Source organism: Candoia aspera, chromosome 3 (genome assembly GCF_035149785.1).
Source record: "Candoia aspera isolate rCanAsp1 chromosome 3, rCanAsp1.hap2, whole genome shotgun sequence".
Lineage (NCBI taxonomy): Eukaryota > Metazoa > Chordata > Lepidosauria > Squamata > Boidae > Candoia > Candoia aspera.
The window spans coordinates 198,997,512-199,141,690 of record NC_086155.1 but is presented as its reverse complement, the minus strand read 5'-3'; the positions used below and the strand labels follow the sequence as shown (position 1 = coordinate 199,141,690).

Here is a 144,179-nt window from a genome sequence, read left to right as displayed (position 1 = left end):
AAGTTTTGGAGTGCTTTCAATGCACCAAAAAGAGTTTTGCCACAATCCAACCTTGAAGTGACCAGCACATGGTTGATCAACCAAAGCTGATAAAAGCCGTTCCCCTCTTGCCAAAGGTATTATGTGGTTGTCCAGAAACAATATTGGATCCAGAACTGTAATCTTATTCCTTAAGCGGGCGTGTAACCCCACTGAGAACAAACATATTATCCAAATCCTGAAGTACAACCCCTTGTCTGGCTCCATCATGTCCAAATTCAGCTTCAGCTTGTTCTTCCCTAGGCAGCCTCTTACAACTTGCAGTGCCAAAACTGCAAGTCTGCAAAGCTATAGTTCCAGGTTGGGGACAGTAAATGAAGGAACATCTTCAGGAATATACCATTGTCTCCTCCTCTTTCCCAAAGATACTAGGAAATCAAACTTCCAACTTCGTGAGTACAAAACAAAATTATAAATTTCTGCTAACAATACATGTGCTGTGCCGTTGAGCTATGGTGCCTCACACAAGCTGCACTTACACAACACTCTTACCAGCTTATGATTCAGTCTGTGGTGTGAGCCCAGAAAATGAACACATCCATGAACAAACTAAGTACACCATAGGAACGTGGGATTCTTCAACCAGCAACGCAGTGTGCTTTCTTCTCATCTTTGAGAAGGTCAGCATAAAAGACAGACGGGGCATCCACAGGGGAGTTACAAAAAGTCAAGAGGGCCTGGATAACAAGACTGGTCACTGCTGTCACACTACTCAGGGCTGATCATCACTCCTAGTTTCTGAAAAGTTCTTTTCAGAACTTTTAAATGAACATTTGGTGAGGAGAGGAAGTGAGGAGACCTCTCCCAAGAGGTACAGACATTGGAAATGGAATTTCCTGTCAGGCAGGCAACAGAAACACCAGCTCTGAGTCCTCTCAGTTAGATTTTTGTGCATTGAAGCTGGTCAATTTTAGGGTTAAACAATAAAATGGCTGCAGAAAGTGGGGTTTTGGTCTCCCTCACTGTAAAGCAGTGTTTCTCAACCTTGGCAACTTTAAGATGGCTGGCTGGGGAATTCTGGGAGTTGAAGTCCACACATCTTGAAGTTGCCAAGGTTGAGAAACACTGTAGTAAACTATCTCTTCACCTTTCTCTTGTTCTAGCTGGTCCTGTTTCTCCTCCTCCTGTTAATAGGGGGGAGAGAATAAGGGGGAGAAAGGAATATGGCAACTTGAAGATGTGTGGACTTCAACTTCCCCAGCATGCTATCTGGGGAATCCTGGGAGTTGAAGTCCACACACCTTAAAGTTGCCAAGGTTGAGAAACACTGCTGCAGAGAGCTATGGAGATGGCCTTGGGAGAAATATTCAGAAGCTGTTACAGAAACAAAAAGGGCAGACGTATTCATTGAATGCTGGGAAAGGAGGCAACATTAGGAAGAGACTCAGGCTGATTCTTCCCTGACTCACTGGGGTATAACAGGGAAGGGGGGAAGAACACAATCTGTCTTGCAAGATTCTCTTTCTACAGCCTGTATCAGTAAAGCTTAGTTCTAGTCTTCTTCTGGAGTCTTTTCTGTTCTGGACAACCTTGAAGGACTGATAGCCAGGACTTCCTCCGTGTGCCCTGGATTGTCCTCATGGAAGATCTGGTATCAGCATACGAAGAAGAACACTTCTTTCATGCTGAAAAGCTAAAGCCAGCCTTGGGCAGCCTTGATGGTGGGCTAGCGATGAGATAAGATGCCCCAGCACTGGGTATTGTGGGATGGCTACTCCATGTTTTGGCCTCAACATTGGACAATGACCCAGGCAAAGAATGTGGGTTGGAGGGGGTGTTCATTCATTTTTGCCTGTAGACATTTGCATTTCCCATAGTAAGGAACTCACCAAAACCTTGAGTATCTAAAAATGAGAACATCTACTAATTTTCAAAATGAAAATATAATTATTAACTGTTGCAATTTTAGATGTCAGTTTCAGGATGACTGGTGGGAGGGTTTGATTTTTTTAACTGAGATATATTGACATGAATATGTTGCCAACGTTTACATTCCAACCAAAAAGGAAAACTACTTACAGTAGTAATTCAAACCTCACATGTCATAGTTTAAAAGGTTACAGATTCCAGAATGACACACTTATGGTACTCTTGGAAAACTTCTCCCTTAGGGATGAAGACATGCATACATGCCTTACTTAAGATGCAAATTCGCTAAACATAAATCTTTAACAGTTTTCTCAATGCATGAATTTCTAAACTTAGAAGGGGTAGGTGCCTCTTGGTCTAGCCTGGCTGGGAAGCTCATCACACCACAAAATTTGCAGAGAAGTATGTCTGAAGAATCTTTTGATCTACATGCTACTATTGGTGGGATGAATCAGGTCGGTTCTGTTTTGAAATAGTTAATCAACCTCAGTGCACAGAGCACATAATGCTTTGCATCTCCATCTCCATCTCTCTCTCTCTCTCTCTCTCTCTCATCTATCTATACCTGTCTATCATCTATCTATCATCTATCATCTATCATCTCTATCCTCTCTATCTATCATCTATCATCTGTGTCAGGGCAGCCTTGCTCCAAGTAACATGCGGACTCACTTAAAGGGTTTAAGGATTTCCGGGTTTATTGAAGCAGAATGCATGCGGAGAAAAAAGACGGGAATGCGGGTGTGGTATCGGGGTCTCCCGTTTATACCCCGGTGGTGGACCTTGTCCCCCTCCATCCCCTATTGTCCCCCAAGCCAGGTCCGGATGGGTGATTAGCGTTGGTATGGGTCCGACGATGGGCGATTCGGGCGATCTCCGACGTTCCCCTTTGTCTCCTTGTCTTCGTCCGGTGCAGGTGCGTCCCCCGAGGTAATGGGTGGGAGTTCTTCCGATCTGTTAATGGTTTCCAGATCCTGTCCTAGGTGCGGTTCATTTGTCCTGTTGATTTATTTATGGGTTTGGGTGCTTAAGGGATGATGTGTGTGTTTAAGGGATAATGGTTATCCCTTCCTCTTTCCTGATGTGCATGTTCCCCATTGTGATGCACTTATGCCTTGCAATGGGGAACATGACATGCTGCCCCCCTAAGAGAATTCTAAGGTGCCGGTTTGTCTGGGTATGCTTCGTGGAAGCTTTTGACCAGCCATTTTGCTGAAACGTTTTGCGCTTGGACCCACTCTGGGTGTGGAAAATGTCGCCATTTGACGAGGTACTGTAGGGTGCCCCTTAGTTTCCTGGAGTCTAGTACCTCCTTAATTTCAAAATGTTGTTGCCCATCTATCATGATGGGTGGGGGTGGGGGGGTTTCCTTGTGCCATCTTGAAGGGGTGGCCGGTTTCAGCGGGGCACAGTGGAATACTGGGTGTATGCGCCGCAAATTGTGGGGTAGGTCCAGCTTGAAGGTCACTGGATTAATAATTTCTATGATTTGGAACGGTCCAATTAATTTGGGTGCCAATTTCTTTGAGGGCTGTGGGGATTTGATGAACTTAGTGGAGAGGTAGACCCTATCTCCCACTTTGTAGTTCGGTTGTGCCACCTTGTGATTGTCTGCAAACGTTTTGTATGTAGCTTGCGCGTCTGCGAGGGCCAGCTGGATGACGGGCCAAACCGTGGCCAGTTGTGCCACCCAGTCATCTGGGGAACAGGGCAGGGTGTCTGGTTGGGGCAGTTCCGGGATTGGCACGAAGTCTCTGCCATAAACCACTTTGAATGGGGTGTGACCTGTGCTCTGGTGCACTGCGTTGTTGTAGGCTACCTCTGCAAAAGGTAGCAGGTCCACCCAATTGTCCTGTTGATAGTTAATGAAGGATCGGAGGAATTGCTCCAGGGTGGAGTTGAGAATCTCCGTAGAGCCATCTGTGTGGGGGTGCCAGGCCGTGGACAGTGCCTGCTTGGTCCCAATAAGTTTTAAAAATTCTTTCCAGAACCTAGATGTAAATTGTGTGCCCCTATCGGTCACCAAACGGGAGGGGGCGCCGTGGAGTTTATAGATATGGGTAAGGAATAGGCGTGACAGCTGTTGCATGGAGGGAATGGACGTGCAGGGTATGAAGTGTGCCTGCTTGGAAAAATAGTCTTTTACTACCCAGATGACCATTTTTCTTTGGCTGGGTGGTAGGTCTACAATGAAGTCCATTGAAATTTCCTCCCAGGGGCGGGAGGGGCTTGCTACTTGCTGTAGCAGTCCCTGGGGCTTCCCCACCTTTCGTTTTGACATGGCACATGTGGGGCAAGCAGCGACATATTCTTTAACGTCCTTTCTGAGAGTAGGCCACCAGAATTGTCGCCTGATTAAATGTAATGTTTTGATGAACCCAAAGTGTCCGGCCGTCTTGTCATCATGGGAGCAGTTTAAAACTTCCGCTCGCAATGTCTCTGGCATGTACAGGTTCTTCTGTCTCCAGGCTAGACTGTTCGTAACAGATACATGGTGTTTGTTGGTTTGCAACCATGTATCTGTCTCAAGGGCTTGAACGAGTTGTTGTTGCCAGTTTGGTGAAATTGACCTGCGGCTCCCTCCGTTCGCGGGTGTTCGTGCTGGGGTGCGTTGGGTTCTTGTTTGGCTGTGCGTGACCACAGGGCAGCCCAGCTGTGTGTCAGTCCACACAGTACCCACAATGTCCGATGCCTGGCTGGCATCCTGAGGCCATCGGGAAAGAGCATCTGCTAGGAAATTCTTCCTCCCCGGTATGGACTTTAATTTAAAGTTAAACTGGCTGAAGAATTGCGCCCAGCGTACTTGCTTTGGGCTGAGGCGTTTTGGAGTGCTGAGAGCCTCTAGGTTCTTGTGGTCTGTCCAGACCTCGAAGGGGCAGGAGGCCCCTTCTAGGAGGTGCCTCCATGTCTCTAGGGCCGCCTTGACTGTGAATGCCTCCTTTTCCCACACATGCCATCTCCGTTCCATTTCGGAGAACTTGCGGGAAAGGTACGCGCAGGGCTTCAGCTGATTGTCAAAATCTCGCTGAAGCAGGAGTGCTCCGATGGAGAAGTCAGATGCGTCGACTTGCACGACGAAGGGTCTGGTGGGGTCAGGGTGTTGCAGTATTGGCTCCACTGTAAAGAGGCTTTTGAGGCATTCGAAAGCCCTTTGACAATCAGCTGTCCAGTTCAGGAGCGCCCCCGGGTTCCTTGATTTACGTGTGTCTCCCAGGCCCTTTGTCCGGAGTAGGTCAGTTAGAGGCAGCACAATTTCTGCCAGCCCCTGGATAAAACCCCTATAGAAATTTGTGAAACCAAGGAAACTTTGGAGTTGCCTCCTCGTGCGTGGGCGCTCCCACGCCAGTATGGCTTGGACCTTGCTTGGGTCCATCTTGATCCCCCTTGCCAAGATTCTATAGCCCAGGTAGTCAATTTGGTCCTTGTGAAACTCACACTTGGAGAGCTTGGCGTATAGCTCTGCCTTTCAGAGTTTCCTGAGCACTTGCTCTACTAAGCGTTCGTGCTCTTTTTCGGTCTCTGAATATATTAAAACGTCGTCGAGATACACAAGCACCCCCTTAAATAAGTGGTCGTGCAGGACCTCATTAATTAACTGTATAAACACTCCTGGTGCCCCCGCCAACCCAAATGGTAAAACTTTATATTGAAAAGACCCCAGTGGGCAGTTGAACGCTGTCTTCCATTCGTCCCCCTTCTGTATACATATTTGGAAGTAGGCTTCCCTCAGGTCCAGTTTTGAGAATATCTTGCCCTTTGCCAGGTGGGCAAGAATGTCCTTTATTATGGGCAGGGGGTATTTATTTGATATCGACACGGCGTTCAACCCGCGGTAGTCGGTACAGAGCCTCAGTGACCCGTCCTTCTTTTCCCGAAAGAGGACGGGGGCTCCGACTGGTGAGTTTGCGGGCTCAATAAAACCCCGCGCTAAGTTTTTATCGACAAATTCCCTTAATGCTGCCAGCTCCTGCTGGGTCATCGCATATATTTTGGGCTTTGGTAGGGGTGCGCCAGGGACTAGCTCTATGGTGCAGTCTGTTTTTCTATGGGGTGGGAATTTGTCAGCCTCCTTTTCGCCAAACACATCGGCAAACTCTGCATATCTGGCTGGCAGACCCTCCAGGTTTGCTGCCTCCAGACGCATCGAGGTAGTCGCCGCCCTCCCCATTGCAGCACGGGGAACCTGATCCCCTGTGGGTGCTTGATAGCACCCATCCGAAAACTTGATTTCCCTGGTTGACCAGTTTATTCGTGGGTTGTATTGCACTAGCCATGGGATCCCTAGGATGATTAGGGGTTGGCCCACTGGTGCCACGATGAAGGGCAGTTTTTCCTTGTGGCTGCCGAGCTGCAGCGCGACTTTGTCCGTGTATTGGGTGAACCCCCCCCCCCCCCCCGCTGCTGAACCATCCAACTGTGTGAAAACAATATGATTCTGAAGTGGATAGCAGCAGAGGTTTAGCGCAGCCACCAAGTCCGGGTGCATAAGGCACTTCGAGCAGCCAGAGTCAATTAGTGCCCAAATTTTTTTTGTCTTTTCACCATGGGTTAGGGTGACTTTCACATATAGGGTGGGACAATTATCACTCACCCCGAAGTCGTTGCGCCTCTTGTTTTCTTCCACCTGTCCTCTGGCGCTCCTTAGGGCAGGTGGCTGGCGTTTTCTGCCGGCTCGTCGTTGTTGCTTTCCTTGTCTTCGGTGCAGTAGGGGAAGTCCTTTGCTGCGGTTTCACCCATTGCGACTGGCATTTTCCTGGGTGCTGGGGTTGGCTTGGTTGGTGCCCTCCCTGAGCTGCCCCTCGCCTTCGCTTTCAGGCAAGCCGCCACCTTGTGATCCTCCTTCCCGCACCTGAGGCACTGACCCTTTGCAAACCATCAGTCTCTTTCCTCCTTCCAAGGTTGGGGTCTCGGCTTCGCTGGTCCTGCAGCTGTGCAGGGTCCTCTTGCCACCTCTGCCTGCTGCGCTTCCCTTTTTGCTTGGAGGAAAGTGTCCTGGGCGTCCTCTGCCTCTCCTGCCAGCCGGATCCACTCCACCAGAGTTTCGGGGTTATTTCTGCACAGTGCCCACCTGAGCACGTTCAGGTTGAGACCCTCCTTGAACCGCTCAATGAGGGTGGACTGGGACCATACTTTGACCTTACCGGCCAGGGCTTGGAACTCCATGGCATAATCTGCATGGAGTGCTGTCCTTGTTTGAGGGTTTTCAGGGCTCTTTTTGCCCTCTCCCTTTCCAGGGGGTCCCTGAAGTGCAGTTCCACTGCCCAGAGGAATTCATTGCAGTCCTCTAGTTCCGGGGCGCCTGCCTGGCATAACTGGACATACCAGTCAGCGGCCCGTCCTTTTAATTTAATTGCTAAGGCATTTACCTTGCCTTTCTCTGTTCAGAAGTAGGGGCCCCATTCCTCCATATAGTTCCTCGCGTTGGTGAGGAAAAAGGAGAGTTTTGTGGGGTCCCCATCGAACTTAACGCTGAAGTCCTTGATCACCGCTCTCGGTGGGATCCAAGCCGCATCTGGGTGTCGAGGTGTGCTTCGGGCAGTCGGGGCTCCGTGGTCTTGCCGTGGGGATTCCCTCCATCGGGCATCGGGTGGTGTTGGTGCCATCTCTTGCCAGCTCCCGCTTCGTTCTGGTTGTCTCGCCATCGGGGTGGGAGGGTGGGGTGCAGCCCATCTGGCGGGTTCCTGGAAGCGGACTCTGCCCAGCGCTGCGTCGTCCTCTGGACCTCTCCTCCGTCTCTCTGGCTGGTGCGTCTCTGAGGGGGGGGTAAGGGGTGTCGGGCATTTGGTGCCTGGTCCTTCCGCGCCCCGGCTGTGGGATTCGTATGCCTCTGCTAACCTCTGGAGCAGCTGCTGCATCGCCTCCAGCTTCTCCTCGACCGCGCTCAGCCTTGCCGCCGTTTGCGAGCCCTTCTTGGTGCGGTTGCCCCTCCTCTCTCTTTCGGCTCTTGACGCCATGGATGATGGGATGTCCCGCAGTTCCTCCGGGCTTCCGGGCGATCTGGGTGAGGATCCCCCTGTCTCGTCGATGGTGGCCCATGTACCACGGGACTCACAGGTGGCGTTCATCATTGCTTCCCCCTCCGAACGCGATCCCGAGCTCACCTGGTCCTCGTGCTGTCGGGGCCTCGGGCACCTTCCGTTCGTGGGGATGGGCGTTCCGTTGCCAGTCGCCAGGTAGCCGCCTCGCCGTGAGATGCAATCTTCCATCACTAGCTTGGTTCCCTCACAGATTGGATCTGGACTGGTGCTAATGGAAAAAAATTTTTTCAATTCCCGTCTTTATGTCAGGGCAGCCTTGCTCCAAGTAACACGCGGACTCACTTAAAGGGTTTAAGGATTTCCGGGTTTATTGAAGCAGAATGCATGCGGAGAAAAAAGACGGGAATGCGGGTGTGGTATCGGGGTCTCCCGTTTATACCCCGGTGGTGGACCTTGTCCCCCTCCATCCCCTATTGTCCCCCAAGCCAGGTCCAGATGGGTGATTAGCGTTGGTATGGGTCCGACGATGGGCGATTCGGGTGATCTCCGACGTTCCCCTTTGTCTCCTTGTCTTCGTCCGGTGCAGGTGCATCCCCCGGGGTAATGGGTGGGAGTTCTTCCGATCTGTTAATGGTTTCCAGATCCTGTCCTAGGTGCGGTTCATTTGTCCTGTTGATTTATTTATGGGTTTGGGTGCTTAAGGGATGATGTGTGTGTTTAAGGGATAATGGTTATCCCTTCCTCTTTCCTGATGTACATGTTCCCCGTTGTGATGCACTTATGCCTTGCAACGGGGAACATGACATCTGTATCTATCATCTGTATCTATCTGTCCTACCACCTATATCTATCCATCATCTCTATCTATCTATCATCTCTATCATCTATCTATCTATCTATCTATCTATCTATCTATCTATCTATATCTATCTATGTCTGTCTGTCTGTCTGTCTGTCTGTCTATCTATCTATCTATCTATCTATCTATCTATCTATCTATCATCTATCTACATCTATCTATCATCTATCATCTATCATCTCCATCCATCCATCTATCATCTCTTATTTTTCTTTATTCAGCAGCTCAAGGTGGTGTAGATAGTGTGCCCTTCTTCCATTTTTACCCACAACAACTACTACTGAGTTTCTGTGACTAAGGGTGGATTTCAACCTGAATCTTTTCAGTGCCAGTCCCAAACCAGATAGTGTACAGTTTAATTTAATTTGTGGCATCTCTCATTCAAGGATCACCTGAACTTGACTGAGAAAGACACAACACACACACACACACACACACAGGAGAGCCACTAAGGCTGATGTTGAGTTGCCTGGCATGACCTCAAACAAAGGCATTTTCACCTGCCACTTTGCTCAGGAATTCACTCTGTTCTAAGATTTTTTTTTTTTTTTTTTGCACCAAGAAGGAACAATCCTTTATAAGCTGCCTCAGAAAGGCTGTTCAGAACTAAGGAAAGAAAATGTCAGGTTTTTTTCTTCTCCATTTTCAGTCAAGTGCTTTTAACTTTGGGGAAGAGAGAATTAAGTGTGCCAAAGGTTGGCGTGTTCTTGGGCAGGTTGCCCCAGCTTTGAAGTGTAGAAAATTGCTAGTTGTGTATTGAAAAAGAAAAGAAAGTGAATAGTAGCTGTTTCACCTGACAGGCTGCCCTCTGATAAGAACCAGCCGCAGCTTAGCTGGAAGGGTGTGTGGCGTGCTATGGCTTCCTTTGCACCTTGAAAACCACACTCTTGTCTTCTCTATCACTTTTGGATCCTGCTGGGCTCTACAGCTGTGGTTTCTCTCCTGAGCACAGCTTGAGTGTCTTTGGAAGAACCAACCCAAAACATAGAAAGGAGTGCATCCAGAAAAATCAACAAAAGAGGCTTTGGTTCATTTGGAAATACATTCAAATGCCAAGAACCATGATTGCTTCAGTTTCTTCTGAGGAAGGTAATGGCTTCTCCAACATGTACAGTAGGTACATTTGAGAACGCATGTCTCTTTCTTTCATGCCAAGGAAGTCGTAATAATGCTGGGCAGGCCTGAACAATCTGAGACTTTTTACTTTTCTTGAAGACTTGAGATCACTTTTTTGCAAACTCCAGTTCTGAACATAACTGCCTTTTGAGGTGGGAAACATACAAGATCTGTAGCGTAAGTCCTAAATATCCATAACACATCTGGAAGAAAAGAGATTTCTCTGGAAAGACCTTTAAAATCCAAGAAAAATTGAATCCTGGCATAGCCCATATGCTTGACATACCTCATTTGCAGGCTCAGCTTGCCCACCATGGCCCATAAATTATCCATGCAGTTTGCAGCCATTAAAGAATTGTCCAGTATTGACTTACAATAGCTCAGTATACAATAGCTCAGAGGCACTGCAGACAGAATCTCTGACACTACCACTTAAGTGAATAAGGTAGAAAGGATATGGCAGTTTAAAGACTCATCTTAGTCTAAGAGCTGACATAGTACATGGAATGCTAAGTTGGTTGATGGATAGTACATATGAATTGAGAAGTATGAGAACCTCCCTGCAATGAAATTCACACATGCATACTACATGTTCATTGCTTGATTTCTTTTTGGATCTAGAGGACTCAGGCTTAGATCACACCCAAATTATTCCCTCAGGTTGAAAGCTGCAATATCAGATGGTGAATTTTTTTTCCCACCCACCCCAAACACTGACTGGAAACAGTCCTGGAGAAAGAAGAACCACTGCAACCCCTTATCTCCTACTTCTTCTAAACCTCAAAGCCAATTGAGAAGGATCCAAGATCAATTGTCAAGGAGAACCAGGATGAACCTACCACCTTCATCCTGGTTCTCCAGAGGCCATCTATAAGTGCGGTCAATGCTGTCTCAGGACTATATCCTGGCCTGAAACCCAACTGAAATACTAAGGGACCCTAGGGTGTTTTGGGAACCCCAGGCATTATCTGAACAACTTGTGCGAACCTGATCTTCATGTTCAGTAGTAATGCAGTTTACTTGGACATAACATGCTATGGGAGTAGAGCGACTGTATTTGGATGATTCAGATTTTAGGCTTAAAATGTTGTGGGAATCCATCCCAAGATAGCCTGATGTGACAGTTCACAGACACAGCACAGGGAAATGCAACATTTGTCTGTGTAAGGCACTGTTTCACCCACAGAATTGTGGGTCTCAGAGAAGCAAGCTGTGAGCTGTTAAGATAACTTCCCCGGGGACCCCTGAGCATATTTAAAAGACATCTTATTTGGACAACCTTTTAAAAAACAGCTTCTTGGAATCAATATCAGGGTGTCCACAGCAAGGGCGTGGGAGGCAAAAAAAGTCAAGGTGGCAGCTGCAATTACACAATTAAAGCCTTGCCCCCTTTCTACGTGTGATGCATGTGCAACACACACACAATATAGGGCAAGGCTTCAATTGTGCAGTTCTAATCCTTCCCCCTGTCAATACCCGTTTAGGATCTGCATGTGGTTGTGACAAGCAACAACACCCAACTGGATTGCTTTCTCCCAACCTTCTTAAAGAATCAGCGTGGTGCTAATTTTTGGAGTGTTATATTGCAAATAAGCATGGCTTTGCTATCAGCAAGGAAAGCAGAAGCTGAATAGAACATCATTCATATCTTAAACACCCCTGGCATCCCATCTAATCTAGCCTTTAGTAAGCCCATTTTAGTTTTTAAGCCTAAATCTAATTGGTTGGCTCATCTCTCCCAGATGAAAGGAGGTATCCCAAGTTGAGAAGCAAACCATGTTGTGGCAGAGGATTCGGAAGGCTGAATGTGTGCACACATGTGTAGAATATTCTCTTGGCTCAAGTCACCAGCTCTCATAGCTCAAAATGCAGCCACCACCTTATTGCTTTTACTGAACAAAGTAAATAAGAAACATGTGGTGCCCTTATTTGGACAAATGCCATATGCATATGACTAGCTGTCATTTTCAAAAAGCCATTCATGAAAAGTCTGCCTTCGTTTTGTGGTGCAGAACAGGAACTCCAAGTGACTAATTCAAGCTTGCTTCTGTTGACTGAAAATATCTGTAACAAGGCTTTTCGAAAATAGCCTAACAATCTAGAGGTGGTGGTTGGTGAGGGTAGGAGGAAGAGAGAGAAGGAATTACTATTCTTTCTCAAGACTCTGCAGATGTTTTATTGAAACTTCAGCTGGTCAGTCAATTCCTCTCTGAGGTGCTCAGCCTGATCGTAGTGTGCCAAGTTGAGTGACATGTACATTATGTTGCTCACTCAATTTCCTGATTCTGCCAATCTTCATATCATACATTTGCTCAGTTTGCTGATTCTTTGAAGGGGTGACAATTGCCAAGCCCCAGTTTTTGCCACCTCTCTCAACTGAGATACTTCCACTGCAAATGGAAGGGTTACTTCTGTATCCAAAGGTGTTTTTTTGGGTGGGGGGGTGGGGTTGTCTTCAAGTCAGTGTTGACTCCTGGTGACTGCCTGGGCAAGTCCCTGCAGTTATCTTGGCAAGATTTCAGAAGTGGTTTGCCATTGCCTGCTTCCTAGGGCAGAGAGAGAGGGACTGGTCCAGGTCATCCAGTTGGCTTTGTACCTCAGGTGGGACTAGAACTCACGGTCTCCCAGTTTCTAGCCTGATGTCTTAACCACTACACCAAACTGGCTTATCCAAAGTAGCCATCTTTTATGGCCATGTCCTCATCTAGAATCTTAAAGCACACTCACAACAAAAGAGCTGCCACCTGAAAAATGAGTACCTTCATGGACATGGGCATTCACAAAATATCAATTTACCAAAAGATGAACTGAGCCCCCAGTGATAATCTCTACTACCCCAAGTAGCATTTTTGTGGGGCACAATAGACGAAGACTGATGTTTTGTATTGCAGCATGCCATCTTCTCATTCTTTGTATTTAAATGATTTTTTTTAAAAAAATATCAAAGCTGGGACAAGGAATCCGATGGACACAAAGGCAGGTGTTTCTGGGCAACTGGTGCCAACCATCATCCCATCTTCTACCTCCATTCTGCATCCAAAATCCATGATCCAGCATTGAGCTGGGAGCCCAGTATTAATTCCAAGAACAGGTGGAGGAAGTCATGAATGCCTGAGTCTTCCCCTTCCTTCAGACCCATTGCTCAGGGATTATGAGAGTTGTCCCAATAAATCTTGGAAACACATACACTCCGCATACTTTCCTGCACATGAATATAAGCTGGGGTATCTGCTGGATCAAACTTCAGACCCATCCTTTCCAGTGTTCTGTTCTCAGTGGCCAACTCAGTGCCCCGGAAAGCACATAAGCAGGATAGGAGTAAAATATCTGCTTCCTGTTCAGATTCCCTTTGACCTGAACCATAACTAGTAGCCACTGATAGCTTTCTTCTGTCCTTGGTAAAAGCCATCCAGATAGGTGGTCACCTTTGCATCTATCCACTAGGCTACTATGCCAAGAAAAACAGGTTCACTGATTAATTTATCCTTATTTTAAGCATTTTACTTTACCTCAGTAAAAGGACTACCAAGACTTGGTGCTTTTCCATGTTCAGGTAATGATTTTTTTAAATAAAAACATGATTGATCCACCAACTATACAAAGTGGCATAAGCTTGGAAGGACTGTAAGTAATGGGATTCCATGCACTGCAATGAAGATTAATAGTTGTGTCATCCAAAAATTCCTTTGCAAATTGGTAGCTTAAGCATTGTAATGCACAGGAAATGCACTTATGAACATTAGAAATTTAATCCATGAAACTGCACTATTTGACAGTCCTGATCCTTGAGCAGGTAGAATGTTTATTAAGTTCCCAGGCTTCAGATCATCTCAATCAGTGGCATTGCACAACACAGATGCTAGCTATCATACAGTATATAAACACCATTCACTTTCATCTGGGCTGTAGGATCATCTTCTCTCCTGATTTTCTGAGTTTATCTGTTCCTTGGGTTTGCACTTCTATTTAGAGCCATTGACAGTCCATGTGAAACTTAATTTTAATTTTTGTTTCTGATAACAAGCAAGAGAGAATGGAAGTGTTTTTGATGCAGCTAAACAAGAGAAGGCTGCATCAAGAGATGCATACTATATCAGTCTCATTCCCACCCAAACCCACCCGTCAGCTTTTTGTTCTATTCCTGTCATCAAAAACCAGCATTAGAATGCAATTCAAGGTCTACTTGTGCCACATTAGATAAAAATGCACAAAAGATCATCTTGGTTAGAAGCAACAAGATTCACCCCAAAGGAAAATATGTTTATGTGATGTCACAGCAGACCTCAAATGCTCAACATTGCAAGGTCAGTGCTGCGTCTGGTTTCTAAAGCTGATGGCTCTTCTTGTCCTTACTGGAAATATGGGTGGCTACCTAGGCTATGGATAGTATTTACCAATATCTCATATATGCCCTGTCTGGGTTAGCTAAATTTAATATATACGTAGATACATTTGCAGTCAACATTGTTAGGTTCAAAGCCACCACTTTGGATTCAGATTAATTCGATCACACTTTTAACTGGAGAAAATCATGCAAAAAAGGGGAAAATCATCCTGTTGTTATGCAGCAGTAGAAAGCCTGTCTGGTGTAGTGGTTAAGGCATCAGGCTAGAAACTGAATCAAAGCCAACTGGCTGACCTTGGGCCAGTCCCTCTCTCTCAGCCCTAGGAAGAAGCAGGCAATGGCAAACCAGTTCTGAAATCTTGCCAAGAAAACCGCAGGAACTTGTCCAGGCAGTTGCCAGAAGACAACACTGACTCGAAGGTACACACATACACATTGCAGCAGTACACTGCTATTTGACTTTCAATTTGGGTCTCCAGGGGCATCATATGGCCCATTCATTTCAATCTTAGCTTCCTTGACATCACTGGGATATAAAATAGCCATCATTCATTAGGGCAGGGTTTCTCAACCAGGGTTCCGTGGAACTCCAGGATTCTCCGAGAGTCACTAGGGGTTCCCTGGATGATCACGATTTATTTTTTTTAAAAAAATTATTTTAAAAATAATCAAGTTTTAGCTCTCTCTTTGATCCTTCTGTTTTCATTTTTCTTCCTTATTTTATATTAGTTTGTATTAGTTTTTACCTACATTTTTAAACCTTTTAATACAATTACACACAGAGAGAGAGAGAGAGAGAGGAGTGTGTGTGAGGGAGGTAGAATTGATCAGAATTTTTCATCTTTCTGGAAGATTTTGCCTCCTAATCACTCAGCTCCTGCAGATGTTTTACAAAGAAATTTTTGTGTGTGTCTGCATTGTGTGTAAAGGGATGCAAAGGGCATGAATTCAAAAGGGCTCATTCAATCCTTGCTCCAATGCTTTCAAAGTCTACTGTACTATTTCCTTCTGTTAAAATGTTTTAGAACAACAGCAGATGCAAACATACAGTGTATGAAAATGCGAAGAGACCGATTTGGTCTTTAATCATGACTCATACTGATCCATTGGTTTTAATTATCTTAGTCAGCGCTAACATTAGCTATCTCAGACAAGAATGAAGAATTAGTTTCACAACACATAGGAAGTTGAAATGAATAGGGATGATTGGTTTTTTTTTTCAAAAACAGAAGAAATGGAGGGTGACTTGAATATAGAACCTGAAAGTTACCTCTCTCCAAGCAGGAAGAATTCATGAAGAGAACAGGTCTATGATGGGTTTTTACTTCCCTGTGATAGAGAACAAGGTGTAGAAATGTTAAATGTTAAATGTTGATGACTGGATCAATCGGAACACATTTCTGTTCTCTGTTTCCTTTAATTTTCCCCCCTTTAAATACTATCTGCTCTATTCTGGCATTTAAGTGGGGGGAGGGAGAAGAAGAAACGGTGCTTTGTACATACGATGCCCAACTCTATGATTTCCAAGTTCCATTATGCTTTACCACCACAAAAGTAGCAGAAATCATGCCAACTGAGTGGGAAAAGAAGGGAAATCACAGGAACAGATAAAAAGCTAAACCATCCATGGACATCAAGGTGAAACCCAAATGAACCGAACGACAAAAATGCATAAAATAGCAAGAATAAAAATTTGGTTTTAATGAGTAAATACAATATCCAAGTCAGGGGTGAATAATAAAAATGATTGGAATAATGAACTAAGTAATGGAGCAAAAACTTTTCCAAGCACATTGGGTGGTCAGAATTTTAGAAATCCTGGATCTGAATCCTAGATCCCTGGGGGATCCATATAAAATTGGAATATTTATAGCCTAGACTTCCCCCACCGAGCACCACCAAGAATGGTTGGAATTGCATCTTCGATTCCCAATGAGCTGGAAAACCACCTGGGAATTCTGCAAGTTATGGCCCCAACATATTTGGAGGATGTTGGGTCAGGAAAATTTGATAGAGTGGAAGGAAGCAGACCCATAATTGAAAGGCTTCGGCCAAAGGGATATGGATTTGAAGTAGAAAGCAGCAATTAGCAAAGCAACAGCTAAAAATAGGAAACTCATCCTTGGCAAGGCACAGTCGTGGTATGCTTGGAATGTATATAACCAAGGAGCCTTTGAAGGAAATCATGTGATCCAGAAGTTGGTTTTTTGTGGGTTTTCTCAGAAAAGAGAAGATTTTAGTCCACAGTGTCGCCTTTAAAACCTTTGGGCTTTGAAATGCTTGTTATCAGTGGAACCCTAGAAGTATTTCCCCTGCAAAGCCAGCATGCTTTTACTTTGAACTGTATGGCTCTAACTTAGCTAGTCAACATCCATTAAGCAAAACACTTTTCTGACAAAGGGTCTTTATTCCAAGCTGACGAAGGTATGAAATGCTACTGTGGGATTCCTATGCTCTTCAGTCTCACAAAGATGACAGGTTTACCAAGAGTGCAAATCAACTGCAGCATGGATGCAACATTGGAACTCCTTGCTCTGGGAATCTTGATTTTCAAAACACACAGGAAGGCTGAGCTCCAGGTCCTTGTGATCAAGGATGGTGAACAATGCCTCGTGAATTCTCACACATTGATGCAACCAATGTATTTTCATTTTTTTTCCAGAAATGTAGATGTCATTTAAATGTCTTTCTGCTTCAACTGTCAGAGTTTGTCCCATCATTCGGCTGGAATATTTCTTTCTGTAACTTAACTCCATTATTTCAACCCTACATCCTTTGACAGATGCTATCCTATTGTTCCACAGTCCTCAAGGCTAAATACATCCAGCTTCTTCAATCTCTTTTCAAAAGCTTTAGTCTTCTAGTCCTCTGATGATCCAGATTTTTATGGCTTTGTGAAAGCACAGTAGGGTCAAGGTCATGGAGATCTTGGGGGGATACAGTTCCAAAGGCCATGTGTAGCAACCGAGAAGGCGCAAGGTGAAAATGCTTGATAGCTGGAACCTGGAGCGCACCAGTTCTTCCAGATCATATCAGTTGGTTGGAAACAACAGGAGAAAGACGGGTAACCAGGGCCTGAGACATCAGTCAGTCAACTTACAAGTTACAAGCTCACAGACAACAGTACCTAGGCTCTCCATGTTCAGAAAAGAGCATAGCCAGGAAGCAAGCTGTAATTGGTAATAGGTACTTCTAGCCACAGGCCTCTAGAATCATAGAGTTGAAAGGGACTATTAAAACATCAAACCCTGCCGAATCCAAATTAAAGTGCTGGAATCTAAATTAAAATGCAGGAATTCAAATTGAAGCATTCCAGACAGATGGCTATCTAGCCTCTGTTAGAAACCAACCAGTGAAGGGGAAGCCATCCCCCCTCCCTTTGCAGAATGACAGTGTTGACTCCCCCAGCCACATGCCTCTTCCTTCTAGGTACAACATCATTTTTAAAAAAGGGAAATTCTCTAATTCCTCCACCCACAGGCTTCCAGTCTTCTTAGCTGCAATTTATAGGCTCTTATTATTGTGTCCAGGCAACAGTTCAGGACTTGGATAGCATCTTCTGATCTAAATGTTATGGAGAAATACTGCTGGGTAGCATGAGGACATTTATTTGGCATCCTGACTCAGCATTCCTGTTGACCATTCCCCACAGCTTCATATTCAAGTTAGAGAGCAGTAGGGGACAGAACGATTTGTGGCATTCCACAGTGTGAGCACCAGGATGCTGAAGCTCTTTCAACCCAATACTCTTTTTTGAAACCATCCCTACAAGAAGTGAAACCGCTATAGCAAGATACCCTAATCTCCACCAGTCCGAGGCAATTCAGAAGGATGGCATGGTCAACAGTATCAAAAGTGGCCAAGATCAAGCTGTATGAAGAGAAACCCATTTCTTCACTTTCTTCCCTACAGGACATCCATCAAGGTAACAACATTGGCTCAATCCTTACACTTGGCCTGAACCCCAATTGAAATACAGCAAGACCCTTAATTTCTTCCACGAATGTCTGCAGGTACTTGAACACAGCTCTCCAATGCCTTATTGCCACAAAACGGGGATATTTATGGTTGAGTGTTAGTTGCCATTAAAATTCTGGATCCAAGCCTAGTTTCTAGAAGAGGGACAGACAGCCCTCCTTTATGAATATTTTTCTCCCCTAGATTTTCCAGAGAGTTGGGAATTCTTTGATGACACTTTATAGACTAGTCTGAAAATGGGTGAGGGATGCTTTGTGCGTGGGCAATCATCAACCTGAGTAATTACCACAAATCGCTACAATATGTTAATTCACGGACTCATCTGAAATAAAGCATCCTGCAGGCATGAATATAAAATCATTACTTCCTTTTTAAAAAATAATAAAATAAACTTTAAAAGGCAGCTGTGTAAGAGGAAATCTGTGAAGGTTTAATGCCAGGCAGCAACTTGGAACTGAAATAAGAGCAGGCCGTTTGCTAACCTGTCCTCAAGGGTTAAAGTGGAATTCCTACCCAACTCTCTTTAGCACTGGTTCTCCAAGGAAACCTACATGTCAGAGATGAGCAAGGCAGCCCACAGAAGCAAAAAGCATACAATTTCCTTCAATGCACTTTCATTATGGAAGCACATATCCAGTTAGGGCAAAACCAGCAGCTTTGCAAGGCAAAAGCAAACACAGAGTAAGACCATCCCATGTCTCATTCAAAAGCAAGAACACTTAAATCCTGAGACGCACATTCCACCCAAAAGGCTCTGCAAGATGAATGGCAATTCCAGGCATGGTGTGCAATCACTTTTGAAGTCCTGTGAAAGCCATATTGTTTGGGGAGGTTCCCCCTCTCCAAGAAAAGAGAGAGGATAACTACTCAAGAAATGCTTTCTATGCTATACAGTAGACTCTCAGTTAACTGGCACCCATGGGGATTGGTAGATGCTGGAAAAATGTAGTTTCTGGTTGCTTGAGAGTTACTATTAAACCCTAATACCCACTAGATGGCAGCAGAGAGATACAAATTTTTTTGCTGGTTGCTTGAGAGTGCCGGTAGCTCGAGTTCCGGTTAACTGAGAGTCTACTGTATTTATGTTCTATTCCTCCCTTCTTGTAACAAGACCAGGATGTCACACCTGGCTGCCCTCTCACACACCCAATTTGACCCTCACAAAAACCCTGCAAGGTGGGTTAGGTGAAGACTGCTGCCCTGCAGATGTCCAGCTGAATTTTGTGGCTGAGCCCAAAGATGGACAGTGCCCTGCCTGATCTCAGAAATCCCACAAGCAAGAAAGGCAGGCAAGATGACTCTGAATGGTGGGTAAGAATTGGTCTGAGCCAAGTAAGGTGGAAGTGAGAAATGTACCTCTTTAGACCCGAGAACCTGACAAATCTATGTTGTGGTTGTGTTTTGTTTTGTTTTGTTTTGTTTTTTAAAAAAACCTCCCTGCAAATAGAAAACTAGCAGAATGGAAATTGTATTTCTCTCTTCCCCACCACCCATCCCCTTCTTCTGGCAAGGAGATTTTACACGAGGAAAACATGAAACTTCCCAATTCTATTTCAGCTTGTTGAACCATCTTCTAGACCCAGTGAATCACAGCACTTTCATGACCAGAGACAAATGCTTGGGTAGGCAAACTGAGATGATGTAACGAAGCAAATGGAGAACGAACAGCTTGGGCATCTCTGTCATTCAACACACGTAGACAGGCTTGGTTTTAGCAACCAGTTCAACAACAGCAAGGAATCATCCGAGGACCCCTTGCTCCAACCTCCAGGGCCTTGTTAAAAAAAACAGATGGCAGCCACTTTTTAAAAAAGTGCTTGGTGGAAACCTTGAAAGGAGAAGACGACCGTTTGGGCCTGGGGGCCCATTTTAAATATTGAGAGTATTTAGTGAATGCTCTTAGAAAATGCTTCCAGGGGAAGGTTGCCCATTCACAAAATGGCTGCCACGGTGGATATGACCAATCATAGAATATCCATTTATAAGCCAGGCCTGGAGGATGCTCTCAACCATCCCAGGGGCTTTTGTGGGACCAGATGTATAGTTGCAAATGCAATACTTCAAGGCTGTTGTTTTCCACCACCACCACCATCTAAAAGCTCAATGGAACTGGGCTGTTAAAAGAATTCTAGCAGAGGTGTGCAAGGACAGATTGATATCCAGAGCCCTAGGACATTGGAACATTCACATCTCAATTAATGTTGCGCCCATTCTCCTTTCTAGGGAGTCAAGGTGGTAGGGATGGAGCTGTTATTCTTATGACCACACTAGAAGATGGTAGGAGAACTCTTCTCTTGATGGTGTTACATCCAAAGAAAGTGTGTACTTAAGTCCTAGGTCCGCGATCCCTCAACTGGATCATGCAAACGCTAGTCTCAATTGCAGACACCTCCAAACTCTCAATTCCAATTTTTAAAAAGCCTTGTTCCTAATCCTCAAGGCCGTGGAGATAAGTTTTAAAGTGTGTGGGCAAAGCTTGATTAAATCTCTGATACAGGCTTAAAGGATTTTTCTAGCAGTCAAGGCTTCAGTGCCCCATGCAGATGACAGACTCATGTAAGAGAAGTTGCGGAAAAATAAACCTGCAGGCATTTTTTTTTTTTTTTTGCTTTAGGGCAGAAAATCCTTGAGGGCTGAGATTTCAGCCTTCCTTGGGGCAAAACCAGGTATTTTATGCCCCAGAAATGCGACAGAGGCTGAATATCCTCCATCCGCTGTGAGCTACAGCTCGAAGTACAAAAACAAAAACACTGTATTTCTTAGAACCACCACCACCAAAAATGACCCAGCATTAGAAGAGGATTGATAAGGTCAGGTCTTTTGTTTTTCCCCACCTGGAAACGCCACTGCTTCCCAGCAGTCACCCACATTTCCTGGACTCATCAGCAAAACCCAGACCAAAAAAATTATAAAAATAGGGCCATCTCTAGGAGAGTCACTTAAGACATTTATCACCTTAGTTCATTACTCCATGCAATGAGTCATAAACAATCAAGAGAAAAATCCTTTTGCAGGGGCAGGGGGGGAGAGCTATTTGAACATAACCCTCAGCAATTGATTTTTTTTTAAAGGGGGGGATCTGTCTTGTTTTAAGATATGCAACCTCAAAAAACAACCTCAAATTTATGCGATTTGAGAAAAGTACTTCGGCATCACTACCACCCCGTTTATCAAGAAGAATAAAACAATAGCTTCCCACAAATAGCTTTTACAGATAGTTTCTGTTTTACATGACAGTTGTGTTTTCACTACCACTACATTCACTAAATACTCTCAGGCCCAAACAGTTTTGAAATTATGTTAAGTATGTGTCAGTCAGTCTCTCTTGGCAGCAATGGGATTAACTTTGCCTTTTTCCAGGGTATTTTTCAATTTCCTAGTCTAGTCTACAGCTGTGACATTTCCTGGAGGTCTCAGACCACGTACTGAGCGTGACCAACCATAATTAGCTTTTTCATTAGCACTAAGATTGGCTAGGTACTGATAGCCCCTTAAATATTCACCAGAACTTCACAGCAGACTTCCATTGCCAATGAACTGTAAGCCTGTTTCCAGAAGACACCAAACTCTATACTTAGGACACAAAGCCATCCATGTTTCACTTCAAAGATTAAAATGTATGTTGGTTGGTCGCTGGAACGTTCACAATTTAACTGTGAATTAATTTTGCACCCATTCCCCTTTCTAGGGAGTCAAAGTGGTAGGTTTGGAACTGTTATCCTTATGACAACTCTAGAAGGTGGTAGGAGAACTCGTTCAAATCATCCAATATAAATGTCATGGCTGAACAGACACTGGAATCTTTTGAGTTTGGTTTCCTCAAACTCCTCTTCTCTTGATGGCGTTACATCCAGAGAGTGCACAAGGAGTTGTTGGGTTCAGGGCTGAATGAGATAAGCCATTTCAAGCACCCCTGTATGTTCTGCTCTGTCTCCTCCATTTCTGACCTTTGGATAATGAGCAGAGGGGGCCGAAAGGAACTGCAACATCAATTGGGGAAGGGCCATGGTTCAGCATTTGAGGGTCTATCATGGGTGAAGACCATCCCAGTTCAGTTTTTAGAAAATAACAGGATATCCACTGAAGTCTTCAACTGCCACCAGCAGGCCCTGATAAATCGAAGGTTCATAACTCTTTGGTCTGAGGGCTGCCCCTAACTTTTTTGAGTGGTACGTCAGGGGTTATTCCCCAAAAGGTAGATTGGATCAGGACAGAAAATTCATTGAATACAATTAAAATGAATGCTCCCCATGTATTTAACATTTTTTTCCCTTTTTGATTATCGTTTGGCAGCCACCTTGGGAAAGATTCCAGGGAAGAGACCCAAAACATTTTAGGTACATGCTTTGCTCTAAGACTGTAGTTCATATGCTCACTTAAATGGACTACATGATGCAATTCAGGACAAGCCAATGTCCCAAGTTCCTACACAAAACATACACAATTTCTTCCATTTTCTCTTCCCCAGAATCTGAACTACTTGACAGCATCGTTTTAATCTTTAGCTCATAGAGAGTCCTTCGGGATTTTTCTCGCTCACCTAGTTTCCTTGCCTGGATCCCCAGCAGAGTGTCTCTTGCAGCACCCTTGCAGGAAGTAGAGATCAAGAAGGTTATTCAAAATACAAGGAATGCATCCTATTCCATAATGAAAGATTCACACTGATTTCTTGGCTCCTGCACTGCGCCTTACATCAGAATACTTTGGCCCGTTATCCACAACTCTGCATGACATTCATATAATCATCATCTCCAAAACCAATGTTTGAGCTACTCTCCAATTACCTCCTTATGGTTGTTTTACTCCAGTGACTTCAGGCAATGACTGCAACCATCTGTATGAAGCTGGGTTTATCCAAGGGCAACACGATGCTGTGCAGAATAATTGTAAGAAAATTTGAGGACCTCATTCAACCCAAGTCTGAGCCAGCTCCAGTGAGATTGTTCCTTGCTGAAGAAGCATTCAACTGTTCTTCAGACATTTAAGTTTGGTGTTCCTTCAGCCTTCAGAAACCCCCCTCCCCAAGAGTTTGTGAATTTTATTGTAACCCCAGCAAACAAGTACTAGCAATGCACCACTTATTGGGCACCCCTGATCTGTACAGTACAATCTTACTCCATGGTGGCTTGTTTTTGGACTGGAGTTGTTAAATCCATTAACTTTGTTCTAGTTGCAAGCTGCAAGAAGGTCAGATCTATCTGATGTCCCCTGGATCTATCTGGTGATCAAGACAGTTGGTTCACAAGATAGCAAAGGATTCATACATCAAGTATCAGAAGACCAGATCTCCATATCTGAATATGAAACCTAGAGTTGACAACAGATTAACATTTATATGACTCCAATAGAAAAGAATATATGTAGCTCAGGGCTGAACTGTGGAGTTCTTGGTGCTCTGATGACATTACCCAGTTGAGTAATGAAACATCTGCAAGCAAATAACAAGCTCAGAGACCACTAAGAACTCCATTTATTTGTTTATACAATTCTAGAAGCCTAAAAATTCTTACAATGTGATTTACGAAGAGATCATTATGCCCCAAACTGTCATTGTTGATCCCCCAATTCCGTGTCTCTTTCCCTTTCTGTTTGCATCATGCTGTTTTGCCATAAATATTAGACAAACCCCACTGCCTACTCTGACTGGGGATGATAAAAACATATGTCTAACCCATCTGGAGGGCACCAGATTAGGAAAGCGGCCTTCTAAATCATTAGAAGGGGTCTTTATGTGCCATCCAATGCCAGCTGCTGAAAAGGCAAGTGGCACCCTTCTTTTGTTTCTGAGTAGCAACTACGATGCTCTAGCAGGTGAATGTTTGGTCCAGAAAGGTGCTGCTTAATTTCCTGAATATTCCCATCTTACCCAGGATGCTAGAGTCTGGACAGGCCTTGTTGCCAGTGTTTCAATTTCTGTGGTGCATTTGAAACCAAAAAAGAAATCCAGTTCTTTAACAGTGCAGAAAATGTCTGAATTGGTACCCACAATTGGCTGACTTGCAAAGATGCCCTCTGCCCTGGTGCATCAGCTAAGCTCTACGCAGAGAAAATCAGAGGGGCATTTTCTGATTTAGCCCCAGGCAGAGATGGAGATTAAAAGCAGAGAAAGCCTCACAGAGGAAGACGAGAGTGAGCAGGAGGGCGAGGAAACCCAGCTTAATATCTACCCAAGGAGAGCTTTAAAGGGCAATCTCTTTAGATTTGATAAAAGTAGGTCAATCTTTCTGCTTTGCTGGGTCTTCGGGCAGGACAACGCTGTCTTCCGCCAATGCTCTCGAGTTCTCATTTATGCTTCATGGCAGACATGTCACTCTCTCACACACACACACTGAATTCAGTACAGCTAATTGAATCAACCTTAGCAACCATTCAAAATGGGCCCTGCATCTCTCCATCTTTCCCTTTTGTTTGCTCTCTCAACAGCTTTTTCAGTTGCAAAAGGAAAGATGGCACGCTCCCCCACGTCCTCCCACCCGCCCCGGCCTGCCCCTTGCTTCATCTTTCCGCCCTCTGGTTAGATTGTCATTGTCCTGACAGCCAGGAACCACACTGAGACAAGGAATAGGTCTCTAGTGTTTATTACTGCTGCATTAGACAGAAAATCCTAACAAACTGAAGAAGCATGGGAAAGCCCATACAGATAAACCCCAAAAGTCAAGGCGGGTCTGATCTGTCTCTCTTTGAATGGCTGCTCAACTCCTCAGTACTACGCACGCGTTTTCCCGTTCTGGATAGGGGCCCCTTCCTGCTCACCATCAGTACTCATGACAGTCATCATCACAGGCCTCACTCCTCTCCCCGGATGCAGCAGGCCCATGTGAACTCACATGCCTGAACTCTCCTCTGGCAATGCCATTTTGGTGCTGTGGTAGGACTCAATCAGAGTTAAACTCCAGGTACGGCTCCTTTGAATTCTGAGCTGACCTTGGTCATGCAGAGTGCCTTCTCTTGACCAACACCATCCTAGTTTCCTTGCAAACAGAATATTTGCAGATTTGGAGACCAGTTAAAGCTGTTTTATCTCTGAGACCAGAGATAGCATCATGGTCGGTGGGAATGACCTTGGGAGACAGGAGGAAGAGACGCAGACTAGACAGCTGGCATGTAAAAGATACATCAGCCCACCAAAGGAGGGAGGGCATGGGAAATGTTTCAGAAAGGACCCTCCCTAGTTTTCCAGAGAGTAAAACGAGAGGAGGGGAGAAATACATTCAGTCTTGCAAGAGTCTGTTAATGCAACCTTACAATAAAGACAGAACTAGTATTCATTGTTGTGTTTCATGTCTGGACTACCTCAAAGGGCTAACAGATAGCCAGCTTATAAAACAGGAAGTCACTGCTTTAGAAATGCCTAATTCAATTCCTCCTGCCTATCTATTGTGCCCTGCCTTTTTGTATATGCACTCTTTTGTGGACTTGCTGCTTGGGCGGTGTAGCAGTGACAGCACTGAACAATTCTGCAAGTAGAAAGCTAGCAGTAGGGAAACTACCCCCCCCTTTTTTTTATTGCAGGGAGTTTTTACATGAGGAAAACATTATTCAGAAATGAAATTTCCCAATTCTATTTCAGCTTGTTGAACAATCTTCTAGAACTGGTGAATCACAGCACTATCAGGACCAGAGACAAATGATTATGTAAGCAAGCCATGATGATGTAGCGAAGCAAATGGAGAACAACAATCCCTCTTGCCCATAGATTGCACTCCGCCCTTTCTATATGCACTCCTTCTGAGGCCCTGCTGCTTGGATGGTATAGCTTGGACAATCTAAGAAAACCCAGTTACTAAAGGATCTCTCAGATGGCTGCAGTCACTAAGGGCCACCCCGCCACACAAACAGATTTTGTAGGTGGAAACTTCCAATTTCAACCTCCAGTTTAAAGAATTCATGGAATCATAGAGTTGGAAGGGACCTTCAATGTCATCTAGATGGTATTCTCATACCAGCCTGGAATCCTCCTACCTACATAGGCTTCTATTTATCTCTCCTTCAGACCTTGCAAAATCACTGCTAACCAGAGCAAACAGTATTTTGACAGTCTGACCTCTCCTAAAAAGCTTTCTTATTTACTCAGCCCCATCTATCCTATCAGGTGGTAGCGGGAATGAAAGGGGAATGTAACTTTTACACAGCCTTGGGCTGGCAAGATCTGCTCCAAATTTATTCAGATTCTCCAAATCTGTGCCCTGACCATCAGCACCACCACCAAGGTCACAAAGTCCTTTGGATTATTTATTTATTCCTGATTTTCCTCCAAGCCTATTTTTTCAGCAACCTAGTTTAAGGAAGGAGGAAGATGTGTTGCTTCTGCTATACAAATTAAAGTCTGAAAACTTTTGCCGATCCCACATAGTGCCCACTTTCTATAGTGGGCTGGAATGGTACAGTCCCTAATTCTGGCAATGATTTGACCTGTTAAAAAGGTCAGTTGGTTCTACATGACAGTACTGGAGACTTCAGGTGCCCCTGTAATACTTTCAGATCTAGTACCAGAGTGTAAGTAGAGATCCAGCCTCCCTCTCGTAAGATAGATCTCCTAGAAAGCAATTTGGTCTGCTCACCATGCTGCCTTCTCCCATTTCCATTAAAACCTCTCAGCTCCTATTTTTCTGTTTCAAACTCTCAAACATACTAGAGCTGAGCAAAGATCCTCCAAATCGGATTGATGGTTCAGATCCAAGTGCCAAATTGGCTCAATTTTCTGAATTGACAGGTCGAAGCAGAAGTGATTCCCAAATCTCTAATAATATGCATGGTCAACCATCTCTGCAACTGAGCAAGAGAGGTTCACCTTCAAAAGAAAAAGCTCTGGTGGAATGTCATCTCCTCTAACTATCAGCAGACTTTCTTTGAAAACAGGGACAGGCAACTGTTGGGGGGTCAGTGGTGATGGTGCATCTAGAATTCTGTGGGCATGTCATAGGTGTTATCACAAAAAGTTGCAGTGCAGGTGGGCTTGGGGGAAGTTCAGGGAGAGGTTGCCTATCCACTGTTAAATCTGACTAGTCATGAGATACAGCCTTCCCCGAAGACAAATGGTGAAATTATTTCCCTCACCATTTCTAGCCACCTGGGGTGCTCCCTACCATGCCAACTAACCTTTGTTAGCATTGTTTTCTAAGCAAGGGGACACCCTTTCAAAGTATTGGGCTGCTATTATCCACGTACCCTGGAGAAGATGCTGATGCTAGGGAAAGTAGAAGGCAAAAGGAAGGGGGGTCAACCAAGGGCAAGATGGATAAATGACATTCTAGAGATGACGGACTCATCCTTGGGATAGCTGGGGGTGTTGACGACCGACAGGAAGCTCTGGCGTGGGCTGGTCCATGAAGTCACAAAGAGTTGGAAGCGACTGAACGAATGAACAACAAAATTATCTGTATGGTTGATTTTCTTAGAATACGTATGGGGCCCATGGATTTAGATCTTAGGGAATTCTTGAACAATCATGGTTACATGGAGCAGAAAATGCATTGGGCACCAAGAGAGATATCTACAAGCACATTTCCTGCCACCTCCACCCTTGCCATCTATTCATTAGCTGTCACCAGACAGTCATCTGGTACTAAACCTAGTTTCTGCTTGACAAAGGAATCGTTAGCCTTCATTCATTCATTCATTTTCTATCCTACCTTTATTATTATTTTTAGCCAATATGCAACACTTGTATACAAAGCATCAGAATGAAGCATCAAGATTCTTCATATGCTTTATTGTAGTAATTGTTACAATTAATCTGCTCACAGACCGCTTTGCACTGAGAACTCCAACAGTCATCCTTGGCACTTGAATGTTGCTCTTTCCAGGTTGACAGTCCATAAAGTGTGGATTACTGGTTTGGACCTGGCCTGCGAAATGCTGATCTTCATTGCACTGGTAAATCCTGCCTGTTAAAAAGAAAAAAGAGAAAACAATATTAACGTATATACTACTGATTCCCTATTTAAAAGAAAATGGAACAGAAGGTTACCAAGATCTTGTGACTAACTCATATTTTAATTCTGTCTCTATATCTAATCATCCACTACATCACTGACTCTTTTATCCAGTCATTTTCTAATGCTACATATTTTACCACCCATGAGAAACGTCTTTTTGCATCTTAGATACAAAATAAATGTCAAGCTTCACAGGAAAAAACAAATGGTTAATATTTGATTGGCAATATTCAGAAATAATCAGTGGAATACTCTGCCTTATGAAGCCATTCGCCTCCAATATGGTCTTGGTGTCTCTGTCTCTCCCCACTTTCTGTGAATTGTTGAAAATTATGTATTATTTAACTTACTGGTGCGAGAGTTCTGGTTCTCTCTTCCTAAGCCCCACTTCCCTTTCTCCTTCGTTTCCAAACCAATGGACATGGACAGCCATTTTATATTGATTGTTTTAGAAGATTTTATGGCTGAAGCAGAGTAAAAACACTTTAAATCCAATTGATCAATCAACATCTGATCTTAAGTGGATGGTCCTATACACGGGATTTTTCAAAAAGCAGCTCCAGTGTGAAATTGCTGAATAAAAATATCAAAAAGTGTGGATTTATTAACTTGGGTTCCATAAGAAAGTAAAAAGAGAATTAAAGGAGGATAAGGACATCAGGTCAATGCTCTGAATCTGCCTTTACTCCAGAATCTATAAGGCTGAGTTTTCCAAGCAGAGGCAGGTTTTTTCAGGAAAAGGAATGAGAGGAACTGAAACAAATATTGTTGACAAGAGATAAAGTAACCAGATATACTTCAGATCTGGCAACTTCCAGTCATGGAATACTGTATTACCTTCACCTGAGAATAAGAGTCAGAACTATGGAGCTGTGTTCCCAAACACTTGAAAGGCACTAGGTTGGCTCTAACTAATTATTAATTCTTGATTTGGATGCAGTCCAGATAATGCACTTGTTCCTCTGGAAATCCAGACGATACATGGAAAGGCCTTAAATCTGGAGTGTAGGAAAACGTACCAGTATTTCGTTCATTCTTCCTCAATGGGCCAAAGCTTGGGACTTCAAAGCATGGAAGTTCCAAATAATCTGATCCTTGTGTTTTTAAGTTTCACCACCACTTTACTTTGCATGCGTTTGTTTGTTTGTTTGCAATTTAGAAGTTGCCCAACTCCTAGCGACTCGGGGCAGCTTAGAATTAAAATAAAGTAAGTTCAAAAAGAGAAAGAGGAGGAAAAAAATCACACGTGGCTGGAAAACGAACGTATAAATGAAAATCTCATCTGATGGGCTCAAGTATCATCCTACCCCAAGGCTTGGGAGAAGAGTCAGGTCTTTAATATTTCTGAATGTCATCAGGGTGAGAGCCATCCAGATCTCTGGGGGGATATCATTCCAGAGGGCAGGCACCATGACAGAAAAGGCACACTTCCTTGGTCCTGCTAGGTGACACTGCTTGATCAATGGGATCTGAATCACACCCACTCTGCCTGATCTCGATGGATGGACAGAAACAACCAGAGAGAGGTGGTCCCTTAAATGACCAGGCTGTATGTCATGAAGGGCTCTTGCTGGGATTTGCATCTCAAAAGGCCCCATTTCCCTGATGGGGCTTCCATTTGGGAATCCCCAACCTGCCATCAACTCCAGGATTCTGCACCTCTTTTCCTACTAAGCCAAAGTCAATAGAGGCATTTTACACTTCCACATATTATGGTCTAACTGCAATTGCTGGTGCACCAAAATATTAGAGCCTGTAGCTCCACCGTGTCCCTTGGAAGTAAACCAGAATACTTCACATCAAGCATCTGGGCATCTCAAACCCTGGCCACACACATCCATCCACATAAAGAGGCAATGTGCTCCAAGAGCACCCACAGGTGGGGAGGAGTATGATTTGGTTTTCTAAAGTGCAAAGTTTAGTTAGGGAGCTTCCCCACAACTCTGTAATGTTACCCTGCAGAATGCTTTTAATCTTGTGATTTTCAGATGTGCTGGATCCATAATGTCTAGGATTCCCACCCAACAGTTGGATGGCTTTGGACCCTGGATGCAATGGTCTAATGAGGGGCTCCATGTATTGTTGGAGAATACATTTTACTACAGAATAGTAGTGTGAATGCCTTTCTCATTGTCAGATTATTACTATTATTTAAAAAAGCAAGAAAAGGAAGAAGCAAAGCATATCTTGTGAGTATTTCAGCATGAGATTTGGTGCTATACTTGGATATTGTTGTTGTGTCACTACCTGCCCCCTTTTTGGATGGTCATCTGGGCTACAGAGCCATAGACTTTGGCTTGCACTCTTGAGTTTGACACTTCTAACATAGATAACCAACTGAATGCAAAATGATGGTCTGGATACACCAACCTTCCTCAACCTGGATGATCTCCAAATGCAACTTTTGGAAAAAAAAAAACCCAACCTGCACAAGCATTCTTGAGGAATCTGGGAGGTGAGGTTCACACAATCCAGGCTGAGATACACTTTTAACTCAGGGGTATGAAATGGATACCTTCTGTATATTCTGAACTACACCACCCACAAAGCGTTATCTATCAATGCCCACGCTGGCTAGCGGTGTTGGCATTTGAAATCTAAAACCAACCAACAGCCCTGTCCTAACTCAGAACATCCTTCAGAAGGTTGTTTGTTTCAAAGTGAACCTGCTGAACAGAAGCTTGAGATACTAGCAGAGACTAGCTAAGACAAGACCTTGCTGAATGTATAAGCTAGGAAGATCACAAGCAAAGACTATAAAGAGAAACATGCAAAGACCCTGACCAGAAATTCAGACAACCTTTGAAGGAAGGGAAAAACCCCTAATCTGGAACATCCTTTATTTTGCTATTTTCCTATGGTAGTCCTTTAGATCGGTGTTTCTCAACCTTGGCAACTTTAAGATGTGTGGACTTCAACTCCAGGAATTCCCCAGCCAGCATTAAGTTGAAGTCCACACATCTTAAAGAAGCTAAGATTGAGAAACACTGCTTTAGATTCACACCATGGTAGGAACACCAAGCTGAAGGTCAGAGATGAATTCAGCCAGTCAGCTTGCCCTTAAAATTCATCACCCAGAAGGAAACGGCAGGAGATTGGTTTAGTGCATTTTTGGTTTGGGGATGAGCGTTAGTGCAGATGTTCCCCAATCTAATTACTGCTGGGGAGCAACAATAGCTAATATGCTCAGAACCACAGCAACTGTAGCTCAACCCTTCTATTGAGTGCTGGGTTGAGGCAAATTTGGGGGGAGATGGGCGGTAATAGAAATTTGAATGAATGAATGAATTGAACGAATGAATTCTGGTGACAACCACTTGAGCAGATCTAACGGCCTGATTTGGTTTCAAGCAGGTTTTTTTGATGATTCTAGGCTGCTCTCCTAAAGATTACTGGAAGCAACTTCCATTGTAGACCATGGGAGGTACTTCTGAATACGCATTTAACAGATAGTGCAGATCGTATAATGAGTATATCCTAATTTACTCTTCACCCTCTGATTTTATCTTTCTGTCCAACTGCTGAAACCGCAGACCACAAAGCTCTTTTGAAGACCAGGAGATGCAACGTTGCCCAGAACTTTTATAATCCTTCAAAACTCAACCGAGGAGAGAATTGGGTTGCATGAAAGAATTCCGCCATGCTGAAAAGAAAAGATTTAAATTAAAGACTGATTACCTGAGCACATTAAAATACATAAAGACTTGGGGGAAGTTTGCTTCACTTCTCAAAAACCAACCTGGCATGTTAGTTTTGCCTTTAAAAAAAAGAAAAAGAAAAAAAGCTTTTCTCCCACTGTTTGAAGGACTACTTATAGTTCACAGTTTTAACCCACAAAGTATATATTTAAAGACTAGCTTACTAAGAACAAACAATTTGGCTGGAAACTCCCTTTCTTTAGCTGCCACAAATTTGCAAAAGGGTGACAAGTCCAAGACATGTATTTGAATACTGACACTTCTAGAGGGGAAGCACCAAACGGTGGCATCAGGGCTTACCAGGTCCCCTGCAAGCAAACAAAGGTTTGGGGAGATGTAAAAGGAGAAGGTTGGGTTTTCCGCTACTCATACTGAGACTCTTTTCCACTAAGCAGTGACTGAGTAGTTCTCATACATCACTTTTTATGCCATTACTACTACTACGAAGATGTCAGCTGTGACCACTGGAAGGAATCAGTGAATGTGTGGAAATAAGGGGTGTAGAAGTCCAGGGCCAAGGAACTCTGGGTATGCTCCCTCAGGATATGAGGATATCAAGGCTCTGGGAAGGACTACGCTGCAAACACCATGCCAGCTGGCTGCAAAAAACTGTTTAACTGTTCCTTCCAGAGTTCACTATTGACATTTCAAAATACCTTTTTTAAAAAATCATTCCCATGGTCAGTTCTGCTGTAGCTTCAAGCAACTTCAGCTAATCCATCCTTTTAACTGATTCATCTGCTCCTGATGAACTGACCAATTTAGATAGGAATTAAACAATAATTCTGTTGCAAACAAACAAAACCGTTTTCCTTGATTTTAGCCTATAAGTCTACACAACTTGAATTGCTCTAGAACTTCCCCTGGAGAAGGAGAGATCTAGGAAAGGCGCTTGCTCCCCAGTTGTTCTTATAACAATTGTCACATCTGTTGGCTACTTTTGCACTAAGGAGTTGAAGACATTTGTTTGTCTGTTCTCCTTTCTCTCCTCACAACCCCAAAGTTGGATCAGGCTGAAGGATCAGACCTCAAGAAACTAGAGCTCCATAGGGCTTGGGCCAACATCCTTCTCATTGCAGTCTCACCATCTTACGAAGGGAGGATGAAACCTGATGTCCTTCAATTATTATAAACTATGGTTCTCATCAGTCCAAGTCAGTGTTCAAGAATTATAGGAACTTTAGTCCAAAAGATACTGGGGTAATAGGCTGCCTATCCCTGTTCCGACCACTATATTGGCCTGGAAAGGAATGGCTTGTTAACCGCTTGTAGAAAAATAGAAGATTTTTGTGGTCCATTTATTATGACAAACGTTCATGGGTATTTCCCTAGTTTGCCCATCTCAGCCTATGTCATGTAGCATTAATAAAATAGTAATACTTCAAGATAAATTTGTGGCCCAGTTAGGTGGGCCACATGATTTAGTCAATAGCTCTGAATGAATTAAACCAATTAACCTAAATTATTACCCAAACACTGTAGTCCTGACAACAAACAGTGAGTGCTTACTTACCCTTGACTCTTCTAGTATCTTTAGCTGGAAATTCTTCAAGTTGAACTTCAATAAGAATAAGGGAATTGGACCCTGGAAAACAAAGAAAAAGAGAAAAGCCACCAACTGAAGAGATAAACAAGACTGTTTGTCTTTGTAGTCTCCATCAAATTCTCTCCCAAATTAAATGTTGTCCAGTCCTGTATTCAGTTTCCAATACTAACTTGGATAGATGCTGTTATTTGGAAATTTAAAGGTGATCAACACATTAGGTAAAATTTACACAATGGAGGAATGGATTGTGAAAATGTCAGAATTCACAGAAATAGTAAAATTCATCTGTTTGGTCAAAGAAAAAAACAACAAAAACCTTTTTGAAAGACTGGAAACCTTATATGGACTTTTTGCTGAAAGGAGCAGGAAATGACATGAAGAATTATGGATCTGAAGATTAAGAAAGATGTGGATTAAATGAGGGGCTGAAGGGACTTATATAATCTCTAGGAGGGAGGAAAGACAGTAAGATTGTAATTATCTGTTGAAAAGGTCAGAAGTCACATATATTCTTTAACTTTAGTGTCTTTTTCACTTCTTGCACTTTTTTTGTTCTTTTCTTGATTTGTCTTTTATTCTATGGGAAAAATCTTAATAAATATAAATTTAAAAAAATGCAAGACAATAAAATCCATCACAAAAGCCGATTTTAAATAAATGAAATTGGCTTGACATGGTTAATGAAATCACAGCGACAAAACAGGGCTCTTGCCTTAACAGTGATAGAGAAGAGCTTTGCAACTGTTTGGGTTATATTTGGAGTTGGCAATAAGTAACATAGAATAAACCATTTCTCCTTGGGAACCTTTGTAGTGGTGGGTCAGTAAGTTCCTTCCTTATATCCCAACATAAGGTGCAATAAAGAAAGTCAGGAGTAGTAATTTCCAAGGGCCCAGAGTCACAAAGACAAACAGCACTGGGAGCTTTGAGATGATCTAATATAGATGAAGCACATTGAAACGAGATTTTGTAAAGAGAAGGTCACTTGTAGACAAATTTTTTGCTCCTTTGTCGTTTACACTGAGAGCACAGGAAATTGCAGCGTGACAATATAAAAGGAAAAATCCTTCTATTAGCGGTACTAGGTGAGAGCCAGTTTGGTGTAGTGATTAAGGCACAGGCTAGAAACCGGGAGACCGTGAGTTCTAGTCCGGCCTTAGGTACAAAGCCAGCTGGGTGACCTTGGGCCAGTCCCTCTCTCTCAGTCCTAGGAAGACGACAATGGAAAACCTCTTCTGAAATCTTGCCAAGGAAACTGCAGGGATTTGTCCAGGCAGTTGCTAGGAGCCAAAAACTGACCTGAAGGCACCAAACAAAAAAAGAGGTACTAGGTGCTGGTGAAGATGAGTCCCCTTACTTTTGCTATCCCTGGCAGACGGAGTACCTTTCAAGCCCGTTCAGGTCTGCCTCAAAGGATTAGCAGGCTTGATTTGGCTTTGTGGGTATTTCTCAGGTTGTGCACTCTTGATGGGGAGGGATGCATGAAAGGAACAAAGGGGGTAGAAGCGGCAATGTGCTCCTGTGGTTGCAGGCCCACTCGGTGAACTGCCAAGTTACTCAGCTGACCGGAGCAGCACCTGTAACAAAAGAACAGCCCTTGATCTCTTCTGTTCTTGGCAGGAAAAGTGCCTGTTCCCCTTTCTTCAAAGCAAGCTGTTGTTTTATGAAAATCCCAGCCATTCAGGTAGGTGCTGGCACAGAAGGTCCAAGCGTCAGAAGCAACAGCACAACATTTAGCCCACAGAGGCTGTGCAGGATCCACCACAGCTGTGACTGCCCAACCACCAATTCCTCCAGAAAACAGGAAGATGGAGCATCAATCCAGCTTTCTAATCCAAAGGCAGAATTCAGGGCTAAGACAGTGAGCAGCCACTAACTTATTTCGTGCTAAATCCTATTTCTCTTGTTGGGAAAGACAGGGTGTGAGTTGTACAGGAGAAAAAGAAGGCCAAATGCTACTACGAGGATGTCTCTCTACTGGGCCACTGCAGTAGAAGTCTCAAGTCCAAATTTGGTTATGTGGTACCCCTGGAGCAGTGTTTCTCAACCTCAACAACTTTAAGATGTGTGGACTTCAACTCCCAGAATTCCCCAGCCAGCCATCTTAAAGTTGCTGAGGTTGAGGAACACTGCCCTAGACACTCACCTGCTCTGGACTGTTCTCTTGGCACCCACCTCACTCCCACCCCAAAGTGAAGTACTGTCACTAGTTTCGGGTTTATTTGCAGGCAGGGGTGTCTTTGGGTGTATGTGGGTATCACACAAGTCACAATGCACATAAAAAAGAGGTGGGGCTTCAACTGCATGGCTGCAGCCACCATCTTGGCTTCTTTGACACCTTCCTCTGAGGGACACCAGGGTTCGCAAGAATGTCTTTGGGCCCCACAAAGGTCTTGTTAGAGTAGCAGGAACCATCCCCAGGAAATAGTTTGCCTATTAGTAATGTCCTGATTACCAGGAAACACACTGAGGCGAGGACTTGGTCTCTAATATTTATTAGTAGTACTTAACAAGAATCCTAACAAACTGAGAAAGCGTGGGAAAACCCAGCCATATAAACCCCAAAGGTTAAGGCGGTCCCGATCTGTGTCTCTTTGAATGGCTGAACAGTTCCTCAGTGCTACGCATGCGCTTGACAGTCTGGGTGAGAGCCTCCTGCTCGCCATCCTTACTCATGACAAGTAATTTGTTCTGGGACTGAAATGCCCATCTTGGTTGGCTAAGTCTCTGGCTCACGTATGGCCATTTTATAAGGTGCCCACCACATCTCTCAACATTTCAAATGTGTCCCTAGTCCAAAAAGGGTGGTCTGCTCCATCTTAAATCTACTGACTGCCTGGTTAAGACCAACCAAGTAAGATGACTTTAAAATACGAAATTATGCAATCTGTACTAGTGGTTTGCCTTCCTGAAAAGATCTGTCATTCCCAATGGCTTCAGGCAGCTGTGCCATATAAAGGAGGATTGGGGACCCTCCTCCCCAAAGTAAATTCAATGGACTCGGTCCCAGTCTTGAAAAGGGTCTTTGCGACCTGGTGCCACTACAGGAATAGGTTTCTGTCCTCCAGTGTGTGGTTGTTAACCAGAGCAGCATTTGTATTAACAGCAGAAGCATCCATCACCAGAAGCTTGGACCTATGACTTAACAAGAAATAGACAAACATTTGTGGAATGGCTAGCGAGACCGACTTCTGAATGAAAAAGCTCTTCAGATATAACTCTAGTGGCTGCAGATCTGGGAGCAAGAGATCCCTCTTCTTGCCCTATTTTTCAACACAACAAGGCCTCCTGGTTTTATTATGTTGACAACTAGCTATATTTGATGGCTGCAAACCCAGCACCTTAGGAGAACTTGAATTTTCTTTACGTTCACACCCAAAAGTCAATTCTTTTTTGAGGGCTGGGCTGAAAAGTGTGGCCCATCTGCATTCTATTTTTTTGGGGGGGGGAGGTGAACAAGCAGGGGAAAAATTGGGGGAGGGCTCTTTCCACTTTTGGGAGAGGGTTAAGATTCAAATGGAGATTGAAGATTCAACTTGGGAGATGCAGAAGGTGTTCACTCCACTTAAAATGCCTAAACTTGCCTCCCCACTTGGCCTCCAGTCCTCCACTTTTGGATTATGGCCCTCCATGTGCCAAATAAAGCCTGCTGTGACCCACAAACCAATGGAAACACTGTACCCCAACATGATGAACTTCTGGTAAATCCTGCTAAAGATATTTTCATTTACTCCTTGATCCTTGCCCCAGTCCCACCTGCAACTTGATGCAGTTTCACTTGCTCCAGGGCAGTCCCCAAATCATGCTTCACCACAGCCAAAGAATAGGTAGCCAACATCCAAGGAAAACGCACCTTCCTGCCCCACGGTTGCCAGAATAGCAGAATCCGCCTCTGTGCTCAAACACGTTTCTTAGCAAACGTCATCTGAAACAAAACTGGCCTATCAACATTTACTGCTTTTAAAAATCAGAGCTATTTTTAGCTTACCGTTTGTTTTGCTTTTTGAAATTCCTTGAGGACTTTTCAACCTCATGCCCCTACTAAAAACAGTTCTTTTCTTTCCAGCAACTTCTGCTGAACTTGGTGTGGACTCCATGCATGTTTTTTTTAAAGCATGACCTCTGCAGAATATTCCCCCAGGTGTTAATGTGAAATAAGGGCAACCCCTAGGAGATCCCCAGCATAACAAAACAGTTCTGTGCGGGCCTCCCTCACAGTTCTCACAGGATTGTGTGACTTAGATTTCCACTTCATTCGTCTTGCCCACATTCTATTTCTCATACCCCACCTTCTCAAAAAACCCCACACTAAATTTCTGAAAGACCAAAGAGCTGGGAGATTAGATATGAATAATATTAATTGGACTTTCCTCTGCTACTTACTGGACTATGACTGGACTATTTTTTTCAAGTATGACCTCTGCAGAAGGTCTACAGGTTGGACTACATGACATCTAAAATCTCTTCCAACTCTACAATTCTATGAAGTGATGTAAAACACAAAATCTCTCTCTCTCTCTCTCTCTCTCACACACACACACACACACACACACACACACACAACAGCAGCAGCAGCAATCCCCAGAGTTCCAGCCAGTGCCACCCCTGCACATTTGGAAGGCACCAGGTTGACATCAAAATGCAGAGGCTCTCAAGTCAAGATGGCTTCATAGAATTGTAGAGTTGGAAGAGATTTTAGAATGTCACGTAGTCCAACCTCCTACTAAGTACAGTATCCACTTGAACAACCCCTGATAGATGACTACCCAGCCTCTGTTTGGAAACCTAAGTAAAGGAGAACTCACAATGTCATGGGGTAGCCTGTTCCAACAGCTGACAGTTCTTACAGTCAGGGAAGTTTATCCTGATTTCTAGCCTGAAGCACCTTCCTTGTAGTTTTAAGTCCATTTGTTCTGGTCCTGGCCTCTAGGGCAATAGAGAATAAGTCCATTCCCTATTCTTTGTGACAACCCTTCAAGGTATTTGAAGACTACTATCTTATTACCCCTTTTACTCATCTTTTCTGTAGGCTAATCATACCCAGATCCTTTAACCATTCTTAGTAGGGCTTGGTTTCCAGACCCTTCACCATCTTGGTAGCCTCCTCTGAACTTGTTCCAGTTTATCACCAACCTTTTTGAAATGTGGTGTCCAGAACTGAAGACAGCATTGCCAGTGGGGACTGACCAGGGAAGAGTAGAATGGAACAACCACTTTCTATTATCTGGACTCTATGCTCACATCCACATAGTTCTCTCGGCATTAGTACAGTAGTGGTTTGCCATTGCCTTCTTCTACAACGCTTTTTCAAAATGTTTACTCCATGCCAAATCATTCTTTCTGAAAAACCAAAATGTTTGAAATTGGGGGAGTGAGGAAGATACTGAGCCATTTTTAGGGACAGAGTCTGTGTGATGCCCATAACCTCAGCATTTTTTATTGGGAATCTCAACTACGTTCACAGAGAAAATACTTTTAAAACACAGAGTAACTGGGGTTGACAGAACACTCTCAGCTCTCTGCTTTACACCACTGTGGAACTGTACTCCAGGAAGAAGCAGAGCCCATGTGCAAGATGCACAGCCATTGAGAAAAAAATAATGGAAATTAATGAAGGGGTGTGGAAATGAACATTAATTGGATGAAGGAAGGAAAATGGATCCACAAATGGAAAGCAACTGTTCCAAGGAATGATAGTGGTGGGATCTGAATGGGCAACAGCAAGGCCTACCCCCACAATCCAACTCGGGCATATTCGCTAACAAGCCTCCTAGGGCCTCAACATTTGCACAAACTTTACACGTGATCAATATCTATAGCTTTGTGCATGGTCATGAATGTATATAGGAGCAATCCAGATGGAGGGGTGGGGATCCTATGGCCCTCCAGGTGTTGCTGAATTGCAACTTCCAGCAGCCCAAGCCAGAATGGACAATCATGAGGGAACGGGGAAGAACCAAGTTGCTAGTTAGTAGGTAGTGCCTAAATTAGATCAGATATTTCAGCCACAAGGTCGCAGCATAAAATTAATCTCAAAATGGAAACTTGCAGACCAAATCCATTTATTCACGGTACGTGTACGATTAGCTTCCCGGGACAGAAAAAACTGGTACTTTCCCCACCCTGAAGTAAAAGGCTATTGTTTTTTAAGTAGTGCTGTTTTCATGGACAAGCTGAGCTATTTTATTTTAAAAAGATTCTGTTACCCCTTTTGCTGCTTTTGAGGGGGCATTGGGAGGGAAAGAGACCTTGTTTCCAGAAGGTGGACTGAGCAGGAGCCCTGCTGACTCCAAACAAACATAGATCTTGGCAAGGCCTGAATGGGGTATAATCTTTGGAAAACTGCAGTATGTCAAGTGCCTTGAGGATCAAATACATCGACATGAGGAGAGCCATGACCTTGAGGCTAAGATAAACAGTCATGGTCCTTCTCTTGCCACCAGATTGAAACTGAAGAACATAAGGACATAAGCAGGGCCCTACTGGATCGAACCCCTGGTCCATCTAGTCCAGCAGTCTGTTCTCACAATGGCCAACCAACTGCACCAGGAAGCCCACTACTCTCCCAGCAGATGGCCATCAGAGCCCATCAAGGGTAATAGAGATTGATCCCCATGACTTCCAAGGGTTGGTCCAACCCTTTTTTGAAGCCAACCAAGCTGGTAGCCCTCCTTCCTCACATACCATCTCATGGGAGCAACTCTCCAAATGGGCTAAATAGCCACCAGGAATACGTATTCAAGACAAGGAAGTCAGAGAACGAAGAGCTCAGGAAACCACAAAATCTTGATCAAGCACTGAAATTATTAGTATCAGATTCTGCAGAGAAGTAAGGAAAATCTACCAGCTGCAGCCTATATCAAAATTAAAAATCTATGCAAATCACTCTTCTTAGGAAACAAGATGAGAGCAGGAAACTTTGACAACAACTTTGTAGAAAGGAGAGCAAGCAGAGTTCGTTGTATTTCCTTTTCTGCCACCTTCAAAACCAGTTTGCTCTTTTTAAATTAACCCAGGAACCCTCTTCAACACAAAAGGGCTTGAAACTGGGCAGGTGGCAGGGCTGTGCACATGGACCCACACAATCAACATACCCCCCGGTTGGCTTTCCCAACCAGCTTGAAGGGACTGAAATCTTGCTGTGCTTGTGTTCACTTGAACACAAAGACAGCTGTCCACACAACCAGGGACCCTGCTTATTAGATGGCCTGGAGAGCTACACTGATGCAACAATCACAAAAGGTTCCGTATTTTACAAATCATAGCGTTGGCCAAGATGTCAGAGCTGAAATGCCGATGGAGAAATGCAGTGTAATTCCCCACTATGGGGCTTACATTCTTATCAAGTAACGGTATGCTCAAACCAGCTTGTAACACCAATACAAGATCCCATGAAATGGTGCACAAACCCCACTCGGCTTCAGGGAGCCTGAAAAGACTTAAGATCCGAAAAGGCTGTCTCTGAAAACTATCTGGAAACCTCAGCTAGAACAGAACAGCAACAGTCCCTTGATAACAGGTGTGAGCTGCCAAAAAGGCATCACACCACTTCTGAAACATCACTCTTTCAGACCCGTTTGTTTCCGAATCTAAGTTAAAGGGCTGGTTGTGACCTTGACTGACACAGGCAAATTGCTCCCCAACTATTCCCCTTGACAAAGCTCCGATCCAAACAACAACTTCCTGGGAGCTGAGATGAGTGCCTTCTAGAAGCAACACCCATGGTTTCCAATTTAGTTCTGGATGGGGTGGCACCAGCCTTGCGAGGTAGTCCAGACAGGGAGCACACCCAGATGAACTAGATATACTTTATTGCAAGGTTACTTTAACAGAATCTTGCAAGTCTGAAAGTATATTTCTCTCTTGTTGCCTTTACAGTCCAAGAGACTAGGGAGGGTCCCTTCTGAGATGTTTGCCACGCCCCTGTTCCTGTTGCAGCCTAAGCTGCCTTTTATGCGACTGTTCCCCTGGCTGTGGCTCTTTCTGCTGTCTCCCAAGCTTGTTCCCACACACCATTACAGGGGGCACTTCCCCAGATGGAAGTGGTATGCAATCTGCAGATCCTCCTGGACACATAGCTGTTCTTGAAGAGCAGGTGACAGATGTGACCAGGAGGGCTTTTGTACAGATTTGTCTTGTATGCCCACGAGGCCCATTCCATTAGGTCCTTCTCTTAATCCCCCTGCAGCTGGTTACTGCAGTATGCCTTACCTGAGGCTGCCCTTGAAGATGACTTGGAAGCTACAGCTGGTCCAAAATGCAGTGGTGACAGTAACTATGGATGCACCTCAGGATGCCCATGTAACACTGCTTCTTCATGAGCTGCCCTGGCTATCAGTAGCTTTCTGGGTGCAAAGCAAAGTGCTGGTAGCCCTTTAAAAAAGCAATGTCATCTCATGGGCCAAGAGGCATGTCTTGTTTGTAGGCCCAGGGAACCCTGATCCTGCTGTCTTTTAGGAAGGCACATAAGACCTGGCTCTGCCAATGGGCACTGGGCGGAGAGGGTGCATGGCCTCACTGACAGCACTGTGATTGTCATGTAGCCTTTTAACTGTTGAGTATGTGATCTTGTTTTTTCCTCCCTGGCACGATCGTCTTTTACTGCTAGTGCTTTTTTTTTTACCTGATCTTTTTAATCCCCTGTAAGCCACCCAGAGGCATCAGCAAAGTGGTTGCTTTAGAAATCAATCGATCAAACAAACGGATCCTTTTTGGTCGTGGCATGGATACATGCTCAGAGACAAGAAATCCATTTGGGATTGACTTGGAAGAATGTCTTCTTCCCCTTTTTCCCAACGCCAGCCCTTCCCAAACTGGGGACCGTCAAATACATGGAATACATTGTGGTCATTTTATGCTTTCTAAATGCTTTATTACAGAGATGAAAAACAACTCTGGGTACATTCGCTCTAGAAAGTGTACATATAGATTATTAGTAGCAAAAAATAAACACAGGGTAATAGATTAACTATAGAAGGCAATGCCAAGTCACTTCCGTATTGCTGTCAAGAAAACCACCACGAGTTGCCAGCAGAGCTTGACTTGAAACAAACTTTAGCATTGCATAATTCTAGAGTAGGGTGTACACTTAGTTTACAGCTGCAGTTCATATCTCTTGCCGTTCTCTGCATCTCCAAGGTTCCTCCCAATTTTTCTTAAAATGTGGTATCCAGAATTGGACACAGTCCTCAAGGTAGGGTCTGACTATGCCAAATCAATGTAACTATCACTTCCCATGATTTGGAAATCACACTTCTGTTGATACAACCTAAATTGCAGTTGCCGTTGGGGCAGCCACACCACGCTGCTGACTCACATCCAGCGACGGTTCTGAAGATTGCATTCAGAATCTGATTACATAAATCGAGAAAGTTCAGGCATGTTTGCTGGAAAACGACAGACAGTTGTCTGAAGTCCCATCATGGAATTTAAATCTTTACGGTTCACTACATTTTTCCTGATATCCTTGCCTGTGAGTTCTCTTTAGGTGTCTGGGCAGCAAACCTCCACCAAGAAATTTATGGAAGTTTTCTTCTACCCCTCACCCCTGAGTTATAAAGAGTTTAGAGGTGGCATGTAAATATAGCTCTCAGACATTTGCAGCCATTTATTAATTTCCGCCTTGGTTAATGAGAGATGCTATCTTGCAGGCACAAGTCTTGATTCATCAACGGTACTGAGTGAAACAGTCTGCACTTAATTTCTTCGAAGGTCACCAAAGAAACACCCCCCAAAGCCTCCCAAATTTGAGTATCTTCAATTAACCCAAGGGAAATATTAAGCTGCTTCTTTCAGAAGATGCACAAGGACAAATTCCTCTACCAGAGACGGAGCAAGAAATATAAACTGATAGTGGTAGGGTGCAAGCACAACATGAAAATCTCAAGTTCAATTCTTGTTAACTATGAGGAAGGACCAAACTCACCCCCTCCTTGTACAAAGACCCCTCAAAATTAGTTCAGATTTCTGACAAGCGAAATATTTTTTTCTCTTGGCAATCCTCAAGGAGAGGCAAAAAGAGAAAGAAAGAATAAAGGTGAGGTCTTTTCCATAGTAAGGTCTCCATATTTTGTTTGGCATCCCCTACTACAGGAATGGAGATTATGAAAGAAGACCTCAACAGGGGGAAAAAAAGAGTATTCTCCATTCCTTTTACCAATTCTGTAAGGCAACATTGAAGAACTGGCAAATGATAAAACCTTGGCTGAAAACCTGACCCCATGTGCAGAACTAGTCAGTGGAAACCTGCAAGAATTCTTAGCTCTGTTGGAAACCTTCATAGGGAAGTGTGCAACATATTTTCTGCTGGGCATTTCTGGTGTGGAAAGGTTCAAATCTACTCATCCAGCTTTCAGAAGAGGTTTAACCCATAAAAGTTACATTAAGCTGAGTTAGGATGTGAGGTTGAGAGGGCGGTTCCGTTTTTCTGATGTCTGAGTAAAGCTAAGAATCTCCCACCCTGAGTCATGTTTTGTAGGATGAATGACCGCAGAACGGTCACACGTGCAAGAAACGATGCATTGGTGTTAAAACCAGAGTCAACGGAAAGAGGGGTAGCCTTGCAATGACTAGGACTGAATTGTGAAGCAAAAGGATCTTGGTTTCATCTCGTCTCTTTAACAGTGTGCATGTGAATGTCAAAAGTTACTTCTTTTGTACTGTCAAAAATAGCTACTGTACATTCCTACTGAATGAGTGAGGGGACTTTAAGAACATCTGGCTGGCCTCCATGCAAGAACACTGCAAATGCCTGCATTTCTTTTAAAGAAAAGTATGAACTCCTAGACAGAAAACTCAGGTGACAATATTCCTGCCTATGCTTATCCAAAGACTTCCAAGTGCTGGAAAATATCCAGACCATGCTGCTTCACCCTGCATGTTCTCAAAGGGTGGACTTCAACATCCCAGAATTCTCATTAGTGGCCAAGCTGACTGAAGATTTCTGGGGCTGAAGTCCGCCAATCTGAAGAGAATCAAGGTTGGAGAAGAAAGAGCCTGCCCTGCAAAGCTGTCCTGGCCATGGTATCTTGGGATGATGGGCAGTGTAATTCAGGTTATCTGTAGAGGGCACCATGTTGGAGAAGACCAGTCATTCAACACTACCTCCTTCGTAAAGCTTCCTTTTCGAAAGCCAGTTCACATAAGAGAACATATGCAAATGATTTAAAAACAACCCCAGCTCTGAATCAAGGAAATACAAACCAAGTTACAATGGAAATGGAAATGTGGTGAGAGTCGAATGCGTAGAGTAAGACCAGCTACGAATTCTGTTTATCATACTTCTAAGAAAATGGTGTGTGTGTGTGTGTGTGTGTGTGTATGTGTCGGGGGGGGGGGCAAAGAGAGTACGTATCAAGAAAAGCATACAGCTATGAAATAATCCGGAAGCAGGAAACCTAAGACTCATAAATAAAGCATAGTTAGATTTCTGGGATTCTGCCTATCATATTATTTGGGGGGGGGGGGGAACCATGATAGAAAAGCTATATGCCTTGAGATCAAAAAACCTCCAACTTTGAACAGCATCTACTCTTCCCTTGCCAGCACCATGTCCCATGGGGAAGAAATCTGGCATTCTCTGCACCTAAACCAGTTGCTCTCCTAATGAGACATGACTTGTCCCCCTAAGTCTTTCAGGGTGCAAGCCTGAAGTCCACGTTCACCTTTCTAAGTCCATCTCATCAGGAGATAATGGAAAGCTGTGCCTCAAGAGTTTGCTTTGGAGCATCGTTCCTTTCTTCTCCACTGAGGAACAAGGATGGTGGGGGTGGTTGTTCAGAACAACCCAGGAACACCAGCTAGATTGAGGAAGACTGCTTAAAAATGTCAAGGACTTTGTGTATGTTCCCTTCTCAACCACAAACATTTTTGACAGTGCTGAAAATGAGGAAGGCTGAACCCTGTCTGTCTTGTGAAACTACAGACACCATTTTGCTGTCCCCTGTGGTGGAAGCCAAACCCTTGGGCCTCTTGTCTTTCCTTCTATGAGTTTCTGGGGGTACGGAAAGGTTAGGTTGCTGTTATTTCCCCCAACCGATTGAATCTTTGCATACACCCACAGAAGAGATGATTAGTGATTCTTTCATACAGAACAAAGGCCCATTTCCCCAACTACTCTGCATCTAGGTAGACTTAAAAAAGAAGAAAGAAAATTTGACTCATTCACACCTAGGACACTATCATTTTTATTAAACACACTCAGACATCTGCGATCTTGTTAGGAAATCCAAGATATACATGGTTTCGAGATTTCAAAAAAAAAAAAAAAAACACCGTTCTTTCTTTAGCAGGGCGCGAGGAACAAAGATCTGAAATTTTCTACTCTGGTTGCAACTTCATATTCTATTTTCCTCTCTCCAAAGCCAGTGTGGGCCATGGCCAAGTTAGGATTTGTGACTTTAGCCCAGCACACCTGGAGGCTGCCAACTGAGAGAAGGATGGCTTAGGACAGTGTTTCTTAAAGTGTGGGCCAAGACCCCTGGGGGTCCCCCAAGACCCTCTCAGGGATCCACAATATCAAAATTATTTGCCAGATATTGAAGATATTTGCAAAAATTCAAAACAATGTCACTCTTCTCATTATTTTTTATTTGTTAAAAAAAATAGGGTTTTTTCCATGAAAAGTATTTCATTTAGGTTAATTTCTAATGGGTTTAATACTGTCATTTTTACATGATTCAATAAATATTCTATGAATAGGTCCATTTTAATTTTTAATATGGTAAATATAGATAAATATAACCCAACACATATAAATATAACCTTTTGGGGTCCCCTATAATTTTTTAAAGTGGGAAGGGGTCCTGAGAACAAAAAGTTTAAGAAGCAGTGATTTAGGGCATTTAAAAACTCTTAACACGGGATAAATTCACTGAATTCAAGTCTTCGTAGTAGAACTGGAGTAACTGAAAAAGCTGCAAGTTTCTAGTCCCTGTGGATCCCAAGGTACGCTTGGAAGGATGTCGGCATTATTACCTTGTCAGGCACAAAATTCAGAAAACAGAAATGACAAAGTAAGGCTTCCTGTTGGAATGTGCCTAAATGTCCGTGCAAGAGTGAATAATTGTGTGTGTATACACAGGTGCTTCAGCAACTGAATGGAAAGCACAAATTCCATACTCTCTCTGGCCCTAGCACAACCCTCCAGTTGCAGGTAAAGTCAACAGCACCTGCCATTTCCTTAAAGCTCAACAACGGCTCTTGAAGTAGGCTTTCAAGCCACTGGGGCCAGCACTGGAAAAGCCCTGCCACAAAACAGAAACGTGTTCCAACAGGAAGCAAAAAGCCTCAGATCAAAGCCTCTGGACCCACCTTCATCAAGAAAGAGGAAGGGAATAGTCCCCAATTTTTAAAAATATTGTTTCAACTACAAATTCCCCATTCTCCCTCCTTTCCCAGTCTTAGGCTGGGATTACACTGTGTCATTTTCACTTAGGACAAACTGCTTGACAGGGTTTAATTCTTTCAGGAAAAGGGGGGAGCGATAACAGAGAGGGGAGAGATTATGGGGGGAAAGGGGAAAAGGAAAAACAAGGGAAGTCCATCTTTCCTCCATCAGCATGAAAGGTCCTCCTGAGATCCTCCCTCCTAATCATGGGGCTAGAAATATATTCCTCCCTGCATCTGCCAAAAGCAGCTGGGTTTATAAAGGGTTATGCCCCAATCAACGACAGTCCCAAGGCTCTCGGTGGGTCCGACTCCTCCCCAAGTTGGGACGAGCCCCCTTTTCCCACCTCCCCTTAGCTCCTTCTGATTCAGCAAAGCTCTCGGTAAGAAATCTCATCCTACACTGGGTAATTTTAGCCCTGTCAGACAAGTATCCCTATCAAGCTCAGACAGATGGGCGACCTGCAAGGGGAGCACCCAGCAAAATGAACGAAGTAATATGCCTGCTGCACTGAGAATAATTGGGGACTGCTGCAGGGGAATCCAATTTGATGGGATAGCGAGTGCCAAATTGCAGGCTGCTTCTTGGACAGCACTGACCTCACTGACTTTGCCCACACCTTTCACGCTTAAAAGTAAATGGACCGCTTGAATTTAAGCCGCTTAAAAAAGCAACTGCGTGCACTAAGCCAAATTCAGCATTCTGCTAAAAAAACGTGCACGAGGTAAATGGGATGTCCTCTAGATAGGTTTAACAAACACTCTTGTTCATCCTGGATGTTCCAGCATGATCACTGAACTCATGCTCCACATGACTAGGATTGGAATTGGGGGCTTCCAACCACCCACTACTTCATCTCCATGATTTGGTGCAAAAACAGAACATTAGTATGACAGCAGGACTTCCCTGCAGAGCACAGAGTATCTCAGAGCATCTCCTCTATGACAAAGCCAAAGCATTTTAGTGCCACTACGAGATGGTGCGCGCTAGATACCAGACTCAGAAATTATTAGGATACAAAATTCAAAGGCATTCGGCCCCTAAAGTCACATTATTAACGACACCAGCACAATCAGACAATCCGTATGCAAACGAGGCAGCAGCTGTACAGCTGTGCCCCAGGCACAGTAGCTCCCCCGTACATTCAACCTCAATATTTGAGGTGGAGGCCGATACATCTCAAGAATTTGGGGTATAGGTAGAATTGCTTCCCCACTCCCAAACGAAGGATTCTTGATACCTCTTCCCTCCTTCCATACCCCCCGTGATAACTTTCTGTGCCCCAAGCAGCTCTGCTTATGTCTGAACACACGTTTCAGACATTCCTGGAAAGCTATTAATGGGGTAACGGCTTCACCACCCAACAATTTGCTATGATCAGCTGTGACAGGTTGCTTGATGGACAACAAGTGGACCGATTAACCTTTGAGCTGCGTAACTCAGCTTTAAACAGAGCAGGATTGGTTGTCTTTTTGCTGCAACGTGTCTGTGGACGTCTGGCAGCTGGATCTTAAACTTAACGTAACACTGTAATTGCAACAGCATCCTGGGCGAAGACAAGTAGGCTGTTCGTAACTGACACCCAAGCTTTTTCCAAGGCCCTTAAGTCCATTTGTCTTCTGCTTGACCCATGCCACATTTGGCAAGCATTCCATAGGCAAAGTTGTCTGAGGACCTACTGAGGTTCTGGATGTAATCAGTAGGCATTTCTCTACTGGAAGACCATTCAATTGGGACTTCAATTGGGGATCCTGTTGGGTGGGAGGGGTGGGAACTACAGCTGGATTTCTACAGCTGGGGAACCCTGTGCTACACTAGTCTAAAAGGGAGTTGACTGAATTGTGTTTCACCATATAGTGTGGGAACCCAGCCGTCACCTCTGCATTTTGGGCAAACCAACAATTGCCTGAGTAGATCACATTTGATTGGGCACTGCACACTCTACAAAGGCAGCGGCTTTCTTTCCTTAATGTGGGTTTAGTGAACCGTGTGAATTCCGTCACAGCAGGAGACTGGTCCAGCCACATTCTCATGCTAATCTACCTCCCAAAGTTATTATGAGAAGTACTTATTTGCTGCTTTTAGGTCCTTAGAGGAACAGATGTAGCAATGCATCTGATTAAAAGCATACATCCGAATCTCCCTAAGGCAGTGTGTCTCAACCTCAGCAACTTTAAGATGTGTGGACTTCAACTCCCAGAATTCCTCAGCCAGCATGCATTGGCTGGGGAATTCTGGGAGTTGAAGTCCACACATCTTAAAGTTGCCAAGGTTGAGAAACACTGCCCTAAGAGTAAAGCTAATGAAGCAATAAACAAGGATGGGTGATCAACAAAGAAACGCTTGAATTAGTTACCTCGTGGTCTACTTTCTGCTCTCCTCCAAAACCTTTGCATCACAATTCACAGGTGCTCCATTTTTCTCCTCCCTTTTATGCCATTCACTCTCTTGCCTCCTTCCATTTTCCTTAGCTTTAAAATCTAATCCTTTCTTGCTTCCGCTTCTTGATTTTCTCCAAGCGTGTTCCGGTTGCTGCTCTACTCCATCCACAATCGTCTTATGAACAGTATTTTTTGAAAAGGCTGACACAAACGTCCATTCAACGTTCTTCTTGTTTCCAGTAAAAAAAAAAAAGTATATCCTAGGAATGCTAGCATCATGAGTTTGGTCTTCTTAGATGTCTGGGGTGGAGAGAAGAGATTATAAAGCTTACCAACAGAGAAACACAAGGAACAAGATCACAAGCTTCTACCATAAGATCAGTTTATTTCAAAGAATCATCACCCTCACTAATGTGAACTAGCATTCTTCATCTTTAAAAGGTCATGTTTTAGAGGAATGGGGAGAAATAAGTCCTGATTAGAAAATCAACAGGGCACAGCGTAAAACAAAGTCAGTAACAATCTTCTTACACATTCACTGGAAGGAAAACATCTGATATCTCTCTTTTGGTAACTAAGATTGTGCCTTCTGTAATCACGTATAAGGTTATCCACGCAATTAAAATTCCTCCCAATCCACAACCCCGTTTCTATGGAAAAAGCTGGGCCTGTGCAGCCTCACTCTATTCTAACTTCCAAACCTAATGAGAGACAAATAAAGACGGGTGCGTGTCCTGCAAACGTGCCTTCCCTTTCCAACCTCTTCTGCCGCCTACTGTGACAATTAAGGGGAGCTGCAATTCCCAACTCCCACCCCACACAGAACAGAACGATTTAAGCCAAGGAGCAAGGCTGTACCAATTAATTTGTGCTCATTCACATGGGCTGTTGCGCATGGGTACAGATTCAACGTGCTGGCGTTTATTTTTAAAATCGTCCATACTAGAGATACCCGTCTTGAAGACTAGGGACAACGGATGGCTTTCCTAGAGGTGAGAAGAATCATCTCCCTCCAAAGAAGAGCCCCAGGAGCGAACAGAATGTCGGTAACTGTCAGCCCTGCAAGGTAGTCCAGACAAGAAGCACCAACTGTAAGTACTAACACTACCTTTATTGAGAGGTTACAGTAATGGAACCTTTGAGGTCTGAAAGCATCTCTCCCCTCCTTTATATCTACTTTCCAGAAAACTAGGCAGGGCCCCTCCTGAGATGCCTCCCATGGCCCTTTTGCTTCTGTGGGCCGAGATACCTTTTGCATGAGGGTTATCTAGTCTGCGGCTCTTCCTCCTGTCTCCCAAGGTCATTCCCACATACAGCTAGACCTTGCTTAGCGACTGCCTCGAGCAGTGACTGTTTGCAGTTACAATGGTGATGAAAAAGCAACTTTGCGACCAATGTCTGCATTTACGACCTTCACAGGATCTCTCTCTTGCTCATGTGTTTGCCATTAGTCAGTCAGTACATGCTGTCCTGTGCCTGAGCCATTTTTTTTCTTTTCGCCCCCTTGCAGAGCAGAGAGATTGGAGAAGAAGGGATTACAAGAGAGTACGCAGGCACACAATGGGGAATACACATCAAAAGGAATGTGCTGGTGCCAGCTGTTTGCCTAGCACACTCGGGGCTGGGAGCCACAAGCGCACTAGGCTAACAGTCAGTGTATTCCCCATTGTGTGCCTGCTTACTCTATAGCAATCCCTTCCTTTCCTATGAATGTAAATACAAAAATTAATTCTCTTCTTGCTAATTGTCCCAGTCCTGGCATGAACATTTCAAAGGGTGAAGGAGTGGGGAAAAAGAAAAGCTGAAGTAAAATTGGAAACACAGTTGCAGTCACCTGATTTCCCACTTAGTGACCACATCACTTAGCGACTGAGTTGCTGGTCCCAATTGTGGTCGCTAAACAAGGACTACCTGTATCATTATAGTAACATACAGCACAGTAGCTCAAATCCTAGGTTCTTCTCTTGATACCACACAAGGAACACGAAGGCTCTAACTGGGGATCTGTTTTTCCTTTTTATCTCATAGATCATCTCTGCAACCTCCCCTGATTCTGTAGCTTTCTTTGGAAATCTTATTGCCCGATTGACTTGATGCTTGAAAGAGCTGGAACCTAACCACTCAATAATCACGTTACAGAAGAGGGGAAACATGCCACCCGCTAGGATGTTCAAAGACCTCTGGAGTGGTTGGGTGTGATCTATGGGTGTTGACTTTGCCTCTTCTAACAAAGATCTTTAAGATCTCTGGACTTAAATTCCCAGAATTCCCCAGCCAGCATGCTGGAAGTTGAAGTCCACACATCTTCAAGCTGCCAAGGTTGAGAAACGCTGGTCTAGACTGATACAAATTGAGATGTGGCCTTTAAATTTAAATATAAATCTTACGTCTAACTGCTCTATGCATTCAACGAAGTGAGCTGTTGCTCACAAAAGCTTACGCCTATTAATAAAATTGGTTAGTTGGCTGGGGGAATTCTGGGAGTTGAAGTCCACCCATCTTGCTGAGGTTGAAAAGCACTGGTCTAGACACTCTGTGCACCTGATGCAGTGAGCTACAACTCACAAAAGCTTATGCCATTTAATAAAAATTGGTTTGTTGGAAAAGGGCCTACGAGGCTTCTCCTGATGTTTTGATTTTGGTGGTCACTAGGATGGGGTGGCGGGGGGAAACATATTAAGACAACTGGGAAGTGTGTGTTGAGGACTCTGCACTTTACGCTGAGAAGGCTAACTTTTTACCCAATGACTGCTTACATAACACAGCCAAGAACGGGTATCCGCATGTCTGTAAAACGTAAAGCATGTAGATTTGTTGATCTGGTATCCACGCCTCAGTGCAAGCAGCATTATGACCATCCTTCTTTCTATCACCCCGCCCCTCCATGAACCCAGAGCAGAGTGATTATGATTAAAGATTAAATGATATTTAAGGAAGGCTTTCATTCAAGGGGAAGAAGGCAATGCAGACAAGAACCTCGGATGATCGCCCTACCTTAAAATCGAGAAGAGAATGCAGAAACTCACTTAAGGAGCAGAGAAAGCTTGCTGGCTAAAATCTGGCAACTTTGATGCCCAAGTCACATATCTATAAAAAGAGTTCTACAGATGGAGTACCACTGTAACAACAACAACAACAAAAGCTCTCTCTTGTTTACATAATATATGAAAAATATTTGGAAGCGTGTCCCTGTGGCGGATCTTAAGGTATAGGCAGACTGTATAGGAAGAAGCACGCTTTAAATTACGTGATCCACCTCCTCCTTCAACCCTCAACTCATAATTTTATTATAACTGTCTGGGGAGGTGGATCTAGCCTGAGAATGAGGGCTGTCCCAAAACCACCCACTTCTTTATGCATCCAATGCAGAGGACTGCAGCTCATGGGCACTTCTGCCTTTTAATAAATCAGTTAGTTGGAAAAGGTGCTACCAGACTGGGTTTTTTAAAAAAAATTTCTTGCAACTTCTCCAATGACACGCTGGTTTTTGCAATGCACAAACCTTTCTGCCAACCACATTCTGTTTAAAATTAGCAACTCGATTCACATTTAACAAACATACCTCAATAGACTTTATTTCATTAGCTTTATGACCATGAATCATCCAGGGCTAATAGAACTCTTTGATTAAAAACAAGAGTTGGCCCAAGCTAGAAAAGGAGAAATGTTCAGTGGATTATACAAAACCAGGTATAAACCAGACAGAATGGAATGCTAGACAAAAATACCCTCCCAAGTCTGGCATCATGAAGTGGAGCCAGGCAAGCTTTTCTGGGGAGCAAATGCCAGAGGAAGAGTGTCAAGGCCCAGTAAAATCTCTCTCTTCTTCTCCTCTGGGCAACACTGACCTGCTTTCAGAAGACACTGGGATTCGGTTATAGGAGCCTATAGACCCATTTATAAAAGAGGGGAAGAGAGAAAAGCAAAAGTGAGTCCCTGACACAGTGTTTCTCAACTTTGGCAGCCTCAAGCTGTGTGGACTTCAACTCACAGAATTCCCCAGCCAGCATGGCTAACTGGGGAATTCTGGGAGTTGAAGTCCACACAGCTTAAAGTTGCCACGGTTGAGAAACACTGCACTTCTAAAGCAGCTTTTTCCAACCTGGGTGACTTTCAGATGCATGGACTTCAACTCTAAGATATCTAGCTCTTATCCAGATGTCTTCACCTCCAAGAATTATCCAGGTATTTGGTCTTATCCAGATATCAGCTCCAAGAATTGTCAAGATATTGAAGTCTTATCCAGGTATCAGCTCCTAGAATTACCCAGATATCTAAGACTTATCCAGATAATATTTGGCTCCAAGAATTATCCAGATACCTAGAGTCCACACATCTGGAAGGTGACCAGATTTGGATTCTGAGCCAGAGTGAGGGCACTGATTACAAGACAAGGAAATCTGGGGCTTGGAGGGGGCAGGACCATCTCACAAATGCAACTCATGGGGAGGTAAAAAAAATGGTTGCATCCCAAAAAATCTAAGTTGGGGTGAACAAAGTACACTGCACTCACACAAGCATTTCCAGAGGAAAATTACAAAGAGTTCTTCATATTGTTTTTTTAAGATCCACTCTGAATACTTTTCCATTTGATTTATTCTGCACATCCTCAGAGGTACTCGGTCAATACCGGTGGAGATTTTGGTCAATTGAAGTTAGCAAACTCTTAAGAGAAGACCCATGGATGTATAAAGAAGTAATAGGTTTGCTACACTACAACTCAGATCAGATGAAGGTCTTGGGGAAAAAAAGGAGGCTGTACATAGCAGACTCTGATATTTATTATTATTATTATTATTATTATTATTATTATTATTATTATTATTATTATTATGGAGGCTGGAACAAACATAGAGATTTTTTCTATCTCTCTTGATTCTAAAACTGGGGAGATTCTTCCCTAGATGAAAAGGAGTTCAAAACTTATTGGAAGAGGATCTGCTCTACTGCACATTCATACTGGAGGTTGTGTGAAAAATCAATCTAAAACCTGGTAGTTGTGTCTCCAGTCAAAAGAAGTATGCTAGCCTACATTAATTAATGGATCAATCCAGTAGTTGGGTGTACACGTCGTAATAAGCTGTAAGCCACTGTTTATAACGGCTGGGTTCACCCAACACACTAAGCTGAATTCGATCACCTTATAGCTTAGCATAATGTATACATTCAACCAATGGCATGTTTCATAATTTACGCAAAGCCATGGTTTGTTCCATAAGCCTCAATGGCAGAGTTTATATCATACAGTAGGCCAAACTCAAACAGATTATGGCTTAGTGCAATGGGTGAGTTAAGCTAAAATACGTGGCATCTTATGTTGAAGGAGCCTCTGAGCAGAAGAAAAGGCACCAAAGGCCTTACAGCAACTCAAAGGCTAACAAATGTGGGATAACATAAGCTGTCGTGGACCCAGGCATCTGAGTAATGGTAATGATTTGGAATTGAAGGGTACAATGAATAATGTATTTGTTTTTCCTGTGGCAATTCACTCTTCGGAGCTATTGCTGCGCAAATAAGCCGGCCAAGACTTCAATTACACTTGTGCTGGTTTTTCTAAGAACAGAAACAGAAGGCCAGTACACTGAGCTAAACGGTTGGAGGAGGCACAGGAAAAACACACTTCCAATCCACACCAGCAATGGTTTTGCCAAGTGCATACATACCCAATGCAGCGCACATGTTTTTCTCCTATGTTGCTGGACTGACGCTGCGACGTCCCTCTGCTGGGGTGTGCAGGGGGAGGATCAGAGGTCTGGAAGGCAGAGCAAAACAACCTGGACTTTGAATTACTGGGTTGTTTCCAAGCAGGAAGAAGCATCAAACCAAGGGGCAAAAGTAAAGGTTGGAGAGGTGATCTGAGGACAGGGAACCTGAGCAGAACTGGTAGGAATGAAGAACCTGGGAGAAAAGTCATTTAGAAGGAGTGAGGCTTCCAGTGAAAGTGAACCCTCTCCTCCCCATCTGCTAACTTAATAAAGATATTGGGATGACTCCTGGCCAAACCAGCCTCTGCACTGACCACAGAAGGTATCAAAATTAAACCTTCTAATCTTGCTTGTCAACAAAGCATCACCGAATGCTTCTCAAGCCCAGCCTAAGACCCTAGGCTTGGGAACTGGGCATCTCTCAGAAGTTCCCTCTTGATGGCTAGAAATAGCATTAGCTGGCTGAACAGGCGATGCCAAGGTACAGATTGTTACCTGAGCAAAGGCCTTCTTTGTTGTAGCACATGGCGATGGGACTTTCCTCCAGTGGTGGCACACTGTATCTGGCCTCTTCTGTATCTCAGCTTTGACAGCTTCTGACAACACTTTCATCCAGGTCTTTGGTTCTCTCTAACGAGTGTTCTGATGATTGTTCTGTAGGGGGTTTTAGTACTGCCTCTTACTTTATAAAATGGAATGACTCTGGGCTGAAGGTTACACATTCCGAGTTAATTTCAGCCATAGTTGTGTGATTATTGATGAAGAGCTGGGATATTGATTAAAACTTTCAGACTATGCCTAGGTAGTTTCAGGTTCAAAGGAATGCTTGTTTCAGCTGAGAAATCTTTTCCATGTATTGCCTCTGAGCATCCCTGACATCAGCCTTTCTCAGCCTTGGTGCTCTTCAGAAGTGTGGACTTCAACAATTCCTCAGCCAGCATGGCCATTGCTGAAAGCTCTCTGAACGCTGCCACAGCTGGGAAAGGCTGATTTTCAGATTAGCTTTGCCCAACATAGTAGATAAAGCTAAAAGGGATTGGGTAATTTAGCATCTCATGGGATTCCCAGCACTGTTTTAGAATGTGGACCAGGCTGTCTTGTCAAATCATGATGTGGTTTACTGGTTTAGGCATAACAGGTTACATGACTACAGCTGCTAAGATTCGTTAAACCTGGGCTTAGAGATGAGTGTGTTCCGTGAAGCTAGGAAGAGGGTCCTTAAGGGGACAGAAAGGAAGAGAAAAACAAATGCTACTCCTAGAAGGAAAGATAAGAATCAGATAAAGTGAATTCCTTCAATATGCCCACACACATTTGGAACAGGAGGATGGACCACCAGGACAAAAGGTAAGGCTGCCATACAACTTATGAATCACAGCACAGTGATAGAGCAGAAAATTCGAATGAAGAAGGACCAAATACCTTCCCTAGTATCTCTAAGCAGGGCTGGAAATGACCTCAGCTGGAACCTGAACAAAATTGCAGCTGCGATAAGCTATTATCCTAAATCCTTCAGCTCTTGTACCTTCAAAACTGATGTGGCTTACACCAATGTTTGCTTTTCTATTAAGAAGGTCGCTGATGGTAACTGCCAAACACCTCGAGACCTACCCTGTTCCAAGAGGTCACCCGCTGTAATAGACTGCCCTGCAACCACCTTTCCCAACATGCAGTAAGTTGCCAGACTACCTACATAAAATCAAGCGCCAATGAGGCGGGCCAGCCTCAACCAAAGACGTTCCCAACGGTGAATCTTGGAAGTTCTGGATGCCATTTCTCCAAGACGGCCTTCCTTGCCAACAATAAAAAGGTACAGCGATGGCTTTAATTAGCGTTCCAGAGCTGCAGGGCACCAGCCGGCGGGAAGATCCTGGAAGAGCATGATGGTGCTCATAACTTTCCTATGAATCTTTGCACCTGTAAGTACATGACAAGCAGTAATTAAAGAGGAATCCAGTGTGGGGAAAACAAGAGCCACCGTACTCCATGGTTCTGCTACACGGGATCAAAGAGAAGAAACAAGCATAGAGTTTCCACACCCTACTCAGCCTGGAGGAAGAGAAGGAAGGTGTGTCTCAGTAACTTCCATATCTCCGTTTTTGAGCCAAGATCAACTTCATCTTCCTTTGTTTGCAAAGCACATCTGAGTAGGCAAAATTTGGAGGACATGAATGTCTTCAGAAGAGCCCTGCAATGGGAGCAGGTTTGCTGCTACATAGCAGGCGACCAAATCCATTTGGGAGAATGCCTAAAAGGAAAATGGGGGCTCCAATCTCCACCAAAGCCTTTCATCCAAGGTTGGCAACATGCAGTGGTTCTAAATGTGTGAATGCTGGAATAGCAGCTTGGCTATTGTATGAATGTTCTCACAACCTTGGAGAAGAGGGTCAGAAGACTCCAGACTGTTTTCAAGTCACTGCATGATAGGATCAAACTTCTCCATTATTTATTATGACCTACCCTGCCTTTTGCAGCAGCCCAAAGGAGCTTGCCACTTTTTAAGAAATGTTAAAAATTCAATGATATATGAGAAGCATGAAATAAAGAGGGAGGGAGGAGAAAGCCATGGAAATATGACAGCTTCTAAATCAGCGATTGCTGACACTCTACCCCCTTCCTGGCAGGGCTTAACTTTTCATCCTAAATTTTGCTTTACTATACCAGAGGGCTTTAATGGGTGCGTGATGCTTTTCATCTTTTAATGCCACTCAGTCCCTCCTTTTCAAGCCCCAACTGTGATATCACAACTGTGCTGGCAAAGTCTTCTAGCTTTCTTGGAAAGCAAGACAGGAGGCCCTGGCCACAATGAAATTGCCCAGCCCTGGTTTAAAATAAACAAAAGCAGCCTGAGATAATTATAAGATCTGTGTCTTCTGGATATCCTTCTCTACAATCCCTGAACCTTCAGTTTTATTTATAAGCTGCACTTCCAAACTATGGAGAAATGCAGTTACACTTACATCAAACAGGTTTCATAATACTGCATTCACTGTATGTAAGTTGATGTGCCATTAAAAACTCCTAAGCACGAAAAACACTCCTTTTGTAAACATTTACTACTGACCCAAAACAGCCACATTTAGCTATGAAGCGTGTCACAAACTAATGGAAATTTACAACATCATCAGGAGGATAAAATGTATCAAGATGTCGCAATTTCCATTCATTAAATTCCATGCCTCTTGAAGTCGGTCCAGGGTGACAGAAATCAGAGGGGCATCAATCTTGATCAATCGGAAAGAAGAATAGCAGATAACCAGGTCTCATTTTCATTCTCTAATGAGAGGCGGGAAAAAACTCACCCTGGAAATATTTATATCAGCATCAACAGCACATTGTTTTGTTTCTTTAAAACAAAAGCTGTTGTTCCTGTTTGTTTTGGACTCTGCAGCCAATTTCAGTATTTTGGCAAAAAGGGGGAGTCACCCTGGCTAACAGAGCCAAAAATCAAAATGCACAGGATTCTTCAAATAATGAAACAAACCAACCGAAATTCAGCAGCCAAATTGTTTTCCCATTAACGGGGCCCCTGGAAATCTATATAAGAAATGAGCATCTTGGACTGCTGCTCCCCTCCTTCTCCTCTTGTTTGGCAACAATGGACAGGGGCAAAACTATGGTCCTTTTGAAGCTTTCTTAGTTATCCTTACGGAGACTTCAGGCAGCCCATTTGCCCTTAAAACATAAGCAAAGGGGGGGGGGTCCTCAATTTTTGGAGGATTAGGGGGTTGAAAAGGCGAAATGGATGCCTTAAGCCTCTGCAATTCTTAAAACATTTGACCCTTAGCATCCCCCATCAAAAAAGGTAGGATGAAAATGTCAGCTCCCTTCCAAAATACTTTTGTTGCAATAGAAGAGATTATCTGTAGCTCAGGGTTGAACTACGGAGTCCGTGGTGCTCTCTGAGCTTGGTTGCTTGCAGACATTTCATGACCCAACTAGGTAACACCATCAGTGCCAACAGTTTTGCTTTTCCAGGTTTCGGCTGAAACAAAGCCCACAGGAATGGTGGAGTGATAGGTGGATCTGTGTCACCGCCCCTCAATGGCCAGCCTGTCCCTCTCTCTCCCTTATCCATGTATTTGGCTCTTAAATGCCCCCCACCCGTCCCCCAATTTGTGCCTGGAACATTTCAGTTTTTATTTGGAGAAAAAGATCCCTGTCTCATTTCTTATCTCCACCAAACACACAAATTGCAGTTTGGGGACAAGTCATCCCAAACCAGTTTTTCCATGTATGGAATAGTCCATGCCCTTTGCAGATCCCTAACCTTATTAATAATGTGCTAACGATGCACTTCTCTCTGAAGGTCCCCACACAAGGTTAACCTTTTTCATTTTCCTGCAACAACCTTATTAAGGAGGGATTTCAGTTCGAGACCCCCGGCAAGCTTCATGGAAGAATGAAAACGTAAACAGAGCGTGCTCTGGATGAAACCCAACCAGCAAATCTATCCACTGTGTACACACATCCTCACTGGGTGCGAAGCCACAAGTTTCAAGGCCCTGCCTCTTTCTCAATGCTGATTCCCCAGCACGGGCAAGCAAGGCTGGCTAATTCATCAGCCCTAATGAGATAAAAACGGGCAAAGAATGGTAACAGAAGACCTGCCTATATTTCCGATTATGTCCTTGTTTGTGTGCATGAGTAAGCCCAAAGCGAGAGTCATTACGCTTTTAATAAGTAAACCAGCACTCTTCCCATAAAGCTGTCTCGGTCAATAACTGCCTACACTGACGAGTCATTCCAGGTGAAGATGCCAGGCAGGTAGCAGAAGGTCGAGAGACATCACTTACTTTTAAATATTCCAAGGCTAATAGCTCAGGTGAGGCAGCCACTTCAAGGGCACGCTGCTGGGGCTCAGCAAGCAAGCTTTGGCTGAACAGGGTTCTTAAAGTGGAGGCGAACACTCAAATGAGAATGTAAACCCATCAGCAGCTTTAAAAGGAAGGGACAAGACTTCAGATAAGAGGATGTCACACATCAGGTGATCTTGGCTAGATATTTATTTAATACCCTTCCTTTCTTCTGTACAACTCAAGGTGGTGTACGTGATGCTCCCATATCTTACTTTCCCCACAGTGGGGCAGGCTGGGCAGAGAGAGAGGGACCGGCCCAAAGTCACCCAGCTGGCTTTCATGCCTACGGCAGGACTAGAACTCACAATCCCCTGCTTTCTAGTCCAGCACCTTCACCGCCACACCATACTGGCTCTCTAGAAACTCTGCAACGAAGAATGTGGTACCACTGCTCTGTCTACCTGATGCCATCCAGATGCTCTGGGAATGTAACTCCAAGAGTCCAGCTGGCACCCTCACTCTACTTTAACCTTGGCATGACTCAGGTAAGCTGGGTAAAGAAAAGTTTAACCCAGTGTTTCTCAACCTTGGCAATGTTAAGATGTGTGGACTTCAACTCCCAGAATTCCCTAGCCAGCCAAGTTGGCTAGGGAATTCTGGGAGTTGAAGTCCACACATCTTAAAGTTGCCAAGGTTGAGAAACACTGGTTTAGCCTAACAAATTCAGTCCAGTCATCTAAGAATTACACACTGCCTTCTTTTCAAGAGGGATTTTCCTGTTGCTAGGGGCCCAGTGCCATGGACGACATTTTGATCTGGCATTGTCCCCAGGTGTATGACAGGAGATCTTCTCTGCCCTGCTAGCTAACCGCAAGGATTTTCAAATCCTTGGCTTGAGTGTGGGATCTGTTTTATTTCTGAGCCAAATTCCATCTATATATGACTCGTGCATGGTTGAGGGGGTTAAAGAAGATTAAGACATTCTTAATAGACACATTTGCCTTCTTCATTTTACAAAAGATTCAATCCTCATGAGATGCTCCTCTAAACTAGTATCTTCTTCTCAATAAACACTTCAAAAAACACCAGATTTCCTTGCTTTTTGGAGAGAAGCATTTGGAATTCTGCTTGTACATTTACATTAGCTGTTGCAACGGAATTGGGTGATAAGTCTGTTGCAGGAAGGGCAAAGACGCAGTGAAGTCCTGGGAGGGGGAAGGAATTTGGGGAGTTGGGAAGCCTTCAGTAAAATAGGCATGTTGACACATTTATTTACTTATTTTTGGAAGCGTGAAAAATCATGCTTGCATAATTGGACGGTCTGTCTTCAAATGTTGGCGATGCAACCTTGCAGGAGTCTGCAGGTTGCAGCAGAAGTGAGATTGGGGCTACGCTCAGGAGGCAGGAACATGGGATGTTTTAGCCAGAAGAGACGCGAACACCATCAGTGTAACACCAGGTCAAAAACAGAGGAATGGCATTTTTTTACTGTTTGATAAGGGACAGTACAAAGCAGTGATAAGCTGAAATGTTATCAAACCAAAGAGGCCAACACCGAAGGACGTGGAGGATATAAAAAGAGAGCAGCGGCCAATAGCAAGGCAGCCTAGCCGAGAAAAATAAATAAATCGGATGACAAACAGCCCTGAATGTTCACAAAGCTTTATTTTGCTACACCACGTGGTAGTTGCAGCAATTGGCCAATCAAATCGAGGCTGCGTCCTTTCGAAAGTTAAGCCTGATAAGACTTGAAAAGACCCGGCCAATCCTGGGGAGGCAGAAGGGGGAGCGGCTCGGGAATCTAATGCGAAAAGGGCATCTGGGCCTGGGAAGGGAACGTCTTCCTGGCCAGCCATCTCTCGCCACCCGCACGCTTATCTTGGCCCTTGGGTCTGGCCACAGCGGGTGGCTTTCACAGTGGCAACTCTTGAAGGTTTATCTGGGAATAAGGTCTCCCTGGATTGGTCAGGCTTATCTAGTAATGGAGACCACTGAGCCACACTGCATTCAAGGCAACCAAGGGGCCAGGCTGTTGGCCAAATCTTTAAGGACCACCTTCCCAGTATTCTTAGAGGGGCCCCAGTTATTCTCTAGGTTTATTAGTAGGATTATTAGATTTATACCCTGCCTTTATTTGGACAACTCAAGGAAGGGTACATAATGCAACAACAACCCTGTGAGGTGGGCTGGGTAGAGAGAGGGGGACTGGCTCAAAGTGACCCAGACGGCTTACATGCCTCAGGGAGAACTAAAACTCGCAGTTTCACAGTTCCTAGTCTAGCATCTTAACCACTACACCAAACTACCCATATACAGTATACCAAACTGCACTAACTACATCGATTGTATCTGTCCATGTACCTAATCAATCTATCTATCATATCTAATCTATTGGATCTAATGTATCTATCTTGTCCTATCCTATCCAATCTATCCTTCTAATCTAATCTATTGTATGTATCCATCATACCTACAGTATCTATCTATGTATCTATCTATTGATCAATCACAGTGTCCTAACAGTCAGAAATCATGCTGAGACGAGGAATAGGTCTCTAGTGTTTATTACTGCTACATAAAACAGAATCCTAACAAACTGAAGAAGCGTGGGAAAAACCCAGACAGATAAACCCCAAAAGTAAGGCGGGTGTCATGAGTGAGGATGGCGAGCAGGGGGCTCCCATCCAGGCTGTAAAGCGCATGCGTAGTACTGAGGAATTAGGTGGCCATTCAAAGAGACACAGATCAGGCCCGCCTTAGTCTTTGGGGTTTATATGTCTGGGTTTTCCCACGCTTCTTCAGTTTGTTAGGATTCTCTGTTACGTAGCAGTAATAAAACACTAGAGACCTACTCCTTGTCTCAGCGTGGTTACTGGCTGTTAGGACAGCGGGTCTGATCTGTGTCTCTTTGAATGGCTGCTCAATTCCTCAGTACTACGCATGCGTTTTCCCCCCTGGATCGAGGCCCTTTCCAGCTCGCCATCAGTACTCATGACATCACAGGGTTTCTCAACCCTGGCAACTTTAAGATGTGTGGACTTCAACTCCCACACATCTTAAAGTTGCCAAGGTTGAGAAACCCTGATCTATTGTATCCAACCATCCATCCATTCATCCATCCATCCATCCATCCAAGGAGGACACTGTAGGGGCTTCTGAACTCCTTGATGCAGTTCTTCAACCCAACCACCAGCCAAAGAATGTTAACCTGTTTCCCTAACCGCTGCCCTGCAGACATGATGCCTGCAACTCTCATCTCCCCAGCCAGATGTAACAGGGATGACTGATTTATGTATTAGCACACTCCCAACAACTGTGCAGGTAGGTTATGGGCCTGCGCTAGCCCCTATAGAGCTTAAATTGTTCTTCTGATACTTCTGCAATTATAAGAGGTGAATATTACTAGGAAAAATGATGACCCCCATTTAAAACTGAATTAACTGGTTTAACAGTACAGTAAAATCTAACTTTAATGGGCTATTTGGGGGAAGTGGGTGCTATTTAATCCGAATGTCCATTACATCTGAATTTATGTCATTCGGGTCAATTGACTTATTTTGTGTAATTGATGTAAATGGCAACATTTGCAGTTAAATCTCAATTTAATGAACAAACCCTTGATGTAACAGACATTAAATGGGAGTGGAGCCCCAAGGGGGGAAAAATTTATCCATTGCATCTAATGTCCTTTAAAGTGATGTGTGTTAAACTGAGAGTCACTGCAATTTTTTTCTGCCCCGAAGGACTTGCAGAATTGTACTTCGGTGAAAGGGTTGGGTTTCTTTAATAGAACATTCTCAGCATTCTGAGCAAATAAAATTTCTCCCAATGCTTTCAGGGAAGGTAAGACGTTTCTTCACACACCAAATACTTAGCTGTGGAGTCAGAACGCAAGAGTTGGAAGGGATCTTAAAGATCATCTAGTCTGATCCCAGCCCTGTGCAGAAATCCACAACAACAACAGCTGTCTGTTCAGCCTCTGCTTTAACAACTCCAGCAAAAGAAAATCCAGTACTTCCTGGGGCAGTAGGTCCCATCGCTGAACAGCTCCTATTGTTAAGACAAACTCTATTCCCTTGTAATTTAAACCCACTACTCCTTGTCCTGTTCATGGAACATCTCTGATCAATTCCGCCCCATGTTCCACATAACCACCCTTAAGATACTCGAAGACCGCCATCCTGGGAATAAGGCAGAAAAGGAGAAGCCTCTTTCAAAGGGGAAAAATACTTTTTTAAAAACTACCCAGCAGTTTTGCCATTCACATGGAGGTGCCATGTTTAGGCTAACTCACCAACAGCAGGCCCGGATCTGCTACTAAATTCCAGGAACATTTGAAGCCACCTCTTCCAGACACTGGAATGCAGGAAACCAGCATTCCAGTGAGTTACCAAAGTGTTGCCCTGCAATTCAGTTTAAGTTTAAGCAAACACATTGTTGCTGTACACATAATTAGATGTAATTGTTAGCTGTGCCCTGTATTTAATCCTTTCATCTGAAATGATAGAAGATGAAGAGGCATTTTCAAAAGCCATCATGGAAACAATTACCAAGCCAATCCCAACTCCAGTCTCCATAACATTCTGATGGATCTTTTCTTTATTCTTTTCTTTTCTTTTCCTTCCTTCCTTCCTTGCACCCCCTCCTTTCGTCATATGATGCTGCTCTGACCCCATAAAGACTTAAAGCTATTAAGGAAGTGCATCTATTTCAGGCCTCCTTCTCAAATGCTTAACCCAATTTTATAAAAGTTTAGATCTGGGTTAATTTCTTGGGGGAGAGGGATTTAAATGAGGGACACAGCCCCCATCCCAGCCGATGATGCCTCTGGGTCCCGGTTCTGCTCCTGTAGCAGAAATGTATTTTTTTAAAAATGGGGCTGACTGCAAAAAGTTATTGCTTGTGCCCTAGGGGGAAGAAAGGAACATTTTGCCAATTTTAGCATCTCTATGCTCTAAGTCCATAAACAGAACACTTTCTGAACAGTCCCAGTAGATGTACTTTCGTGTAGTTTCTCCGCTCACTGCCATTCAAATTTCCTGATGGGGATGCATTATGGATCAGGCAATTCAACCCAAAGCAAATTGTTCAAGCGAACGACAGGTATCCATGGCCGGGGCAAATCTATCTGCTCCAATCCTCTATGGAGGTTGGGAATATGATGTGCTGAAGCTGACTTTTGGCTGGCCAACGAATTCAGATCCAGGAAAGACAGAATCACAGAATCGTGGATCATCTGGTTGCAGAGAGTCAGGAAGATGACCTTGATGGGAATATGCAAAAACAATTACCAAGGAAAAGGGGGCCGAAACAGTTTTTGGGCCCTGAGAACCAGGGTAATATTTGAAGGCGACTTAGGCAGACACCCCCTACTTCACATGGGTATAAGAAGGGGAGGAGGTACAGCAGAGTCAGGCTTGCAAGATGCTGTAATTATAGCCAATCTCAATGAAAGTCGTTTTAGCCTTCCTGTGGAGGTGATTTCCGGGCCTGCTCTATCTAGCTGGGCTGCCACAACTCCAACCCTGTGCAATGGGCAGGAAAGCCAATTTAACCATCCATGAGACCTCCAGGAATGGACAACCCACAAACCTCCACAGCTAGGCTGTTCCACCATTCTCCAGTCCTACCTTTGGGAAGTTTTCCCATGCAGCAGAGTTTCCCATGCAGGGCTCAAAACCCATTCTCCTCTGGAAGGGCCAGAATATAACTTTTGAGGGTGACTGTCAATCAGCGCAAACCCAATCTCAGTTCTTCTTCAGGGGTAGAGGACCACCACTCCTCCCGCCTGCAACCATGACTAAACTATGCCTCCAGAAGAAGAGAAAATATGGCTTCATACGCCATTCCCAGGTAGACCTAATCCCCAACACACAACTGTTTTCTTCCAGCCAAGACTCATCAAGCAGATCCAGAAACCTGTCTCAACCCAACAGGTGGGAAAGTACCTACTCATCATCTTACAACCATGACGCATTCATGGCCAAGTCAAGCCAACGAGAAGGGTCAAGAGTGAAAACCCTGCCGCCTTCTCAGTGGAACTCAGCGCCTGGGAATGAGGCGGCTGCTTTATTTATTTATTTATTTATGCCTCCCCGGCGTCTCACCCCCAAGGCAGTGACAGCGTGGGAACAGGGGTGTGTCTCCTGGCTTTCCAGGCTGGGGGAAGTGCCCCCCTTCTTAATTGCCAGGCTTGCCTTCGCCAGGGCCTGTGCCACGCCTGCTTCTTCCCTTCTTCAGCAAGGCAACAAGGGCAAGCATCCAAGGCAAATGAGTGTCTGTCTGGAGGTGCAATTTCCATGCAAGCAAAACAGGCTGGAGCAGACAAAGGGAATACCATCCGAGGGCAGGAAGATACAGTCAGAGATACAGGTAGTCCTTGCTTAACAACCACAGTTGGGACTGGAATTTTGGTTGCTAAGTGAAGCGGTCATTAAGCGAATCTGACCCAATTTTATGACCATTTTTGCAGTGGTTGTTAAGCGAATCACCACAGGCATTAAGCAAACCATGTGGCCGTTAAGCGAATCATGCGGTTCTCCATTGATTTTGCTTGCCAGAAGCCAGCCAGAAAGGTAAAAAAGTGGCAATCACGTGACCACGGGATGCTGTTTTGGCCGTAAGTGTGAACCAGTTGCCAAGCACCCAAATCGTGATCACATGACTGTGGGGGAATGCTATGGTGGTCATAAGTGTGAGGACCGGTCATAAGTCAGTTTTACCAGCACTGCCGTAAGACTGAACCATCTGTAAATGAATGGTTAAGCGAGGACTACCTGTATTCCCTGCAACACCAGGTAGCAAATCTTTTTTTAAAATCAAAGCGGAGTCAGGTGTTAGAAAACAAGAGCTTCCTAATAGCCCAGTCCAAGATGGTATTTTAGGGTTATTTCTCACTTTATGATGGCGAGATATAGGGAGCTGCTGGTGTACTTGTTGTGGCGGTCTCTTTGCTTTTGCTTTTAGGCTCTTCTCCATCAGTCTGCAGTCTGCAGATGCAAAGAAGCCCAACTGGAGGTGCATCCTCCAGGTTCTCCTTTGAGTTTGAATGGCGGAATGGAAAACTAGGAAAGTCGAAGACTGCTAGAAAAATCACCTTACAGTGAGAAACAGGCCCTCTTCCACATCCACTGCAAAATTGGCCTTCTTTTAGTGAGAATATCACCAACGTGCTCTCTCATTCAAACGTGTTGGGCATCAAGCTGGATGAGGGTCATTAAACGAAGTGTGTAAGAAAAAACTAGCACAGAAATAGGAAACTCCAAAGGCGGCAAAAGTACAAAAAACTCAACATTAGGATTTAGCTCGTCAGTCAGGACAAAATGCTGGAACAGATGGGCCACGGGTCCAACCCACCTGGGCTCTTCTCCCCTGTGCATGAATCCTAGCTTGCTTGATGATGCACATGTCCCCAATTATGGTCACATTCCTAAGACGCTGGGAAAGTTAGCTTAGATATGTGGGAGAGGGGAAGGCGTGGAAATTTTGAAGCCTGTGCAAGGTGACTCAGAGCAGCCTGCCACAGAGGCAACTTGGTTCTTCCTCTCAGATGCAAAATCTCCCAAGAGGCTTCTGAGCTGGCAAGTCACTGCTCATTCTTCTCTGGGTCCTCCACCACCACACCCCAAAGATAGAAGAGGGGCTGTGCGCACACGGCAACCCCTTTCAACTTTGGAAAGTCCTGGAGGATGCTGAGCAGGGAACTGAGAAACACAGCAAAGGGAAGGGCCCCTTTTACTTCTCTCAACTCTGAGAAGAAAGGGGATGTAATATGCTGCAAAGCAGCACAGAGGCAGGATGATGTCTCTTGAACCTTCATTAAAACAAAGCAAGATTTGCACAGCCCCCAGCACGGATCTTCTCAAGAAAGAAGATCCCCTTGTCGCCTTGGCTTTAATCTCCATCCCACCCTGTTCTTTTGTTTACACAAGCCTGCGTGTGGCAGAGATGATTTGTTACGGGGAAGGAATCTCTCCAATTTATAGGCAGGTGTGTGCAAACAATGGGTGTTCTCCTCCTTCACTAAAATTCGCATTACACACACCATGTGCATTCATTCTCTAAAGAGCCGCCCCTGCCAGTTCTTGCTCAAGTTTACAACACGGCATGCAACATCTGAAAAGGTTCCCAAACAGCAGGCTTGTCAATTGACCCTCGTTAAAGACCGATGATGCAGCAAGCTCTTTTCCGGGAGAATCTGCGCAGGGATAAATCTGATCCAGTGCCAGGCTTGGTTTGGCTCCTATGTCATCCAAATCCCTAAACTGCCCTCCTTGAATTGGATAAGGCGGCCTCCCTGTAGGAAACACGGAGGGACGATGGGGATTTTTTATACTGTTTTAATTTTGTAAGCCACCCGGAGTCACCGTGTGTTAAGTTGGGTGTCCATGTAAATTTGCCAAATAAATACATACATACACATGCACACACACACACACACACATACATACAAGGCTCAGCTTATTCATCCAGTTTGCTCTGGGTTGTCATCTATAGCCAGACCTTCTCTAGGTTCTTGGATGAGGGCTTTCCCATCACCAAAGTCTCCACTTCTGGTGCTGGAGAAGAGCGGCAGGGCACATGCTCCATCGCTGAATTACGGTCTGCCCTTTTTACTTGTGCATCCTGGAGCACCATTTGTGGTAGGCAACTGAGCCACACAGTGGAAAGGGGAAACTGTGTTTGGGAGAGACCACCTTTGGGTGTTAAACAATTTTGCTTTGAGATTAAAAGGAGTTCATCTCTTTGGGGCGGAATTTCACTCTCAGTGGGTAACATGTGAGATTGCTTCATCATCTGAACTGTTTGGTTCTCCCACAGGATGAGACTTCGGACAGTGGTAGATCCAGCATTTTGCTTTGTAAAAGAGGCAGCGGGGTGCAAGGGAGGAGGGGAGGAGGAGGAGGAGAAGGTAGGAAGGAGAAAGAAAGAGGAGGAGGAGGAAGACTTGTTTTCTTCACCCCAGAGGTGTTAAATTTATTTATTTAAAAGATTTATGCGGCTGCCCTGGGCAGCTCATAACAACAGTAGAACCAGTAACTATAAAGCGACCATAAAACAGTAAAATGATCAAACAATATTTATTTAAGAGATGTGTATGGCCGCCCACCTTAAATCACGCAAGACCTTTCTCCAGGGAGGGGAGAAGACTTCTTCTACAGGCTCAAATCTTTGCAAGGGCAACCAGGGACACATTCTGAAAACTGACCCTTCTTCACCTTAAGACAGATCAATGAAGATACGGGTTTTCAATGCCACTGAGGGTGCTTGAGAAACATTTTGAAAGGCCCAGTGAAATTGCCATGCATGTGGGAAAGGCCAGGTGTTGAAGGTATAAACTACTTGTGGTATCAGTAACAGGATAAAGGAGGGGGCAAAAGATAGGTGGGAGTAAAGTGCAGTTTTCAAGTGAAACTAGAACCGATAAATTAGTAGCGGTAATCATGTCAGGAATTTATATTGCTGAATACTATCCCTTCAATCTGAATGCTATTGGAAATTCTGTATATGCCTTTGTAACATCCATATAAGTATTAACAAGTGCAGAGTTCAGCAACGACAGGATGTCAGTTTCCTTGTTTGTTTTTAAATAACCAAGTTTCTAGCCCTCATGAAGTACCTGCCTAGTCGCACGACCGCACATTCGAAAAGGTGCCTCAGCATTTCAGAAGCCAGGTCACAATTCACCGGGATTGGGAGAGTATGTTTCCTCACTTTTTTACAGTGCCCTTCATTCCACATCAGTGGGTACTGATTTGCAAAATGTGCAAAAAAATGTATGTTTAATTAATTTTACAACACACACAAAATGTGCAAAAAATATACGTTTAAGTTTACAACACACACAAACCACAGAATTCGCCCTCTCCCAGACACACACAAACACATTTCTACTTACAAATTACATATAATTTCCTACACTAAGTTCAATCTTTTATTGCCCATAAGGTCACCACTGTTCACATCTCTATTATCCAACATGTACTCCTGAAATAAAAGGGAAAGCGTACTTCACTCCTGACCTATAGAGGTACATTTTAGTGCTAATAAAAGTAAACTTCTCCCCCTCTTTCTGCAGGAACTCCTTTTCAATGAAGAGGAAGTCAACCAGATCAATCCTTCATGCAGAGACACACCGGGCAGCCTCATGTGAAGGGAACCTATTCTGCCAGGAGTCATACTTGGCTCCCCCAGTTACACCCAACACCAAGACATTTGCGATAGAGGCAGATCAACACATCACTATTTCAGCCTTCCGGCAATTAATCGGGGTACAGCTGCCTTATGTGGTAAACCTCAGAAGTGCAAGTTGCAACCTCCTGAAATAAACATCTGGCCTCAGATTGAAGTTTCCATATCCCAGATCCTTGCTTGCTCCTCCGGTCTGACTCCTGGCTCCCTGCTCAGTCCCACCTCCTTTCTCCTTAGGCCCTCACTTACTCCCTATCCTTAACCCTTGCGTTAACCCTGAATGCCTGCTTCCCAGCTGCTAGCCCCTTCATGACCACCGCCACGTCGCAGTCGTGGGACACACAGAGATACAACCGATCGACTCATCCACGGCCCCTAACCAACTTTCTCCAAATGGGCGCTGGGCGGATAGGATGGACCGTAACACTCCAGGGTCTCTAGCCCGGTTGGCTTTCTCAAATGCATTGCTCCCTCTGGGGCACGCCAGCTGCTCCCCTGACGTTCAGAACTGCAGCTTTGGAAGCCGGTGAAAAAATCACCAACCCGGTTGAGCACTTCTTCCTTTCCGGTTCTGTCTCTCTTTGCTGACCCTGGACCACTCACATCACCTATCAGTCCCTGTCCCTGTCCCATGCCCGCAGATTGGGCTGCAAGCTAAACAACTTTCACCACCATCCAGTAATCTCTGAATCACTGCTAGTCCTGGGCGTTCACCTCTGCCTGCTGCTGTCCATGCAATGCACACAACCACATTCTTGTGTACCTTCCTGGGCAGGAGCCAGCCTTTATCACAGGGAGTTGAGTCAGTTCAGGCCTCAGGTAACCTTCCGCCGGCCGCTTTGATGGCGGGCTTTCTGAAGGGCAAAAGGAAGGCGCCATGCCTATCAGGCTGATAAGAGAGGCTCCACTTCATTTAATAAACACAAACCTTTGCTTTCTCTGAAATACCTGGCTCTTTGACGGCATGTGCATGCGACACACTGGTTTCACAGAGGCTGGGAACAGAACAATCTCAGCCAATAAACCCAGTCACAATTTTGGAAATGCCAAGTTTCAAAAGAACAATGAGCTTCCATTTTTTGCCAGCTAATGAAGTTGGCTTTGTTTGCTTGGACACAGGCTGGGCTCACACGCTGCAGAAAGCTGTGAGTATCCTAACTGTGGTTTGCTGGTAAGTTTCACCTGGCTGGTTCACACCGGCAAGCTGCAAAGCACGGTTGGCAAAACCCGGCTGACGGGTTCAAACGCAACATACCAAAAGCAAGGGAACCACATTATGATGCAGTGCAATGTAAGAATCCTGTCCTGGTCTCCCTCAAAGTAAACATATCAGTTTGGAAAAGACAGAGCGAGTGATCGCAAAAGCTCTCTTCTGCAACTGGACAACTTGGCACAGCAGTTACTGTCCATCCAGCAACCAAGAGACCTTGAGTTTGGAGCTTATGCAACCCACCAAGAAGTTGCTCTCTCAAACTTGCAGGGTTGTTATGAAGATGCACAGGTAGTGGGGAGAACACCACTCTGAACTGAAGACAGAATGTAAGTAAATTAATGGAACACCTGGTGAAAGTAATTGCCCCGTGAGCTCAGAGTGGTATGACTTTTCTCAAGCCGAGGACTGTATGAGCTTTGAGTGACAGGCAGGGAAAAGAAAGGGGGGACACACCCCGAAAGCAGACTGAGCACAGACAGAGAACTGGCTCTGCACCGCTAATCTAACCAGCATTCTCTTCTTGGGTCATCAAAAGCACAGATTGAGCAATTACCCTCATATCCTCTTTTCAAGGCTTCTCAAAAGCAACTGGATCTCATAGAAAGAGGACGCCAGGTGACTCTAGCAGAATTATTTTGTTTCAACTGCTGAACAGGTAGACTTTACAGGTAGTCCTCATTTAGTGACTGCCTCATTAGCGACTGTTCACAGTTATGACAGTGATGAAAAAGTAACTTTTCTGTATGACCAATCCTTGCACTGACAACCTTTGCAGGTCTGTAAAACAGGGGAAAGCTGAAGTAAGACCTAAGGACAGTTGCGTTTTGCTTAATGACCAAGTTGCCAGTTCCAATTATGGTTGCTAAACGAGGACTACCTGTATTATTCTTCCAACACTGGATGGGCAATGTAATATCTACTTCAACCACTCTTTTGGGTATAGCCCTGAATTCCTCAATCTAGCTTTCTTAAGCAGCTCGACCATGCCATCCTGAATATGCTGATTCCCTCCCAAGCTCCTCCAATTTCAATACAAGCTAGTATATCCAATTTCAATTTCCTTATCCTTACACCTGGCTTGCAAACAAGCCAAACCTCCCACACAGGGCTCTCCCAAGGAAATGAAGGGGGTGGCTAACAGAACTACATTGAGAAATTGGAAAAAATATTATTATTCCAGATGTTAAAGGATGGCTTTGGGAAATAGGCAACTTATCCCTCCTGGAAAAGGTCATATTCTCCACTAATCAAAGGATGAAGGAAAAAGAACTGCTTTGGCAGGGATTTTATGATATTTCACAATATTGTGTACTCGATTATCCCATAGTATTATATGGTATTGATTGTAAACCAGTGACTACTGGTGGGTTTAATATATAAGGTAGATATTTATTGTTTGTTTGTTTGTTCAGTTTTTTTTTTCTGGTTTCTATCTTTTATCTTAAAGTTTATTGTTCTGTTTAATTCTGCTTTTTTAGCGTAGCTTGGTGTTTTGCCTGTATTTTGTATTTTTCTAAGTTTAATTCATTTATATATACTGTACATAAAAAAGAGTGTTGCTGTATTAGACCAAAGGATTAACTAATCCAGCATTTACTGTTACGCAGAGTCTATCAAGATTGGGGTCACTAGCTCTCAGCTGCTGCTTTCCAGAGGCAGAGATGATGATGATGATGAATATGTTTTATCTCTAACTCAAGGAGGTGAACATACCTAATACTCCTGCCCATCTATTTTCCCCACAACGACCCTGTGAGGTGGGCTGAGCTGAGAGTGACTGGCCCAAAGTCACCCAGCCAGCTTTCATGCCTATGGCAGGCCTAGAACTCACCATCTCCTGGTTTCTAAGCCAGCTACTCATATCCCATGGCTCCTGTTATCTAGCCCTCTCTTTTTTTTAATCTGTTCAATCGTGTCCAATTCTCTGAAACTGCCTGGAAAAGTCCCTGCAGTTTTCTTGGCAAGATTTTTCAGAAGTGATTCGCCATTGCCTGCTTCCTAGGGCTGAGAGAGAAGGACTGGCAATCATCCAGCTGGCTTTGTGCCCAAGGCAGAACTAGAACTCAGGGTCTCCCGGTTTCTAGCCTGACGCCTTCACCACTACACCAAACCGGCTCTCTAGTCTTCTTTTAAGCCCCTCCAAATTGGCAGCTGTTGCCACATCAGATGGCTACAGACTCCGCTGTCCCTGTGCATCACGTAAAGGCTTCCCTGGGCAGTCCTAAACGCTCCCATATTCCAGCTTCAATGTGGATGGCATAGTGCCATTTCATAATACTGTTTGGGATGTACTTGACAGCCTGGTATGTAACTTCTATATACCGTAATTATGCAACAGGCAGTAAGGAGAGGAAGAACAGTTTGTGGTATTTTTCTGTCACCTGCCCCAAAGTGATGTGGCTTCCACTCCCGTGTTGCAGGAGAGAAGACCCCCACTCCCTCATTGGTCAATTTAACTGTTGGAAATATTCCTTCTTTCATTTTTATTTTTGCTTTATTTTTAAAAAAAAGTTTTTGCAGGCTGGCTTGCTTGTTCCTTCTCAGCCCCGTAAACTTGCTTGTCCAACAGCATTTCTGACATGGCAACCTTTTCTCGTGGCTTGTTTTGGAGCACAAATGCACCAGCCTGAATCCTTGGAGCTACTGTTTTTGGAATGCCTTGGAGGTGGAGAAGGGGCCTAGACAAACCACAAAGCTATTTCTCCCACAGGGGTCCCAATGCCATGGGACACAATCGTCCCCTGCTTCTCCTGCCATTGCAGATTCAAAATAAACACACATGCTCCTTTTTTGTTAAGTACTCCAGGTAGTCCTTACTTAACCATTTGTTTGGTGACAGTTCGGACTTACGATGGTGCTGAAAAAACTGACTTACAACCAGTCCTCACACTTATGACCATTGCAAGGTCCCCGCGGTCACATTTACAACCATCAGTGTCCCATGGTCACATGATCGCCATTTTCAACCTTCTCGGCTGGCTTCTGGCAAGCAGAATCAATGGGGAACCCTGAGCACTGTTTAAAACCCACATGGTTCACTTAATGCCCATGGTGATTCACTTAATGACCGCTTCGCTTAGCAACCAAAATTCTGGCCGCAATTGTGATGTTAAGCAAGGCCTACCTGCATGCAGAAAGAATGAACAACAACTGAGAACATACGTAGTTCAGGTTTGAACTGTTGGGAGCAGTGATGATGTTACCTAGGCTGGTAAACATCTGCAAGAAAACAGTCAAGCTCAGAGAACCAAGAACCCATCAGAATGTCCAACATTAAGCTGGCTTTGGTGAAATCTGGAACTCTGAGCTAAAATTCCCAACCATGGATTTGGATCTCCATCCTGCTCATAGGATGGAGCTAGTAGAAGCTATAATGACACCACATATGTCATGAACCACTCCATCCAACTCCAGCACAGCCCCATAGATTTCCACTCTTTTCACCCAGAGCTCCTTGTGTCTAATTTTCTATAAAAACAGATTGAGGTTTGTATTTTCTCTTTCCTGGAACCTGAATCAGCATGTGTGGATTTGCAGAGAAAATAAACAAATTCAGAGGATACAGAACTTCAGACTTCTGTTTAAAAGGAGGGATTGAGAAAGAACCGATTAACGAAAAGGGTTCATTGGACAGAGAGGCCAGTCCAATGCCTCTCTCTTAGTTAATAAAATAAATTAATTAGGGATGGGCAAAAAACGTGACTTGTATTTCAGTGCGAACTTACTTAGACATGCATTTCCTAGAACTACACATCCATCAATATTCACGTTTACCCCTAATTTGCTGCACCCTTTATAAATAAAAAGTGCTTACCAAAATGCATTGCTTTTGAACTGTGGTGTTGGAGGAAAATTCTGAGAGTGCCTTGGACTGCAAGAAGATCCAACCAGTCCATCCTCCAGGAAATTAAGCCAGACTGCTCACTTGAGGGAACGATATTAAAGGCCAAACTGAAATACTTTGGCCACATAATGAGAAGACAGGACACCCTGGAGAAGATGCTGATGCTAGGGAGAGTGGAAGGCAAAAGGAAGAGGGGACGACCAAGGGCAAGGTGGATGGATGATATTCTAGAGGTGACGGACTCGTCCCTGGGGGAGCTGGGGGTGTTGACGACCGACAGGAAGCTCTGGCGTGGGCTGGTCCATGAAGTCACAAAGAGTCGGAAGCGACTAAACGAATAAACAACAACAACCAAAATGCATACATTTGTAAAAATATTGATACAGACTTCTAAAAAATGTGTGTTGATATGGAAAGTAGCCAGAACTTAAGGGTGTAAAACGCAACCCTGAGAAACATCAGATTTGACAGATGTACTTCATCACAATGCGGACAGCGAAAAACAAACCTTCGAAATTGTACTTGTTTGCTTGGTTGCTAGATTTATATCCTGGTTTTTCTCCAAGAGCATAAGGTATAACACTTCCGCTTCCAATTTGACCCCCAACTACCCTGTGAGGTAGCCTGAATTGAGGCAAAGTGGCCGGTCCAACTTCTATGGGTGAGAAACGACTTGATTCTTGATCTCTCCAGTCCTTGTCCAACATCTCCACCTATGCATCACACTGGCTCTAGAGATGTTAGACTACAACTCCCAGAATTCCTATCCATTGACCCTGCTTTCTGGGAATTCCAATAGAAGAGAATACATATATAGCTCAGGTTGAACTCTGGAGTCCTTGGTGCTCTCTGAGCTTGGTTGTTTGCAGACATTTCATTACCTGACTAGGTAACATTATCAGTGCTGGTTGAGTGTGGGGTTTGCTCCCTGGTTTCCAGCAAAGAACATCCCCTGGGGAAGCTGGATTCACTTAGCGATCACAGTGATTTGCTTAATGACCATTGTAAAAATGGTTGTAAAATCAGGTCCAGTCAGGTGGTGACTCACTTAACAACCACACCGCTTAACGACTGGTTTTCTGGTCCCCACTGTGGTCACTAAGTGAGGACTACCTGTACTCTAAACCAGTGTTTTTCAAACTTGGCAGCTTTTAAGATGTGTAGATGTCAACACCCAGGAGTTGGAGTCCACATATCTTAAAGTTGCCAAGTTTCGAAAAACACTGCTCTAAACTTTACAACCAGTAGCTACCAGCACCTTGACATGTTCTTACACTTTTAGAACCTCAGTCAACCTTGTCTGGCCTCAAGCACATAAGCAGAGTCAAGCTTGGTTCATAGTTGGATGGGAGGCCACCAGGAAATCCCAAACTATGGATAAACTGGGAATTAGACTGTTTTTGTCCAGTCTCCAACACCCCCTTTTTAGGGAAGGTTGAGGAGAGAGTGGTCTCATGGCAGCTGCAGAGGACCCTGGGTGAAGCGGCTTATCTGGACCCCTTTCAGTCAGGGCTCAGGCCAGGTTACGGGACTGAAACGGCATTGATTGCACTCTTAGATGACCTCTGGCAGGAGCAGGATGGGGGCAATGTGACCATTCTTGCTCTTCTTGACCTCTCAGCGGCCTTCGATACCATCAATCATGGTATCCTTCTGGACCAGCTTCGGGAGTTGGGGGTAGGTGGCACAGTGTTGTGCTGGTTCTCCTCCTCCTTCCGGGGTCAGTTCCAGTCAGTGTTGATGGGGGGGAAAGGTCCAGCCCACATCCCCTACTTTGTGGGGTGCCTCAGGGCTCAGTTCTCTCCCCTCTCCTATTTAACATCTATATGAGGCCGCTGGGTGAGGTGATCCCATGGTTTGGGGTGAGGTATCATCAAGATGCTGATGATACCCAGCTTTATATCTCCACCCCTGGCCGCCTGGGTGATGCCATGGATGTCCTGACCCAGTGCCTGGAGGCTGTAAGGGCCTGGATTGGGTGCAATGGGCTTCGGCTCAACCCAAGCAAGACTGAGTGGCTCTGGGTTTGTGGGCCTCCCAGTGACAAGATTTTTCCATCACTGGTCCTGGACGGGGTGGCACTGCCCCAGACGGACCCAGTGCGCAATCTGGGGCTCCTGCTGGAAGAGCAGGTAGCAACTGTGGCTAAGAGCGCCTTTGCACACCTTCCGCTTGCGCACCAGCTGCGCCCATTCCTGGATGAGGAGGCACAACTCACTGTCGCTCATGCCCTTGTGACCTCCTGTCTGGATTACTGCAATGCGCTCTACATGGGGCTGCCCTTGAAGAGCATTCAGAAGCTTCAACTGGTGCAGAATGCAGCTGGACGGATAGTAAATGGAGTCAGATTTCAACACACGTAACACCTCTGCTTCGGGAGCTGCACTGCTTGCCAGTGTGCTTCTGGGTGCAATTCAAGGTGCTGGTTGTCACCTTTAAAGCCCTTCATGGCTTGGGACCGGGTTACCTAAGGGACCGCCTTCTCCCAGTTGTTTCTACCTGTCCAATTTGATCTGGTAGAATGGGCATGCTACAGATCCCATCAGCCAAAGGATGTTGGTTGGCAGGGACTAGAAGGCGTGCCTTTTTCAGCCGTAGTGCCTGCCCTCTGGAATATTCTCCCTTCAGAGATCAGGATGTCCCCGACCCTGCTGGCCTTTCTTAAGGCCATGAAGACCTGGTTATGTGCCCGGGCCTGGGGCCCCAAGCATGGTAATGGTCCCATTTCTTAGCTATATTAACATCTTACATTGCTTACTTGGTAGCCATGCATATTTATTTTGTACTGTAACTGTTTTAATTGTAATTGTTTTAGAGTTTTGTTATTGTTGTAAGCTGCCCAGAATCACTTGTTGGGACGGGCGGCTATAGAAATCGAATAAATAAATAAATAAATAAATATGAATAAATTAAAGCAAAAAAAAAAAAAATGCAAAAGGCTGCAGCGTCAAATGACTTTCATACTGTTGCAAAAGAGAGATAGATAGATAGATCCACAAAGTTACTGGAGGTTAAGCTGGACTGGAAGAAGATTTACTTTTTTACAGTTGCCTTCAAAGAGGCACTTTTTAAGGTATCCAGAGCAAATGGAAAAACTTCTGAATTCAAAAAAGCCCCCCCCCCAAAAAAGCGTCATGATGTAAAGTGTTCCCACTATCTGAATTCTGGATAAATTAAGTCCTGAACTTGCAATGATCCCCAAGCAAATTGGCTGCCTTATCAGATGCAACTGAGATAAAAGAAGCTACACTGCATTAAAAGCCAAAGACACCCACGGCTGGCAAGGCTCTCTCTCCGGAGACGAGCCAAGCCAGGTTATCGGCTTCTCTGGGATTCCAGCTAAGTTTTCACTAAAGGCAGATAAATTGCATCTGGCCTGAAAACCTTGAAGTTAGAAAGCTCATGTGGTGGAAAATGTCCCTTTTAGCCTATCCTTATTCCTAATGTGTCCATTTTCCTCCACGCCAAGATTTTGTTTTCCTATGCAACAACATGAAACCCATCAGATCAGGGTTTCTCAATCAGGGTTCTGTGAGGAGTTCCCTGGGAGATCACAATTTATTTAAAAAATTATTTCAAATCCGGGCAACTTCACATTAAAGAGGCAAGTTTCATTCGTTATGTTTAGTTTAAGAACACTGTTAATGCATAGATACAGGCCTACCCATGAAGCAAATAGAATCATTTTGTAACTTCCAGCCTATATTTGAGCCTGACTGTGCAGGGGTTTCCTGAGGCCTGAAAAATATTTCAAGGGTTCCTCCAGGGTCAAAAGGTTGAGAAAGGCTGCATTACCCTCTATCAAGGCAAAGAAACACAACACAGTTCATTCATTCATTCATTCGTTCATTCATTCATTCTTTAAGGCATTCCCCCACACAACCGGGGGCTCAATTTCTAAGAGCTCAGGGAGAGATTTAAAGCATTCCAGCCACACACACCCATGCGCACCCAGCAGTTAATTCAAAATAAAGGTTATACAGGTACAGAGACATCTAACTGTGTATGGATGCTTTTCTTTGGCAGAACTAAGACCAGTTATTTCTGTGCAGTAACAGCCAGAAACTTGTCTTGGTTCTTCATCCAGAAAGATGAATAAAGAACCCTTGTTCTTTTGCAAGACATTCAGACCTTTACTCCCACAGGAAATGATGTGAGAACTGGGAACCGAATTTTTAATGTGCATGTGTGCACACTGTCTGAATCCCCCAAACCACCTTCTCCGTAGATCTCCATTACGGTTGGGCCGAAGTGGACAATGCATTTCATACTTTCCTTGAATAAAACTGGATGATGCTAAAAAAGACATTTCAACCACATTCCTCCCTTAATGCAACAGGGGCACAAAACGGTTTCAAAGCATTTCCAATCTGAAGGTTTTGCATGCTTCTACGTAATGCTCCATGTAAAGATAAATTTGCAATTGGTCCCAGTCAAGAAAGATTCAGCTGCGGTTTCCACCTGGAGCTGCGTGTGGACTTCAACTCCCAGAATTCCCCAGCCGGTTTGCAATTCTGCTCTTTCTTTAGAGAATAAAAAGGAAAGCTCAAAAGTAACCTGGATATAGCTACAGCTTCTATTTATAAAATAAGGAGGAAACTATAAAAACAAGAGGGAGAGATAGCTTCCTATTGTCCCAGCCCCACAAGGGCTGAAAACCTTAAAAAAAGAAAAGAAGAAAAAAAAAGGAAACCTCCTTTTTTTTCCCCACGGGCTGCATCCCAAACTCCTGAATTCATTATTCCGCCTCTTCTCTTCTCTTGCAAATCATCTCAGGCACGCTGCCAGCCTTCCATCCTTGTCTTGACCTCAAGACTCTTTAAAAACTTTATTCACCTCCTAATCACTTCCTGTCTGGACTGTGATTTCTGCTTTAAAAAAAAAAAAAAATTCCAGAGTGTTAAAACATCAGGGGGTCCTGTCAGCTGTATGAGAAACTTCCTTCCTGCAAGGAGGAGAAAGGGGGAGGGAGCAGTCTCTCTGTGACTGTAAGCACCTTTGCCAAAGTTTGCATTTGAAAAATAAATGGGTTTATCTTTGCTTTTCAATCTGCATCTTTACCTTAGCAGCTGCTTCTAGGCCACTGGGCACCATGAAGAACGTCTCTCCCAAGTTTTACCCTGATGTTACACCAGGGATGCACCTCCCAGGAGAGTGAAGACGGCTTAAAAAGTTTGCACACAATAAATGGGTTGACATCTATAAAGGAAAGAGCTGGATCCACCACCCTTTTAAGTGGGGAAGGGAGGTCTTAAATCCATAGCCACTCAGGTACCCGCCAGCCCAACGGGTTCAGCCTTGGCCCAACAGCTTTCAGCCACAGACAGCCCAGCATCATACTTGACATCCTTGGGAACCCTGCCTGTGTGGTCTACAAGTCATGGTTTAGAGCAAGGGTGCCCAAACCTTTGGGGTTGATGGGCACATAAGCAATTCTGGGGGTATGACTTGGGCACTCTCCCAAAACACTGGTGAGGCACATGACATGACTTCCAACTGCAGAAACCAAGTGGGAGGAGGTTCACCGCTACCCCACCAGCCCCCACGGATGCTTCCTACTGCCTCAGCTTAACTTTGTGGTCTCTGCGCATGTGTGGTGTAATAAGGCAAGAGGCCATACTTCTAAACAGCACTGGAATGTGGCTTCCTATCATTTCTGTTTCCTTGGAAAGCTACTGGGATTAAAGGCAGAGCCTTGAGGCATTGTTAGGAAAACAACGTAGGTAAAGCCTGAAGAGGGTAGAATTCTTCCCAACCCCTTTACCATCAGTGGCGAAAGGAAGGGTCTTATTTTCTTATCTGTAATGAAGTCATGAGTTATATCAGGATATGTATGTCTCCGCTTCCCTCTTGTATGGCATCTGTCTTTGTGTGTCTGTGTGCCCTGGGAAGCACAGACAGGTTGCATACGCTTCACCTTGGGTCACCAATCCAGCCTGTTTTCCAAACTCAAATTTTCCTTGACTGGCTTTGACTGCAACATTTTGGTTGTACTGGGTTCAGGTTTTGGAAAATTACCTTGCAGATAATGAAGTCCAGGGTCTGTCGGGTTGGAAAGAATAAAAAGATGATGCTTGGAGGCTGGCGCTCTGCTCTGCATCATATAATCTTCCCTTTTAACCTATTTTATTAATAAAAAGAATTTTTTTAAAAAAAACTCAGCTGGGACAGGGAGCCTGGCAGACACCAAGGGAGAAACCAGGGCATTAGTGAATTGTGGCTTATCAGTGAACAGTGGTTATACAAACTATAGCCCATGTGAACCGAACTGCAGATTTGGAACCTTACAAAGGCTGCTGGGTGACTAACACTTCTTGCTTCTACTGACCTGCAGAAATTCAGATACAGATGTATATTAATACATGCAGTTTTGTCTCATTACATGGCTTATGGAGTGCAACAAGTAAAATGGCTTGAGCATCTGGCCTAGCCACTAGCTTACAACTGGCTCAGCTTGGGCAATCTAAGGATTTTAATAAAAATAAAAAGATACCATGCTGTATTAATAACTACCAGGAGCCCACGCTGGTTGGAAATTCCAGGAATAGTATTCCAACAACTCTAGAGAACATCTGGCTGGAAAATCCTACTCCAGAGGGCACTAAAGCTTCAGCCTCTGATTCCATTCTGCATCCTCCGTTGATATTGGCTTCTGAGGTTTGACCAAGCATTCCAAACATTTATATGGAATCATAAGGACTAGCAACTTGTGAAAGAAACTAGCATCCTATGCAAGCTGGATTTTGCATTCAGCAGTACAGTCTTCCTCCTAAATTACTACTAACACACAGCACTATTATAGGCGTAGGAGGTAGGCAGACTTCAGACTGTCAAGGTATAATTTAGAAAACCAAACTGCCTGGTCACCCTTTGCTGGAAATGTATAAGCAGAAGCAGAACGCAAAGGAAAACCACGACATATTCATTTTCAAGCTGAATTTTGTGATATGCCAAAATGAATGGACGGATGATTCATAGAGTCTCTTAGCATCTGCTTCAAAAGAATACGTCATGCAAGGGGGAAAATGTATCGGGAGAAGTTACTTGGAAAAATCCAAGCAACAGGGAAAGTTGCATTTTAAAAAGTAGTGTATATTTGAAAAAAAGTTATATAGGCCAGCAATTGTAGATCATGGCCTTTTGCAAAAAAAAAAAAAATGCACCAAAAATTAAAAACAGCACATGAGTTCTTGGGTGCGTAATGCACTCACATGAACCAAAACTGGCCTTTATCAAGGATGCTACAGTTGCCTTGTGGATTATAAATTCTATTTTCTGATGCCTGGGGTCCTTTTACAAATCTGTACTTGGCTACTATCACCTAATATCACCTATTCATCACTTTTGTCCCTCAGCTGAGCACCTCAGTGCTATGTTCACATGACATATTTAACCTGATAACAGAATAACCCCTTTTTGAGATGTACATGATTCACTGAACCATAAACGGGCTGGGCTGACCTGTCACAGTAAGCCATAAAACCCCTTAACAAAGTTAACACTAATGAGACTTTGCAAGCTGTGTGAATGTAGTCATCAAGGACTTTAATGAGCTGGTTGCAGAGATGGTCAGCATGCATCTTTCAGATAACTGGGACCACAATGCAAAACAATGAAAAAATCAGGAGCCACTAGCAAATCTGGCTGCAGTTGAAAGGCATGTGAACCCCCAAGGGGTCAGGAATAAGAAAACGTAACAGACATACCCCATTACAGGTGGAGAAGGGAAAGCAAACAAAGATCAAAGCCTTCCAGTGGATTCCCCATGCTGTCTGGAGAATTCTGGGAGTTGAAGTCCACACATCTTGAAGTTGCCAAGTACCTCAAGATTCAAGGTATGTGTGCTGGTAATATTACGCCTGGCAATCACTTCTGTTGTGTTTTGCTACATAAAAGGAACTTCCAAATTCACCATCAAGGTGCCAGGTATGTTGAAGAAGAAAATGCATTTTTATTTTATATGCTGCTTGGGGAATTCTGGGAGTTGAAGTCCACACATCTTAAAGATGACAAGTCTGAAAAACAATATAGCCACCCAACTGCTACACAGACTGGTTCATTAGGTCTCCGTCTCTCTCCAGGACAAGCAGAATGAGATACTGTGGACAGCAGAGTAGGAAATTTATACCTTTCCCACTTCCCATGGGAGGACACCTCTGGGTGCATCTTATAATCAAAACTATGGAAACAGGGAGTTTTCCAGGTCCCAGAAAAATGCATGTGACAACTCCGGGAAAGAGGAAAAGCCAAGGGAGTTTGCCAAGAGAAGAATGGAGCAAAATAAACCAGGATCGGATGGAAGAGAAGTGCTGTTCTGCTGGTGTCCCGAGTACCAAACATGAAGCAAATGCCCTGCACGGGCTGTCACAGCTTTGACACGAGCAGAAAGACAATCTGCAAAGGTGCCTGATCTCGTGCCAAATCTGCACCAAGGGAAACGTTATATTATTACATTACTATTTCAACGGCTCCGAGAGCCCAACAGGAGTTTTCCAAACAGGCACCTCTGTTTGCCTCTTGACTTCATATTGTCCTGACTAAGCAGGAACCACGCTGAGACGAGGAAGAAGTCTCTAGTGCTTTAGTATTGCTACAGTAGACAGAAAATCCTACCAAACTGAAGCAGCGTGGGAAAACCCAGACAGTTAAACCCCAAAAGTCAAGGCGGGTCTGTTCTGTGTCTCTCTGAATGACAGCTCAAACTCTCTAAACTACGCATGCGTTTTCGCCCCTGGATAGGGGCCCGCTCCTGCTCACCATCCGTACTCATGACACATATCTACAGACTCCCTTTTAGAGTTATACATAATATAATAAGGTATACCATTAAATTGCTGCTGTTGTTCCCTGATTTTTCTGCAATACTTTTTCTCCAATGGGCAAACAACATTTCCATACAGATTTAGCATGCTCTCTAGATACATCAAATATACACAACAGCTTGTGTCTCAATAGAAACAGGACACTGGAAATGGATTTCAATTGTTGTGTATTTGACCCCTTGAAGTGAGACACAACCCTAGGCACATATACCTTAATTCTGTGCATGTTATCTTGTGTGATGTAATAAATGAGACTTATCATGGGGTATCACTAAATACAACTGCTGGGTTTACATAATAGACCACACTCATAGCATCAAGTTCAGGCTTAATGGGATGGCCCGCTTTACACCAAGTGCTGAGACAATGGCTGAGTTCCCACAACATGATCAACTATAAACAACTGAACTTATTTTAGGTTGTGTTTGGGAAAGTCAGGCTCGATTTTAAATCCAAAGGATTTCAGTGGGATCTCAACAGAAGATACACTCCATTAAAGATAGACTGGAGGGCAATCAGAGTGCAGCCCTAGTCTATTCACTCAAAATTAAGCCTCAATAAAAGATGAAATACTAGCAATAATATAAGTTCAAAGAGGGGTGGAAAACCTTTTTTGGGTCAAGAGCTATGTTCCTTCAGGCCAGGCTTTTGGAGACCTCATAGGCAGTAGACTAAAATAAAAGTAGAAAGGACACATCATTTGTTATCAACCCTTTTCTTCCATTCTGATACCAATTTGTTTTTCTCTCTTTCTCACCCTTTTCTGACATTTTTTCTGTCTTCCAACCAACCAGATACAGGAAAAGGACAAACCACTGTTACAAGAGATATGTGAAGGAATGGATGGTGTCAGGCCTAACCCTCATAACTGTATGGAATAAAAACACTGTCAATACCCAAGGCAGATCTAATAGAGATTTCTAGCTGCTTAATCCAAACCTTCTGGTAAACAGAAAGCGGGGTTTTCAAACTTTCCGTGCCGTGCTATTCCTTCCTATCTAGGGATGAACAATTTCATTTTCTACAGCATTTGCAATTTTTTCAGGCACATTTTTTTCTTCTGGATTGTCCCAGTTCCTGATCACTTGGCAAAAATACAGAGAAGTGTAAAAGCTGAAGGACAACTTTATTTTGGATCCCAGATTAGTGCAGCGAGTGTCAATTAGATGGGGTTGTATAAAAATGTGAACCAAGTTCATTTCATTCCTTCCCTATTACCTGTTTGCAGTAACTATGAATTAACCCTGCCAAACCAGACGCTAAAGACCAATCCATAAAAAGATTAGTTGTGTGCAAGATGCAGCACTCCACAGAGGGATCCTTTCACATTCCATTTTCCTCTAAAAACTCACCAATCCAGCTCTTCCTTGGTTAATACATAATTTTTTTTTGAAGTTAATCTCCATAATAAGAAGTGGTTCATGATCAAAAATCCTGTATAGCCATTTAGAGCCAGATCATATCCAAAGCACCACAACCCTGGTCCAGAAGCTGTCTGGGGGAAACTGGAGCATTCCAATCCTAATGTTCTCTATCAAGACCATCAGGAAGCTACAAGTAGGCATCACCAAGCCCAGTACAGGTTCAAATGCACCACACACACACACACACACACCACTGCCATAACTATGCAAACTAAAAACACAACTATCACGGATAGGATCCATACTGGTTACGTGAGGATCCCAACTATGGTCTCACGGTTCTCAAAAGGCAAAACAATTGAAAACAGAGAGCAAATCCCACTCCCTGTTCGCACTGAAGACGTTGCCTAGTTGGGCAATGAAATGTCTGCAAGAAAACAACCAGGCTCAGAGAGCAGCAAGGACTCCACAGTTCAACTCTGAGCTACAGATCTCTCTTCAACTGGTACAGTTGAAAACACCTGACCAACTTCTAGCAAACACAACACATCAGACCAGAATCTGAACATCTGAATCTGTCCTAGGAAAAGCCATAGCAGAGAAATGAAATGTAAAATGAGCACAAGGAATAACTCAGCAAATTGATTTTGTCCAGTGCAGAGGGATTTAGTATTATCTTATACCAAAAGCTTAAGCATCCATTCAGGAACATGAGTGCAACCATTCAGAGGGGAACATTTTGATTTGAGATGCTTTGTTTCAGTGATGGACCATTAAAATCCAGCCTTGTATTTAAATCATTAGCTAAGTTGCAGTAAGCAACCAGGAGCTAACTATAGATGAATGAGATGACAAGTTCTATTCGTAACTATGGCCTTACAGGTCTGACTCACCATAATGCTTTCTTACATCAGCCAGGAAGAAATCCAGGTTCAAATTATGAGATTAGCCTTCAAGTAAGCTTTTTTGCTTTACTCTCTTTGAAAGTGATCAGTATTTTGTAAGCTTCACTTGAAACTTGCAACCAAGAACGGTGACTTCAAAGCTGAAACATCTTCAGATTACTGGGCGATAAAATTATACTGAAAGTATAAACAACAGGTGGCAAATTTCTCCCATAGGGAATTCTAAATGGTGCAGGAACCTCCCTTGGGCTCCACAAGTTACTTTGTACTTTCCCATCTGGAACCCTGATTCTGGATTCTCAGCTCTTTAGAAGCCTGCTTGCCTCCTTTCAAGTCCTAAGCCCTGACTGGCAACCAAACTGGCAAACGATGGCTTCTCACAGACACTGGTGTTCTGACAATGTGTTGCTTGCACCAGTTCTATGGAACGCTGGAATGTTGATGGAGATGACATACTATCACATCAGCTCAACCACCATCAAACTCTTCATCACAGTACAGATTGTGTTCATTCTGGAAACTTGATCCCCATTCAGGCATGTAGCCCAGAAAACACTGGTATAACCAATGCAACTTCAGCAAAGGATCATTACCTTGTCATGGTGCTGGAGCTTGAGCACCTCAATGATGCCATGAGCTAAACCGTGAAGGGCCACTCAAGACGGGAAGGTCATGACAGAGAGGTCAGACTAAATGCGATCCCTGGGGAAGGTAATGGCAACCCACCCCAGTATTCTTGCCGTGAAAACTAAATGGAACAGTACAACCAGAGATATGTCGGTATACCATCGGAAGATGAGACTCCCAGGTCGGAAGATGGTCAAAATGCTACCGGGGAGGAACAGAGGATGAGCTCAACTAGCCCCAGACGTGATGAAGCAGCTAGCTCAAATCTGAAAGGACGGCTAGCAGCTGATGGTGCCGGTGGTGAACGACGAATCTGATGTTCTAAGGATCAACACACCATTGGAACCTGGAATGTAAGATCTATGAGCCAGGGCAAATTGGATGTGGTTCTTTGTGAGATGTCAAGATTAAAGATAGACATTTTGGGCGTCGGTGAACTGAAATGGACTGGAATGGGCCACTTCACATCAAATGACCACCAGATCTACTACCGTGGACAAGAGAACCACAGAAGAAATGGAGTAGCCTTCCTAATTAATAGTAAAGTGGCTAAAGCAGTGCTTGGATACAATCCAAAACACGACAGAATGAACTCAATTCGAATTCAGGGCACGCCATCTAACATCACAGTGATCCAAATATACGCCCCAACCGCAGATGCTGAAGAGGCTGAAGTAGAGCAGTTCTATGAGGATCTGCAGCACCTACTGGACAACACGCCTAAAAGAGACGTTATTTTCATCACGGGAGACTGGAATGCTAAGGTGGGCAGTCAAATGACACCTGGAATTACAGGTAAACATGGCCTGGGAGAACAAAACGAAGCAGGACACAGGCTGATAGAATTTTGCCAAGACAACTCACTCTGCATAACAAACACTCTCTTCCAACAACCTAAGAGACGGCTTTATACATGGACTTCCCCAGATGGACAACACCGAAATCAGATTGACTACATCCTTTGCAGCCAAAGGTGGCGGACATCTATACAGTCGGTAAAAACAAGACCTGGAGCTGACTGTAGTTCAGATCACGAACTTCTTCTTGCACAATTTAGGATCAGACTAAAGAGATTAGGGAAGACCCACAGATCAGCTAGATATGAGCTCACTAATATCCCTCAGGAATATGCAGTGGAGGTAAAGAATCGATTTAAGGGACTGAACTTAGTAGATAGGGTCCCGGAAGAACTCTGGACAGAAGTTTGCAACATTGTTCAGGAGGCGGCAACAAAATACATCCCAAAGAAAGAGAAAACCAAGAAGGCAAAGTGGCTGTCTGCTGAGACACTAGAAGTAGCCCAAGAAAGAAGGAAAGCAAAAGGCAACACAGTAGTGATAGGGGGAGATATGCCCAATTAAATGCAAAATTCCAGAGGTTAGCCAGAAGAGATAAGGAATTATTTTTAAACAAGCAATGCGCGGAAGTGGAAGAAGACAATAGAATAGGAAGGACAAGAGACCTCTTCCAGAAAATTAGAAACATTGGAGGTAAGTTCCAGGCAAAAATGGGTATGATCAAAAACAAAGATGGCAAGGACCTAACAGAAGAAGAGGTCAAGAAAAGGTGGCAAGAATATACGGAAGACCTGTATAGGAAGGATAACAATATTGGGGATAGCTTTCACGGTGTGGTCAGTGAGCTAGAGCCAGACATCCTGAAGAGTGAGGTTGAATGGGCCTTAAGAAGCATTGCTAATAATAAGGCAGCAGGAGACGACAGCATCCCAGCTGAACTGTTCAAAGTCTTGCAAGATGATGCTGTCAAGATAAGGCATGCTATATGCCAGCAAATGTGGAAAACACAAGAATGGCCATCAGATTGGAAAAAATCAACTTATATCCCCCCACCAAAAAAGGGAAACACTAAAGAACGTTCAAACTATCGAACAGTGGCACTCATTTCACATGCCGGTAAGGTAATGCTCAAGATCCTGCAAGGTAGACTTCAGCAATTCATGGAGCGAGAATTGCCAGATGTACAAGCTGGGTTTAGAAGAGGCAGAGGAACTAGGGACCAAATTGCCGATATCCTCTGGATAATAGAAAAAGCCAGGGAGTTTCAGAAAAACATCTATTTCTGTTTTATTGACTATTCTAAAGCCTTTGACTGTGTGGACCATAACAAATTGTGGCAAGTTCTTAGTGGTATGGGGATACCAAGTCATCTTGTCTGCCTCCTGAGGAATCTGTATAACGACCAAGTAGCAACAGTAAGAACAGACCACGGAACAACGGACTGGTTTAAGATTGGGAAAGGAGTACAGCAGGGCTGTATACTCTCACCCTACCTATTCAACTTGTACGCAGAACACATCATGCGACATGCTGGGCTTGAGGAGCCAAGGCTGGAGTTAAAATTGCTGGAAGAAACATTAACAATCTCAGATATGCAGATGATACCACTTTGATGGCTGAAAGAGAAGAGGAACTGAGGAGCCTTATGATGAAAGTGAAAGAAGAAAGTGCAAAAGCTGGCTTGCAGCTAAACCTCAAAAAAACCAAGATTATGGCAACCAGCTTGATTGATAACTGGCAAATAGAGGGAGAATATGTAGAGGCAGTGAAAGACTTTGTATTTCTAGGTGCGAAGATTACTGCAGATGCTGACTGCAGTCAGGAAATCAGAAGACGCTTAATCCTTGGGAGAAGAGCAATGACCAATCTCGATAAAATAGTTAAGAGCAGAGACATCACACTGATAACAAAGGTCCGCATAGTTAAAGCAATGGTGTTCCCCGTAGTAACATATGGCTGTGAGAGCTGGACCATAAGGAAGGCTGAGCGAAGGAAGATCGATGCTTTTGAACTGTGGTGTTGGAGGAAAATTCTGAGAGTGCCTTGGACTGCAAGAAGATCAAACCAGTCCATCCTCCAGGAAATAAAGCCAGACTGCTCACTTGAGGGAATGATATCAAAGGCAAAACTGAAGTACTTTGGCCACATCATGAGAAGACAGGACACCCTGGAGAAGATGCTGATGCTAGGGAGAGTGGAGGGCAGAAGGAAGAGGGGCTGACCAAGGGCAAGATGGATAGATGACATTCTAGAGGTGACGGACTCGTCTCTGGGGGAGCTGGGGGTGTTGACGACCGACAGGAAGCTCTGGCGTGGGCTGGTCCATGAAGTCACGAAGAGTCGGAAGCGACTGAACGAATAAACAACCACCACCACTGCAAACTCAATCAAAACATGATAGTGCCCATAACATAAAGTACAGTAGAGCTTGCTTCAAGGCCTATTGACTCCCCAAGATAATGTTCTTGACCTTCTCCTTCTTCCCCACCCTCCAAATAATGCTTTTCTCTGCTTAAGAGACAAACTAGCATTTTGACCGGCCAAGCAGAGTTCTGAGTTGATTACCTCCTACTTCTCAGCAGCTGAGAGAGCAGGTGTCCTGCAGAATGGGAGGAACTTAAAAAGAGAAAGGCACTTATTAGGCATTAAAGGAGCTTACTAGATGATGCCACCTGCCTTGCGCAGGCTTTCCTTCTTGACTACCTACACAAATTTGCATCTCGTAAAATTAATTGCTGGCTGGCTGGGAAAACCCCAGCATGTTACTGATGCCCTAATTTATAGAACTTGGGTGCTGCTTCTGAAATTGAATCTCAGGCACCTGCAGGTGAGCAGGTGGAAGCAAGAGACTGCAAGCAGATTTGTGCCCCTCCCCTTTCAGGTCCCCCATTCCATGGAAGTCTGAGAATCTGAATAGCTGGGGGACATGGGAGACAAAAGACAGGCCCTACAGAAATGGCCTATCCCTCCAATCCAGTGTTTCTCAACCTTGCCAACTTGAAGATGCGTGGACTTCAACAATCTCCTCTTGCTCCCTCCAGTCCTTTCAGGACATCTCCATGGTGTTTTCTTCTAGGGTGGTGTTTCTCCACCTGGGCAACTTCTGGACACCAGGACTCCAACTTCCAGAATTCTCAGCAGTGGCTACACTGGCTGGGGAATTCTGGGAGTTGAAGTCCACACATCTTCAAGTTGCCAAGGTTGGGAACATTGTTCCAATCTAAAAGATGCATAATCCACCAATATACCTAGGATAAGGCAGTCCATATCCAGAATATTTCTCAGAGAAATCCAATCTAAGCACAGATTTAAATGTTATGAACGTCTGGAGCTGATATTAAACCAGCTTCTCCAGGGCTGATCTCCCTCTCTCCCTTCCTCCTTCCATAATAATCAATGCATGGTGTCATGTTTATACAATTTTTTCTCAGTAAGGTAGCCCTTTCTCAAAGAAGTAGCAAGAGAAATTGATGGTGGGACCCAGCAAGGAAGAGAACCAGAAGCAGGGATGCTGTTCTCAGCAGCAACTCAAGGATCTTTCCTGACCATCCCTTTCATTCCAGTCCTATTTCTAAGCTTCTGGTCCTCAGGAATACGACAGGATTGCAACAGCAGCAGCTACAGTAGTAACATTTCACAAGCCAGTTGTTAACCAGTAGAAGTTGGAATCCTATTTATTCAGCAAATTTAAATGGGTGGGGAACAAAAAAGAACAACACAATGCACGAACCAATAAAAAGGACTGCAATGAAGCCCTAAACAGTGATAAGCATCTTGTCCACATACTCCACACATCTACGCTGGGCTCTATTAACACCCCCAGCCTAAGGGGAAGGCCAGGTCCCCACAACGTTCTGGAACCTCACAATGGTATCTCACGGTGGGGAAGCTGTTCCACAAGGCAGATGCCATAAGAAAGAAGGCACCTTGAGATTCAAAGGAAGAGAGGATCTAAATCTAGCAAATAAATAAAATTAAAACTAATTATGGGGAATATTCTCCCTTCAGAGATCAGGGTGTCCCCAGCCCTGTCGGCATTCTGTAAGGCCGTGAAGACCTAGGTATTTGCCCAGGCCTGGGGCCCCAAGTGTGTTAAGGGCCCCATTTCTTGGCTATACTGACATCTATGCATTGTTTACTTGGCGACCGTATATATTTATTTTGTACTGTTTAATTGTTTTTAATTATTTTAACTGTTTTATGGTTTTTATGATTGTAAGCCCCCCCGGAGTCACTTGTTGGAGGGGGCTATAGAAATTATATAAACACATACCTACATACATACAAAGCCTGCATTTCCCTCTAGTGGGTTTCAGTTATGTTGGTGCAAAGCATGTCCCATGTTGACGATGCTAGGAAAAGCAGCATCTTTTGACCTGAGTGCTGCTCAGAGAAGAAAAAGAAAGAAAGAAAGAAAGAAAGAAAGAAAGAAAGAAAGAAAGAAAGAAAGAAAGAAAGAAAGAAAGAGGGAGGGAGGGAGGGGTGTTTCTTCTACGTATACACATTCTGTTTTAAATTCTGCATCTGCCTGTGTTTTTCATCTCACTGTGTCAGATCTGATTCCAAATCCAGGCTGCTGGTTGACTAATGAGCAGTGTAAGGAAATGAAACAAAACATCTCACACTTTAGGAGTTTTGGGGATCACCTCTCACAAAAGCTTGTGCAGGTGCTCTGCGTGATCATTGCTGCAACAGGGAGATTAGGCAGAGCTTTTGCCAAGCTTCTCAGTGCAGTCCAGACATCAGTAGCTGATCTAGATCTAAGATGCACAGAAGTCTGGATGATCTGGGGAGGGGGGGATGAGCAGATAAAACAGTCCTCCTGACATTTTTGGTCTCCTCCTTTACCTATAACAGAAGCATCTCTTCTGCATGCTTTCTGCAATTCTCCCAGGGTTTAGGGTTGGGAGGTCCTATTAACTGATTGGCTGATTTGTTTAGATCCAGTCCTTGGACTAAAATTGGAATGATTGTGGTCCTCACGCATATATTTATATTGTTACTTTATATAGGTATTCCTCGCTTAATGACCATTTGCTTAACGATGGTTCGGAGATACGACGGGGCTAAAAGTTACTTGTGACCTGTCCTCAAAAGTTACACCCATCAGAACCATCCCCACGGTCACATGATCACGATTTGGGCACTTGGCAATCAGCTCACATTTACAACCAGTTGGCGCATCCTGCAGTCATGTGATCACAAGTTGCTACCTTTCCAGCCAGCTTCTGGCAAGCCAAATCAACAGGGAACCACTGATTCACTTAATGACCACAGTGATTCGCTTAACAACCATGGTAAAATGGTTGTGAAATTGGGTCAGGTCCTGTGATGCCTCGCTTAATGACTGCATCACTTAGTGACTGAAATGCCAGTCCCAATTGCGGGCATTAAGCGAAGACTACCTGTACTCTGTTTTGGTTTGGTTTTAATGCTCTGCTCATTGCCTAAAGTCACTTTTGTGAGATAGGCAGCTATACTAACTGTTTAAGCAAACAAGTAATTAAATTATAACAGATGGTTTGGGGGTCAGTCTTAACTCTGTGTTTCTCAAGCTTGGCAACTTTAAGATGTGTGGACTTCAACTCCCAGAATTCTGGCTGAGGAATTCTGGGAGTTGAAGTCCCCCCATCTTAAAGTGGCCAAGCTTGAGAAACACTGGACTGCTGCAGCTACTTCTTGTCACCCACTCTAGCCTTCCAAGATGCTCATTTACATGCCGCCAGCTGACCTTTGCTTTCTTTTTTTAAAAAAACTATTTATTAAATATTAAAAAGCATAATCAAGGGGAAAACCAGAAATAAAATTAAGAAAAGCGAAAAGCCCAATAGGAAAGAGATCTACCAGTACTGTCACCTGAAATCAAGCATTCATTTGGCCCCTACATATTAAAATGTCAAAGGTCAATCTAAAACTTTGGATCATTATTCAAATCAAGATAACATGCCTTAATTAACCACAATAACTCTTTCATTATTTCTGGAAGGTGGACTTATCTCTAAACAAAGCACCAGGCCACATTTTTATTTTTGAAGAATGCCCTGGAGGATGCCTACGTAGAAACAACAGCTTTTGAAATAAAGGTGGTCTTGGAGGTTAGTGTTTCAATTGGCAGCATGCCAGCTTCCTTTTTTTTTAAATTTGGTTTCAATTATGCCAAGAGAAGCCAGAGGACCCCAAGTGTAAGATTTTGGGTTCCTGCCTTCCTTTCAGCTACCACTTTGGCCCAAGACCCCGCAACTTCCTCAGAGGGGGCAGAAATCATGCGAAGGGACACATTACAGCAGCAAGGGAGGAGAAAGAATATCAATGAGAACTAAGATCTTATCACAGGAGGAGTGGGGCTGTCCTTTCCTTGGAGAACTGAGAACTCCATTCCTTGGGTCTTCTTAGGAACCGCACAGAAGCGATTGCCATTGCCTTCCTTTTTCCAACATCCCAGTCTAGCCTGTAACTCTGGGATCTTCTAGCGATCCCTCATTGATTGCAATTGGCTAGGTGCTGTCACTTGGTTAGGACCTGAAGAATCCTTGGCGGAGAGTGTTAGCCCTGTTGGGTAAGGGAATGGATGAAAACATCCATTGTAAGACACTTAAGCAGATGAAACTGGTCATGGTCTGGTTCGCAGTCCATCAGGCGCCAGGCTCCATATCAGCCAGCTGTCTGCTATGAAGAGAAGCACAGAAGCCAGTGAGGTAGCAAGGAAGGAAAGAAAGAGAAATAAGCAAATCCTGAGAGAGAGAGGGTGGAAGCATCTCCATTTTATTTTATTTATTTTTTATTGAATAGACAGAACTTTGCCTAGGGCAAAGTTTCCAAAACAATCCCATTTGCTCAAACAGTGCAATACCGGCTAGTAACAAACAGCATCAACTTCAAAATCAGCATCTCTGCTTGCCAAAATCCATCCTGGGGAATTTTGGGATTTGCAGCCCAAACAGGGCACTAGGTTGGAGAAGACTCATTGAGCCCAACTTCTCTGTTTGAGAGTGGCCAAGCAGACATGGTTGGGGTTTTGGGGTATCCCAGAATTTGCAGTCTCAGCAAACCCCACCCCACCCCCACCAACCCAGATAGTATCTGGAGAGCACCAGGTTGCAGAAAGCTGGACCCAATAGAAACAAAACCTTCTTCCTGTTAACTTCCCATTAGCAAGACCAGCTAATCACCAAAAGCTAATAGGCAGAACTCAAAGCAATATGGTTAGCCAGCAAAGAGCAGCCAAAGAAACTGCCAGTGAAAATTCCCAGTTACATTAGGCGGCAAAGGGAAAAGGAAACACCCCGATTAATATGCCAACAACCAGGAACTGGCATCATCTACAGACGTAGAGAAGAAGAAAAGCATCTTTTCTCCCCCTCTACCCTTCTCCATGATGTCTGCCTTGCTGCCAAAGTCTACCCAATAGCAAACCCATTTGGGGATAATAATTGGCAAGGGGAAAAATAAAGAATACCAGGGAATCAAGCCAGCCATAAGAGCTACTGACTCATCCATGGTTGTTACGCCATTGAGGTTCCTATTGTACAATTCAAGAGGCTCTTTACAAGCTGGGGACAGCGGCAAATAACTACTTGCGGGAAAATCTAAACAGGTACGTGGCATATGAGTGTAATAAAACCAAACACTGCTTTCCATAACACCTGCACCATTCTCATCGCATTGCATCTATTTACAGAGTCTAGGGGTTTTTTTTAAAAAAAAAGAAAAACCTTCAGCCTAACCAAATATGTAAAGCTTCTATGTCAAATCCACCTTTGCACTCAAAAGCGTGGGAGTGGTGAGTCAGGCACCTACATAATTTGGTTCAATAGAGTTCCAGCCCACGTTTCTTCCATAGATATGTTGGCATACACAGCCCTTCCTCCTCCTGTTTTCCCCATAACAACCCAGAGAGGTTGGCTGAGCGCAGAGAGAGCGCAACTGCCCCAAAGGGCAGAGGGTGGACCTGAATCTGCATCTGCCCGGTTCTAACCCAACATCTTAAGTGAGATGCTACAACCAACCTGGCCGTAAATGTGGAATCAGTACACGGCCTGTTGCTATCCCTCAGGTCCAGATGATGTCGTCCAGATGTCTTTAGGTCTGATTTCCCGCACCCTCTAACCAAGATGGCAATGATCACAGATTATGCAACTTGTAGTCTTAAAATCTGAGGGTATCAGGTTAGGGATAGCTGTAGAGTCTTCCATGTTGCACTCTTCTATGATGTGGGCACTGTACATTCACATTTTGGGGGGTGAGGGGTTTAATCCCAATGTTTCACCTTCTTGTGTTTTGGAGAGCAGAGAAATTCAAGACAGCATGAGAGCCTACGCTTTCACTGTAAATTCTAGACCAGACAAGACAAGACAACACAAGAAGCATCCAACACTAACAGATGAAAGAAGCATAAAAATCCAGGACTTGATCCTGTATAAGACGACACACATTCTCAATCGGAATTGTACTCAGACATAAGTATCTCTCTCATTGATCAGCAAATATACCTATGAGGTGGCTTCTGGAACAAGCCAACTACCCTGAAAACTAATCAATTAAATCTTGAAAATTCACACATCACACTTTGGGCAAGAGCTGAGCGACTGTGTTGGTTTTCTTTTGGGTTAGACACAATGAGATTTGCTTGAGGAACTGAAGTCAGCTTTGCAAAGGATGCAAAAATGACATCCTGGGCACCTCTGCTAAACAAAGATGCTAAACAAACTGGGTTTGTGTACTACAGTTTCAGATTAAGCATTGCAAAAGGTTCCCCATCAGAGTCAGACATTTCTGAGCAGAGCTCCTGAGATGCCCCAGAAGTCTGCATTCCCTCCTCAGTGAGAAAGCCAGTGCAATCTAGTGGTTAAATTAATGGATTAGGATCTGGGAGATCCAGGTTTAGGGCTATCCTCAGGTTCAAGGCTTATTAAGTGATCTAATCTCTCTCAGCCCAGTCTACCTCAAAGGATGGTTGGAATGAAGAACGGAGTGCTGCGTGTGCAATCCTGAAGAAAAAGCAGGAGAGAAGACTGACAATCAGTCAATCAATCAATAAACAACTCCCCGCTTCCAGAACCAGGCAAAGACAAAGGTATTTGGTTGCACAACCATCATTTCAGGACAAAAACAGCTATTCAGAATAAGCCAAAGGGACTGTCCTGCTCCAAGGAAGTTACTCTAATAAGCAAGTCAAATGTTCGTCTTCCTGTACAAGATCTGAATTTCCAAGGAAGGTTTCTGGGGGAAAAAAATCAACTGAAATGCCAGTAGTATCGTATAACTGGGAGCAAGCCATATCACTTCATGATAAACCACAGACGGGGGGGGGAGATGAGACATGATCAAAAGTAGCCCTGATTAAACCCAGGCTGCCTGTTTTTTGAATGGCTGCCGGTCTGATAGCCCAAGTCGGTCACAAGTTTTTGGGGGAGGGGGAGTGGAGTATAAAATGGGGGGGGGGTTGAACAATGAAATCTAAGCAGCCTATTGAAAAGATGCAAGATTCTGACGTAGAATGAAGGTGGGACCATACATTTTTCACATCCGTGACATACAGGACTCCTCCCCCGGTACCACAAAAGGAAGTTAAATTTCATTCTTATGGCCCTGCCGAGCCTTCCCCGACTCCCAATGACCCCAGACCTCTTCTAAAGGTTCAAACAGCTGCAGCACACTTGCCTCAACTGGTCCCCTGAAAACCAAACTAATTTGACTGGACTGATTATTTAAGAAATGAAGAAAACCATTCACACTCATCTCCACCCTGCGCTAAATTGACTTAACCTAAATACTGAGTGTAGGGAAGACCTGACAAGACCTCCTTGATTAATCCTACTTGTGAAGAGCCAGCTCCATCTGTCTGTCACACACTAGTGGGACCCGGTGTCCCTGGAGACAGAGATTTCCTAAGAAAGATAGGTTCTCAAGTAATCATGGAATTATTCTAAGCAACAAAGGGAAAAAGGTGAACAACTTGAAATAGGCAGTAACAGGGAAGGGGGGCAGGCAGGAAAAAGAGAGGGAGGGAGGGGAACATACCAATAGAGCTAACACACCTACAGAAAGATACTTCCAAGCTCTTGCATTCGTAAGAACACTTAACTTTCTCAGATATGTGGAAAGCAAGGATGTGCAGTATTTTGGATCCTACCTCTGAAGTTGCTTCAAAGCATGCAAGAGGGTCAATGCAGACCCTCACTGTGATGATTTAAAGCAGCTGCATCTTTCCCCGGGATCATACAGGAGCAGAGGAGGACATGGACACTATCCTAGAAAAAGGCACAGCTGCCTTACAGCACTGCAGAGATGCCCTGCATCAACACTCCCCCCTACTCAGAAACACCTTTTGGAGACTAAATGTGAACTAGGATAACACTGTCAAAAGCTGAATGTGAGTCATCCGTGTGACACAGCTTCTAAAAAGGGAAATGCATTTTTAGGCTGCGTCGATAACAAAGTGTTTTTCAGATGATGGGAAGTAAATACTCTGCTGTGCATTGATCAGACCCACCTTGGGTAAGGACTGTGGGACCGGCGGGGGGGCAAGTTTAGCCTTATATCAGATTGAGGGGAGCTATCATATACCTTTCAAATACCTGATGGGGCTGTCTCACACAGAGAGTTTCATTTGTTTTCTCTCTTCCAAGAAATCAGGGCACAGAATAATGACAGGCAGGAACGTTCTGGTTAAAGGTTAGGAAAAGCTTCTCAATGGTTTTAGCAGTTTAACTGTGGACCTGATGTCTCAGAGGGATGGTGGTCTCTCCTTCACTGAATGAGCTCGTGGGAAAGCTAGACCCCCATCTGCCCAGGATTTTTTAATCTGGCTTCCCACACCATACAGGGAGCTGGATGGGATGGCCTCAATCACAGCTTCCGAATCAGTGATGCTCTCACTCCAAAGCAAGTTTAGTTTATTAAAAGATACAGTCCTAGACCAAACACAGAGAAATTCCAAATTACATTACGCAACCTATTCATGCCTGCACAAGATACATCTGGAGAAACAATCATGCCCAGAAACTTCTAATTGTCATAGCGATGGTACAAAATTTGATTACAATTCTAGGCACTTCAAATCCTGGTTGTTTATGAGAACAGTCTGAACAGCTTTTAATTAGAGGGGAGATTAATGGTGCCCTCCAAAAGTGATAGACAGGACATCTCAGAAACATGTGCCCTCCTGTCTCAGTTTCGAAATCTTGAACTTCCCAAACAAGCTCGAGGCCCATTCCGAAGCAAAGCACTTTCACTGGAAACTCCTGAGAGGAAGGTAAAGCATCTCCATGTCTACTTGCAGGATGATGTGATGCTTCCTTACTTAAATCATGAAAGTTAAGTCTTTTGCTTGGAAAACAACTAGGAGCCCCATTTAAGGTGGAGGCCAAAAGAACAGTCAACGTTTTGTAAGGCTCCACAATTTTAATCAAACTGTGCCACCCACATTATCTGCTGAAGAGCCGTCGCAACCCCCCTCAAACCTCAGATGTAACCAGAAGCATCTGTTCATCAATATGCCTAAACCACCCTTCTGCTAAGTGGCAATCAAGCGGTGCAGGGAAAAAGTAACCAAACCATTATCTGGGTTACATTACAAATCTTGCTTACCCTTTGCGAAAGCAGGCTGGAAAGGGAGAAAACAAGATTATGTAAGGCCAAGCCCTCACTCTCAGCACTAAAAGAACAATCCAAGTCCTGCAGAGGCTGAATTTCCCAAACAACTTGCAGGCACGGAGAAGAATGACGCAGCAAAAGCAATCCTCATCACTTGTCGGTTCTTGGCGAGAAAAAAGCTCAGAATCTGGAGCGAGTTCAGAACGGTGAGGCGATTTTTACTGTAAGTACTTAGTAATTCTAGAAGTTGCACGGCCCTCTTTTTGCCCCACTTATAAGATGACACATTCGCACTCAGTGAAATGTGGCACTGGAGGTATGTTTATGTATTGCTGTATGTAAATGCATTCCCACAGCACAATGCTTTTAAGTTCCTGGTTGCTCACTCACCCGGACTGGGTTGTGCTAATGATCGCGTTGTTCTCAAGGAACAGAAGTTCGAAGTCTGGGAGAAGATGAACCCCAATCCCCAGGACTCACTAGCACTGTGTTTCTCAACCTTGGCAGCTTGAAGATGTGTGGACTTCAACTCCCAGAATTCCCCAGCCAGCCTTGCTCACTGGGGAAATCTGGGAGTTGAAGTCCACACATCTTCAAGCTGCCAAGGTTGAGAAACACTGTGCTAGAAAGATGGGAAAACATTCAAGGAACTTTTTGTTTGCTTTTGATGAAAACCCACACATATGGCGATGTCTCGGGAAAACAGGGAGTGAAACCTGAAAACTCAAATGCAATCCTCCTACTCCAGGAGTTATTGCAGCCCTTCCAGGCCACATTGTAAGCTGGAATTTGCTACGTTGCCGGCCAAGAAACACTCTGTTGGCTTCAAGTCTCAAAGGGAGGGAACCTGGCACTTAACTTTTTAAAACTTGGGGTAGGAAGATTCCAATTGCAACCAGGAACGTAGGCGCTTACATACAAAACCTTGGGCTGTGCATATCAATGAGGACTGGGCAGGGGAGAAGGAAGGAGGGAAATACTGGGGAATCACCCAGCCAAGGCAAAATTGCTCCCTCACTTTCTCCATCTGCCGGGGCATAAGCAACACAGTTTAAAAGTCACACCCTGGCCTTTTCAGACACGCACGCACACGCAGGCATTCATTTGCAGCTCGAGTCTGGGAGGCAGGCCAACGTCAATTAAGGTAACTCGAACAGAGAGAGGGAACATGGGGAAAGGGAGAAGGGAGAAGATCAATCCACATCTGGAAGAGGCCGGGGAGGTCTCAGAAGCCAAAGGGACAATGCCAAAATGCGCTGCACAGTTTGAGAGTCAGAATTGGGGCGAGGCCTGGAACGGCCTCCCCTCTCCCCTTCCCTCCCCCTCTCAAATCCTGACGGAGCCAGGTCATCCTGCTAGCTGTTGAGAAATTGGGGCAGAGATCAGAACAGCTGACGCAGGCTGGTCGCATGTTTACCAGCAAAACGGGCTGGGAGCAGCATTATGCAAATTCTCCTGCCGCCCAGGGAAGCAGGTGGAAAACATGAAACAGCCACGGTGGCCACGGGAGGGAGGTGCAAGGTGCTAAGCGCCCGAAGAGCCAGCCATCTGTCAGTCCTCCCTGCTTTGGGAAGATGGCAATGCCCTATTACTCAACCCGTTTGATATCCAGCAAACTTAATTGCTTTTTCCTTTGAACTCATCCTACCTCCAAAGCAATCGACGTTGACTGTCAATCTGATGCCTAGCAGGCCCGTCACAGTCCTTCCCAAAATTATGACTGATAAGCCAGGTTAACACCCCCAACCTGGCTCTTTCCCTGGCTACGGGAAATATACTTTGTGCTACAGGCAGTCCTCATTTAGTGACTGCCTCATTTAACGACCATTCGCCATTACAACGGTCATGAAAAAGTAACTCTATGGGCAGTCCTCGCATTTACGACCTTCGCAGGTCTGTAAACCAAAGCTGAAGTCAGATCATAAGCAGAGGCACGATTTCACATAGCGACCACTTCACTTAGCGACCAAGCTGCTGGTCCCAATTGTGGTCACTAACCCTGTATATTGGCTGCGTTACACACAAGCCTAGGTCACAATTGAGTGCAATGAAAATAAGCCTACTTAACTGACATCTGTAAGGTTCCTTCTCTTCTTGCATTGCGGTTTTGAGGAAGTGTGGGTGAGCTTCGGCTTCTGTTAAATCTACTGGAGTTGAAAAGGTTGCCCAGTCTGGTTATTTGGATTTTGCCCTTGAGCACAAACAGAAATTATATTCTGGCACTACAGTCACTTCAGAGACACGGCTGGGAGATAACTAACCAAGGGCCACCGTTGCAGCTTAGGCGGGTAGGATTGTCAGTCCCTTCAAGACACGCACACATGCAAAGCCAAATCCTAAAAACACCAAGTGAAGCAGGAGCAGGCTATCAGTCCCTGCTTTCTACGTCAAACATTATCCATGATTTATTCTAATAATGGAATAAATTCAACCATTAGATGCAAGAAGACCAGTGACAGAATTCTAAGGATTGCCAATTGTTTTAAAGCAAGAGGGCCTTCTAAGGATCCTATAACTATTAAGGAAAAAGCCAATTTTCCCCAACTTTTCCAGATATACTGGACCATGACACTCCCCACCCCAGCATCCTAATTGCTAGTGAGTGGGCAATGGGGATTGTATTCCAACACATCTGAAAGATTACTGGGTGAGGATGAACAAGTATAATGGATTCTGCTTTAACGAACTCCAAGTATGCAGCTTTGCTTTGAAAGGCCCTTGCTAGATGAAACCACAGACATCTCTTATTTTTTAAGAAAATGTAATGGGCCACAGTATTTCAACTTGCCTGAAAAAATAGCTGTAGACAGTTTGAATTATGCAAGCCACACGCTTTTCACAATAATTTTTAATAGATGCCAGCCTAAATGTACTGCTCCGTTCTTGCTCCTGGCATAGGGCCAGATAAATGAGTTCATCTTTATTGCCAAAACCCCCAAAATACAAATATACAAGTACCCAGTCATTGCATCCTTAGATTTTCCCAGCCAAAACACTACATCTTCCAATAGGAAAACATTTTAATGGTCACACACAGACCAGTAAAGGGAGCAATCAGGATGGCACAAGGCGACAAAACCATTATGTAGTCATGGGACACCCTCATGTACAGCCACCTGAACTTCTCAGCACACAAGGGAAACTTAGGTATTGCTTCCGTTTGAAGACTTAAGAACAAGGTATGCAAATGCTGAGATGGAAATGAAGCAAAATGTGCTCTCAAGAGGGTTTTTCAACGGGATGAAAAGGACAAGCAATAAGCTTTGGAAACTTAGTTCGCTCACACAAATATGCTAGCCTACAATGACAATCCAGAGAAATCTTGACCCTTTAGGTCAATGTTTCTCAACCAAAGCAACTTTGAGATGTGTGGACTTCAACTCCCAGAATTCCCCAACCAGCCTGCTGTCTGGGGAATTCTGGGAGTTGAAGTCCACACATTTCAATTGCTGAGGTTGAGAAACACTGCTTTAGATTGTTAAGCAGTTCTATCCCAATTTTGCCCAATGTTGGCCAAAGAAGCTAAGATGGAAAGGCGATATAATTCTTCGGGTCTTAGTAAGTTGCAGCCCAACACATCAAGAAGGGTACCTTATCTCTTAGTTGAAGAACCGCAAGGTTCCTTATAACTGCCACTTGAAGAACACTGTTATGGTGGCCACTACTCAATTTCACTACCAGTCATTACAATTCCTCTCCTTTCTTGTTTGCAAGACTTTAATTCTACCCCAAAGCCAAGTGGAATATGGAACATCCCATGGAGCGAAGGAAAAAAACAACCATGAGAAGCAAAGAGATGTCTCCTTGCTCATTCTTCAGTCTCCAACTATCAGATTGTTGAAAGAGACACATTAAAATTATGCTGGGCATGGCACGGTGCTAGCAAAGAGGAATGCGGCACACCGCGCACCCAACCTCCATCATACCTACAGAACTCAAAACAGGGGGATAGATTCTTGCTCTGTCTGGATTTTTTTTTTTCTCTCCGTTCTTCATTTGCTAGAAGGTGGATGCATTTCCCAATGTTCCTTGACTGCATTTGTGTGTTTTTGCTTGTTTAACTTGGCTGCCGATGAACATGTCTTTAGAAAAGCAGGAGAGAGAAAAAGGATTCCAATGGTTGGAGATTTCAACTGAGCAACATTTATTTCCTAAGGGGACGGAGCCTAGGTTTCCCGCACGAAATTAGATCAGGACCTACGAAAGCCAGATAGCGAGGGGAAGCGCCAACTCTTTGGAATTTCTGATAAGACAAAGCAGACCCTTGATAATATTCAACCACAGGGAGTCACCCAGGTTTAGGAAGAGAAAGTTTGGGAGTCAGTCAAAATGTCAGAGATGTTTCAGATGGAGACAACTCATCCATTTGCTGAAGTTCCCAGCTACAGCTGTGAGTCACCTAATCGCAAACTCTGTATCAAACAAAAATTCCACGGAACTGCAAAACTATTTTAAAGAGCCATGAATAATCTGCTTCACCACCACACCCACTTGCCTATGATTCATTCATTTAAATGTCCTCCCTCCCTCCCTCCCTCCCTCCCTCTCTCACACAAAGACCGACATCACACCTTCCAGGTCTGAGACCACTTCTTCGCAGCTCACAGAGTCATCTCTGACTACTGCTGCCAAAAGCTGGGGAGATGATTCCTGGCCATTTCGAGATGTGAAACAAACTCAGAAGATAGCATAAGCCCTAAAATATAATTTATTAAATGGGGAAGAAGAGAAGCATGCACAAAAGCTTTATCTTTACCTTTATTTATATAATTTATTACTGTATTTTTATACTTACTGCAGGTGCTGACTGCAGTCAGGAAATCAGAAGACGCTTAATCCTTGGGAGAAGAGCAATGACAAATCTCGATAAAATAGTTAAGAGCAGAGACATCACACTGACAACAAAGGTCCGCATAGTTAAAGCAATGGTGTTCCCTGTAGTAACATATGGCTGTGAGAGCTGGACCATAAGGAAGGCTGAGAGAAGGAAGATCGATGCTTTTGAACTGTGGTGTTGGAGGAAAATCCTGAGAGTGCCTTGGACTGCAAGAAGATCAAACCAGTCCATACCCCAGGAAATAAAGCCAGACTGCTGACTTGAGGGAATGATATTAAAGGCAAAACTGAAGTACTTTGGCCACATCATGAGAAAACAGGACACCCTGGAGAAGATGCTGATGCTAGGGAGAGTGGAGGGCAGAAGAAAGAGGGGCCGACCAAGGGCAAGGTGGATGGATAATATTCTAGAGGTGACGGACTCGTTCCTGGGGGAGCTGGGGGTGTTGACGACCGACAGGAAGCTCTGGTGCAGGCTGGTCCATGAAGTCACGAAGAGTCGGAAGCGGCTGAACGAATAAACAACAACAATTTTTATACTGTGTATTTTATGGTGGTTGTTTTTAATTGATCATTGTAAACCACCCAGAGACCCCCGATGGGAGTAGATGGGCGGGGACAAATTAGATAAATAAAAATAAATAAAATCCCACCCAATTCCCAAAGAGAATACATATCTATCTCCCACCTCTGCTCATTTTGAATCAGTATTCTGCCAAAAACCGTCCTACACCACCCCCAAATGTCAAGGGACGTCTCCAGTCATTCCAAGGTTGCCCACCTCTGACATTTATGTGTCCAAGTTCCACTCTTTTAATTCACAGCATGACAGGCTGGAAAATGCCTGGTAAAGGCAGGGAGGGAGAAGGGAGGAAAATTGATTGCCCCAACTGCAGTTTCTTCCAAACAGGGAACATTACTCTAGTCCAATCAATCCAGCTATGAGTTCAGAACAGAGATTTTAAGCAAACTGTTCAAGAAACTTGGGCAGTTGTAGTTTAAAACATGCAAAGGGCCATCAGATGCCTGTGACCAAGGCAAGCAACTTCCTATCCTCCCCACTCCCACCCCAGCCCCAGGATTAATGATTTCAGCTGCCTGCAAAGGCACCTGATGTTGCTCCTCTCTGAAGCTAAGCCAGGTTGAATCCAGATGGTTTGCAGACCTCCTACAACCATTCCTTCTGCTGAAACATCTCCCAGGAATAAAAGTGTAACCCAAACACATAAAGGACTCAACCAGAAACCACAGTATTAGGCAGGAATAAGACATTAAAGGGAACAGGGAGAAACCTGAAAAATACTTCTCAAAATCTTTCAAAGACAGTTTCCAAAGGAAATGAGTAATCCACTTGTTATTAGGTGATAAATCACAGTGGACAGGAAGTACCATTGTCTACTATTTATTTTTAATCATAAAACAGACATGTAGCTGGCACTGATTTCTAAAAGCGACTGATAAGGCCGGTGGTTGAAAGGGAATAAAGACGCCCGGGGAATAAAAGGCAATTTTCATTTCAGGCCACCTTTGCAATTGTGTTGGAAAACAAAGAGTGTAGATAGGGTTGAAAGGGAGGTGGGGAGGTACAATTAAGGCAATGTTTCAAATAGCCAACATACAGCCTTGCCTCACTACAGTAAGCGTTGTATCAACTCAGCACAATCCCAAGCATTGAAGTATGCGTGGAAAGCACCCTCAGTGGCTCATCCTGCTAGAAGAAAAGCCAGTTATATAACAGCTCAATTACAAAGTTCAGTGTCAGAGGCTTCCTACCCTGACATGACATACACCCACCCACCACCCAGTGTCTAAAAGAACACCCACAAGGTGTTCTATTCTTATCTCAAGCTTTCGAAGAGTCTTCAAGATCAAGGAGAACCAACCCTCAAACTTCTCACAAATCGTTTGCTGGAGAAGACAACCTGATTTCGATCTGGAGGGATACGAAATCCAGAATAAAGTGGATGGTCACCTCTGCAGACCCACCTTTCAGTTCCTGCTTTTACTGCAGACCCTTTGTCAGACCTCACACAAGTTCTTTCTCCTTCCCACCACTTAATGCTTGCCCATCTCCACCCACCTAACATGGTGACAAAAACAACATAGCAGATATGCCCCAGAACTGTATTTCCCAATCTTGGCAACTTCCAGATATGGGACTTCAACTCCCAGAATTCCGCAGTAAGCATGCTGGATGAGGAATTCTGGGAGTTGAAGTCCACTCAATTAAAAGTTGCTGAGGTTGAGAAACACTGGGTTAAGGTGCTGAACTAGCAACTGGGAAACTGGGACTCTGAGTTCTAGTCCTTCCACAGGCATGGAAGCTAGCTGGGTGACTATGGGCCAGTCCACTTCACAAGATTAACGTGGGGAAAATAGGAAACTGGAGCATTATGTACACCACCCGGAGATGTACAAAAATAAGGGTGGGATATAATTTAATAAATGAATGTCCTTGCTGCCATCTAGTAGTTGCCAAAATCAATATGCACTATTGGGCTCATTCACAACCCGCTTCTATCTGCTGCCCTGGTCAAATGCTTGGGTTCTTTGATGGGCTCATACCAGCCCTGATACACACCAGGACCAGTAGCTGTTGCTTTTTAACTGGAGGCGTGGCAGGGGTCTCTGGTAGCTGTGGACCCCAAGCAACCACCTCCCCTTGACTGTGCTTACAAGGCCAGATACTGCAGCTTAGGACAAGTGAGATATTATGCTCTGCATGGTCTACGGAATTCTCGGCGGCCATGTATAGTTATCTTGTGTTTTAATTGTTTTAATTGTAATTGTTTTGACTGTTTTGTGGTTTTACTGTTGTAAGCCGCCCAGAGTCACTTGTGGCGATGGGCAGCTATAGAAATCGAATAAATAAATAAATGCACAGTGCTGGTTATCTGTATTAGACAGAACTGAATACCACAGAGGGATAAGCTGTAGCTGACAATATATAGGGGAAGGGAAAGAAATATGTGCAGCCAAGTTCAGAAAGTTTTTGTGTGTGGAGGGGGGATAGTCAATTGTAATACGAACCCGAAAACGCAAAGAACAGCTGGAGAAAGAGCTTTTTCATGCAAAGAAGCAGTACAGCAGAATGAATGAGAAGTGGGCTGAAATGGACAGAATCTCACATACAACCAGGAGAGGAGAAAAAGCTGTAACATGGAACAGGAGATGCTTCAGAGGAGAAACAAGCCATAAAAATAAGGACATCCCTGCACCGCAAACCCATACAGATTTCATTAACTGTTCAAATTCTCAGGTTGTGCTATAAACGCTGCCTGGGAAATACAGTTGTTTGAAATACCCTGTCTCCCTTGGAGAAATACTCCTTTGGATTCCCCAGAAATGAGGAAAACAATCGACTTCCTGCTGGCCCATATTCTTTTCCTTAGCTTTCAAAGACAAGGGATCCCAAGGTCAGAGGTGCCTTAGAGCAGTGTTTCTCAACCTCATCAACTTTAGGATGTGGGGACTTTAATTCCCAGAATTCCCCACATCTTAAAGTTGCTGAAGTTGAGAAACACTGTCTTACAGTTGTACAAATACAGGGAACAAAGGAAAAACGAGCTGTAATTTCAGTATTCCAGAAATGAATAGACAAGGCAGACACATGGCAGATGGGTTCTACCTCTAGAAGGCTGCATTCAGACCTGCAACACAATTCATTGCCCAGAACTACTGTGGGTGGGGGAGAGGACTGAAGTCATCAATATTGAATAGTCAACTCAATATCGCAGCTCAGAATCCTATTTTCTTCAAGCAGTTTGTGCAATATAAAGGTTTTTAATCTTGGGATAGAGAAGTGACTTCTAGAGTAAACATCTAATGGCAAAGGTTGTGCTAGCTAATCAGGTCATGGAAATATCACCCTGCGTCCATTGTTAACTGTCCTCAATTGCAGGATGAACAAGTTAAGATGTTTTCTTGTCCTTAAGGCGACACAGACCATCATTTTACACTACTGGTCCAACTCACCCACAATGATTTTCTCCAATTGGTTATTACTTTTCAGATGTCATCATTTTATTTACAATCCTAACACTGCCAGGGGACTTGAAGGATGGGGTAGAGGTAGCAACTTCCCTACAAGGCAAGATTTCAGTGTGAGGCTTTGTAACCAAAGCTTTTGAGAGGAGCATGCTGGAAAGACAATATAGTGAACCAGCTAAAATACAAGACGTAATTCAGGATCTTGGGTTTCCCCAGATGCTCTCCTCTGGTATCTTTTGAATTGATTTGAATAACCAAAACTCAGTACAAAAAACCCAAAGAATTACAATGATACGGAGTATGTAAACAGAATTAAAGCCAGAGGGCTCAAATAAACCATTCTAAATTGCAATCAAGCTCCTTAACAAAGTACAAAGGACAGGTGAATGAGTTGGGAGGGATACAACCAAAATGATGCAGGTTGTACAGATAATACTCTCCCTTTCTCATGATACTGATATCCAGGATCACCAAAGAATTTCTAAGATACAGAGCAGAGCAAAGGGAACCTTGGTTTCCAATAGCCCGTGGATTTAAGTACAGGTAGTCCTCACTTAATGACCATTTGTTTGGTGATGGTTTAGACTTACAATGGTGCTAAAAAAGACTTACAACCAGTGCTTACACTTACAATCATCGCAGCATCCCTGAAGCTACTTGATCACAATTTGGGCGCTTGGCAACTGGTTTGCATTTATGACCATTGCAGCATCCCTTGGTCACATGATTGCCATTTTTGACCGTCCAGGCTGGCTTCTGGCAAGCAAAATCAATGGGGAACTGCATGATTCACTTAACAACTATGTGGTTTGCCTAACAATCACAGTGATTCATTTAATGACCGCTGCAAAAAAGGTTGTAAAATTGCGTCAGATTTGCTTAATGACCGCTTCGCTTAGCAACGGAATTCCAGTCTCAATTGTAGTAGTCAAGCAAGGATTACCTGTACTGTGTGGAATCTGCTATCAAATTTGGAGATGGCGACCACCAAGCCTAACTACTCTTCAATGGTGCATTAACAGACTACTCAAAGTAGGCTGTAATGGGGCAAGGGGAGAATAAGGGGAGTAGAGAGTGCCCCTCTCCAGGGATACCAAGAAGGCAATCCCTATTTCATGTCCATTTCAGGCACAGGAGGAAAAAAGAGAGGAAAAAAGAGAGGGCTGAGATCATTGTAGTAGGAGCCAAGGAGGTTCCAACACGTCCTTTGCTTCCCCACCAGCTGCTGGGAACTAGTGTGGGAATACGGCCAGGGAATTCCCTGACCTACCACAGCATAAGAGCTTAGCTTCCTTGAAAAAAGCTCTTTGTTTTTAATGCTCTATAAGTGATTTACATCATGCATAAAAATGATGGCTGCTGAGTACAGAGAGAGAGAGAGTGTTGTTCAGCCAACGAAGGATTTTTGGCTTGAAATCCACAATTATGGACAATCCTCGCGCCCCCACAGCCCCTGTTTGGCATTGCACTGCCTTTTCGAGAGAAGTACAGTTTTGCAATTCAGCGCCACCGCCTTGCTTTCACTTAAATGAGGTCATGAGACTGTGGTCATACCATTTGCTCAACCCAGTTTGGCTACATTCTGACCATCCAGGGGAAGAGACATGGAGGTGGCAAGCCTAACAGAACGCTTGATATACATGTATTTAACATAATGAATATTAAATTTCATAGACAGAGAGTTTGCTTTTCAAAGATTAAGCCTCTGGTTTTCAGCAACACTGACCAAGTGTTTTGGGGGGTCCCCCCTCTTTCCTGGAACATGTCCAAGATGCCAGTTTAATTTATTGTGTGGCATTCAGCAATGAAGCATGCAGGCCAAATAACTCACGTCCTCTAAAAACACAGGCGCCTCTCCTTTAAAGCAGTATTCAGCCCCTGGCAAAAGCAACTTCCAAGAGTTGGAAGGTCAGACTGAAGAAGGGACCAAAATTCCACCCACCTCCCACTTTCCAAAACCAAAGTTACCCTAATTAACCCTGGGGTGTAGCAACTCAGTGTTGCTTGCATCTCTTCATTGTAAGAGCCAGCTTGAATAGCACTCCTTTTTACTTAAAAAAATAAAAAAGACTAATGTGTTTTTTCTCCCCCTCCAGATCCATTGAAACTACAACTCCCAGAATTCTCCTAAACCATGCCAACTGGTCTTCCTTGAAACTGCAATCCCATCATACCTGGAGGGCACCAAGTTGGGGAAAGCTGGTGTAGAATATCTTTGCAAAGGGCTTCCCAACGTGGCAAAGCCACATCCTACCAAAAGACAGAGAACTAGTATTTCTGGCCAAACAACCCCATGCTGTGTCCTTCCTGAGAATATTTAGGGGAGAAATCCACTTTTCTTAAAGGGGTCTAACAGCGTAACCTATACCTGTCTATTCAAAAATCATTCTCACTACCTTCCACTGAGCATTCTCCCAGGAAAGGTTAAACTGGTAGCTTAAATTGTTGAAGATTTGTCTGTGGAGTGCCGTGAAGAATGGAATCTCCGCAAGAAATAAAACCAGAACTGATTCCCAGGAAAATACTGGGAATTCAGGATTTTGACTACTTCTGCAAGCCATCGTTCCACATTACGCTGCTCAGTGAGGCAGACCGCTTGCACAGGACGTTTAATAGACAAGCCTGAAGGAGTGCAATGTTTGCTCTTAGCTAGAACATACAAGGTAGACAGGTCCCTTCCCATCATTTCTGCTTCTCTGGGAACTCTCCTCTGACCAGAGACACTTGGAAACCTCCTCAGAAATTCTTTCACCTCACAGAAAGGAAGCCAGGACAAGTCAAACAAGTTTAAGAAAAAAATAGTTTGCACGTGGAGACCTTTAATGACACCGGGATTCGGCTTTGATGACAACTGTGTTCCTGATTTATGGAGAACTAGCAGGACAAATTTGAGCTTCCTTGTCCCCAGTCACTCCCCATGTGGAACAAATTGTTTTGAAAATTTAATTCTTACTCATCATTCCTCTCGATCAGGGGTAGGAAGTGGTGAGAGTGAGTCAGGCTGAGTCAATTAAAAAAAGCAAAGGTCCGGATACTTTAATAGTTCACCAGCAATGCCCTAGGATCAAGATCCTTAGCAGCTGTACAGCGATACTAAATGCACACACAAACGGAAGCATTTATCACGGGCATTCCAGCCAAATTCCATGTAGTGCAAGCTATACGTAACCTTCTAAGGCATTTTCAGTAACTGAACAAAAGTCAGAGACTCGTTTTTATTCAAAGGGACAAAACCAGAGCTTTCCAGAAACAAAAGAAAGATCCTGCTCAACAGTATTGATTTGCAAAACCAGCAGTTTCAGAAGGGGTTGGGAAAATGCCTGGAATTCCTCAGTTAGAAAGTGAATAAGGAATGAAGGATCGTGAATTTCATCCTCTCTGTAATTAACACTGGTATTCCCCCTGCCCCCCAAATTTTTAAAAAGACTTTGAGCCCCCAAATTATTTTGCCCTGATTCCCTTAGGCCAGCATTTAGCACTACAGGAAAAAGAGAAAATTGCATTCCACCTGTGAGAAGGGGGGGGAAAGCAATGTTGTTTTTGCAAGGCCTACAATAGAACAGAACTTGCTTTTTCAGTAACTTGCCAACTGAAGCTTGCTTTCTAGTAGCTAGGCTTGCTTGTCAGTATATTGAGGATGTGGAATATGTGGTATGGGGAAACAGGAGACTGTATCTCCATAAGGGCAGGTATAAAGGAAATAAGCTGCCTAACCGATGCTGAAAACATGCTCGACACCAGTTCTAGCGAACTTTGTGGTCAGACACGACCCCGACCTACTTACTCCAAGGGGGCTAGCTGCCTTATAAGGAAAAGAATAAATAAGGGACTGGGGGAGGTAAAAAGTGAGGAATGGGAGATATAAACAAAGGCGGGACTTCCTGCAGAATCTAAGGCGTCTCGGATAGGCTGTGAACTCCCAAGTACCTATCCAATGGGGAACAGGAGGAGGGATTTCACTGGCCGGGGCAGGGAATAAAACTGCATGCTTTGTGTGAAGGGGTGTGCCTATTTTGGCTGGGCACCCGTCCTTGCAAGAACGTCAATAAAATCTTTTTGCTGCTTCTCAAGACTTTGTCAAATTCATTCCATAAGGGACTTTTCCCACACACCCACCTAGATTTTATCAAATGGAGCACATTTGATTAAATACTACATGGCACAGAGTTTAGGAAGGGACTGTATTACAGATTTCTTGCCCTCCCCTCCCCACCCTCCCCACATAGCATATCTTCCCATGAGAAAATATTCAAAACTGCTCTTGTGCTGCCCCTGCAATCCCAGGCCCCAAGAGTTGCTGTTAAATTTTAAAAGTGCAAACTATCCTCTCAACTATCTTCAGATTCAGATTCCATTCGACTCCCACAATTTCCCTCTTTTGATTTCTACCAAAGTGGATAGGATAGAACCAGTCAGAAACTTCCTTGCCTTGGCAAAATCTTCCATTTTTGGAAAAAGCTAAGACCTCACCCTTCATGGATGGAGGGGAAACCAAAGTAAAGCACCAGGTGTGAGAGAGATCAGGGGCTGGAAGCCGTGTAGCTGAAGTTGGCACGAGGACTTCAGTCTTGTTTTTGCTCCAAGCTTCTTTTTCCTGGCAATGTGAGGTGTGGCCCACACATGAATTCAACATCAAGGATTGCCTTTTTTGTGCAAAGGTGGCTTCACAACTCCAATACGGCCCATGAAGGAAGACAGGAAAGTCTTCCCATGTTATATGTAACTAATCCATGGATTTCCAAGCGACATGGTGTGACGAAGGCCTCCAAGTTGGGCGGCTTTTCAAAGTCAGACATTTTCACCAAGAAGGTCTAGGCCTCACTAGTAATCATGATGGAGAACCACAAATCTGTGCTTTGAGGCACTATATCATTGAATGCTAGTTGCTAGCTAAACAGAAATTGCCATGACTTCTTGCCCCCAACATTTAACAGGATAGCCTTCCTTGTCATCCTCCCAAATTCCCAACCAGCCAATGAAGCCCAACTTCTGGAATTACAGGAGAAGAAAAACTTATTTCTCCATAGATGCATTGTTACAAATCCGCCAATATCACCTCACCTTCCTTGAAGCCTTTGAATGGAAGGAAAAGACACCCCTGCCTTGTGTCATTTTCCTTACGGTTTTTCCGCATTTTTGGCCACTTCCACCACAACCCCTGTGAAGGTGTGACAACCCGAACTGTTACATGGCCAAATAGTTTCATGCAACTTCAAGTACCATCTACTGGAATCACGTATGTCCCCAAATACGCCATTTGTTTCCAGTTTAATGCAATGTGTGAACCCAGCCCTTGGCTTATGGCTATGTGCATTCTGGGCTATGACAGCTTAATTGGCAAACCATGATTCAAAAATTGTCCATCTAGACAATCGGTTTCACTGTCAGCTCCTAAGTCTGGCTGCCACTCAGGGGTTAAGGAAATAAAGCTGTGGGGTTTCTCCTAAGACTAGCTTTGCGTGCTACACCTGTCAGCCTCACAGGGTAAACCAGAAAGGAATCACAACCATATGAGATAATTGTACTTTATTGTAAAGCTACATTGACAGAAACTTGCAAGTCTGAACACGCAATTCTGCCCCCTCACCATCTCCTTTACAACCCGAGAGACTAGAGAGGGTCTCTTATGAACCTCTTGCCCCACCCGCTGTCCAGCTGAAGGCTATGCTGTCTCTTATCTGACAGTTCCTTTGACAGCATCTCTTGGCCCAGTCTCCCAAGGACTTCCCCACATACTATCACAACACCCCATCAAAGAAATTCCACATCAAACTTTGAAAAAGCCAGCAAAGGGTTAAGCCAGCAAGCTAAGGTAAGATTCTCTGCAGTGAACAGAGAACAGCAATTATGGATATAATCCAGTATCAGCAACCAAAAGCCAGAATCGGCTAAGATTTTGGCAACCTCCTCTCTGACCAGCAGCATCTGCTAAGAGAGCAACAGGGGTCAGACTGATGTAAGCAGTGTTGTGTCATTGCGATGTGAGCCTCACCCCTTTGGTACACATGTTGTGATGCTGCACACACATACAAACATGGCTTTCATCATTCAAAGAAATCAGAAAGATCCCACAGCCTCTGACATCTTGAGCAATTTCACTGTTTCCATCCCAAATCCAGTGAGATTTCCAGCAAAAAGGCTGAACTTTTTAAAAAGCTCTTTGTATTTTTCAGGCTTTATTTATTCATTCATTCATTCAATTTGTCCCCGCCCATCCCCTCCCGTTGGGGGACTCTGAGCGGTTTACCATAATTAAAACAATAACCACACAATAAAGCATACAAATATAAATTATTCTAGTAAATACATATAAATAAGAGTAAAAAAATAAGGAGTCCAAGTGGCAGAAGAATGTAAACCAGTCCATATGTGGGAGGAGCGGTCTAAAGCAGCCATCCCCATGTAGATCTTATAGGACATCTTTAGGTAAAGGTAAAGGTTTCCCTTGACGTAAAGTCCAGTCGAATCCGACTCTAGGGGGCGGTGCTCATCTCCGTTTCTAAGCCTTGGAGCCGGCGTTGTCATAGACACTTCCGGGTCATGTGGCCAGCATGACGACTCGGAACGCCGTTACCTTCCCGCCGAAGCGGTACCTATTGATCTACTCACATTTGCATGTTTTCGAACTGCTAGGTGAGCAGGAGCTGGGATTAACAACGGGAGCTCACCCCGCCGCGCGGTTTCGAACCGCCGACCTTCCGATCGACAGCTCAGCGGTTTAACCCGCAGCGCCACCGCGTCCCTCTAGGACATCTTTAGTAGATACAATAATAGCTGGGACATTAACATCTTACATGCCCCATCTATGAAGCCCCACGCAACTGTCTGTCTAAGAACAATTTCAAAGAACAACACAGCCTCTTGATTAGCACGGAAGGGATATTACAAACATGAAACTTGTAAAACCTCAATCATAAACTTGCTTTTCAAAGTAAGCTTCAAGATATTCTCAGCCATGCATTTTTCTCCCTGTCCTTCCACCTTTAAGACTGGGGCTTTGACGCAAAGGTGCATGGTTGAAATTCTTCAGCAGGTGTAGACGCAGGAGGAAATGGGGCGAAATGCTCAGAACGATCCTCTCTCAATTTTAAGTCTCCAGCAAAATGTGTCTAAAAACTATCACACGTCTAAAATATGTGATGAGCTAGACTGCAAGTGTCGTGACCTTCAAGGAAACTGAAATAAGCTGCAGGCATCTACAGAACATACCATGTTGCTCAACGCCAGACTGTGTAAGCGCACAACGATAAAAGATGCCATTAAAACTCTGAAGCAAAGAATTCTCCCATGGAATGTGGCTGGCCTATGCGATAATATCTAAAATAGTAAAAAGGCGTTATTTTATTTTTATGTTTAACTAGAACAGGGAGAGGGAAAAGTAAGTATTTTCCACTTTCCTTAAATTCTTTCTAGTTGATTTTACTGCTTTATTTAGTGTTGCCTGCTTTAATTTTTTAGTTTCACTGTTAAGCTGATTCTCACAAAATACTGACTCATTAGTGTTAACATTTTCCATTCCTAATATCCTTTTTAGCTAGAATTCCTTGTATGTACGTTTAAAAAAAAAAATACTACCGATCTAGCCTACAGATCTATGGTTATGTGTGTCTCCTGATTTGTTTTGTGCTGGTTAATGACGGTAATAAAGGTAATGATGGTTTTCCACTTTCATTCTGCAGATTCAAAAGAAACAGCCCTATTCATTTCAGCTAGTATAACATTCCGCTGAATTGCGTCCAAAACTAAAAAAAGGCATTTCCTTCTGTGCCATAACTAAATCAAATATTACTTCATATTCTTCTGATGTTTAAATGAATATATGAGTTGTTTTTTAACCATTACCCGACTCACCTCTTTGTAACACTGACCTTGCGTCACACTCTCTCAGCTCAACTCACCTCACAGGGTTGTTGTTGTGGGGAAAATGGGAGGAGGAAGGAGTATTAGGTATGTTCCCCGCCTTGAGTTATTTATAAAAATAATAAGGGCAGGATGAAAAATCTAATAATTAGTAAAAAAAATTCCAGCACAGCCAAGAGCTAAAAGATATGCTAACCCATATTTCCCGAGCTTGTATACACCAAAACCTGCTCTTTTTAAGTTTTCCTGCTGGAGTCTTCAACTCAAAAATTCCATAAAGAAGGCTGTATCAGGGGAAGGTTACCCGGACATACATTCATTAAATGAAATGAACGTTAAAAGTGTAGAACATTTTGGGAACATTTTGTTTAATGTACATATATATGACAAAGAGAGAAAAATCACAAAAGGATGTGGAAACAGGCCAAAATGAATTGAATGCTGGGCAAATTAGAAACTGAGTGAAGCTATATCAATCAATTTGTATAACTTTAACAGTATGTTTACCTCTCAATTCCCAGTGAATTATTTAAAAGCGCAGATCCCAATATAGGTTCCTCTTACATTTAAATCGAGTACTTGACCCTAAATAATTTAGGACCCATGGCTAATTCAGAAATAATTATGGGAATTGTCTGATTAAGTCTTCTCACTATAGCTGCTTCAGTCAAATACGTAAAAATGTGTACAGGTAGTCCTTCTTTAGTGACCGCAGTTGGGACCAGCAACTCAGTTGTTAACTGAAGTGATCACCAAGTGAAACCGCAGCTATGCTTATGATCTTACTTTTTACAGCTCTCCTTTGCTTTACAGACCTGCAAAGGTCATAAATGCGAGGATTGGTCTCATAGTTATTTTTTCATCACCATCGTAACTGTAAATGATCGCTAAATGAGACAGTTGCTAAACGAGGACTACCTGTCACAGTATTCTTCCCAAAAACCCGAACAGTGGAACAAAGATACCACTTCATATGGTTTACATCAGTCTCTACTGCAGAGTAGAAGGATTACTTCATCAGCAAGGAAACAAGCAACTATCAACAAGGTCCACAAAGAAAGTACATCATCATGATACAACTGTGACTGGTTCCATCCTTCTTGCAAGGTATCAATTCCCTGCTCAAAAATCGCAGACTGTCAGCTTTCTTCCATTCCTATCATGCCACTATACAAGAACTTAAATCTGTTGGCAAATCCAGCCATTGTGGCCAAAGAGGGGTTTTCCTGGGAACCTTCGAAGACTTCTATTCCAAACAGAGCTAGCTGCAAATATGAGAAGGAGCACCAAGTATCCACCACGATCCCTCCACTCCTAGTAAGCTTACAAGACATATAAGCAAAAGCAACCGCCAATATCCCAGCATCGGGATTTAGATTTTTCATGATGCACAATGCCAGAGTTGCAAGGTAAGACTGTGTCGAGAAGCCAAAGTCAAGTTGGTGCTGCTGTTGTCATATATGAACCTTTCTCTGCACTTTCACTTCCATCAATTGCAAAGTCATAGAACCATAAACTTGAAAGGGCCTTAGAAGTCATTTCGTTCAACTCCCTGCTTGGCACAGGATCTCAGACCAGATAACCATCCAGTCTGGGCATGAGGACCTCCAGGGAAAGGGTATATAACACTTCATGAGGCAATCTACTCCAATGTCTTTCTATCCTTGTTGAACTATGATGAAATCCTTTCTAATGAATACGGAATTTCTTTCTTTCTTGATCTGATCCCACTAGAACTTGGAGCCACCCAAGATTCAGGACAAGCTGAAGGAGGCTCTTCTTTGTACTGCATATCGCAAATATGCATCCACAGATAGTGTTTATGGCCATCATCTTGGGCGGCTACAAAAAGAAGCAGGACAAACTTGTTGAAGGGAAGGGTATAGTGACACTACATTCACTACAGCTACGCATTACTTCCAATATCAGAAGCAGCATCGATTGTTAAAGAACCCCAAGCAGGAGAGTGCCAATGTTCACACCTTGCTTATGATTTCCCAGGGACCTCTGACTGGCCAAAGAGCACCTAGATGGGCTTTTTGCCTGATACATTATGCCTCTTCTTATGGGGATGGTATACGTAAGAAGTGAAGAATTTCATGCAATTCCTGGTGGGAAGGTAAGGGCAACAGTAATCAAAGCCCATGTTGCACACATGTATGGACCCAGGATTATTCAAGTTTTTCTTCCACATTTCAGGGAAGGGGCTATCTTGGTTTGTTTCCTAAGATATCTTAGGCCTTACTTCTTTGTCTCCTGCCTCAAATGACAGGAAACCATGCCTCTGCTTTTTAGCAGTTGTGGTGATGGGACCTCAGGAGAAGAGATTGCCATGAAGCCCCAGCAGCTTCCAAAACCACAGAAAGCTACAACTGTTCCTCACGCAGTGGACTAAAGAGTAGTATTTAATACCAACATCAATACGTCCATAGTCTGGCCAATGCTGATGCAAAGAAGGGTGAAATTAAACCTAGGAAATCACTTGGATTTTATATTTATTTACATTGTATCTTATATTGGTAATTTGTTTGTTTTTATCGGATTTTCATGTTTATTGTTGTGGTGCGACGTTTATTGTAAACCACCCAGAGTCCCTCTTGGGGGAGACAGGCGGTAACAAAATTTGAATAATAAATAAAAAAATAAAAATAAATTTATCCAAGCAAAGTTTATGCAAAAGGAGCCGGTCTCCAATCATCAGCACTCCTCTCTGAAAGGCTCTGAAACACACTTAACGTTCTGCTTTCAGCTAAGGAAGTCCCCTTACTCCCATGATAAAATGCGTCTTCATCTAGATGTTGTGGAGCGATCCCCCTTGTCCTTCGCAACTGAGCACACTGGCTAGGGAGCCGCAATTCAACATCATCTTGCCCATTAGTGCTTGGCTAAGTCAGCCTAAATCCTGAAGAGATTCTGAAGAGGCGCCAACGCCTCTTGCAAAGCCAGGGAAAACCGTATTAATTAAAGTCCTTTCCTCAGTCCCAAAATTCAAGCCAGGTCACTGGAGAAGACAGTTTCTCCGGCATTCAGTGAAGTCTGATATGTTGTGTCTGCTGCACTGCGCCCTTCTTAAAAACAGGCCAGCAGCCCACAAACACTCCACAGGGAACAGAGCTGAAGTGACAAGCATCCACAGCACCCGGCGGGAGACGGGGAAGGGAGGCCCCACCAAGGTTACCCGTCTCACATTCATCTTCTCTGCTTTCCTTGCCGCTGAGGACTTCATCCATGCACAGGGAGACTCCACATGCTTTTCTCAAATACAGCCCTGCAAGGGGGTGTGGAAGAAGAACACTCATTTATATCGAACATTGCACAAGCCTGTGGCACTGGGTATTCTTCCCCATCACCACCACCTCTTCCACAATCCCCAAAAGCTTCTCCATGAAATCAGCCCCTTGAACAGGCTGTAGCAAGAGAAGAGGAGAACTGCTTGAACAAACCTTGTCCAGCTTATGAACTCCATTCCTTTCCTCTCCCCGGAGCCCAGCAAAATGCGGTCACAGAAGCCCGCACAACCGCTCAGCTGTGGGGAACACCTATGCGTCAATGAATGTGTGTGCCCGGGGTTGTGTGGGCGCTGCCTTCAGCATTTCTGGAGAGTCATATATAAACCCAAGTCTCGGTCAATTCTGTTTACCAAGGCTGTTTAAGCTGCAGCTTATCTGATTTGGATGGGTTCCATAGGCAAATAATAATAACAACAGTAAAAATTTTCAAGTTTGCTCTGGCTCATAAGGTAATTCGGAGAGGAAGGGGGGGAAAAGGGACATGCAAGACCAAAGGACATTCTGTTTTTCTCCTATCCCATTTGGCTTGGAAAGTCCACTTCAGAGATCCCACCGATGCAATGAAGGGAGACAAAAATGTTTCGCTATTGATGGATGATTGTCCAACCAAGGCTGTCATACTCTGAACACGGATCTTCCTGGTACTGAAGGGGAAGAGCACAGCAGGGGGATCACAGCAGTCGTTCAAATACTTCCAGTTCAGTAGCCATGATCTGGCAACAGTTCACTCACTTTCTTTGCATTACCAGCAGTTAACAGACGAGTTAACACTCTGCACGCAGATATGCCAAACAACCCTGGGCCTGAAATGAGGATCAACCTTCTGGAATACAACTGTGTGTCTTCCCTTGGTTGGCACAATTTATTCTGTTCATTATGCAAGGAAACAAGGAGCAATGTGTGTTTTTTCAAATTTTATGTCAAGGAAAGGAAGGGGGGAGAGAGGGAGACCACTGACCACCTCTGGCCCTTCATTTTGGCTTTCTATGAGTACAGGATAGATTAAAGCTTTATTCTGGACAATGTTCAAAGCAGGACTATATTCACATGAAAGGAAGGGCTGCTTTTTCCTAATTAATTTATCAATATAAGGGAATGAGGTCCTATTGTTCTGAGAATATGGCCACAAAGCAAAGTGATTTTTTTCCTCAGTGTAATCTTCCTTTGATAATGATGATGATGGGTGCGTGTACAGAATCCTCCTAAACTGGGGATTGTCTTCTTTTAAGTAAGGGCATAACAGTAAGCTTGATGGCCATATCCACCAAGTGCATACAGGTAGTCCTCGCTTAACAACCATTCATTTAGTGATGGTTTCGCATTACGATGGTGCTGAAAAAACCGACTTACAACCGGTCCTCACAAAATCATCACAGTGTCCCTGCAGTCACATGATCACGATATGGGCGCTTGGCAACCAGTTCACATTTATGACTATCGCAGCAACCCATGGTCAAGCGATCGATTTTTTCAACCTTCCCAGTCGGCTTCTGACAAGTGAAATCGATGGGGAACTGTGTGACTCTCTTAATGACCATGTGGCTCACTCAACACCCGCTGTGATTTGCTTAATGGCCTCTGCAAAAAAGGTCATAAAATCAGGTCAGATTCGCTTGACTGCTTCGCTTAGCCACCAAAATTCCAGTCTTAATTGTGGTCATTAAGCAAGGACTACCTGTATAGTACTCCACAATCCACAAACTTTAAGGAAAGCATTTTCCAGCACCTGGTTGGTACCCCAAAAGAAATCTCCAGATTTTAGGAACCCACACTGCATAATGTGATGGCTACACTTTAGCACTGCAAGCTCAAAAAGGCTATGGAGGGTTCACCTCTACCACACCCCTGCAATTTAATGACCAGTGCACAGGTCTAGCTGAAGGAGCAGAATCACATTTGACCCAGATGTCTTAGCTTTTCAGTATTTGCTGATGTCCCTATCGTATGAATTTATTCTGCCCAGCCTTATAAAAAGGCTCACACACATACAAATTGCTGTGCATGCAATACAGGTACATCCAGAGACAGAGCCACAGTGGCACGCTATTTTTTTCCCCTGTATCCAAACAGAGCCCAATGACACCACTAAAAGAGATTAAGGGGAAGACTAAACTGCGTCGGATGCTGGAAATAATGACAGGAGCTTTCATCAGTGAAAACAAGATTGCCCATGATGACCAGAGCCTCTGATCTTCTGCACAGTGAAAGACACTTATTACAGAGATGTATTTTTTCTTCTTTTTACCCTTTTTAAAACTATAATCTGTCTTAAACACAAACAGTAGAAGCCATCACTTTCAAAACACTTGATTTCTCTGGATCTCCAGGGATAAGTGGATGGTGGTTGTTTTTTATTGTTGTGGTTGCTCTTTTTCGGAAACATATTTTGGACTCTACGCATGACCATCTGCCTGGAGACCACAGAGTCGCAGAAATAACGGGCTGCCAAAACCTTGGCCCAAGACTCAGGAGCAGGAGGCTGTTCTGCTCTGCTCTGCTCTGCAAACCAGCCACTGTCTGCTAGTGAGTCTTGCCAAAAAAGTCTTAACCAGAAATTACCCTCCCAAGCCAACAACCCATTCAACCTCAGTGAGTCCCAGCTGACTCTTCCCATTTTAACCCCTGACACATCCAGGCCAACAGTCTCCCACTGGGTCATCAGAGTCTGCTCTCCCTGCAGAGATGACAGAACCCACATCCTTCCCAGCTTATGTTGGTGTGCCGGCTGGGGGTCAGCAAGGCTGCAGTCCAGGATACCCTAAAGGGATGGGGAGACTGTCTGAAAAAAGCTATTTGTCTGCTTGACTTTGCGGGTCATTCTCAACTAGGTGCATACAAGCGTGTAGCTCCTTGTTTCAAACATCTGCATAATGCCCTTCAAAACTACGACACTGTCCCAGGGAGCCTCACAGCAGAAACCCATCATCCATATCTACCCATATGCAACTTTTCATTCACACTGCAGTTATCATTGTATGCTAACCGAGGGCATCCTGTGTCCCAAGTTTGGTATTTAAGTGTTTAAAGCGCCAAGAAATCCAGACCTGATACAAATGCCAAGGTAGTTGCAGCATTTTTAACTTGAAGTCTTTGTATTTTTCTACAATAGGTAGCAGTCACTATTGTCTTCCATATATCCTGAAAGTGACACAGAATTGCACACAGGCAAGAAGAAATTAGTACACATTTTGTATATCCATCCCTAAGTCCTTCTCTCCCTTCCCCTTTCCTTTAGCAGCAATGCTTCTAGCAGGCAATAAGTCATCTAATGCCACTTAACATTGTAAGTAGTGCCATCACCCTACCACCTAGGGCTTAGCCCCAAGGATTAAATTAAACTTCTGAGTCAACAAGCCTACTCCAACACAGAGCTTTCCAGATTCCTGAAACTCCAGAAAATTCCCAGCTGGTGTATCTGTTACTGGAGAATTTTAGGAGTGAGAATCCCAACCTATCGGAAAGGAAGGAGGGAAGATTGGAAGAATGCATGCATATGATTAATCCTACTGAAAAAAAAAGCAAGACTTAACTTTTGTTTGAACGTTCCCCATTTTGGACTGTCTGTAAAAAGGCAAACAAATGTGCAGGTTAGTAACTACTGCCAAATTAACTACAAGGTTACTACCAAGAAAGGGGAGGAGAAGAACAAATGAAGGATGCACTGCTCTCTGCCTCTGTTAACAATAAGACTTGGATTCTGCAATGACAGGTTGGGCATTCAGGATGCACAAGAGCAAAACCTATGGAACATTTTATTTTACTTTACCCGTGACTCATTAAAGCAGCCACTTCTCTTGGAAAGCTACACAGCTGCTTCCCATAAGCGCCTCTGTGTGGGCATGCACAAGAGACAACACTTCGACTGGAACCATCGATTTAGAGGACCACCCATCTATCCAAGGACACTCCGGGTAGCAAACAAAACCAGGCAAAAACGAAATTCTCCATTAAAATTCAACAAAAGCAAAACAAGTCAAGGTCCAACACAATCTCCATAGCCAACAATCACCCATGCCCTGAGCTCCTATCAGTCACTTAGTACAAGATAAGACCACTGGCTACTACTCGTGACACCTAAATGGACCGGAGACACTCAGAGAGAAAAGGAAAAGCAGATCTAGTTATCTTCACAATTTAGAATACAAGAATGAAAGTTAAGCAGGGAAGGAGACTCTTGCAATCTGCCCATGGCTCTCTTCATAGCTGAGTGAAGGACAACTCAGAATGAGTTGGCAGAGATAGAACTACCTCAACAGTTAAGAATTCAGCAGCTTCCTCACCCAGAGGGCAAATTCCACACTTTGTGGGTCTATGCTAAAAGTGAAAATTCCACAACAGAGGAAATGATAAAGTTACAGCGATAAAACAAATGCCAACAGCTGTACAGTAGCTTCCTAACCAAAATGGCATTTCCTCACAAGCCTTGTAATAAACGAGTTGCAGAGTACAGGAAAAAATATATTATTTCCCTGAACTCTGCGTTTTTATATGTGTCTTTTAATCCAGTATTTTTCTGACTTATGAAGAAGGTAAGACAGAATGGAAGCACATGCAGAGAGAGCTCCTTGTAACTAACATCAAGTCTATTTCCATGCAATGTGAAAAGGCAAAAAAGGTCTAACAAAGAAGGGGTGATAGATGAAAACATAGATTAAAACACAGAATAAAAGGCTGCAGTGCACAGACATTTCAGAAATGATAAAATGAAGAATTTGAAAGTAAGCATTGGCTACTGGTATCCATATACAATCTGGCCCTTTTGCCTCAGTGACAAACATCTGACACTGCTTATTGTTCTTGGTTGGTTTCATATTAAGGCATGGCTCCTCAAGACTTTGGGGTTGGGAATACCCTTGGAACTTGGGGAATAAGACATGGGGACTCACACAGAATGGCTGCCTGGTGCATGAACGAGCTCAGTCACAAAACGTTCTGTTCGGTTCTATTCGTTTTAATTTTTATTTTTATTTTGATAATTTTAATTTTGTCAATTTTAATTTTGATAATTTTAATTTAAATGTATTAGCCACCAATTAATTCCAATGGACTAATCGTGCAAACATTAAAAGGGGGCACCTGGTAAAGCACAATGAATGTACAAGCAAAGCAGCCTCGACTCATTAAAGCAACCACTTCTCTTGGACAGCTTACACGGCTGCTTCCCACAAGTGTCTCTCTGTGTGAGTCTGTGCAAGAGACAACACTACCACCGGAACCATCAACGTGCCTTTCAAAGGCAGCAGAGGTGGGCAATATGCAGCCCTCTGCATGGTGGTAAATAAAAACCTCAGAGAGATTTGTCACAATAACCAATGACCAGAGAAACCCAGATCTGGAAGTGCAGCAACACTGCAAAGGTCTGTAATCGTGCTTTTAGACATCAATATGTATTAAGTACTCAAAACTAAGGCTGAGTTCTATGGCTCTATTCCCAGCCTAGCAAGTGAATGCAGGAGTAACCTTAAGAAGAAAATACTTTTCAGTTCCTGTGTTTGTTCCTGCTGAGCAAAAACAAGGTTCTGCTTTTTGCTATAGCCAGTTACTGCTGTTACTCATACCTTCTATACACCAATTTTGGTTTTATGCCAAGTTTCTCTCCTCCTTACTCATCCATGCATTTGGGTGAATGATTGAGCCTAACATATGCACAGCTTCCTGTATGGTGATCCTAACGCTATAATCAATCAGGCATTTTGAAAAGAGTAACTATGACCAGAGCGGAGAAAGTGATTTGGCTTCCTATTATTCATAACAAGGCAGGCCTGCCAGGTTATAAAGCCCTCCTGGACAGCAGTGGCAAGAAATAGCTAACACAAACTGTATAGTATCTTCTCAAGCACTGCCACTCTGAATACACACTCCCCACACCTATTTGCACATGCACGCAAATCAACAGAAAGAAACAAGTGGTGGTTGAAAGCATGCACGCAGTACTAACAGGAAAACTCAAAGTCCACAAGGGAAATTTATACAGGCAGTACAGGCAGTCCTCACTTAATGACCACAATTGAGCCCAGAATTTCAGTTGCTAAGCGAAGTGGTCATTAAGTGAATGACCCAATTTTACAACCTTTTGTGGTCATTAAACAAACCACATAGTTGTCGAGCGAATCATGCTGTTCCCCATTGATTTTGCTTGCCAGAAGCCAGCTGGGAAGGCAGAAAACGGCGATCGCATGACCATGGAGCGCTGCGATGGTCATAAATGCAAATCGGTTGCCCAGCACCCAAATCATGATTATGTGATTGAGGGGACGCTGCAATGGTCGTAAGCGTGAGGACCGGTCATAAATCATTTTTTCAGCACCGCTTTAAGTCTGAACCATCACTAGACAAATGGTTGTTAAGTGAGGACTACCAGCAAATAAGGGTGCACCATGCTTACATCTTCAAATGGTGCAAGAAGCATTTCTGACATCAGAACCCGGAAATGATGCGGCATTCATCCATTCTTGCTTTTTAAATTGTATATGTGACCATGCATCTAACCTTAGATGATTTACAGGCAAACCTTCGAGTATACAGGCAGTCCTCATTCAGTGACTGCCTCATGCAGCGACCGTGTGCAGTGACAACGATGATGAAAAAGTAACTTTGTGACCAATCCTCGCATTTACAACCTTCGCAGGTCTGTAAAGCAAAGGACAGCTGAAGTAAGATCGTAAGCACAGTCACGGTTTCACTTAGTGACCACTTCACTTAACAACCAAGCTGCCAGTCCCAACTGTGGTTGCTAAATGAGGACTACCTATATTTTACTACAGGAAACACAAAAAGAGGTAGTAGGTACAGAGGAAGAACCCACATCCAGCTGTTGGCACCACAGGTAAGTCAAATATCTTTTTCTCAAAATGCTGCCAAGCTGCCTCTTGGCCAAGCAAGAAACAGCATCACCATCCATGATCTACCTGTCTTGGAAAAGGCAATTTTTCTACCAATCAAAGGACGTAGCAATATGTGTTACTATGGCAGAGAGTCTGTGATATCTCACAATAACATCTTGTATTGTCCCTATCACAGTAGTGAATTCATTGGTAAACCAGTGGCTATTGATAAGCATAAGTTAGATTTTTTTCTTTTCCTTCTTAGTTTATATTTTTAGTTTGTACTTTTATTTTTTATTTTTTTAAAATATCATTAAAGATTGCTTTGCTACAAAAAATAAAGATATTAAATTCAATAATGTCAAAAAAAAAAAAAAAGAAGTAGCATCTCTATCAGCAAAGGAGGGGGGGGGTTATCAAGGAAAAAGGGATGCCACTTCACAACAGTGGCTGTAAGAGCTGATGAATGTCAACCCAATTCAGCAAAAATGAATTGTGCCGGCTCAGAGCACTGAATAGCGGGCACTGTGCAGGAAACACAGTGCTACTCAAGACACGACTTTGGGAACTGCATCAGGGCTCTTACGGTCCAGGAGCAGCCCTTGTCCTTCTTGTGACTTTCTCTCTTGACTGAGCTAGAAGATCAGGAGTGTCATGTGTACACCATTCAAGGGAAGGTCTTTTGGGGAAGAGGAAAACGTCATGAAACTTAAAATGCATACGTACCTAAGCAAGACACTCAAGCTGTGTGGAAGAGTGGGAAAAATCTCAAGTTCTGATTATTCACACTTCATTGGTTTCCAGAACGAAACCTGACCCTCGAAAAACTCCACCCCATATTCCAATAATGGTGGGAAAATAATCCATCTTCAGTGTTACAAAACAAAACAAAAATCTCTCATGGACATCAAGGATCAGGGAAGGAGGGTGGGGGAAGAACAAGAACTGCCAAAAATTTGCTGCTCCCCCCTTCTTCTGGTCAAGGCGTTTTGTCTGCAGCTGACATTCTCTGGAATCTCTGTGCGGCTTGCTAAATCCCACGGCCTTGGATATCCTTGAATGAAAGGAACAAGATGCTGAAGATGCCACAGCCATTGGATTTGCCAGAGACTGAGATGGAGACCTTGAAGAAGAAACAAATAAAGAGAGACTGTTACATCAAGCAGACACCCAAGGAGAAAAAAAGAAAGGGCAAGGGCAGAGATGGGCCACCGCTTCACTTGCAAGGCAAAACTAACTTTTCATGTTCCTTTACAACCAATGAAGAAGTGGGGGACAGTCTGATTTCTCAATTACACAATCGCCCAAAATTGCTATGCTATAGTCTTTAGCAACCTGGAGGTACTGGACCACAACTCTCGTTTTATGTATTTTCTATTTTATTTATCGCATTACTTCACTGCCCATCTCGACAAACACTCCTGATCCCCAGCCAACAAGTAGCTTCCTGGCTGGAGACAATGCAATCCAGCACATAATGTTTTGGAAAAAGCTATTACACAGCAATGAATCAGAAGACACTTGTAGCATGGGAAAGAGATAATGCAAACTCCATTTGCATTTGAAACCTACACAGTGATCTCATCTCACCACTCATTACTCTGTGCTCCTTAAAGACATAACATTGTTTTGAAAACCAAGAAACAGTTCCATGGGGGCAATCTAGGTCTGCCCCATTCTTAATGCAGGATCTACAATGCAGAATGCGATCACAACAGAAGTCATTCGGTGCCTAAGTTCCAGGGGAGGCTAGCCTATGTATCTGGGAAGCTTTAACCTGGATTCCAGCACTGAGAAAGAGGTTGGACTTGGTGGCCTCAAGGGCTGCCTCTATCTCTAGGCTTCTATGATTGCAGTTTCTCCAACAAGACAAACATCCTCAATTCAAGTGTAGGAGAGCACACCACTTCCCAAGGCAGCCTATTCCACTTCCAAAGAGCTTTAACCTTCAGAAAGGTTCTCCTAACATTTAGCTGAAAACTTCTCTTTTTGCCTCTATTTGGTATGGAAGAGAATCCAGATGACCAAATTCTCTGGGGCATATTGTCCTCCAAAGCAAACTGAAGATGTCCACCTGCAGGACCACAGTTCCGCCCCAGAGTCTGCCCAAACATTCAGTTCATGCCAGGAGAAGAGGCTGGTTGTCCACCATTTTCTGGAGGTTAAGTGGGCTGAAGCCTGGAAGTGCTGTTTTCCAGTGATGTGGCCAGCCATCTGGAATGACCTCCAGTTGCTAGACTTGTCAGTCTCCATCACTGTCCACCTCCCAGAAAAAGGTGAAGGTGGAGCTTTTCCAGAGGGCTTTGGGGGGCCTGATGTCCTGTATTTTGTTTGGGTTTTATCTGTCTTAAGCTTTTTATACTTGGGAGAACCATCCCATTTATCTTTTCTAGCCTGTGGAACATGCCATTCCCTTAGTATCTGTCCTGTCTCAAAAGTCATCATGCAAGAACTGCCCTTCTGCTGAAGCTGGAAAAGTATGTCCAGAAAGAAAACTTCGTTAGTGGTTGTCCTGCCTTCCCTGATCTGCTGCTCTCCCCCTCAAAGGCCATGACCACCAAGTTTTCTGGAAGTTGCAGCCCCAATACATCTTGGATAAGCCTGCTCATATCCAAGTTCAGCTGAAAAGTAACCCACTCATTTGGAATACAGCTCTACAAAGCAAGGTTCAACAGCTCAGAAAGATCCGTGCAGTGGTTCACTTCCTGGGTGGTAGCATCTACATGCCAGTGGCATGGCAGCACCTTGGGCATCCCTATGGGGACAGAAATGCGGGAATCTCAGCTGTGGGCTAAATGGGGAGAGAGGGGGAGGAGATACCTGACTGTATTTTGCTGCCCATTAACCTGAAGGCATTGCTTCCAGCCACAGGTGAGGCAGGGAGTGGGCCTTTTGTAACCTTGCAGAGCACTAGAGATAAGATAATCCAACCCTGTTTTATCTGCCTACACACACACTCCAAAAATGTAAAGCAGAGAGCACAGCAACTAAAATCTCTATGGAGTCGTTTCAAGGCTACATTTTTGAATAGGGTATGATTAAAATCACCTTTCTTTGCACCTTTTGTTTTCCTTACAAGGAAGGAGCAGTTCTAGCTCAGGAAAGTTTTTCATTTTTCAGAACATGCAGAAAGTAAGTTTTCGGTGCAACTTACTTCCTCGTCTGATTGCTTCACACTGAGCATCCAGTCAGGGGCATCTCTAACTTTCTTCCTCCATTCCAAATAGCCAACCTTTGGGAAACAGCAAGCTTCCTATTTTTTTCTCTAATCTAGTTTATCCAAACTCCCACAGACCACACATGCACACTTTTGAAAAATTGGAAAATGATTGCAGGGTTTATTCGTGAATAGGTAAAGATTTTTTTTAAAAAAATCTGCTCTTGGTGCAGAAATCTGCTGAATCCTCCCTGCATATCAAGTTTCCCTAAATGGTTCACTAGCTCTGCAAGAGGCATTTGCTGACTTGGGCTTGAACTAAAATAAACAAAATGGTTGGCTTGCTTTGAGGAGGGCAAATATAAAGAAACGTGTTCTACTTTGTTCCCCCAACTGCAATATCGAAAGCAATCCAGGTTATCTCTGTATCTTTCCCTGGAACACGAGACGGTTGCCCATGTAAGGGGTACGAGCAAGTACTAAGGGTATCTGAGATATTTGGAAATGAGCTAGGCATTAGGAGAAGTCAAACAGTCCAGGTAAATATCAAAATTTCTCCCATTCTGTCGTAATTTGAAATATTTCTCAGTTCCTTTTTAGGTCTTGCTCAGAGGAGTAAGTCTAGGTCTGGCCCGCGGCCCCTCCTTTGTGTGGTGCCGCAGGGTTCGGTACTCTCCCTGCTCCTCTTTAACATCTACATGAAACCGCTGGGTGAGATAATCCGTCACCACGGGATGAAGTATCATCAATACACTGATGATACTCCATTATACATCTCCATCCCGGGTGACCTAAGTGAGGCTGTGACCACACTCTCTAGGTGTCTGGGGGCTGTGGGGGTCCGGATGGGGAACAACAGGCTTCAGCTGAACCCTGGCAAGATGGAGTGGCTGTGGGTTGGGGGCTACCGAGTATCCGGGAACTTACCATCTTTGGCTCTGGATGGGGTTGCGCTGCCCCAGAGAGATGCGGTCCAGAACCTGGAGGTTCTCCTGGACTCACGACTGCTGCTCAAACAGGCAGTGGCAGCCATGGCCAAGGGAGCCTTTGCACAACTTCATGTTGTGCGCCAGCTACGCCCTTTCCTGGATCGGGAATCCCTCCGGTCACTTATGCCCTGGTCATCTCCCACATAGACTACCGCAATGCACTCTACACGGCACTACCCTTGAAGAGTATCCGGAAGCTACAGCTGGTCCAGAATGCGGCCACGCGAGCAGTCTTAGGAGCCCCTAGAAGGGCACATATAACACCTTTACTGCACGAGCTGCACTGGGTACCAGTTTGCTTCCAGGTCCAATTCAAGGTGTTGGTTATGACCTTTAAAGCCCTACATGGCATGGGGCCAGGATACCCGAGGGACCACCTCACCCCAACTGCATCAACCTGTTCCACCCAGTCTGGCAGGGAGGGCATGCTACAGACCCTGTCCATGAGAGATTGTCGATTGGCAGGGTCCAGGAGGAGGGCCTTCTGTGCCGTGGCACCCACTCTTTGGAATAAGTCACCCCCGGAGGTAAGACAGGCCCCCACTCTCCCAGCCTTCCAGAAGGGGGCTAAGACCAGGTTGTGCCAGGGATAGCTACTCCTGGGGGTTGATGGCACCAATAATAAGACCTTTATTCGCCACCTTGAATTTTATATTTTGTATTTTTATATTCATATTCATATTTATACGTATGTATATTTATATTGTATTATTTTAGTGGTATGTTAGTTTTATTATCTATAAAGCGCCCAGAGTCGTCGTATACGGGAATTGGGTGGTAAAGAAATGTGACAAATAAATAAATACATACACACACACACACACTCAACGCCTCCAACTGTGCCTCCTAAGTTTTCCCTTTCAGGCCCCTTATCACCTTGGTTGCTCTTTGGCAGACATGCTTCAGCTTCTCTCTCTCCTTCCTAACTAGGTGGCCCAGAATTGGATACAGCATTATAAGCATGGCCTGACCAATACAGAATAGGGAGAAGGTGACTTTTCTCGATCCTAGTATTATGCTCCGGTTGAGGCACCTTAGAGTTGCATTTTCTTTTCTTTCATTTTCTTTCTTTTTTCCCCCAACAAATATGATGGCTTTGAAATTCCAAGGCACACATCTGGCTGCTTTTCCCCATATTGGTAAATCACAGCGCATCCACTGGGAAACAGTTACAACCCAGGCGGACACAAAGCCAGTGTTAACCTCAGCGAATAGAACTGGCAATTTAACACAGCCTTGGGCTGCAAGCTTCAGCAAGTAGTTGGAATGAGATCTACAAGTTCCTTCCTTCCAAACTGGAAGCCGGAGTAGATGGTATTTTAACCTTTTCTTGGATACTTGGAATACTTCCTTCCAAACCACTGGTGTCTGCAGTAAACCAAGACTGCATCAAAATAACATGTGCATGATGACATGACATAAATACCACCAGCTGGTGCGCTCCAGGCCCCTTCGATCAAACAATGTCATCTTTCAGGATCCAGGAAGCACACCTTCTCTGTCATGGCACCTGCCCGCTGCAATAAGAGCCCTCCCCACAAAGATCCATGTGCCTCCCACCTTGATGGCATTCCGGAAGGCCTTGAAAACCCAGCTGTTCTCCCAGGCTTTGGGGCAGGGTGGATAGGGCCCCCTTATTAGATTTTTTTTATTAGAGTGCATTGTCTAGACAACTACTGTTTACATACCTTTATAGTATGTGTTATGTTTTGTCATTGCTGTTTGTTTTAAATGTCAAGCCTCCCAGAGACGTCTGAAATGAGGCAATGCCTAAATTTAAGGAAAATACTGAATGAATAACAAATCACTTGCAGGTTTTGCATCATGATGTCATAATGCGTGTTTCAGTACTTGTGCTTTATTGCGGAGGCCTATGTTCCAAAACCTAGTTCCCTGCAAAATAGAGGGAAGGGGGGAAACAGGGAAAGAGAGAGAGAGAGAGAGAGAGAGAGAGAGAGAGTGTGTGTGTGTGTGTGTGTGTGTGTGTGAGAGAGAGAGAGAGAGAGAGAGAGAGAGAGAGAGAGAGAGAAACAAACCATTTATTGATTTGCTGTATTTTTATACCACCACATTCCACAAGGCCTAATTTTCTCATTTTCTCCTACAAGATTCTCGACCAGCCAAAATGCAGCTTTTGGCTTTTTATCAGAAATGCAAACTATTCTGCCAAAGAGGTATTACCATCTAAACTACAGAGCTTGTAGGAACAGACTCATAAAAGAAGACAGAACCAGCCAGCTTTTGCTTGATTATTCTCGTTTTCTGAGTTGTTCCATGTTAAGCTGTCACAAACATGAACAAAACTCAAAACGTTTATTATTCATTGTTCATTTGCCACAGCTCTTGATCTGGAGCTCTGATTCCTTACATCCTCATTCATGATACTGTAAAGCTAATCCCTGTTGTGGATTATTGTCTTGTAAGATCTGAGCGACTCTTATTTCTCATGGGGTTTTTTTGTTTGATTTTATTGGTTTTTTTTAAAAGATGCTCTAACTTGGGTATATTTGCTGCAGGATATTATTAAAAAGAAAGAAATCCTAAATGAACAGCTGGCTCCATGTCGGCTTGGACAGTCTAGACCAGTGTTTCTCAACCTTGGCAACTTTAAGATGTGTGGACCTCAACTCCCAGAATTCCCCAGCCACCACTGGCTGGGGAATTCTGGGAGCTGAAGTCCACACATCTTATAGTTGCCAAGGTTGAGAAACACTGGACTAGACTGTCACAAGACTGTGTTCAATGTTTTTATTCCTGACTAGGCTGAAGAGTTGAGAAGGTGATGATCAGACATGCAGATGACCCAACGTTAGGAGTGGGTGATGCTTTAGAAAAGAAATAAAAGATCAAAAAAGATTTAGGCAGTCTTGAACAGTGGGTTGAAACAAACAGGATGAAAGCTAACAGTAACGTACAGTTTTGCATCTGGACAAGAAAAAATATGAGGCAGAAGCATAGAATGGGGGAGACTTGGCTTGGCAGTAGTACATGTGAAAGGGATCTGGGTATCTATGTTTACTACAAGTGGAACATCAGCCAAAAGTGGGATGCAGCTGCCCAAAAGGCAAATGCTATCTTGGAAAGTATTAACAAGAGCACAGGGTCCAGATCAAGGGAAAGAATTGTTCCACTTTGCTCTCATGAGGCTCTACTTAAAACCAGTGTCCATTTCTAGACACTGCAGTTTAAAAGGACATCAAGAAACTGAAATGCAAACTACAAAGATAACGAGGAATGTAGAGGATACACTTCACCAGTCCATGGTGATCTCCATTTCTTCAAAACACTTCATTGCATTATGCATCTCAACTGATGGTGGCATCCAGAGTCTGGAGTGAGCAGCCATAATAAATTAAATGAAACATGATCATCTGGGTGACAAAGCTGTGCAGGATCTGGTTAGGTTCTGGTTAGTACTTGGGCTGAAGATCAGCAGGAAATCCCAGAACTATAGGTTGGACTGGGAAGATGAAAAGCATCTTTTGTATTTTTCCTAAGGAAACTATGTGGATGCATCCTGGAAGTCCATAAGAGTCAAGCTTGGCTAGGAGATTTACTGTACTTACTTAATTGCATTATAGAGGAAAAGGAATTACTGCATGAGAACAAACTCAATTTACAAGCTCTGAGTCAAATGGCTTTAAAAACCATTTGACTGCTCAAGGCTTTAACACTAAATTGTCCCACTCAACCAATCAAGCTGCCCTCTCCTTGCTGGCCTTGATTAATTCGAAAGAAGCATCACCTGCCTTCAAGTTAGAATCAGCTGAATGCTCCTTTTCACACACCCAGTTTTGCGAGCTTTACCCACCCTTGCAACCCAAAGAAGCCTCAATCTGCAAACTGCTTAAGAAACATTCTTCAGCTGTATGCCATGCAAATCAAACCTTGTTAACAGTAAATTAAGAGCTACCAGGATCTTTATCTCCAGGGATCCATAAATGCAAATCGGATAAACCAGGCTGTGTAAGGTTTTAACTCTTTCTCCTCTTGAGAAGTGCCATATGTTTGAATGTTTTGATCTAATCTATGGCTGCCTGATTAATAGGCAAAAGGGCACCTTTTGGTGATCTTTGGGATTGCTTATTAAAACGGTATTCTTCTACTATGATTTCTGGGAGAAAGTATTATTTTTAGCAAGGATGGCTCCTTTTGCTACCTGAACAAGTGCAAAATATATCCAATTTAAGCATTCCAAACCACCAGAACCTTTATTGAAATAATAAATGTTCTAGGTGGGATTTTATTCTCTGAGGCTGGATCTCCTCCAGCTCCTAGGAGGCAATTGTACTTTTTTTTTGAACTCTAACACATCACCTAATATCAAAGGTTTTTTTTTTTTTTTAACTCCACAACTGCTTAGTTTCTCTCTAATGCTTTCCCTGAAAAGTACACTCAGCTAACAACCATATTAAAAATAATAATAAGGATGATTCCTCCTTGTTTAATTCTTCATCCCATCAAGTGTGAGAACAGTTTTGGGTGTAATTCTGAAACCACTGCAGCACCACATCCAATCTAATTTGAATGTCTGGAGTTTTCTCTCACATTCAGCCTAACCACAGAAGACTTCAGGCCATCAATCTCAACAGCTTCCGCTCCACCCTCTGGCTCCCAACCTTCCTTTGGCAAAAATTAAAAGATCTAGAGATCAAAAGAACCAGCTATCTTTACAATAGTCTAACAAGTGAATTGCCCTAATGTGGGTTTTGAAATATTTGCTACCTTGGCTGTTTGTGCCTTACAATAGGTCCTTTGATTTTGATCACACCTTTTCAGTACCAGTTCCTGTTTTACAGAAATTCTCATAATTTGATTCTGAGAGCCTGCACTGAACTGGATATTGGTTTTATATACATGTGTAGGTGTGTATGTATGTCTGTGTGTATATATATGTGCATTGTTTACTTATTTTTTATTCTTTCCACCTAATCTACCCTAAACGCCTGTTAGCAAGCAGACGAGAACTAAATAAATGCTTGTGCACACAAACTTCAGTCAAGATTACGGAAGTTCAACCTAGTAGAGATGAGAAAACCTGGACGGAGTCATGACTAAGCAATGAACCACAAAGTCCCTTTCACTTTTAGGATCCCTTGCTGGAAGTTATAAATAGGTCATTTGAGTTCCTCTTCCATTACAGTGTCTTGAACATGACAATCTTGCTCATCCAAGTGAGGGATTTGTCTTAAGAGCTATCCACATTTTCTTATTCTGTAATGATGTAAACACCACTTTTTAAAATGTATTATCTTAAACCTGCTGGAGATAAGCCTGTGCTCTTAACTATATAAAGTACTAGACCACAGCTGAATTTGACTCAACAAAACCACATACCGACTTCTTGCAGGAGGACACCTAGCCTTTCGCCTCTCTACTAACTTAGCTGAGACCCAGTATGGTGTAGTGCTTAAGGCATCAGGCTACAAACCAGGAGACAGTGAGTTCAAGTCCTGCCTTAGGCACAAAAACAGCTGGGTGACCTTGGGCCAGTCCCTCTCTCTCGACCCTAGGAAGAAGGCAATGGCAAACTACTTCCGAAAAACCTTGCCAAGAAAACTACAGGCACTAGTCCACTGAGTCAAAAACTGACTCACCCCCCCCCACAAAAAAAACCCTTAGCTAGCATCTTCTCTATCTCATGTCCCTGTAGTCTTCCCCAATCCCCAACCAACATGCTCACAAGATATCTAAAGGACACCCATTTGGGAAACTCTGGCCTAGGGAACTGTCCAGTGGGCACTTATGTTTCCTCTGTATGGAGAAGCATCCAACTATAATAGTCCTCATTTGCAACTGGAAGTGGTATAGCCAAGAAACAGAATCAGAAGCTTCTATTGTGAGATTATTCAACTAAGCCCAGGAGGACCAGGATGGATGCTGATCTGAACCCCTTTTCTTTCTGGTGAACACTCAGCAGAAATGTGAAAAGGTGTCAGCTATCTCATCTTGCTAATCCCTCCTTGAAAAAACAACCTCCAGCAGTAGGAAGGTGCTAACATTTGCAACCCAATATTAAAGTCTGGTCCAGGTTCTATCCAGCTAGTTCGATAAATCCAGTATTAGAGAAAGGGCTTGTGTCCAAAAAGACACTGCAGCTTCCTCGTTTGCAAGCAACTCTCAGCAAGGCTGAGCTGAGTGCACCTTTTACATGCAAACTTTATTGAACTTGCGCCCAACTCAGCAGCTCAAACGGAAGTCTTTCTTACAGCTGTTCTAACCCTGCCTCCGTTCTTCCCCGCACCCAAAGTGGTTCAGATGCAGAGTCAGTGTGCGGACAAATTGCAGCTGCACCACAGTGGAAGTTACATTTCCAGTTGGCCAAATCAGTCAGGTTTCACTCCAAACACACCTGGAGCAATAAGATGTCTCCCAAGGTAATTCACAGCCTGAGAAAGTCACAGAGAGATAAGAATATTTGCAAGGAAAGCAATCTGCCCACTGTGCCTCCTTCATTCAGGATATTATCATCAACCACAGGTGCTTCTGATCCACTCCAGCAACAGAAGAGGATGGCATGATTATCTCTCCTCTCCTCCCCACAAAGATAAGGGATTAGTTTAATGGCCAAGATAAAGGACTTAATTTAATGCTAGCTGCCGGGGTCCCTTCCAGACATCACTCTGAGATGCTGAGGACAAAACAAGGAATGACTGATTCATCACTGCAACAGGGCCCATATCAGTATGAGAACCAGGAGCATGGAACTTTCTTCCTGAGTCAGATGCCAGGTGGATCTTCAAAAGGGTTGGATCCAGCGGGTAGAAAAGGGTAGACAACACAAATCAAGACACAGACTAGGTTTTGAATGGCCAACCATCTGATTCCATTTATTATTTATAATATATTATTATCATCATCATGTTCTTCTTCATCACCATCATCCACCTCTCTGGTCATTCAAACACTCTAAGCAGCTAACAATTTTTTTTTAAAAAAGATGATAAAATATAACAAGGTTAATACAATTATAACCAAAACTAATCATCAAATCAATCATCAAAAGAATTAACAATTACTTAAAATAATTAACAATGGCTCAGTTGTGATGTGTGACTGACTGATGACATCCATCCCCATATTTAATCCTAACCCAGCCTCCTGTCTTTTCTTCCTTGATTGAATAAAAGTGACTTGGATCATCAGTCACTTCCCAGAAGTATTTCCACCAATATTTTACTCCATTTCTAAGCAGCAAGATCCATGGAGGGGAGGGGTGAAAAAAGTCAAGATGCGGCCACCGCAACATGTACAAAACAAGGCTTCAATTGTGCAGCCACAACCACTGTCTTAACATTTTTTTATCTGCCAGATGTCTCTGTTTCTATAGCCAACTTTCAACCGTGCTTTCTTTGCTTGCTGAGAAAAAAAGGCAAAGAATTCGACTTCCGATTGCTCCACACTGATGTGTGTTTGGCTTCTGCCTTCAACGTGCAGTTAAGTAAACACTGTAGTTACAGAATTGGGTAAATCAGATCCTATTATATATTTTGCATTTAAGAGCTGGTGTTCTCCTAATGCCTGATGAAGCCCTTACCGTCTTCCAAACACACGTGATAGCACATTCAGTCCGACAGTTAGGAGGTTAAACCAGGAGCGGGGAGGGCCAGGTTTATGTCCCCACTCAGCCACAGTACTTACGCCTGGTCCTCAAAGTTACGGCTGTTACAGCACCCCCATGGTCATGTGTTCAAAATTTGGACCCTTGGCAGCCCACCCGTACTTACGACTGTAGGGGTGTTTCAAGTTCCACCCCCCAATTCCCCCATCTCTGCCCTTTTGGCCACCCTGCACAGCAGCACCCCCGGTGGTGGCATTGGGGCTGAAGCAGGGACCCGGGGTCTTCAGCCGCCTCAGCCTGCCGCCATGCCCCTGGACCTCTCCTTCAGCTCCAGAGCCACTGAGGAGGGTCACCTCAAGCGATGCTCTGCAGCCAGCCAACCCAGCGCCACAGCACAAAGCCCCAGCTGCCCCTACCACCTTGTGCTCCACAGGCCCTGCCGTGCCCGGCTGACCTTCGCCATCTTCTTCTCACTGCTGCTGAGGCGTGCCCCACCTGTCCCTTCTTCCCGAGGCAGCTGCTCGCCGCTCCAGACCTTTTTCCCAAGGCCTTGTGTGCCATCCTCCAAACAGCACGAGCCACTCTCGCGATGCTTTGGAAGGCCTCAGAAGCCTTCCAAAGCATCACGAGAACGGTGCCCGCTATTTGGGGAACAGCATGCGTGGCCTTGGGAAGAAGGCCTGGCCTGGCCGGCAGCCGCCCTGCAAAGGGCCAGGCAGGGGGCGCCTTGTCAGCAGTGGGAGGAAGATGGCGAAGGTCAGCTGGGAGCCGCAGGGCTGGCAGAGTTGAAGAGGAAGCAGTCCCTTTCCGAGGCTCAGGGCTCAGAGGGACCAAGCCAAGGATGGCTTAGATCAGGGTGGGTCCTCACCTAATGACCAGTGGGATTTGGTTAACAATGGCAACAGGGACTGCCATCACTAAGCGATGCGGTCACATGACATCGCCCTTTATGATGCATCACTTAGTGATGGAAAGTCCTGTGCAGGTAGCCTAGCGACTCCCTGTACTCACTCAACCCAAGCTACCCCACAGGGTTGTTGTCATGAGGGCAAAATGAAGGGAAATGCCCACAGACACCACCATAATCTCTAGAGAAAAGGCAAGAAATAAAAGCCATTGCTATTATTCTTCTTGTTACAAAGGTGAGGATTACGTTGATGTTAGTAACAGCACAAAATGCTGTAAGAAACAAGGCAAGGAAGAAGGATAACCGCTTTAGCCAAAAGTGTCATTAGACTAAAGTTAGCACGCAGCGAAGAATAAAGCACTGAGCATGCAGAATGGAGCTGCAAACGGGAAAAGCCATCTGCAGCCTAAAAGGTTTTCAAACAGTGATGTCATTCCTGGCCACCCTCTTTAAAGATCAAATTGTTTAAGGAAATACAGGCATGTTATGCAAGGAGATAAATGAAAATATATTGCAGGTATCTCCATTCATGAAGTACATTGACCTCTTCCTCCCACAGCTCTGAAGTTAGACTTACGCGACAACCTTATGAGGTAGGTTTGGCCGACGGACAGCAACTGCTCTAAGGACAGTCCTGCTTCACAACTGAAGAATGATTTTAGCCTGGGTCTTCCTAATCTGATATTAACCACTTTACCGCCATGATGGCCACTCTAAAGGCACTTTTCAAGCTTCCTGGGTCAAACCAATGGATTCTCTAACCCAGGAGCTAGATACTGTAAAGCCAGGAGACTTCGTGCCTGCATATCATTTGGACTTCAGCACCTATGATCCTGGCCCTACTGGGGGGAGCTGAGAGCCAAACCACCTGGACTGGAAGTGGCGCTGCCATGCCTTCCCACGGAAACATGCATGGTGGGATCAGACAAGGGGCATCTTCCACCTTGTCTCTCTGCAAATATTGAAATACTGGTAGTCCTGGGCTTACGACCATTCATTTAACAACTGTTCAAAGTTATGACGGTGCTGGAAAAAGTGACTTGCAACTGCTCCTCACGCTTACGGCCATCGCAGCATCCCCGTGGCCACTTGATCAGACTTCAGGCACTTGGCAACCAACATGTATTTTCAATTGTTGCAGCGTCCTGGGTCATGTAATCACCATTTACAACCTTCCCAGCCAGCTCCCAATAATCGAAGTCAATAGGGAACTGCATGATTCACTTAACAACCATGGTGATTCGCTTAACAACCATGGCAAAAAGGTTGTAAAATCAGGGCAACTCACTTAACAACCACATCGCTCGGCAACGGAAGTCCCGGTCCTAATTGCGGTTGTAAGTTGAGGACTACTGTATTTCAAAAGCTCAGTATTAAGTAACAGGGACAAAATGTGCAGGACAGAGGTAATCCTAACATTCTTTTCTCATTTAAGCCCCAAATGCAACACCAAGCCAGTGTTTCACAACTAAGCTTTTAGTCCTTGATGAACAGACTGTGGATCTGTTTGGGGCAGAGGGAGCAACAGCATTGATCTGGGAAGATTAGAAGTTCTTTGGGGTTTCAACTGGAGGTGCTGGCTTAATTGAATCTGAGGCTTTCTGCTCTATCCAGGAGCTGTAATTCCTTCGATTTGGCAGCTGAATCAGTAGAAACGTGTGTTCCTTGAGGACTGATCAGCTACGCAAGACAAAACAGAAAGGATGGCATAGATAAGATCAGCTGTTAGTCCCAAATACCCTTGCATTACCATGAACGTATTTTCACTGGCGCAGCAAAATCTCCACGGGATTTTAAGCGAGTTCGATTACTCAAGATTTCACAATTGCACAGGCACTTTTTTTCTTTTTTCTTTCTTCCTTTTTTTTTTCTCAGAGCCTCCCAAAAAGGAATGGCTCTAGGCCTCGAATGCTTGTTCCACTAGATCACTAGTGATAGCCTGGTATTTGATCAAGTGCAATGCACAATTTAGGATGCTAAGTAAACCCTGCTCGGGCTACAGGCCAGTAATGGGTTTAGGAAGGGCCTTTTATGAGTCCCCTGACGACCTTTGCTAGTCCAATCAGAGCAACCTTCTCCAACACAAATGCACCTCCAAGTATCCTGGGATCACAACTGCCATCATCCAACTCCTGCCTTCCCTCAGCTGTGAGTGATGGGAGTGGTGGTCCTTGTCATATCTGGACCCCAAACTCTGAAGGGGAATGCTAGAGTCAGTAAGTGCAAAATATCAGTCTACATTCATGCAACATACATTGATGGATCCAACATCTGTTAATTGCACACACACACACGCACTTTCTCCTGCCTGTTTTCTAATTATTTACAGCCTTGGAAACTTAGTGGCAGCAATTTACTGGCCTCTACCTGGGCTTGTAAGCCAGACAGCATCAGGCCTCAGTCATACCTGGATGGGAGAACGACAGGAAAGCCCATGGCTATACGGTATACTAGAAAGTGAAAAAGAAAAACACAATATTGCAATGGCAAACTAGTTCCACAAGATTGCCAAGAAAACCACACAGGCATGTCCATCAGCTTCCAGGACTCCAGCTCAACCTGAAGGAGATTTTATTGTTTACTGCCTTCAAAAGGTATAAAACGCTCTGAAGAGATCTGGGATCTCTTGGTGGTCTCTTATCCAAATACGAGCCAAAACTAACCTAAGCTTTTTCAGTGCGTCCATTAGGCTGGGCTCTGCTGTGTTTTTGCACCCAACCTCACCAACTCCCCCAAAATGGATCCAAACATTATAGCCCCCCCACAACCTCTTCCTATCCCAAGAAACACATTGAAAGAGGTTGGTGGCCTCTAGCCCCATCCCCTTCTGGCTCTGCACAGGGAGGAAAAGAACAGGGCTACTGCAAGATGATGTCACCGTTTTCTCTCCTGTGGATCCCTCGCTCTTTAAAACAATAAATAATGATAATTTAAAAAAGAGTAGGATTTCAGCACACAGGATGCATCCAGCAGGATGCAGCCTGCAAGCTTTCTCCAGAACCGGAAACGCTGCTCCCGCCAAGCCTTACCATTTCCAACCAGTCCCCAAGCTGGGCCAAAACAGCCCCCACCCCCTTCCCTTAGCCGCCCACCCCATCCCAGCCCTCCTCAGCTATCCCAAACCAGGCAATCATGCAGCTGTCCAACATCCAAGGTCCACCAAACTATGTGGGAACCTGGTAACTGCTCTTCAGCACTCGAGCCGCCAGCAAAAAGCAGCTGGTCCCCCCCCCCCCGCCCACCTCTCCCCTCAATGAGCTCATTCTTGCTATTAATAGCACCAAGAAGGCTTGCCCTGTTCTTCCTTGGGAAATAAGAGGAAAGACAGCAGCAGGCCGGGCCCTGATGCAATTCTTAAGGGAAGCGTTAGCCCGGCTTCCCAGTCCAGCTGGGATATTTAGGAAGCAGAGAGGTTTAAGGGTCTTATCATTCCATAAGACATAATTTGTTGGCAGCCTGCTCCGTCTCACGCCTGCAGAGACCGGGCATCTCCTTCAGGTGAGCCGAATGGGTTTTGCACCCAGGCTAAGAATGATCTGCATTAAATGGGAAAGGAAGAAGGCAGCAAAGATGAGGCAGCCTCGCTGTGCTCCCCTACCAGCAAATTCAACAGGCACGGGGGGCAGGGGGGACAGGAGGAGAAGCCCATTCAAACTGGACTCCCACCCTAAGCCAGAATACGTTGGCCTGCTTTTGCATTCATGCGCTGGCTTAAGCAAGCCACTAGGGTCCCTAAATCACAGATTCTGCCTTGGTGCAACATGTGAAGCCAGCCACTATTAATGCCAGCCATGGCTGTCAACAAACCACATTTAATTCCAGCCACAGGGAACTCAGTTACTCTCTAGGATAGTGTTTCTCAACCTCAGTGACTTTAAGATGTGCAGACTTCAACTCCCAGGAGTCTCCAGACAGCTGGAGAATTCTGGGAGTTGAAGTCCGCACATCTGAAAGTCGCTGAGGTTGAGAAACACCGCTCTAGGATTTGAACCCAGAGGGTCTGGTATACGTAGGGAAAGTCACTCTCCTAACAAAGGCAGCTGACAGAATATAGAAATTATTACACATTAACATGAAGACCAGACAGGTCAAACCAAAGAGCCTCCAAGACTACATATGCTCCCAGTGTGCCCCCCCCACCAATATCTGGAAACCACCTCTTAGAGCACCTTCGTACACTGTCCCCAAATGCACTTTCTTAATGTAACCAAAGGGGAAGTAATTACATTAACTGTAGTTAAATCGACTTAACCATGGGCTGGCACAGTAACTGTGCACTGCCATAACAGACATGTGTGAGTTAAGGAGGTGTGCCAACTGGGCACCTGTATCCATCCCAAAGCACCTTTTTGGCTTCAGATCTGAAGCAGCACACATCTCAAGGTCTATCTGCCTTGGCAACAACCCAGAAATGTTCTGCTATTACTCTACTGGAATCTTTTTTTACTTTCCAGTCTAGCCTACAGTCTACAGGTGAGTAAAACCACCATGCTAGATCATTTTGTTCAACCAACTTCCCCCATTTCCTATTCAGCAGCCTGATCCCCAGAACTGAACTTCCCAAGATCATGGATGGGGCCACCACCCTCCAGTCTGTAGAGAGATCTTTCTTTATTATGGCCAGGAGGCATAGCCTACATCAAATATTTATATCAGACATATACAGAAACACACACATGCCTAATATCTACAGATATAATAAAAAGGCAAGGATGAAGTACAATGCATTAACATAAAAAAAATAAGACAGCTGATAGCGTTGACCACCAATTCTTCAAATAGAAAAAACAAAAGCACAAAATCGAGTGGGAGGATACATCAGAGTCCTGACTAGACAGAAGATGCAACAAAAAAGCTTCATATTCATTCTTTTCAGAATGGGATAAATAGAAAGATAGGGCAATGGCTCAAGACCTTTTGGGGAAAAAAATTCCACAGGCAGTGGGATTAGATATTAGGTTTACACTAATTTGAAAATCAATATTGTAGATAGACTGCTTAAAGAAGACTTCTGGCATTCCTGGATCAATACCTATATACTCTAGTTGTTAGTAAAGGTAAAGGTTTCCCTTGACATTAAGTCCAGTCGTGTCCGACTCTAGGGGGCGGTGCTCATCTCCGTTTCAAAGCCGAAGAGCCGGCGTTTGTCTGTAGACACTTCCATGGTCATGTGGCCAGCATGACTAAACGGAACGCCGTTACCTGCCCGCCAAAGCGGTACCTATTAATCTACTCACACTGGCATGTTTTCGAACTGCTAGGTTGGCGGGAGCTGGGACTAGCAACGGGAGCTCACCCCGTCACACGGATTCGAACCGCAACCTTCTGATCGGCAAGCTCAGCAGCTCAGTGGTTTAACCCGCAGTGCCACCGCGTCCCAACTCTAGTTGTTACCACCCACCAAAACAGTACCATCTTCACTCAACCCTCTCAGTTACTTGCAGAAACAATGAAGTTCCAAAAATACTTAGAAAGCATCACCACCACCATTCTGACACCTGGTGACTCCATGCACACAACAAAGTAATTTAATGTTCTTGACAACATTATGGAAATGGTTTGTCATGGACTTCTATGACTTATTTACTTCTTTTATTTAGACTCTCCAGGCAAGCAACGAAAATATTATGATCCACTCTGTATATTTCCAATTGTTGCTCTCAAGTTTAAGTTAAAGGAGGAAGAGAAGGAGGAAATATTTAGCTAAATGAATATTGTAAGGAAGACATGAAATCATTCTGGATACAGTATTCAAAATGATGTATTAAT

General features: G+C 44.1%; 1 long non-coding RNA gene across 1 annotated transcript; it reads right to left on the bottom strand.

Moving 5' to 3' along the window:
* Window positions 1-27,875: 27,875 nt before the first annotated feature.
* On the bottom strand, window positions 27,876-126,913 carry LOC134494482 (uncharacterized). Its single transcript, XR_010067677.1, has 2 exons — window positions 126,523-126,913; window positions 27,876-28,071 (listed from the first exon to the last, which is right to left on the bottom strand). It is a non-coding gene; the product is annotated as an uncharacterized LOC134494482 (long non-coding RNA).
* Window positions 126,914-144,179: the final 17,266 nt, after the last annotated feature.